This window comes from Scyliorhinus torazame, chromosome 5 (genome assembly GCF_047496885.1).
Source record: "Scyliorhinus torazame isolate Kashiwa2021f chromosome 5, sScyTor2.1, whole genome shotgun sequence".
NCBI classification, from domain to species: Eukaryota; Metazoa; Chordata; class Chondrichthyes; order Carcharhiniformes; family Scyliorhinidae; genus Scyliorhinus; species Scyliorhinus torazame.
The window spans coordinates 118,503,669-118,625,562 of NC_092711.1; the positions used below are offsets into that span (position 1 = coordinate 118,503,669).

The following is a 121,894-nucleotide window of genomic DNA, read 5'->3' on the forward strand; positions in this document are numbered from 1 at the left end:
TGCAAGAGGGAGGGTTTCAAATTCCTGGGACATTGGGACTGGTTCTGGGGGAGGTGGGACCTGTACAAATCGGACAGTCTGCATCTGAGTGGGACCAGAACCAATGTTCTCGGGGGTGTGTTTGCTAGTGCATTTGGGGAGGGTTTAAACTAATGTGGCAGAGGGATGGGAACCAATGTAGGAAGTCAGTGGGGACGGAAACAAAAGGCAGGAAGGGAGAGTGTGTAAATCATGACCAGAGAAACCAGGGCAGAGAGCAAGGAAAGTCTACATTAAACGGCATTTATTTCAATGCAAGAGGCCTGACGGGCAAAGCGGATGAACTCAGGGCATGGATGGGCACATGGGACTGGGATATTATAGCTATGACTGAAACATGGCTAAGGGAGGGGCAGGACTGGCAGCTCAATGTTCCGGGGTACAGATGCTATAGAAAGGATAGAACAGGAGGTAAGAGAGGAGGGGGAGTGGTGTTTTTGATTAGGGAGAACATCACTGCAGTACTTAGAGGGGATATATCCGAGGGTTCGCCCACTGAGTCTATATGGGTGGAACTGAAAAATAAGAAGGGAGAGATCACCTTGATTGGACTGTACTACAGGCCCCCAAATAGTCAGCGGGAAATTGAGGAGCAAATATGTCAGGAGATTACAGATAGCTGCAAGAAAAATAGGGTGGTAATAGGGGACTTTAACTTTCCCAACATTGACTGGGACAGCCATAGCATTAGGGGCTTGGATGGAGGGAAATTTGTTGAGTGTATTCAGGAGGAATTTCTCATTCAGTATGTGGCTGGACCGACTAGAGAGGGGGCAAAACTTGACCTCGTCTTGGGAAATAAGGAAGGGCAAGTGACAGAAGTCACTTAGTGAGGGATCACTTTGGGACAAGTGACCATAACTCCATTAGTTTTATGATAGCTATGGAGAATGATAGGTCTGGCCCAAGAGTTAAAATTCTTAATTGGGGCAAGGCCAATTTTGATGGTATCAGACAGGAACTTTCAGAGGTAGATTGGGGGAGACTGTTGGCAGGCAAAGAGACGGCAGGTAAATGGGAGGCTTTTAAAAATGTGTTAACCAGGGTTCAGGGTAAGCACATCCCCTTTAGAGTGAAGGGCAAGGCTGGTAGAAGTAGGGAACCCTGGATGACTCGAGATATTGAGACTCTGGTCAAAAAGAAGAAGGAGGCATATGACGTACATAAACAACTGGGATCAAGTGGATCCCTTAAAGAGTATAGAGATTGTCGAAATAGAGTTAAGAGGGAAATCAGGAGGGCAAAAAGGGGACATGAAATTGCTTTGGCAAATAATGCAAAGGAGAATCCAAAGAGTTTCTACAGATACATAAGGGAAAAAGAGTAACTAGGGACAGAGTAGGGCCTATTAAGGATCAACAAGGACATCTATGTGCAGAGCCACAAGAGTTGGGTGAGATCCTGAATGAATATTTCTCATCGGTATTCACGGTGGAGAAAGGCATGGATGTTAGGAAACTAAGGGAAATAAATAGTGATGTCTTGAGAAGTGTGCATATTACAGAGGAGGAGGTGCTGGAAGTCTTAAAGCGGATCAAGGTAGATAAATCCCCGGGACCTGATGAAATGTATCCCAGGATGTTGTGGGAGGCGAGGGAGGAAATTGCGGGTCCCCTAACAGAGATATTTGAATCATTGGCAGCCACAGGTGAGGTGCCTGAAGATTGGAGAGTAGCGAATGTTGTGCCCTTGTTTAAAAAGGGCAGCAGGGAAAAGCCTGGGAACTACAGACTGGTGAGCCTAACGTCTGTAGTAGGTAAGTTGCTAGAAGGTATTCTGAGAGACAGGATCTTCAAGCATTTAGAGAGGCAAGGACTGATTCGGGGCAGTCAGCATGGCTTTGTGCGTGGAAAATCATGTCTCACAAATTTGATTGATTTTTTTAGGGGGTGACCAAGAAGGTGGATGAGGGCAGTGCAGTAGACGTTGTCTACATGGACTTTAGCAAAGCCTTTGACAAGGTACCGCATGGTAGGTTGTTGCAGAAGGTTAAAGCTCACGGGATCCAGGGTGAGGTTGCCAATTGGATTCAAAATTGGCTGGACGACAGAAGGCAGAGGGTGGTTGTAGAGGGTTGTTTTTCAAACTGGAGGCCTGTGACCAGTGGTGTGCCTCAGGGATCGGTGCTGGGTCCACTGTTATTTGTGATTTATATTAATGATTTGGATGAGAATTTAGGAGGCATGGTTAGTAAGTTTGCAGATGACACCAAGATTGGTGGCACAGTGGATAGTGAAGAAGGTTATCTAGGATTGCAACGGGATCTTGATCAATTAGGCCAGTGGGCCGACGAATGGCAGATGGAGCTTAATTTAGATAAATGTGAGGTGATGCATTTTGGCAGATCGAATCAGGCCAGGACCTACTCAGTTAATGGTATGGCGTTGGGGAGAGTTATAGAACAAAGAGATCTAGGAGTACAGGTTCATAGCTCCTTGAAGGTGGAGTCGCAGGTGGACAGGGTGGTGAAGAAGGCATTCGGCATGCTTGGTTTCGTTGGTCAGAACATTGAATACAGGAGTTGGGACGTCTTGTTGAAGTTGTACAAGACATTGGTACGGCCACACTTGGAATACTGTGTGCAGTTCTGGTCACCCTATTATAGAAAGGATATTATTAAACTAGAAAGAGTGCAGAAAAGATTTACTAGGATGTTACCGGTACTTGATGGTTTGAGTTATAAGGAGAGGCTGGATAGACTGGGACCTTTTTCCCTGGAGCGTAGGAGGCTAAGGGGTGATCTTATAGAGGTCTATAAAATAATGAGGGGCATAGATAAGGTAGATAGTCAACATCTTTTCCCAAAGGTAGGGGAGTCTAAAACTAGAGCGCATAGGTTTAACGTGAGAGGGGAGAGATTCAGAAGGGCCCAGAGGAGCAATTTCTTCACTCAGAGGGTAGTGAGTGTCTGGAATGTGCTGCCAGAGGTAGTAGTAGAGGCGGGTACAATTGTGTCTTTTAAAAAGCATTTAGATAGTTACATGGGTAAGATGGGTATAGAGGGTTATGGGCCAAGTGCGGGCAACTGGGACTAGCTTAATGGTAAAAACTGGGCGGCATGGACTGGTTGGGCCGAAGGGCCTGTTTCCATGCTGTAAACTTCTATGATTCTACTCACTACATTGAAAATTGCTTGATCTGTGCCCAGAACAATCTGGTCAGATATGCACGAGAGGCTCAGCTTAGTCACACCCGCCCCGTTAACTGGACGAATTTGCAGATAGATTATATAGGACCCCTACCCCCCTGCAGAAATGGTTTTAAGTATGTGTTGGTGGTCATCGACACCTTCACAAAATGCGTGGAAGCTTTTCCATCTAGGAAGAATACGGCCAAAACAACAACTAACATCCTAACACAGCACATCTTTACAAGATGGGGCCTCCCACGCAGTATAGAGTCCAATCAAGGCTCCCATTTTACAGGACGGGTAATGAAAAACATCCTCACAATTTTCGGAATTAGGCAGAAGTTTCACATTGCATACCACCCCCAGTCAAGCGGCATTGTAGAGAGGATGAACAGAACTCTAAAAGCCACTCTCAGGAAAATGGTGCATCAAAACAACAGCACCTGGGACTCAGTTCCTCCCCTTTGCACTGATGTTCATAAGAAACAGTAAGAAGTTTTACAACACCAGGTTAAAGCTCAACAGGTTTGTTTCGATGTCACTAGCTTTCGGAGCGCTGCTCCTTCCTCAGGCTCCTTCCTGAGGAAGGAGCAGCGCTCCGAAAGCTAGTGACATCGAAACAAACCTGTTGGACTTTAACCTGGTGTTGTAAAACTTCTTACTGTGCTCACCCCAGTCCAACGCTGGCATCTCCACATCATGTTCATAAGAAACATGGTATCCACGTCCACAGGATACACCCCCCACAATCTCATGACCGGACGCCCCATGAAAGGGACAGAGTATTTATTAGGACTGGATTTGGCCAGCCCCGCTATCACCGCCCTCACGCATGAAAATGCTGTACAGCAGCTTATTGAGAACATAAAGGCAGCCCAGCACGCAGCAGCTGTGAGACTTGGGACCAGGAGGAAACAAAGCAAAGCTTGTTTCGATAAAACGGTACACACCACCGAGTTTGTAGTAGGACAGCAAGAGATGCTTTCCCTATACAACCCCAGTTCATTCCTTTCCCCCAAATTTTCTGGACCGTACTCCATTTCGGACAAAGTCAGCCCTTCGGTATACAAGATCACATATACCAATGGCAAGTTTGCATGGTTTCACATAAACCAGCTTAAGGCTTATGGCTCGCAGAACAACCATGCACACCACATCTCGCTTGCAGCAGCAGATGAGCACACCCGCCCACAGATGACGCATTCCTACCCTCCCGCAGACATTCCAGCCCGTCCTCAGACACAACTTCAACTCCACCCCCAGAAGCACGACTCCGCCTCTCCCTTCCTTCAACCAGCAGCGACAGCGACAGTGATAGCGATAGCAATGATGACAGCCACAGCACAGCACGTTATGAATACACCCCTCCACAACGTCCCACTCCCAGCATGATTCCAGTGATCCCTTCAAAATCACATACATCAAAGCCCCTGACCCAGACCCACCGCCCGACGCTTACAGATTAAAACCTAGTAGCTCCAACCTCGACACACGATTCTGACACTGAGACAGTTCGTTCAGGCTCACCCGGAATGATGAGATGGACCCCAATTCGCCCCAAGCAGCTTTAGCCAAACTACTCCAGTCAAGAGTATGGCAGCCGGGAGAAGATGATGACATAGAGTTTGACTCCCACCAAACGAATCCCTTTGCGACCCTATTCGCAACTGAGCAATGAGGTGTCCACATGATGGTAAAAAGGAACCGATGGAGAGATACGGTGTCCTTTCGGTTGGAACCTGCACCATGTTTGTAATGTATATTTGTTCGTTTAATGTGCATGTTAAATGTTGCTTGTGAATTTAAATGTTTCATGGCCCCATGCCACGTCTTGATGCAGGCAGGACTACCCAATGGCTGTTAATGGAACACGTTTGTCAACAGACAACGGTTCAGAGGAACTAGTTTGGCGACAGACACCACTCATAGCAACTCTTCTGATTCAATTACGAGAGGCAGCCCCCACGACGACCACATTCTTACCCATTCCTGCCGGTTGCTCAGGCAGTGGAGAAACGACACTGGTTTCCGCCCAGCCTGAGGACCCCCCTCTGGACAGCTACGCTCGGGTAGACCACAAACGGCATTGATCATCGTCCTACCCGGGGATTCCCCCCATTTCTTACCGGCACCCCATTTTGGCTTGTTACGTTCAAAATTCTTTTGTTTGTTTCTGGCGACCCTTAGTTTGCTTCCGTATGCTATTTACATTCTCAAACACTAGGATGGTAGATCGCACAGGCTGCGAGGCGGCTCGCACTGTGTCAGTCTTTTTCTCGGATGTCTTGTCCAAAGATTCGGTTTAAAAAAAAGAAAATGAGGGAGTCACAGATGGTGACCAATTATAATGGGTAATTGCCAACAAAGGACAGACAGACAGACATACGAGCTCTTAAGCAAGATAATAACAGATATTATGCTTGTGTCCATAGATCTCCAGAACCTCAGGAACCCCAGAGGAAGAAAAAGAAGAAGACAGAAAAAAGGAAAGATGAAGACAACTTTCGCGTTTTTCACCTGGATCTTCGCGGGACCCCTTCAGTTGCACATGGACGTTACCCCCCTAACCCCTACCACACAGACCGTGAATGATTCCCATCCCTGCCATACACGGTACCCTGAGATAGTTAACCCCGAGATAGTTACCCCCGAGACAGTTACAGATACCCCGACCTGGTGTGACAAGTTTATCACCTGGTATTCACTATCTTACACAGTAGAAGCACTCTTAGTACTGGAAATACTCTGCAGTGTTGTGCAGACACTTCGACTCAGGAAAAGGCGAAGGAGAGCCTCCCGCTCTCGCACCCCGGTATACACGTTTAGGTCCCCTATTTTCGGACTTCACCAAACCCCCCAACCCCTCGAGTGAATTAAAGTGCATCCGTTTATCTTTATGTGTGTTTTGTTCGTTCAATAAAGAAATGTAAACCTCTGTGCTTGACTGCCAAGCCAGAGGAACTTGTGTTGCTGCTATTTGTACAGTTTAAAGTGGTCTCGATTTTTTATTTATTGTTTGAGTGAGGATAGTTTATTGAGGATAGTTAGGGTTCCAGTTTTTTATTTTGTAATGCATGCCTGAATGTCATAGCGCCCCGTAGAGTTTTATAATGATGTGTACATGTAAAATGATTTTAGGTCAAAAATTGTGATTCATAGGATAGGGCAGTGTAGAGCCAGTGAAGTGTTTTTGGGTGCCCCGCTTGGTCAGAGAACGAAGGCGCCATGGTAATGTGATCCTTCGCGCTTCGCATTGAGGATCACAAGGAGGGTGTGTAGCCATCTGGGATGGCCACTTCTCGATTACAAAATGGACACTTTGCAAAGGTTGCAGGGAAAATGGACAATACGGAGAAAACAAGCAGGTGAAATGAAAATCGCTTATTGTCACAAGTAGGTTTCAAATGAAGTTATGGTGAAAAGCCCCTAGTCGCCACATTCTGGCTCCTCTTCGGGGAGGCTGGTACGGGAATTGAATCGTGCTGCTGGCCTGCCTTGGTCTGCTTTAAAAGCCAGCTATTTAGCCCTGTGCTAAACCATCCCCTAGGTTCAGGTTCAGGGTTTGTTTGTTTATTGGAGCCGCAGCTCCCAGAGAAGACCAAAACTGTAGGCCCATTAGCATACTAATGGCCCATCTCCAGGAACAAAAGAGTAACATTTGAGTAACCGATACTAAGGCAGACACCCCGGCGCCAGAGGAGACCTGAACAAAGCAGGCCAACGGCCACCTAGGACACGCCCAGACATCAGGGCACCCACTCCTTTATTGAATGAAATCCATAGGAACGATCCAGAAACGGCCCAATTGATTGGGGCCAAGTTCAAGGCCCGCTAGTTCAAGGCCCGCTCAAAAGAGAACTCTTTTGTAAGAAGGAACTCCTAAGAGAGAATCGTTCTCTTGGATCCGGCTCTCACCGAGGAGAGACCTGTCCAACGGCTGCAACAGAAACAAGTAAGTCCAAGGTCAACACACGCTACCAGACAGACGACCTTAGCTGTTATCCCGTACCAGTTCCACCCCAGCAGCCTCAGAACCAAACAACGGCCATTGGTCCTCTGACTGAGTGGGCGCCCGAAGCTGCTTTAGCAGTAGTGATAGTTTAGTTATATTTGGGCATGACTATATTTAACTGTGTGTGTAAATAAATAAGCATTTGACTTTGAAGTAACTAACTGGTGTATCGAGTCTTTCGGTTTCTGTCTTGGTCTGCAGTCTCTGTGAATATAAAAACCTAACGGTAACTTCCTGTTTTCCAGTTTTCCCCCAAAAAAGTGACGTCAGAGGGAAGCTGTGATCTGATTGGTTGAGTGCAAATCTGCCCCAAATTTTAAAACAAATCACTGCTAAACTCGTAAACTTAAATTAAACTAATTAATTAATTAGTGATGGCTGGTCAGGTGATGTGCTTGAGCTGCTTGATGTGGGAGCTGGCAGATCCCATTGAGAGCTACGCGACCACATCTGCAGTAAGTGTTGGCTGCTCGAAGAGCTCCGGCTCAGAGTTGATGAGCTGGACTCTGAGCTTCAAACACTGAGGCACATCCGGGAGGGGGAGACTTACCTGGACACTGTGTTTCAGGAGGCAGTCACACCTGTCAGAGTAAGTAGTTTAAATCCTGCCAGTGGCCAGGGACAGCAGGGTGTGACTGCAAGTCAGGCACGTAAAGGGAACCAGCAGTCAGGAACTCAGGAGCCTCAGCCCATGACCCTGTCCAACAGGTATGAGGCACTTGCTCCCTGTGTGGATGGCGAACAGGGCTGCAGGAAGGATGAGTCAGCTGACCAAGGCGCCATGGTTCAGCAGGCCATTCAAGGGGAGGGAGTAAATAGGCAAGTTGTAGTTGTAGGGGATTCTATTATCAGGGGGATAGATAGTGTCCTTTGTGAGCAGGATAAAGAGTCCCGCATGGTATGTTGTCTGCCCGGTGCTAGGGTGTGTGACATCTCTGACCGGCTTGAAAGGATCTGGAGAGGGAGGGGGAGGATCCAGTTGTTGTGGTCCATGTCGGTACCAACAACATAGGCAAGTCTAGGAAAGAGGACCTGTTTAGAGATTATAAAGAGCTAGGATTCAAATTTAAAAACAGGTCCTCAAGGGTCATAATCTCCGGATTACTGCCCGAGCCACGTGCAAATTGGCATAGGGAGGCAAGAATAAGGGAAGTTAACACGTGGCTGAAAGAGTGGCGTGGGAAAGAGGGGTTCCTTTTCATGGGACACTGGCATCAGTTTTGGGACAGGGGGGACCTATACCGTTGGGATGGTCTCCACCTGAACCGAGCTGGGACCAGTGTTCTGGCGAAAAGAGTAAATAGGGTGGTCAATAGGACTTTAAACTAGAGATTGGGGGTGGGGGTGGGGAGGGGAAGTCAGGGAACCAAGAGGTGAAGTAATCAGTGGGAAGCGTTGCTGCTTAGGAATACAAAAAAGCATGAAAAGACAAAACTCAGGTGAGGTTACGATAGTCCCCATCCCACAAAATATGACACAGTGTATGGAAAGGCTCAGTAAACCAAGGTCCACCACACTAAGAAAACAAAGAGGGACGGTCAATAGAGAATTAAAGATGCTGTATTTAAATGCGCGCAGTGTACGGAACAAGGTAGACGAGCTTGTGGCCCAGATTGTGACTTGCAGGTATGATGTGGTAGGCATCACAGAGACGTGGTTGCAGGGGGTTCAGGACTGGCATTTAAACATCCAGGGATTCACAATCTATCGAAAAGACAGAGAGGTGGGCAGAGGGGGCGGGGTTGCCTTGTTAATTAGGAATGAAATTAAATCAATAGCACTAAACGACATTGGGTCAGATGGTGTGGAGTCTGTGTGGGTAGAGTTGAGGAACGACAAAGGCAAAAAAACCATAATGGGAGTTATGTACAGGCCTCCTAACAGTGGTCAGGACCGGGGGCACAAAATGCACCACGAAATAGAAAGTGCATGTCAGAAAGGCAAGGTCACAGTGATCATGGGGGACTTCAATATGCAGGTGGACTGGGTAAATAATGCTGCCAATGGACCCAAGGAAAGGGAATTCATTGAATGTTTACAAGAGGGCTTTTTGGAACAGCTTGTGATGGAGCCCAGGAGGGAACAGGCCATTCTGGACTTAGTGTTATGTAATGAGCCAGACTTGATTAAAGGTCTTAAAGTAAGGGAACCCTTAGGAGGCAGTGATCATAATATGGTGGAATTCAATCTCCAATTTGAAAGAAAGAAGGTAGAATCAGATGTAAAGGTGTTACAGTTAAATAAAGGTAACTACAGGGGCATGAGGGAGGAACTGACGAAAATCGACTGGGAGCAGAGCCTAGTGGGAAAGACAGTAAACAGCAATGGCAGGAGTTTCTGGGAGTAATTGAGGACACAGTACAGAGGTTCATCCCAAAGAAAAGAAAGGTTATCAGAGGGGGGATTAGGCAGCCATGGCTGACAAAGGAAGTTAGGGAATGCATCAAAGCAAAAGAGAAAGCCTATAATGTGGCAAAGAGTAATGGGAAGTCAGAAGATTGGGAAGGCTACAAAAACAAACAGAGGATAACAGAGAGAGAAATAAGGAAAGAGAGGATCAATTATGAAGGTAGGCTCGCCAGTAACATTAGGAATGATAGTAAAAGTTTCTTTAAATACATTAAAAACAAACGGGAGGCAAAGGTTGACATTGGGCCGCTCCAAAATGACGCTGGTAATTTTGTGATGGGAGACAAGGAAATAGCTGAGGAACTAAATAAGTACTTTGCGTCAGTCTTCACAGTAGAAGACATGAGTAATATCCCAACAATTCCGGAGAGTCAGGGGGCAGAGTTGAATATGGTAGCCATCACAAAGGAGAAAGTGCTAGAGAAACTAAGAGGTCTATAAATTGATAAATCTCCAGGCCCAGATGGGCTACATCCTAGAGTTCCAAAGGAGATAACTGAAGAAATAATGGATGCGTTAGTTATGATCTTTCAAAAGTCACTGGAGTCAGGGAAAGTCCCAGAGGAGTGGAAAATCGCTGTTGTAACCCCCCTGTTCAAGAAGGGAACAAGGAAAAAGATGGAAAATTATAGGCCAATTAGCCTAACCTCGGTTGTTGGCAAGATTCTAGAATCCATTGTTAAGGATGAGATTTCTAAATTCTTGGACGTGCAGGGTCGGATTAGGACAAGTCAGCATGGATTTAGTAAGGGGAGGTCGTGCCTGACAAACCTGTTAGAGTTCTTTGAAGAGATAACAAATAGGTTAGACCAAGGAGAGCCAATGGATGTTATCTATCTTGACTTCCAAAAGGCCTTTGATAAGGTGTCTCACGGGAGCCTGCTGAGTAAAATAAGGGCCCATGGTATTCGAGGCAAGGTACTAATATGGATTGACGATTGGCTGTCAGGCAGAAGGCAGAGAGTTGGGATAAAAGGTTCTTTCTCGGAATGGCAACCGGTGGCGAGTGGTGTCCCGCAGGGTTCAGTGTTGGGGCCACAGCTGTTCTCTTTATATATTAACGATCTAGATGATGGGACTGGGGGCATTCTGGCTAAGTTTGCCGATGATACAAAGATAGGTGGAGGGGCAGGTAGTATGGAGGAGGTGGGGAGGCTGCAGAAAGATTTAGACGGTTTAGGAGAGTGGTCCAAGAAATGGCTGATGAAATTCAACGTGGGCAAGTGCGAGGTCTTGCACTTTGGAAAAAAGAATAGAGGCATGGACAATTTTCTAAACGGTGACAAAATTCATAATCCTGAAGTGCAAAGGGACTTGGGAGTCCTAGTCCAGGATTCTCTAAAGGTAAACTTGCAGGTTGAGTCCGTAATTAAGAAAGCAAATGCAATGTTGTCATTCATCTCAAGAGGCTTGGAATATAAAAGCAGGGATGTACTTCTGAAACTTTATAAAGCATTAGTTAGGCCCCATTTAGAATACTGTGAGCAACTTTGGGCCCCACACCTCAGGAAGGACATACTGGCACTGGAGCGGGTCCAGCGGAGATTCACACGGATGATCCCAGGAATGGTAGGCCTAACATACGATGAACGTCTGAGGATCCTGGGATTATATTCATTGGAGCTTAGGAGGTTGAGGGGCGATCTAATAGAAACTTACAAGATAATGAATGGCTTAGATAGGGTGGATGTAGGGAAGTTGTTTCCATTAGCAGGGGAGACTAGGACCCAGGGGCACAGCCTTAGAATAAAAGGGAGTCACTTTAGAACAGAGATGAGGAGAAATTTCTCCTGTGAAATTCATTGCCACAGAGGGCAGTGGAGGCCGGGACGTTGAGTGTCTTTAAGACAGAAATTGATAAATTCTTGATTTCTCGAGGAATTAAGGGCTATGGAGAGAGAGCGGGTAAATGGAGTTGAAATCAGCCATGATTGAATGGTGGAGTGGACTCGATGGGCCGAATGGCCTTACTTCCACTCCTCTGTCTTATGGTTTGAACCTTGTGGCGGTCTCGAAAGACACCTGGCAGTTCGAGAGCAAACGTAATTAGAATTGAGGAACGCGACCATATTGACCGCCATATTCAGAGCCAACGAAAGAAATAAACATTTAGCAACAGGATCGAGGGTGAATTAGCACAAAGAGCGCAAGGCAGCCGAGCAACTGCACCGAGGCACGGACGGGATTCGAACCCGCGATCTTTGGTTTACGAGACCAACGCCTTTCCTCTTGGCCACCGCACCGCGTGCAATGGAAGAGTGTCAATTGCACTGTGAGTTGTTACCATTTGGAGTCTGGGGCCAAAATTGATGAGAGAAGAACAATCAGTAGAACATTTAAAAAGATATTGTCAGAACTTGAGAACGGGAAACAACCGTGATTTAAATGCAAGGTGAAAAATGCAATAGAAATACCTCTTACAAATAGGTGCAGGTAGCGTCAGTTGAATCTTGTCCCTTCCCGCCCCTCCGACACTATATTGTTCTCAGTGAGTTGAGCAGTGAGCGGGTGCAGGGTGGTCACAGGCTGCTGGATGTTCAAATGTCGCTATTTCCGCTCCATCACTTGCGAATGCAGCTGATAACCGCCGCACACTTTTTCAGCTTTACGTCTGCGATGTTCCCGGTCACAGTTTCCGTTTGGTGCTCTTATACCATTGTGATATCCTCGACATTGCTGCCGCTGCTCGATTCTTGTGTCTTGTTGGATCTCAGTGCAGTGGGACCTGAATCTGGATTTCTGCTATGACAGATAATTGCCTGCGCCGAAGAGCGATTGATTCAGGAACTATAGCGGGAACCGCCTCTCGCTCTCCTCGTTATGATCTCTCTACTCAGTATTTCCTTCACTGCAAAACCCCCATTCTCCACTCACTGTGTAACCAGATATTATTGTTAATTAAATAATAATGATTATGGTGCGGGTGACCGTTACGTTGGTCAAAATTAGGCTGATTCTGAATTTTGAAATTATTATTGATTTCAGTCCGTTTCTGTCAGACTGGAGCCACCAAGACCCAGTGGAACACTTGGACGCTGAAATGAGGGTTGAAGAGGATATTGACGTCACACATCAATACGATCTATCCTGACGATCCTGATACACAGTCAACATCCGGGCAGCTTGCAATGTTCATGTTCCGTCTGATTGGAGAGAATCTGAGTAGCAGCAAAGGTAGAAGTGATCTCAATATGACACACATATAGAGAAATACCAGTACACAAATATAAATATCCCTATATATGCCTGTGCCGTCAATCACATTACAGCAGAAAGGCAGTGGATCCCAGAAATAAACCAACACCGAGAGGGGGAGAGGATAGGATGGGGGTGGAGGGGGGCTAGGGGGAGATATTCATTTGAGTGCCCGGGACCCAAAATGGCGGCGCCCGCGGGTCGCACATGGGGCGCTGGGGCGGGGTGGGGGGGGGGGTGTTTGGGATGTGCTGTCCTCGTTCTTCTCCGGGGATTGCGGTGACCCCCCGGGACCGGCACACTGCCGCGAAATGGCCCTTTTTGCCGCAGCTCTTACAAGTAGCTGCGCGGGCCGGGCAGCGCTGCCAGGGGTGTTTCGCCTGCCCGCAAAAATAGCAGCGCCCCCCCCCCCCCCCGGGGATGGTCTGGCGCTTTAATCGCGCAAGCTTGCGTGGGGGGGGGGGTGGTGGGGGTGCCGGGGAGTTGATCGGGACGGGGGTCCACGGAGCCCAAGGGGCTGCCGCGCGGTCGGGGCCATAGGCGCGGGCGTTTTGGGAGGCCACATCAAGGGAGGCTGCAAGGGCCCGTGCCTCTGAGAGTCCTAGCGACTCTCTTTCTAAAAGTCTTTGACGAATTTGGGGAGAGTTCATGCCTGCCACGAATGCATCACGAATTAGCAGGTCCGTGTGTTCGATCGCGTTCACTAGCAGGCAGTTGCAGCCTCGTCCCAAAATTATCAGCGCGCCGTAGAATTCCTCGAGCGATTCTCCGGGACTTTGCTGTCTCGTCGCGAGTTGGTGGCGCGCGTAGACCTGGTTTATGGGCCGAACGTAGATGCCCTTCAGCAATGCGAGCGCTGTCGGGAAATCCTCTGCATCTTCTATTAGTGAGTAAATTTCCAGGCTCACCCTCGAGTGCAGGACCTGCATTTTCTGCTCTTCCGTGATCCGGCCGGGGGCCGTTCGAAGGTAGCCTTCAAAGCATGATTGCCAGTTCGTTGCGTGGGGGCTAATCCGCAGGCACTCAGGGGCGATCCGGAGCTCCATAGTCTTTTAAGCTCACTTAATAAATTGTCGCGCACAATGACGTACGCGAGACGAGAAGCGATGAAGCCGATTAAGCGAGACTTGTCCCCAGCAGCTCAGCAACAGAATGAGGCTGCGGGGAGAAGCTCGAGCTCTTATACTCCGCCTTCAGGGCGGAGCCAGAAGTCGGCAGATCCAACCAGGACCCGGGACCTGTCAGCCAATAGCCTCTCGGCTTCACAGGTACCACATGACCCCTAATACATACCACCACACTCATTCACCCGCACTCACTCTCCTACCCTACTCACTCACTCTTCTCTCTTATGCAAGGTCCCTAAATCAGCGAGGGAATGTCTGCAATGAGAGAGAAAGGGAGAACTGGAGCGAGAAATGAGCACGACTGGCGCCGGAATGTGACTGTGTGGCCCGGGATTTTTTCATCATAGAATTTACAGTGCAGAAGGAGGCCATTCGGCCCATCGAGTCTGCACCGGCTCTTGGAAAGAGCACCCTACCCAAGGTCAACACCTCCACCCTATCCCCATAACCCAGTAACTCCACCCAACACTAAGGACAATTTGGACACTAAGGGCAATTTATCATGGCCAATCCACCTAACCTGCACATCTTTGGACTGTGGGAGGAAACCGGAGCACCCGGAGGAAACCCACGCACACACGGGGAGGATGTGCAGACTCCGCACAGACAGTGACCCAAGCCAGAATCGAACCAGGGACCCTGGAGCTGTGAAGCAATTATGCTATCCACAAGGCTACCGTGCTGCCCATTGGCGAGCGACGGAGGATAGTTCAGACAGCCGGGAGAAAGCGCCGGAGGCGGGGAAACTGCCAGGGCCGGGGAAAGAGCAAGGAGGTGAGGGACAGGGCAGGGATGGGAGGAAAACATAGAGACGTGGGGGACAGGGCAGAAATAGGGGGGAAGCACAGGGATGTGGGGACAGTGTAGAGATGTGGGCACAAGGCAGAGATGTGGGGGACAGGGCAGGAGTGGGGGGAAGCACAGCGATGTGGGGGACGGGGCAGAGATGTGGGGATCGGGCAGAAATGTGACGACAAGTCAGAGATGTGGGGGACAGGGCAGGAGTGGGGGGAAGCACAGAGATGTGGGGGACGGGGCAGAGATGTGGGGATCGGGCAGAAATGTGACGACAAGTCAGAGATGTGGGGACAGGGCAGAGATGTGGGGACAGGGCAGAGATGTGGGTCTCAGGGCAGAGATGTGGGGGGCAGGGCAGAGATGTGGGGACAGGGCAGAGATGTGGGGGACAGGGCAGAGATGTGGGGACCGGGCAGAGATGTGGGGGACAGGGCAGAGATGTGGGTCTCAGGGCAGAGATCTGGGGACAGGGCAGAGATGTGGGGGACAGGGCAGAGATGTGGGGAACGGGCAGAGATGTGGGGACAGGGCAGAGATGTGGGTCTCAGGGCAGAGATGTGGGGACAGGGCAGAGATGTGGGGACCGGGCAGAGATGTGGGTTTCAGGGCAGAGATGTGGGGACAGGGCAGAGATGTGGGGACAGGGCAGAGATGTGGGTCTCAGGGCAGAGATGTGGGGACCGGGCGGAGATGTGGGGACAGGGCTGAGATGTGGGTTTCAGGGCACAGATGTGGGGACCGGGCAGAGATGTGGGGACAGGGCAGAGATGTGGGGACAGGGCAGAGATGTGGGTCTCAGGGCAGAGATGTGGGTTTCAGGGCAGAGATGTGGGGACAGGGCAGAGATGTGGGTTTCAGGGCAGAGATGTGGGGACAGGGCAGAGATGTGGGTCTCAGGGCAGAGATGTGGGGACCGGGCAGAGATGTGGGGACAGGGCAGAGATGTGGGTTTCAGGGCAGAGATGTGGGGACAGGGCAGAGATGTGGGGACAGGGCAGAGATGTGGGGACAGGGCAGAGATGTGGGGACAGGGCAGAGATGTGGGGACAGTGCAGAGATGTGGGTCTCAGGGCAGAGATGTGGGGACCGGGCAGAGATGTGGGGACAGGGCGGAGATGTGGGGACAGGGCAGAGATGTGGGGACAGGGCAGAGATGTGGGGACCGGGCAGAGATGTGGGGACAGGGCAGAGATGTGGGGACCGGGCAGAGATGTGGGGACAGGGCAGAGATGTGGGGACCGGGCAGATGTGGGGATCGGGCAGAGATGTGGGGACAGGGCAGAGATGTGGGGACAGGGCGGAGATGTGGGGACAGGGCAGAGATGTGGGGAAAGGGCAGAGATGTGGGGACCGGGCAGAGATGTGGGGACAGGGCAGAGATGTGGGGGACAGGGCAGAGATGTGGGGACAGGGCAGAGATGTGGGGACCGGGCAGAGATGTGGGGACAGGGCAGAGATGTGGGTCTCAGGGCAGAGATGTGGGGGACAGGGCAGAGCTGTGGGTCTCAGGGCAGAGATGTGGGGACAGGGCAGAGATGTGGGGGACAGGGCAGAGATGTGGGGACAGGGCAGAGATGTGGGGACAGGGCAGAGATGTGGGGACAGGGCAGAGATGTGGGGACAGGGCAGAGATGTGGGGGACAGGGCAGAGATGTGGGGACAGGGCAGAGATGTGGGTCTCAGGGCAGAGATGTGTGTCTCAGGGCAGAGATGTGGGGACAGGGCAGAGATGTGGGGACAGGGCAGAGATGTGGGGACAGGGCAGAGATGTGCGGACAGGGCAGAGATGTGGGTCTCAGGGCAGAGATGTGGGGACAGGGCAGAGATGTGGGGACAGGGCAGAGATGTGGGGACAGGGCAGAGATGTGGGGGCAGGGCAGAGATGTGGGGACCGAGCAGAGATGTGGGTCTCAGGGCAGAGATGTGGGGACCGGACAGAGATGTGGGTCTCAGGGCAGAGATGTGGGGACAGGGCAGAGATGTGGGGACCGGGCAGAGATGTGGGTCTCAGGGCAGAGATGTGGGGACAGGGCAGAGATGTGGGGACAGGGCAGAGATGTGGGTCTCAGGGCAGAGATGTGGGGACAGGGCAGGGATGTGGGGACAGGGCAGAGATGTGGGTCTCAGGGCAGAGATGTGGGGACAGGGCAGAGATGTGGGGACCGGGCAGAGATGTGGGTCTCAGTGCAGAGATGTGGGGACAGGGCAGAGATGTGGGGACAGGGCAGAGTTGTGGGGACAGGGCAGACATGTGGGTCTCAGGGCAGAGATGTGGGGACAGGGCAGAGATGTGGGGACCGGGCAGAGATGTGGGTCTCAGGGCAGAGATGTGGGGACAGGGCAGAGATGTGGGGACAGGGCAGAGATGTGGGTCTCAGGGCAGAGATGTGGGGACAGGGCAGAGATGTGGGGGACAGGGCAGAGATGTGGGGGACAGGGCGGAGATGTGGGGACAGGGCAGAGATGTGGGTCTCAGGGCAGAGATGTGGGGACAGGGCAGAGATGTGGGGACCGGGCAGAGATGTGGGGACAGGGCAGAGATGTGGGGACAAGGCAGAGATGTGGGGACAGGGCAGAGATGTGGGGACAGGGCGGAGATGTGGGGCAGGGCAGAGATGTGGGGACCGGGCAGAGATGTGGGGACCGGGCAGAGATGTGGGGACAGGGCAGAGATGTGGGGACCGGGCAGAGATGTAGGTCTCAGGGCAGAGATGTGGGGACAGGGCGGAGATGTGGGGACAGGGCGGAGATGTGGGGACAGGGCAGAGATGTGGGGACAGGGCAGAGATGTGGGGACACGGCGGAGATGTGGGGACAGGGCAGAGATGTGGGGACAGGGCAGAGATGTGGGGACAGGGCGGAGATGTGGGGACAGGGCAGAGATGTGGGGACAGGGCAGAGATGTGGGGACCGGGCAGAGATGTGGGGACAGGGCAGAGATGTGGGGACAGGGCAGAGATGTGGGGGACAGGGCGGAGATGTGGGGACAGGGCGGAGATGTGGGTCTCAGGGCAGAGATGTGGGGACAGGGCAGAGATGTGGGGGACAGGGCGGAGATGTGGGGACAGGGCGGAGATGTGGGTCTCAGGGCAGAGATGTGGGTCTCAGGGCAGAGATGTGGGGACAGGGCGGAGATGTGGGGACAGGGCAGAGATGTGAGGACAGGGCGGAGATGTGGGTCTCAGGGCAGAGATGTGGGGACAGGGCAGAGATGTGGGGACAGGGCGGAGATGTGGGGCAGGGCAGAGATGTGGGGGCCGGGCAGAGATGTGGGGACCGGGCAGAGATGTGGGGACAGGGCAGAGATGTGGGGACCGGGCAGAGATGTGGGTCTCAGGGCAGAGATGTGGGGACAGGGCGGAGATGTGGGGACAGGGCGGAGATGTGGGGACAGGGCAGAGATGTGGGGACAGGGCAGAGATGTGGGTCTCAGGGCAGAGATGTGGGGACCGGGCAGAGATGTGGGGACAGGGCAGAGATGTGGGGACTGGGCGGAGATGTGGGGACAGGGCAGAGATGTGGGGACCGGGCAGAGATGTGGGGACAGGGCAGAGATGTGGGGACAGGGCAGAGATGTGGGGACCGGGCAGAGATGTGGGGGACAGGGCAGAGATGTGGGGACAGGGCAGAGATGTGGGGACCGGGCAGAGATGTGGGTCTCAGGGCAGAGATGTGGGGACAGGGCGGAGATGTGGGGACAGGGCGGAGATGTGGGGACAGGGCAGAGATGTGGGGACAGTGCAGAGATGTGGGGACAGGGCAGAGATGTGGGGACCGGGCAGAGATGTGGGGACAGGGCAGAGATGTGGGGACAGGGCGGAGATGTGGGGACAGGGCAGAGATGTGGGGACAGGGCAGAGATGTGGGGACAGGGCAGAGATGTGGGGACAGGGCAGAAATGTGGGGACAGGGCAGAGATGTGGGGATAGGGCGGAGATGTGGGGACAGGGCGGAGATGTGGGGGACAGGGCAGAGATGTGGGTCTCAGGGCAGAGATGTGGGGACAGGGCAGAGATGTGGGGGACAGGGCAGGGATGTGGGTCTCAGGGCAGAGATGTGGGGACCGGGCAGAGATGTGGGGACAGGGCAGAGATGTGGGGACAGGGCAGAGATGTGAGGACAGTGCGGAGATGTGGGTCTCAGGGCAGAGATGTGGGGACAGGGCAGAGATGTGGGGACAGGGCAGAGATGTGGGGACCGGGCAGAGATGTGGGGACAGGGCAGACATGTGGGGACCGGGCAGAGATGTGGGGACAGGGCAGAGATGTGGGGACAGGGCAGAGATGTGGGGACAGGGCAGAGATGTGGGTCTCAGGGCGGAGCTGTGGGGACCGGGCAGAGATGTGGGGACCGGGCAGAGATGTGGGGACAGGGCAGAGATGTGGGGACCGGGCAGAGATGTGGGGACAGGGCAGAGATGTGGGTCTCAGGGCGGAGCTGTGGGGACCGGGCAGAGATGTGGGGACCGGGCAGAGATGTGGGGACAGGGCAGAGATGTGGGGACCGGGCAGAGATGTGGGGACAGGGCAGTGATTTGGGGACAGGGCAGAGATGCTGGCGACAGGGCAGAGATGTGGGTCTCAGGGCAGAGATGTGGGGACCGGGCAGAGATGTGGGGACAGGGCAGAGATGTGGGGACCTGGCAGAGATGTGGGGACAGGGCAGAGATGTGGGTCTCAGGGCGGAGCTGTGGGGACCGGGCAGAGATGTGGGGACCGGGCAGAGATGTGGGGACAGGGCAGAGATGTGGGGACCGGGCAGAGATGTGGGGACAGGGCAGAGATTTGGGGACAGGGCAGAGATGCTGGCGACAGGGCAGAGATGTGGGTCTCAGGGCAGAGATGCTGGGGAAAGCACAGGGAGCTGCAGCAAAGGGCAGAGAGGTGGTAGAAAGCGGAGAGAGCGAGGGGAAGGTGCCGAGAGCTGGTGGAAGGCGCAGAGAGCTGAGGGAATAGCAGTGTTCCGAAGAAAGTCCATTGAATGGACGATAAGATTCGGGGTAAAGTGCAAAATACTGGCGAAAAGCTCAAAGAGGCCGCGGAAAGCGCCAGGAACCGGGAAAACCTCCAACGAACCGGGAAAAGTGAAGAGCATATGGGCAAAGCACAAGGAGATGGAGGAAAGCGCAGAGAGCTGTGGTCAAATGCAGAGAGCTTAAATAAAGCGAATGGAGCAGGAGAAAGGTGCAGTGATCCAGCGGGAATCGCAGAGAGATGGGGAACGCTCAGAGAGCGCGGGGCGGGGTGCGGGGGGATTGCAGGCAGTCCGGTCTCAATGACAGGCGGAATGCGGAGTTAACACCACAATCAGCACAGCCAGGAGCTTATTGAATGGGGGAGGAGGCTCGACGGACCGAATGGCCGACTCCTGCTGTCACTGTGCATGATCCTAAAATTAGAGAATGTTGCAATTACTCAAATTAAGAGTTTTATTGTAATTACATAAGTACATTTCTTGAAGCAAAGTCGAATTCTTTGTTTGGGGGATTTGGGAATAATGAGGGAGAGAAATGAAGGAGCAGCAGTCAGCTTGAAACAGGCAATTTCCAAAGTTGTAATGATAGAAATGAAGAGACAACTTCTTCATCACAAGTGCTGTTGATTGTGACGTACAAACTTCGCAGATGGAACAGAATGTTGGAAAATGTGAGATTAGACACTTTGGTAGGAGGAAGAACATAACGGAATATTATTTAGACGGAGAAAGACTGTAGAATTCTGAAGTAACTTTGTTAGCTAGATTGTGACGTACACAGTTCAGTTAGCTGGATTGTGACGTACACTGCTCAGTTCGCTGGATTGTGACGTATGCAGCTCAGTTAGCTGATTTGTGACGTACACAGCTCAGTCAGCTGGATTGTGACGTACACAGCTCAGTCAGCTGGATTGTGACGAACACAGCTCAGTCAGCTGGATTGTGACGTACACAGCTCAGTCAGCTGGATTGTGACGAACACAGCTCAGTCAGCTGGATTGTGATGTACACAGCTCAGTTAGCTGGATTGTGACGTACACGGCTCAGTTAGCTGGATTGTGACGTACACAGCTCAGTTAGCTGGATTGTGACGTACACAGGTCAGTTCGCTGGATTGTGAGGTCCACAGCTCAGTTAGCTGGATTGTGACGTACACAGGTCAGTTAGCTGGATTGTGACGTACACAGGTCAGTTAGCTGGATTGTGAGGTACACAGCTCAGTTAGCTGGATTGTGACGTACACAGCTCAGTTAGCTGGATTGTGACGTACACAGCTCAGTTAGCTGGATTGTGAGGTACACAGCTCAGTTAGCTGGATTGTGACGTACACAGCTCAGTTAGCTGGATTGTGACGTACACAGCTCAGTTAGCTGGATTGTGAGGTACACAGCTCAGCTAGCTGGACGGCTGGCTCGTGATGAAGATCGATCCCTACAGCGCGGGTTCAATTGCTGGACCGGCTGAGGTTATTCATCAAGACCCCCCATTCTCAACCTTGCCCCTCGCCTGAGGTGTGGTGGCCCTCAGGTTAAATCACCACCAGTCATCTTTCAAAAGGAAAGAGCAGTCTCCGGGACGATGGGACATTTGCATTTTATTTTACATGGTGGCTGAAATAATGGCGAAACACCATTCAGATGGATGGCATCAAAATTACATTTTTGTCATGTGACAGAAATGGAGAAAGACATGTGTGTTTCTAAAGAGGAGACAAAACAGTGGTGATTCACAAGCAGCAGAAATAATCGGAGCTTAAATGTGGATGTAGGATTTATTGGGAAAATGCTGGGATCAGTACATAGTTCCAGACAAATTTGAAATATATGTTTACTTAAAAATTACAAATACCAGAGTCTAACTTGTTCAATGGACCATTCTCCCCCAGCGACACCGTCTCCACCCATTCTCTACAGCCTGGTCTCCTCCTGTCAGCAACACAACAATGACGGCTCCGTGACCTACGGCTGTTTAGCGATGGACTATTCCCCAGAAATCACCAGCCTTACCTGGAAGAAGGATGGGCAGCTGATCACCACTGGAGTTAAGAAATACCCGTCAGTGAGGAACAAGAAGGGAACCTACACCCTGGGCAGCCAGTTAACCATCACCGAGTCAGAGGGAGCATGCAGCAACATCAGCTGTGAGGTTCGACACAGCGGCTCAGACAAGAGCATTGGAATGAAATGTAAGTGTTGTGGAATCTGTGAGAAACGGATGCTTTGATTACTTTATTTACATCTTTGGTCATAACACATTTATGGTTCTCTGCATAGTTCTGATTCCTGCGAGAAATAGTGACCACAGAGAAACTGTGAAAATATAATTAGTCATTTTATTCGTTACAACATCTTCTTCAAGAAATGTCTAACTTGTGTTTCTTGAAGGTCCTCTACATGACATCCATCCAAATGTTCTCCTCACCGTGAGTTCCAATGAAGAAATCTCAAGACAGAAATTTGCAACCATGGTCTGTTCAATCAACGATTTCCGTCCAAAGTCACTGACGGTGAAGTGGCTGAAGAATGGACAACCCATGGGTTCAGGATTTGTCACCTCTCCCGCCTGTGAAGTGAACGGGAACTTCTCGGCGAGCAGTCGGCTGACAGTCTCCGCTCGGGAATGGTTCAGCAAAGCGGTCTATACCTGTCACGTCACTCATCAAGAGGGCACCCAAAGTCAAAATATCACTGCGTCTGGTAAGAGACTCAAACAGAGGAAACAATAAATCATCCTGCACTCTGATGTTAATCCAAATCAGGAATTTACCTAAGTTAGTGCAAAGCACAGAATAATTTCTAATTTACTGCCATGTGGTGTGTGTTTCATTCTGATGTAAGAGCTGCATGAGGGTTGCTCATCATTCACAATTTTATGAATGTAGAAATAAATGTTTCGTCCTAACTTCAAGTAATTTAGTGAGTGAGGTGGACTTGATACCAGCTTTATCCTGAGACAGCTGATTGTATTTGAGAGGCAGTGGTGTCTGAAACACTTAACTGATAACAGCTCGGGACGAAGTGTCGGAAACTTCATCCAACCTATTTATGGATCAGCCTTCGGTATTAGGTTCCTGAGATCAGGAATGGAATATTTGTATTGGGAATGCGGCAATACTGATTCATTAGAATGGTATCGGGGCTGACTGTATTTCACAATGAGAATAGTTTTCACAGACCAAACTGGTTTTCCATTGTCTATAGAAGATTAATGGCGATCTTTAGAAGTTTCGAAGTTGATTTATTCCCAGTTGGAGATTGAAGGCTGAACACTGCTGTCCTGATTCTGAAGCTGAAACTTGGGTTCATTTTCATGTTTTCAATCACAGATCCTTCCCTTTGCACTGATGCCTCAGTAACAATACTGCCACCACCAATAGAACAGGTCTTACTGGAGGCGACTGTAACCTTAACCTGCGTCATTTCGAATGCTCCTTATGGAGTCAACGTGTCCTGGAGTGAAGCGAAGAAGCCGCTGAAATCAGAGATTGCCGAGCAGCGTGGGGCAGATGCTGAGAGCGTGGTCAGCAAATTAAACATCTCCACACAAGCCTGGCTGAGTGGGGCTGTGTTTGACTGTGTGGCGAGCCATCAGGACCTGCCAACTCCTTTAAGAATTTCAATCCACAAAAACATATGTGAGCGGTGAGACTGAAGCAATAAGTGAGCCATTGTGTCTATTTCTAGTGTCAGTGCAGCGGTCAGTATTTAGCATTCAGTGTATTTATGGTCCATTCTGATTGGTAATTCCACTAACTAAATACTCGGGGCCTGTTGATCTTAAGGGGGAAATTGATATGCAGATGAATGAACAATGAAACCCAGCAGTGATATTGGTTTAGATGGAGCGAGACCATAGACCACAAGACTTAGGAGCAGATGTAGGCCATTGGGCCCATCAACACCGGTCCAGCCTTCAGTGAGATCCTGACTGATCTGATGTGATAATCTTCAACTCCTCTTTCCCGCCTTATCCCCAAATCCCTTGCCGGCTTTACTGATTCAAAATATGTCCCTCTCAACCTTGAACATACTGACCGACCCAGAATCTATAGCCCCCTGGGTTAAATAATTCCACAGCTTCACTACTCTCTGAGAGAGGAAATTCCACCTCATCTCTGTCTGAAATGGGCGCACCCTCGCATTGTGATCCTGCACGCTGCTCCTAGACGCTCCCACAGGGGAGAACAACCCCTCAGCGTCTATCCTAAGAAGCTCCCTGAGAATCCATACTCGGGATCAACCTCGTGATCCTTCTCTGGACTGTCTTCAGAACCAATCTGTCTTCCTTAGATAAAGGCACCGAGACTATTCAAAGTATACCAGGTGTAGACTAACTAATGCCTTGTATAGTTTTAGCCAGACTTCCCCGTGTTTATATTCTATTCCCTTTGAAATAAATGTCAACATTCAATTTGTCTCCATATTACCTGCAGAACTTGCTTTGTGTGTTTTCTGCACGAGGACCTCCAATCCCCCGTTACTTCAGCTTTCTACAGTCTTTCTCCATCTAAATAATGTTCCTCCTCCTTCCAAAGTGACTAACCTCACATTTTCCTACTTCATATTCCATCAGCCTCGTTTTTACTCAGTAACTAAAGGTGTTTCTGTCCCTCTGTGGATATTCTGTAATCTTCACCTTTCTACCTATTTTTTTGTCATCTGCAAACGTGGGAATAGAACATTCATTTATTAAACACAGTTTTGAAATTCATGTATATTACTCCTACTGGCTCCCCTCTCTCTCGCCTTCTCGTTATCACCTCAAATAAGGGCAATAAATTTGTCGGGCATGATTTACCCTTCACGAGGCCGCGCTGACTCTGTTGATTATATTGTGTATGTTTAAATGTTCAGCGATTGGATCCGTTATAATGGACTCTAACTGTTTCCCGCTGACAGATGTTAAGGCCACTGGCCTATAGTTACCTGTTTTTGTCTCGGTTGAAGACGTCTCCGCTCAGAGATTCGCCTCCCTCAGCTGCTTAGTGAGAGGTTTCTCCCCCCGAGAGATCTTCGTCAAGTGGACCGTCAATGACAAGCCGGTGAATCCCGGGAACTACAAGAACACCGAGGTGATGGCGGAGAACGGCAATAGCTCCTTCTTCATGTACAGCCTGTTATCCATTGCAGCGGAGGAGTGGGCCAGCGGCGCTTCTTACTCCTGTGTGGTGGGACATGAAGCCATCCCCTTGAAGATCATCAACAGAACGGTTGATAAATCCAGCGGTAAACCCAGTTTTGTGAACATTTCCCTCGCTCTGATGGACACCGTTAATTCATGTCAATGAGAATCTATCTATTGCATTTCGAACTAAAATAAAAATAATAAAGGTTTTTCATCCAATTGTGATTTAAATGCACAGCCGCTTAATTAATGGAGCGTCCACTTTGCTAAGGTCAGATTGGTTTAATGAGACCCGGATTTCTACAGGTCTCGGCCCCAAGTCTGATACAATCAGTGCTCCCAGCTCAGATACACCCTGGGTTAGAGACAGAGCAAAACTCATTCATAACAGAATTCAGCAAAATATCTTCACTGACTTTCCCCCCTCTGAGAAGAAATCGGACAATTCCCCATTTCAGACAAACAAACCCATCACATTTTGATCTCGGTGTTCCTGCTTCTCCCATTGTCCATCCCTTTAAGTTGCTGTATCGCACCTAATGGGAACTGAATTGAGGGTCCCACAGAAACATGGACCAACAATCCTCAGTCAAAGAGAGGGGAAGTGAAATGGTTAATCCATTTTACCCCCACTTCACCAGCAGAGAGAGGGAGGGGCTTTAGTTATTCCACTGGAACCCCACTTCCCCAACAAAGAGAGGGGGAGGGGCATTAGTTAACCCACTGTCCCCCCACTTCCCCAACAGAGAGAGTGGGGAGGGGCATTAGTCAATCCACCGTAACCCAATTCCACGACAAAGAGAGGAAGAGCGGCATTACTTAATGCACCGTACCCCCACTTCCCCAGCAAAGAGAGTGGGAGGGACATTAGTTAACACACTGTACCCCCACTTCCCCAACAAGGAGACGGTGGGGGCTGAGTTAATCCACTGTACACATGCTTCCAACAATGAGTGGAGCGGCATTATTTAATCCACTGTACCCACACTTCCCCAACAAAGAGAGCAATGGGGCAATGCTAACCCATTTTACGTCCACTTTCCCGACCAAAAGAGGACGAAGGTGATGAGTGAAGTCTCTGTCTCTCCACCTACAGCAGGGAGAACCCAAAGGCAATTTGCTGAGCTAACCAGAGAGAGTGAGATTGTTAACTCAATATCTTCCCAGTCTCCAAGCAGGGAGTTTGGAAGTAAACGGTTTTCTAGACTAAGAACTCAGTTACTGACATTACAAGAAGTCTTGTAGCTTACTGGCTGAAGGGTTTAAAAGACCATCATGATAAAGATGTATTTTTTTAGCACCCTTGTTCCTGTTATCCGTCTGCTGAGACCGATTCCCCATAATCTAAATCCAGACTGGCGATTGAATTCTCCCTGGGTTTTTACTGTTCTCTCCTGAGGCACCTCCTTGTATTTTTGCATTAGGTCACCTGATGTCAGCTTGCATCTCACAGAAAACACATTTATAGCAGAAAGTTCAACATATTCTACCTCGGTATCAATAATACCCACAACTGGCAAAGCTACAGGCAGCTGATACAAATACACAGACAGATACACAAACATACACAAGCTCACACGTGGACACAAACACACATATAGACACATACATAGAAACACATGCATAAACATACACCCAGGCACAACGAACCACACATATTTTGACACAAAAACACACGCAAACGTGCGCAAAAATTCACAAACATGCACATAAACACAAAAAAGCACCCGTTTATACACACAGGCACACGTGCACATCCACACACAAATCCACACACACAAGCGGTTACACAAATGTACACAAACAGACACATACAACCACATGTCCACACAGATACACAAACATATAAAACCAGACAAGCAAGCTGACAGAAGACTATGAAACACAAATGTAACCAATAACATGTACATTAGCAGAATTTCACGATGACAGAGACAATAATCCACATTAACACACTAATGGACTCACGTAGACACATATTAGCAGACTGGTACACACATCAACACGAACACACATAGTGGCATCAGTACACACCAATAGATAGCTATAAACAACCATCAACGCATAAATAGCACTGCTGCCTCACAGCGCCAGAAACCCGGGTTCCATTCCAGCCTTGAGTTTTTGCCGGTGTGGAGTTTCCACGTTCTCCCGTGTCTGTTCCTGTTTCCTCCGTGAGCTCTAGTTTCCTCTCACAGTCTAAATATGTGCAGGTTAGGTGGATTGGCCATGCTATATTACCCCTTATTGCCCACAACGTCAGGTGAGGTTACGAGGTTCTGGAGATAGGGCAGGGACATGCGTCCAGGTAGAATGCTCTTTCGGAGGTTCGGTGCAGACTCAATGGGCCGAATGGCCCCGTTCGGCACAGTAGGGATTATATGATGATGATTCTATGATGAAATACACACATCAACAAACACACAAACGCACTTATCCAGCCACAAACATTAAGACACTGACATGCATGTTGAACGTATAAAGACACATGAACACTTTTATTACTGGGCAGTGAAGTATAAACTTATATTAACACAGGCATTAATATATAAACATAGACTTCAACACACAAACACACACAATCAAACACTCATATATACAGATTGACAGAAGATAAACAAAGTTCACATACAGGCGCTGACACACAAATACACAGATCAATACTCATTGACACATAAACACACACAAGGACATTTATAACGACATCGGGACACACAAACGAAGAGTAAAGCAAAACACGAATTTCGCATCTACACAGAACAAACACAAACATCAGGCAATGGCGGCACGGTGTCATAGTGATTAGCACTGCTGCCTCACGCCACCATGGACCTAGGGTTGATCCCGCTCCTGGGTCTCTGTCCCAGTGGAGTTTCTCCGTGACCCGTGGGTCTCACGCCGACAACCCAAAGATGTGCAGGGTAGGTGGATTGGTCACGCTAACTTGCCCCTTAATTGGAAGAAAAAAGTTACAGAGATCGATTTCTGAGTGGCATGAACTCAACAGTAGATATGCAATGACAAATATATTAAAGAATGAATTAGCAGCGGGAGAAAATGAAACAAGAATATTAAAAACATATCCTGGATTAATAAACAATCTGATTATATTTATTTGGCTCTATCCTCATAGATACCACAGAGCACACCTGGACTGAAGACTATGAGGATGATAACGGGAACATCTGGACAACCGCTTCCACATTCATCACCCTGTTCTTCCTGAGCATTTCCTACAGCGCTGCAGTCACTCTGGTGAAGGTGAGAAGATTCAATCCACTCACACTTCAAACTGACAGAAGCCGCTTAAAAAATCTCTAAATGTTTGATTGATTAAAAACTCTAACATCAATGTCCCCGATCATAAACATCTGCTTCATCATTTTCTCTCTCTTTTACAGATCAAGTGATCGGTTGACTTTTGGACGCTGTAGATTTTCCTCAGCTGTTTATTATGATCTGTGTGTGACAGAAATGACTCTCACAATAAAATTCTCTCAGTTTATTATTCTGCATCTGTAACTGAAACAAACATGGACAGTATTTCTGCTTTTCAGTTTAAAATGTACGAGATAATTTTGACTGTAATGTCATTGTTGTTAATAATTTCTTTTAATGTCATGTCTAAATAAGTAACTTATCTAGTACCTTATTTACAACAGTTGCCTTCCCTTTATGTTGAGCTCCCGTTCTCTCTTTCTGGTGTCTGTTACAGTTGTACATACATTTGGCAGCTCAGAGGGCATGTGTTCTCTTCTCACTGTGACCCTCAATCGCTATTTTCCCTTTTGTAAACATAAAAATAAACTTTTGTGTAATATTTTCGCTGCAATTTTAATTAATATTGAGTGAAAAATGAAGAAAATCAGACTAATCTGAACTTCTTTCTCTAAGGTCCATCGGCACCGCTCCATTTCCCCGATTATCCAGTTGTCTCCCCTTTCCCAGACAGATATTTTTCACCAGTCCTGTTTGGGATGTGTCTGAACTCAAGGCCCCTCAGTGAAAGAGCCACTGCGCCACCAAGCGGCCCATCCGGGTTAGGACACCTTCACCTTTGCCTTTTTAGGGTAAACTCCAGAGACAGAATGATTGCACAGCTGAAGAATTCCACAGATTCACTACCCTCTGAGAGAAGAAATGTCTCCTCATCTCTATCCTAAATTTGAGATTATGCCATCTGGTCCGAGACTCTCCCACCAGAGGAAACAAGATGATTTTTCAGGCTGTGAAACTGGTTAAAGCTCTTTCCACAGTCAGTTCACTGGAACACTCCCACTCAGGTGTGTGAGTCTCAGGGCTTTTCCAGTCACAGTGATGTTTGAAAATCTCTTCCCACAGTCAGAACGGACAAGCACATTGACAGTTTGTGATATTTAGATCCGAATGAATTGAGTGACATTTGGTCATATTTGGTTCGAGTTGCCCAGCTGCCAATCCCCCGTTCTAATGCCTGGAAAAGAAGTTTACAAAAATGATCACTGGAAGAATGGGATAGAAATTCACAACAGACCATTCTAGTTTCTATCGAACCTTCTTTCCCCTCTTGCTCTCCCCAAGCATGTGGTCCAGTCAAAATAAAAGACCCAAATCAGCAAGTCCCAACAAAAGTGTCACTGTGCGGAGTCTGCACGTTCTCCCCGTGTGTTCGTGGGTTTCCTGCAAGTGCTCCGGTTTCCTCCCATAGTCCAAAGATGCGCAGGTTAGGTGGATTGGCCATGCCTAAATTGCCCTTATGTTAGATGGGGTTACAGCGATAGGATGAAGGTGTGGGCTTAAGTCGGGCGCTCCTTCCAAGCGCCGGTGCAGACTCGATGGGCCGAATGGCCTCCTTCTGCACTGTGAATTCTATGATTGTACATCTATGATTATTGAACAATTAGCGAGTCAGCCTGAAATCAGCCTCACAATGCCCAGGTGATTGACGGCAGCTCCGGACCAATAGGAAGAGGAGGCGCGGGACTGGAGGACCGTCCGGGAGCAGCCAGTCCTCCAACCAATCGGAGTGAATGAGGGGCGGGCCCGCTGTGACTGAAGCATGCGCAGTGTGGGTAATGGCGATGCAGAAGGAAGTCTTTTTCAGATCGCAAATTGGTAAGAGTCGTTTGACAATATGGAGGGAGAGAGAGATCGCGGGGTGGGCGGAAACGTTGTGTAAAGCTGTTGTGAGCCGCAAACCTCGGAAAAGTTTACGGGACCCGTTTGTACCGAGCGGGGCTGCAGCTCCTCATCTTCGGCTCGGGTGAACGGCCTCCATCTTTATTGGATGGGCATCAGGGCGCATGCGCGTTTGTTGTCTTTGTCAGGGCGTTGTTTCAACGAGTGGGAGGAGCTTGTTCCCCATTTTTGAGAATGGAGACAACTTGTCCATCAAACTGGATTAGTCTTTGAGTCCCAATGTCTTATTGATGATGCAAAGCGGTAGCAGAGATGGAAAGAAAAGGAAGCCAATCCTGCTCTCGGGATTTCACTGTCTCATTGGACATTCTGTCCCATGTGTCCAAAGCTCTGCGGCTCTGTTCAGTCACATGAAGACCCAGGATAGAAATTCACAACCCTGAGTAGACGTCACCCTCAAATCGAGGGACTGCTGATGACAAGAGGGTCTGTGTGCAGCGGGGGGCATGAGCGGTCATCCTGGACCCATAAGCAGGAGGGGAGAATGTTGTGAATTTCTATCCTGGACTGACGCAGATTAATTTTGGAAACTCCTTTTACAGGGAATTAGTCAGGGAGGATTTACACACAGTAAACTCAAACCAGGAGAAATGTTTATCTTTCCTGAATTTAATTTCTGGACTGACAGTGATGCCTTTGGACACTTCTTTCACACGGGCTTAGAAAGGGATTCACACACAAGAAACCCACAACCAATCCTCACATCAAATTCTGACACTGTTCGAGTTACCAGGACCTGGAGATTATCGACCTTGTGTGTCAGCATTCAGTTCCATATCATTATCACTCACTGTATAAAATGTCTATCTCCTATCTCCCCTGTAGATCTTGTTCACAATCTTAAATCTGTGTCCCGTAATCCTTTTACAATCTACTGATGGGAACAGTTTAAAAAAATATTTTGCTGGGTTTGCCGTTGTCATTTCTGGTGCCTGGGTCGATGCCGGGTGGTCCGTCTGGTTGCATTCCTTTTTCATGTATTTTTGTTGTGGTTGAATCAGCTTGGACCAGTCCATTTAGGATCCAGAACACAACTGAAGTCTCCTCCAAGAATCAATTGATCTGTATCCAGGTCTGGGATGGATTCCAACAATTTTTTTACAAATGTTTCTATGAGATCCCCTCATTAAAAAAAAGATAGAGAAGCAGAATTAGGCCATTCAGCCCATCGAGTTTTCGAGTTTGCTCTGCCATTCGATCATGGCTGATATGTTTCTCATCCCCATTCATCTTGTATTGTAGCTCTCTTGAAATAAATGCGAACATTGCATTTGCCTTTCTAACTGCCAACTTTCCTTTATTTGTTCTTGGGATGTGGGTGTTGCCTTGGCCCAATGTTACGAATCGTAATCAGTTCGCAAAGCATACTTTATATGAAAAATATCCATTTCAATGGCGGGTTTATTACACAACATGTGTAGCAGCTCAGAATGTGCTCTATCCACATGACAGAAGCTCCTCGCACATGCGCAGAGTCCGGCTGTGACTGGAGCATGCGGCGTTCGGGCTGTGATCGGCGTATGCGCAGTTCAGGTTGTCGCTGACGGTGCGAGGAGCGGGAAAGAAACAATCGAGCGACTTTCAGGATTGGATCCGGTGGGTGACCGGGGAGCAATAGAAGCTGCAGAGTGAGCCGGGAGGCTTCATAAATACCCCGTGGAGGCTTCAACTCCCGAGGAAAATGTTAACGGTCCCGTCTTAAACAGCACCGAATAGAATGAGAGCTGAGCGGTGACAGGCCCGGGTTACCGGCTGCCACCTTTACAGAGGACAATGCGCCGCAGGGAAGGGGCTGGTTTAGCACAGTGGGCTAAGACAGCTGGCTTGTAATGCAGAACAAGACCAGCAGCGCGGGTTCAATTCCCGTAACAGCCTCCCCGAATAGGCGCCGGAATGTGGCAACTAGGGGCTTTTCACAGTAACTTAATTGAAGCCTACTTGTGACATTAAGTGATTATTATTTTGCGCTGCAAGTCTGGACCGGTTGCCAACTCTTCCAGATTGACTGACTTGAGTCGCCGGGATTTTATTTTATTCATTTGTGGAAGTCACTGGCTGGGCCAACATTTATTGCCCATCCCTAATTTCCCTCAAACCGAGTGGCTTGCTCAGCCATCTCGGAGGGCATTTAAAGAGTCAACCACATTGCTGTGGTTCAGAATCATGTCGCCCAGACCAGGTAAGGATGGCAGATTTTCTTTTCTGTTCATTCACAGGATGTGGGTGTCGCTAGCTGGGCCAGCAGTCACTGCCCATCCCTAATTGCCCTTGAACTGAGGGCATCTCAGAGAGCATTTTAAGGGTCAACCTGCTGACTGTGGATCTGGAATCACATGTAGGCCAGACCAGGTAAGGAGAGAAGATTTCCTTCACTGAAGGACATGAGTGAACCAGATGGGTCTTTGTAACAATCAACAATGATTTAATGGTCATCAGTAGACTTTCAGTGAATTCAAATTTTACCTTCTGCCTTGGTGAGATTCATACCTGGGTGTCTGGAAAATCATTGGGACAGTACAAAATATTTTTGTGACTCTGGAACATGATTAGGACAGTAAAAATATTAATTTTGGGTCGCTGGAAAGTCATTTGGACAGTAAAAAAGATTTTTGAACAATTCTCTTAAGTAGATAGAAAAATATTGAAAATGGGATGAAGGTTGATTGACTGACAGTCAATAACTGTCCTTTTTAAAAATAAATTTAGAGTACCCAATTAATTTTTTCCAATTAAGGGGCAATTTAACGTGTCCAATCCACCTAATCTGCACATCTTTGGGTTGTGGGGGTGAAACCCACACAAACACGGGGAGAATGTGCAAACTTCACACGGGCAGTGACCCAGAGCCGTGATCGAACCTGGGACCTCGGCGCCGTGAGACAGCAGTACTAACCACTACGCCACCGTACTGCCCTAGTCAAACACTGTCCTGTAAGGTAATGAGTCCTTTTGCTTCCAATTGGCCGAGGAAGGCAGTGTGTCACAAGGATGGATGTGTTGACCGATTAATGGCTGGACGATGGGGGCAGGTCATGTGATCAAACCTCCAGAAATACATTTAATCAAAGTTGGCGAGGAGAGAGTGTTGTGAATTTCTATCCTAAACTGACAGTGAGGTATCTGTAAATTTACAGGACACTGGAATTGGAGATTTAACAGACGGGAAACTCAAACCAAAGTCACATTGCAATCTGACAGAGTCACTCGATTCACCAGAAACTGAATATCAGCAGCATCTGGGTGTGGAAGGTAAAAGGTTTGTCTGTTCTGTCTGTGAGGGACGATTTCAGGTCTCAGTGTGACTGGAAAAGCCCCGAGATTCACAAACCCTGGTTAGACCAAACCTGGAGAACTGTGTTCAGTTCTGGGCAACAAACATGAGGAAGGATAGAATGGCCTCGGAGGGAGTGTAGCACAGATTTACCTGAGTGATATCTGAACCCCCAGGGTTAGATTACAAGGCGAGATTAGACAGAAATGTCAGAGTCAGCTGGCAGCACGGTGGCATAGTGGTTAGTACTGCTGCGTCACAGCACCGATGTCCCAGATTCGATCCCGGCTCTGGGTCACTGTCCGTGTGGAGTTTTCACATTCTCCCCGTATTTGCATGGGTTTCGCACCCACAACTTAAAGATGTGCAGGCAAGGTGGATTGACCACGCTAAATTGCCCCTTAATTGGAAAAAATGAACTGAGTACTCTAAATGTATTTTAAAATAGATTTTTTTTAAATAAGGGGCAGAGAAGGGCATTCGGTCCATGCTCGCTCTCTAATCGGCACGGTGGTTGGCACTGTTGCTTCACAGTGCCAGGAACACGGGTTCGATTCCCAGCTTGGGTCACTGTCTGTGCAGAGTCTGCACGTTCTCCCCGTGTCTGTTGTGGATTTCCTCCAGGTGCTGCGGTTTCCTCCCACAGGTCCCGAAAGACGTGCTTGTTAGGTAATTTGGACATTCTGAATTCTCGTTCTGTGTACCTGAACAGGCGCCAGTGTGTGGCGACTTGGAGATTTTCGCAGTAACTTCATTGCAGTGTTAATGTAAGCCTACTTGTGAAATTAATAAAGATTATTATTGTTATTATCTGGAGCAATCCAGAGTCATTCTCCTGCTCTGTCTCTGTATCCTCACAGCTTTATTTCTCTCAGGTTTCTATCCAATTAAAAAAATAAAATAATTTATTGAGTCTATTTCCAAACTCCGTCATAGGCAGCAAGTTTAAAGTCATTGCCACTGGCTGTGTAAAAACATTCTTCCTCATACCTCCTGGATCATTTACATGCATAGATACAGCAACATAGAAAATAGGAGCAGGAGGAGACCATTCGGCCCATCGAGTCTGCTCCACCATTCATTACGATCAGAGCAGATTAGGCTCAATAGCCTAATCCCGCTTTCCCCCATATCCTTTGATCCCCTTCACCCAAAGTGCTGTATCTAACTACTTCTTGAAAACATGCAATGTTTTGGCCTTAATTAGTTCCTGTGGCGACGAATTCCACAGGCTCACCACTCTCTGGGTGAAGAAATTTCTCCTCATCTCTGTCCGAAATGGTCTACCACGTATCCTCAGACTGTGACCCCTATTTCTGGACACTCCCACTATCAGGAACATCCTTCCTGAATCTACTCTGTCTCGCCCTGTTTTTTTTTTAACATTAATTTAGAGTGCCCAATTTTTTTTTGCAATTAAGGGGCAATTTTAGCGTGGGTAATCCACCTACCCTGCACATCTTTGGATTTGTGGGGGTGAGACCCACGCAAACACAGGGAGAATGTGCAAATTCCACACAGACAGTGACCTGGGGCTGGGATCGAACCCGGGTCCTCGGCGACATGAGGCAGCAGTGCTAACCACTGCGCCACCCAGTTTTTATAGGTTTCTATGAGATTCCCCCCTGATTCCTCTGAACTCCAGCGATTACAAACCTAACAGATTCAACCTAACCTGCACATCTTTGAGCTGTGGGAGTAAACCGGAGCACCCGGAGGAAACCCATACAGACATGGGGAGAAAGTGCAAATTCCACACAGTCAGGCTGGGAATTGAACCCAGGTCCCTGGTGCTGTGAGGCAGCAGTGCTAACCACTGTGCCACCCCCTCTCTTGCAACCCATAGAGAATAAAAAATCCTCATCTCCATCTGAAATGGGTGACCCCTCACTTTCCAACAGTGACCACCTTGTTCCAGATTCTCCCACAAGAGGAAACATCCTCTCCACATCCACCCTGTCAAGACCCCTTAGCATCTTATATAGTTCAATCCAGGTTTTACCCCAAACTTTAAATCTGTGTCTCGGCTGCTTGTACGATCAGTGAATGAAAACAGTGTTCCTTTGACCACCCAATGGAAATCTGGCATAATCTTGTGTCCCTGAATCAAATCTCCCCTCAACCTCCTTTGCTGGAACCATTCTGGTAAATCTCCTCTGCACCTTCTCAAGAACCTTCAGATCCTTCCTGAAGAGTGGTGACCAGAGCTTTAGAAAGATTCATAGAATAGAATTAGAACCATAGAATTCCTACAGTGCAGAAGGGGGCCATTCGGCCCATCGAGTCTGCATTGATTCTTTGAAGGCCCACACTCCTACCCTATCCCTAAAAGCCCACAGCCCCACCAAACCTGCACATCTCTGGACACTAAGGGACAATTTATTAAGGCCAATCCCCCACCGAACTTTCCCTTCTTTGGACTGATGGAGGAATCATGAGCACCGGTTGGAAATCCACGCAGACCCAGGGAGAATCCACACACGCAGACATCAAGGGCGGAATTGAACCGAGTTCCTGGCGCTGTGAGGCAGCAGTGCTAACCACCATGCCACCAGGAGCGTAGTTTTGGTATCGATATTACTGTTTATGAGCTCAAGATCGAATTTGCTTTGCCAACATATTATGTCTTGTAGATATACAAAATCCCTCTTCACCTCTTTCTCCTCCCAAAGAGGCCAGTTGGGTTTTTATGACAATCCAGCAGTTTTCATGGTCACTTTTTCTTTGATTCAGATTAGTTTCAGATTCCAGCATCCGCAGTAATTTGCTTTTATCCAGCATTTTCTCTTTCACTTTTTCTTAGTGTCGGCCCCACAAATGACCAGATTCATTCAGCTCAATTTCACAACCTGCCTTTGTGTTTTATGGGTTCTCTCTCACTCCCTATTTTCTGTTTTAAATCAGTTTCACAGGGTGTTCGAAGGGGAGGCTTCAAAGTCCGGAAACTCAAACCAAGCATCTCATCAGGATCTGACAGAGTCCTCAATTTATCATATCCTGAATATCATCGTACTTTGAACATGGAAGGAAAAAGCATCGTTCACAGTGGGGAGAAACCGTACACGTGTTGTGTGTGTGGACGAGGATTCAGTCAATCATCAGGCCTCACGAGACACAAATGCAGTCACACTGAGGAGAAACCGTGGAAATGTGTGGACTGTGGGAAAGGATTCACTTACCCATCCAAGCTGGAAACTCATCGACGCAGTCACACTGGGGAGAGACCATTCACCTGCTCCAAGTGTGGGAAGGGATTCACTGAGTCATCCACTCTGTCCACACACCAGCGAGTTCACACTGGGGAGAGACCATTCACCTGCTCCCAATGTGGGAAGGGATTTACCATTTCAACCCACCTGCTGAGTCACCAGCGAGTTCACACTGGGGAGAGGCCATTCACCTGCTCCAAGTGTGGGAAGAGATTTACTATTTCATCCCACCTGCTGAGACACCAGCAAGTTCACACTGATGAGAGACCGTTTCAGTGTCCAGACTGCGGGAAGTGCTATAAAAGTTCTGGGGATCTGATGAGCCATCAACGTGTTCACACTGACGAGAGACCGTTTAAGTGCTCTCACTGTGGGACTGGGTTCAGACAATCATCTGACCTCACTGTACATCAGCGAATTCACACCGGAGAGAGACCATTCCCCTGCTTCAAATGTGGGAAGGGATTCACTAAGTCGTCCCAGCTGCAGAAGCACCAGCGAATTCACACTGGTGAGAGGCCATTCACCTGCTCCGACTGTGGGAAGGGATTCACTCAGTCAACCAACTTGCTGACACACCAGCGAGTTCACACTGGGGAGAAGCCATTCACCTGCTCCGAGTGTGGGAAGGGCTTCACTTGGCCATCTGCTCTGTCCACACACCAGCGAATTCACACTGGGGAGAGACCATTCACCTGTTCCGAGTGTGGGAAGGGATTCACTCAGTCATCCCACCTGCTGAAGCACCAACGAGGCCATAAGTAACCACAGTGCATGGATTTTGCTGTTAACTCACATTCAGGACTGAACCATGTTCATTTGGGTCTCCTTCTGCTGATAACAAACTCCAGACAATTTACAGGGGCTAATATTCTGGCTAAAAGTCAAATAAATTAGATTTGTGTTAAATGCGCAGTGTTGAAACTTTCTAATATCTCTGACACAAGTTAGTTCCTTTTGAAGTTCTCTCGCTCTCCCCTGTCTCTTCCATCCTCACCCCCAACAAGACATGTGAGGAGCTTGTGTAGTTTCTTTGTGACTGAGATTGAGTAAATCCGATCAGCTGCTTCCCTCCCTTCCACGAGCCCACCGGACCAAACTGTCTCTAAATTTCATCCTTTCCCGAGCCCTGAACTCACATCTTTCTCTAGTTTCTCACCTATCTCCCCTCATGCCCTCTCAGGGCTCATCTTGCCCATGAAACCCAGCTCCTGCTCCATCGACCCTATTCCCAATAAGCTACTGATCAGCAAACTACCCTGTGTCCCTGGATATTGTCAACATTTCTCTCTCTTCAGGTACTGTCTCTCTGTCCTTCAAATCTGCCATCATCACCCCCTCAATAAAACAATCCCTTGACCCTGCCATCCTTATAAATTACTGCCCCATCTTCAACCTCCCTCTCCTCTCCAAACTCTTTGAACATGTTGTCACCGCCCAAATCCTTTCCCAGAATTCCCATGTTTGAATCCCTTCAATCAGGTCTCTGCCCTGTCACAGTGAAATACAAGAGACAAACAGAATCTTACCCGGAGAGAAAGACAGACAGTCCAACATGGGTATGTTCATAAGACCAGAAGCAAGGGTAGCAGCACAGTCGGTATCAAGACACAACAATATCTGCTGGAGACAGACAGACAACCAAACAACACACATCACACCAAGTTACCTAGACCCATATACACGAGACAGGAAGGGAATTGGAGACGGAAGAGCTCAAAGACTCCAGACACAGTAACCACAAACAGATGGAATATCTGAGGGCACAACCAGTAGAACCAAAAAGTTCCACCTGCTAGTTAAAATACACAAACACCTAATAATAATCTTTATTATTGTCACATGTAGGCTTACATTAGCACTGCAATGAAGTTACTGTGAAAATCTCCTAGTTGCTACATTCTGGCACCTGTGTGGGAGGAAACCCACGCAGACATGGGGAGAATGTGCAGACTCTGCGTAGACAGTAACCCAAGTGGGAATCAAACTGGGGACCCAGGCACCGTGAAGCAACAGTGCTAACCACTGTGCTATTGTCACGGAATTATCACCAGACACCAATCGGATGAGATTGAGAGAGAGAAAATTCGACTGAATTATAGAACTAACAGTGCAAAAGGAGGCTATTCGGCCCATCAAGCCTGCACTAGCCCTTGGAAAGAGCACCCCACTCAAACCCATGCCTCCACCCTATCCCCATAATCCAGTAACCCCACCGATCCTTTTTTTGGCCACTAAGGGCCATTTAGCATGGTCAATCCACCTAACCTGCACATCTTTGGACGGTGGGAGAAAACTGGGGCACCCGGAGGGAACCCCCACAGACACGGGGAGAATGTGCAAACTCTACACAGTCACCCAAGGCCGGAATGGCTGAAGCATCAACACACTGCTCCTCGTAGTTGATGGTACAGTGGTTCAATAAATATAATTAGTAGATTAAAAAGGTGTGTAATGTCAAGTAAAAACAGAAAATGCGAGATTAACTCAACAGGTCTGACAGCATCATAGAATCCCTACAGTGCAGAAGGAGACCATTTGGCCCATCGAGCTTGCACCAACCCTACAAAAGAGCTCCACACCCAGGTGCACTTCCCCCAACCTCTCCCCGTAACACCACTTCATCTTTGGACACTAAGGGGCAATTTAGTATAGCATATCCACCAAACCGGCACATCTTTCAACGGTGGGAGAAAACTGGAGCACCCGGAGGGAACCCACACAGACACGTGGAGAATGTGCACAGTTACCCAAGGCTGGAATTGAACCCAGGTCGCTGGCGCTGTGAGGCAGCAGTGCTAACTACTGTGCCACCATGCCACATCTGTGGCAAGAGAAACAGAGGTAATGTTTGTTGTTCCTTGTTGTAACAGTCCTGTAGAAGGGTCAATGGTCTCTAAAAGAGTCCATTGAAGTGAAAATAAAGTGTTTTACTCAGTGGTTTGACACAGGAAGAAGATTCAGTCTGTGTGAAGCTCAAACTTCATTCACACAAAGCCCGTAGACTGTTTGGCTGGAGCACAAGAGTCCATCAGGTCCTCCAAATCTTCCCATTGGTCAACACCTCTCAGGCAGGAAATGAGGTTTTGGAACCCGCGCCCACGTGGCCAACGGGAAAAACTCAAAATGATGCAGAATCTCAGCCAATGAGGGAGATCCGGGATCAGCACCGCCTCTCATTCACTCCGATTGCTTGGAGGACCAGCTGTACCCTCTCGGTCCTCCAGTCCCACCCCCTCTTCCTACTGGGCCGGAGCTGCCGTCAATCATGCCCCGGGCATTGTTTTGTGGAGCATGCGCAATGCGGCACATAGAACATACATTGCAGAAGGAGGCCATTCGGCCCATCGAGTCTGCACCGACCTACTTAAATCCTCACTTCCACATTATCCCCGTAACCCAATATATCCTCACCTTTTTGGTCACTAAGGGCAATTTAGCATAGCCAATCCACCTAGCCTGCATGTCTATGGACTGTGGGAGGAAACCGGAGCACCCGGAGGAAACCCACACAGACACAGGGAGAACGTACAGAGTCCTCACAGTGACCCAGCAGGGAATCAAACCTGGGACCCTGGTGCTGTGAAGCCACAGTGCTGGCCACTAGTGCTACCATGCTGCCCTGATGAACCGGCTCATGTCCAGGGACAGACGCTAGTTTGTCTCATCTTCAGGCGGGAAGGAGGCGGATAAGGAGGCAGTGGGTGGGAGGGGAGGCTTCACAAACACCCAGTGGAGGCCTCAAAGCTAAAACAAGAAATTACCGCTTCCGAGTTTGCACCGAGCGAGAAGGTTTTACTGCAGAGCCTTTCCCCAGTTAACCACCACCATCCTCATAGGGGACAGTGTGTAGCAGGGCGCATGCACGGTGATCCCTGTCCACTCAGCAGGACTGACAGTGATGGATTCTGGAAACTCCTTTTACAGGGGGTTACAAGGGGAGGATTTAAACACAGCAAAGTGAAATCAAACAAGACATTAAGACCTGAGAGAGTCACTTCATTAATCAGAACCTGGATATTATTGGTCTTTGAGTGTAAGCATTGCGTTCCAGGTCAGTACCACTCTCCATGGGAGTTCACTACACCAGCAATCCACAGACACAGGCTAGTGTTCTGGGGACAAGGGTTCAAATCCCATCATGGCAATTGATGGAGTGTAAATTCAATTAAAAACCTGGAATTCAATGTTCATCTCCATATTGGTGACCGTGAAACCATTGTGGTGAGTTTGTGGGAAGGGGAGAGTGTGTGGGACTGGGGTGTGCACCTTTGGGAAACGAGAGCAATAATTATGCTCCGGGAACTAGAATTATCCGTTCTAAGTTTCTGTCCTGGACTAACCTGTGCAATTGATTTTATAGGGTCACAAGGAGTGGACTGGCAGACAGGAAACTCAAATCAAACATCACATCAAGATCTGACAGAGTCACTCAATTCATCAGGACCTGAATATCATTGGCTTTTGAATGTGGATGGAGAGATGTTTGTCTGTTCTGTCTGTGGGAAAGATTTCAAACACCGGTGTGCCTGGGAAAGCATCGAGACGCACACACACCCGAGTGAGAGTGTTCCAGTGAACTGACTGTGGGAAGATCTTTAACCAGTTATAGAGCCTGAAAATAAATCACAGCGGGGAGAATCCGTACACGTGTTCTGTGTGTGGACGAGTGTTCAACCGATTGTCCAACCTGGAGAGGCACAAGGACACCGGCACCATGGACAAACCGTGGAAATGTGGGGACTGTGGGAAGGGATTCATATCCCCGTCTGTGCTGGACATTCATCGCCGCAGTCACACCGGGTAAAGACCGTTCACCTGCTCCGAGTGTGGGAAGAGGTTCACTCGACTAACCCACCTCACTACACACCAACTTGTTCACTCTGACACCAGACCTTTCAAATGTTCCATCTGAGAGAAGAGCTTTAAAAGAAAAGCAAATCTGCTGGCGCACCAGCGAGTTCACACCGGGGAGAGGCCGTACACCTGCTCTGAGTGTGGGAAGCAATTTACTCAGTTATCCAGCTGTCTGTTACACCAGCGAGTTCACGCTGGGGAGAAACCGTTTGCCTGCCCCAAGTGTGGGATGGCATTCACTCAGTTATGCAAACTGTTGGATCACCAGCGAGTTCACATTGGGGAGAGACCATTCACCTGCTTGGAGTGTGGGAAGGGATTCACTCAGTTATCAATCCTGATGAGACACCAGCGCGTTCACGCTGGGGAGAGACCATTCACCTGCTTGGGTGTGGGAAAGGACTCATTCAGTCTGCCCACCTCACGTCACACCGATGTGTTCACTCTGACACAAGACCTTTTAAATGTTCCGCCTGAGAGAAGAGCTTCAAAGGCAAAATGGATCTGCTGATTCACCAGCGCAGTCACACTGGAGAGAGCCCGTTCACCTGCTCTGTGTGTGGGAGTCACTCAGCAGCCCCTCCGGCTGAAACACCAGCGCATTCACACCAGAGAGGGAGCGTTCATCTGTTCCCTGTGTGGGAAGGGATTCATTCAGTCATCCACCCTGCAGACACACCAGCTAGTTCACAAGTGCCTCCAGGACTCTGCTGTTACTGATGTTAATCACATCCAGGACTGAACCAAAATCACATCCAGGACAGAACCATGTTCATTCTGATAGCTGGAGTTTGTTTGAGTTGATGTTAATAATCCCTGAAACTGAGATTAGAATAGATTGGTGTTTGATAGCCGGCACAGACACAATGGGACAAAGGGCCGTGTTTTGTGCTGTAAAACTCTACAACTCTAACCCATCTCACTTCACACCAACATCTTCACTCTCACACAAGACATTTTGTGTGTTCTGACTGTGAGAAGAAATTTCGAAGCAAAATGGATCTGCTGACTCACTGGAGAGACCATTCACTGCTCCGAGAGTGGGAAGAGATTTTTTTTCCGGTTGCGGTGCTGGTCTCCCCCCGCCACCCCCCTCCTCCCCCCCACCTCCCCCAACCCGAGACTGGAAATTCCCACCTGAGGAAAAGGACTTTTCAAGGGTGGCACAGTCGCATACTGATTAGCACAGATGCTTTACAGCGCTCGGGTCCCAGGTTCGAATCCGGTTTGGGTCACTGTCTGTGCGGAGTCTGCACGTTCTCCCCATGTCTGCGTGGGTTTCCTCCGGGTGCTCCGGCTTCCCCCCACAAATCCCGAAAGACGTGCTGTTAGGTAATTTTGACATTCTGTCATTTGAGAGTACCTTTAAGAAATGGGAGTTTATCAAATAGCTGCAGTGATATCAGAGTGTGGGTGGAGCTGGACTGTCCATCTTCACTGCAGCTATTTGATAAACACCCATTTCTTAAAGGTACATCCACTACAGCTATTTGATAAACACCCAGTTCTTAAAGGTACTCTCGCATGACAATTCTGAATTCTCCCTTGTATCCGAACAGGCTCCGGAATGTGCTGACTTGGGGCTTTTCATGGTAACTTCATTGCATTGTTAATGTAAGACTACTTGTGACAATAAAGATTAGTATTATAAAAACAAATGTTCCAGCAAATTTCCATCCCACCCGCAATGATTTGCACAGCCGGAAATATGACCCCAACAAATGGGATGAAGCCAAATCTTTAAAAGTCAAAGTCTTTATTTCAAATTGTTGCCGTGCTGTCAGGGGAAAGGGTTAACTTCTCTGCTTGTTTACAAAAGGGAAGAGGAAACATTCACAAAGATTCCAACAGCTTGTGAACTCTGAAACATAACTTCAAGGCTGAAGTTTATCTTCAGAGATTGAAACGTTTTGGTGCCTTTTCCAATTGGACCAATAAATTGTGACTCACACAGAAAGGTTTACTTTCATTCAGTAATTAGAACATTTCACTTTCTCAGCACTGACACTTTAGATCAAACCCCAATTGTTCTCTTCCCTTGTATCTGGTGTGTGGAGAAGATCATGTTCACTGTAGATCTGTCAGCACAGAAACCGCACTGTGCTTCTGGATAAACTCAGTCTGCAAGTAGATGAATCTTTTAAACATGACCCAAGTGATGGTCTTCCCCTGACTCGAAGGAGTGAGATGTCCCTGTGGTTGATGCTGTCTCCTCTCACTGCTGTTTTTATTGCATCACACATGTTCCGTGGACCAGTCTCACAGCCCAAAAGGGGAGGGCAGGAAGGTGTGACAGTCGATGGGACTTTGTGTGTGTGAGCAGTTCAGCTGGAATTCCATCCTTGCCGGGCACCTTTCTGCTTGCTCAGCAATCAATGGCCCTTTTCTAGCTCAAATGATGAGAGTTCCTTGTCCAACTCAACCATGACAGGAAGCTGCAGGAGAGTCAAACAGAGGCTGGGAGATGCCCTTCTCACAGGGGTACAGCTCATGGCTGATCTGATAGTAACAGATAATTGTCCAATTCTCTTTTCAAGGCATCAATTGAATCTGCCTCCACCACATTTTCGAGCAGTGCATTCATGATCCCACACGCAGCACAGAATGTTTTTCTTCACATCATAAGACACAGGAACAGAATTAGGCCACTCGGATCGGCTCCGCCATTCAATCATGGCTGATATTTTTCCCATCCCCATTCTCCTGCCTTCTCCCCATAACCGCTAATCCCCTGATTAATCAAGAATCTATCTATCTCTGTCTTAAAGACACTCAGTGATTTGGCCTCCACGGCATTCTGTGGCAAAGAGTTCCACAGATTCACCACCCTCTGGCTGAAGAAATTCCTCCTCATCTGTTTTAATTCCTCATCATCACCTGAGGAAGGAACTGTGCCCCTGAAGCTAGTGAGTCGAAACAAACCTGTTGGACTTTAACCTGGTGTTGTGAGACTTCTTACTCTGTTTTAAAGGATCGCCCTTTAGTCTGAGATTGTGTCCACTGCTTCTACTTTTTCCAACAAGTGGAAACATCTTCTCCATGTCCACTCTACCCAGGTCTCGCAGTATCCCGTAAGTTTTAATAAGATCCCCCATATCCTTCTAAACTCCAACAAGTACAGACCCAGAGTCTTCAACCATTCCTCATACGACAAGTTCTTAATTCCAGGGATCATTCTTGTAAACCTCCTCTGGACCTTTTCCAAGGCCAACATGTCCTTCTTAGATACGGGGCCCAAAACTGCTCATAATACTCCAAATGGGGTCTGATCAGATCCTTAAACAGCCTCAGAATTACATCCCTGGTCTTGTATTCTAGCCCACTCGACATGAATACATTGCATTTGCCTTCCTAACTGCCGCCTGAACCTGCACGTTAACCTGAAGAGAATCTTGAACAAGGACTCCCAAGTCCCTTTGTGCTTGTGATTTCCTCAGCATTTCCCCATTTAGAAAATAGTTTATGCCTCCATTTCTCCTTCCAAAGTCCACAACCTCACACATTTCCACATTGTATTCCATCGGCCACTTCTTTGCCCACTCTCCTAGCCTTGCTCAGCATTGCTTCTTTTTCTCATCACTTTAAATGAATGCCCTCTGTTTATAATCTTGCCCTAAATATGACTTGCTAGATCAAATGTCAATTGCAGATCCTTAGTTTTAATGTGGGCAAGTGCCTTTCCATTTGAGAACTGTTCAATAAAGTTATTTGAATTATATGTAGCTAGGGCAGCACGTGGAGCATTGGGACTACAGCGCTGAGGACCCGGGTTTGAATCCCGGCCCTGGGTCACTGTCCGTGTGGAGTTTGCACATTCTCCCCGTGTTTGCGTGGGTTTCACCCCCACCACCTAAAGATGTGCAGGTTAGGTGGATTGGCCACGCTAAATTGCCCCTTAATTGGGAAAAAAATAAGAATAACTGGGTACTCTGAATTTTTTTTTTTTTTTAAAAAGGATTATTTGTAGCTTCCCCACCAATCAGTGACCTTATTTTTATCTGGAATTAACTGACGTGTGTTCCTAACCTCTCCGTATCTAAATTTCCATTTATCATTTTTCTGTCCACCTGACCCAGTCCATGGCTTTCTCCCTCATTGTCTCAAACATATTTGCACCTTTTGTATAATCCTGGTGCATACATTTAAGTCTAAATCATTGATATATACCGGAAACTGTGGAGCCCCACTGGAAACAGACATCCAGGCATCATTCAGTCCTGGATGTGACTAACAGCAGCAACAACAGCTGAATCTAAACCCTGCTGTTGCCTGTGAACTTGCTGATGTCTGTTCAGGTTGTTTGACTGAGTGACTCTCCTCCCACACACGGAGCGGTTGAACAGCCTCTTCCAAGTACCGCTCCCATGTTTGGGTGACACAGTAGCACAGTGGTTAGCACTGTTGCTTCACAGCTCCAGGGTCCCAGGTTTGATTCCCGGCTTGGGTCACTGTCTGTGCGGTGTCTGCGCATTGTCCCAGTGTCTTCGTGGGTTTCCTCCAGGTGCTCCGGTTTCCCCCCACAGTCCAAAGATGTGCAGGTTAGATGAATTGGCCATGATAAATTGCCCTTAGTATCCAAAAAGGTTAGGTGGGGTTATGGGTTAGGTTGGAGGTAAGTTGGCTTAAGTAAGGTGCTCTTTGCAAGGGCCGGTGCACTCGATGGGCCAAATGCCCTCCTTCTGCACTGTAAATTCTATGATTCTGTTTCAGTGTGAACTCGCTGGTGTTTCCGCAGACTTGGTTTTCTTTTAAATCTCTTTTCACATTCAGAACATTTAAAAGGTTTCTGATCAGTGTGAACAAGTTGGTGTGAAGTCAGGTCGGATGACCGAGTGAATTTCTTGTCACACACGGGGCAAGTGTACGGTCTCTCCCCAGTGTGAACTCGCTGGTGTTTCAGAAGGTCGGATGAACATGTGAATCTCTTCACACACACGGAGCAGGTGAACGGCCTCTCCCCAGTGTGAGTGCGTTGATGTGACAGTAAATGCTTTTTACTTTTAAAACTCTTCTCACAGTCAGCACATTTAAAAGGTCTCTGATCAGTGTGAACAAATTGGTGTATCACAAGGTCGGATGAACATGTGAATCTCTTCCCACACACGGAGCAGGTGAATGGCCTCTCCCCAGTGTGAGTGCGTTGATGTATCAGTAAATTATTTCTGCTTTTATAGCTCTTCCCACAGTCAGCACATTTAAACGGTCTCTGGTCAGAGTGAACCTGATAGTGAGCCCGGCGGTTTGACATATCATTAAATCCCTTCCCACATTCCAGACAGGTGAATGGCCTCTCCCCAGTGTGAGTGCGTTGATGTGTCAGTAAATCATTTCTGCTTCTAAAGCTCTTCTCACAGTCAGCACATTTAAAAGGTCTCTGATCAGTATGAACAAGTTGGTGTCTCTGGAGATGAGATGCACGAATGAATCCCTTCCCACACACCGAGCAGGTGAATGGCCTCTCCCCAGTGTGAGTGCGTTGATGTGTCAGTAAATAATTTCTGCTTTTAAAGCTCTTCTCACAGTCAGCACATTTAAACGGGCTCTCATCAGTATGAACAAGTTGGTGTGTCAGGAGGTGGGATGACCGAGTGAATCCCTTCCCACACACGGAGCAGATGAACGGCCTTTCCCCAGTGTGAATACGTTGATGAGTTTGCATTTCAGACGGAGAATAGCATCCCATCCCACAGTCCCCACATTTCCACGGTTTCTCCATGGTTATTGACAGGTTATCAGGTGTAGGTGGGATGCAGATTTGCAGTCACTGTCAGATCAGCCGTGATGTTAGTAAATGGTGGAACAGGCTCACGGGGCTGAATGTCCAATTGCTGCTTCTTGATTCCTTTGGTGCGAATGTCCTTCTGTCTCTCCAACTTGGATCATCAGTTGAAGCCTGAGTACGGTGTCTCCCTGATGCAAATGCTGCAATTTAATTTCATGCTGTGTGATTGGTTAAAGCTCAGTTCCAGCTAACTGTGGAAAATTACTTTGATGTCTGTGTCTCGGTGCTTTTCCAATCACAGTGATTTTTGAATTTTTTCCCGAAAGACAAAACAGACAAACATTTCTCCTTCCACGTTGAAAGGCCGGTCCTGATGAATCAAGTGACTGTCAGATCTCGACATGATGTTTACATCTGCAAATATTCTGTAAAAGGAGATTACATTGAATTACTGTGAATATATAAGACACAAACAGGCCATTCTGTCACAGATTCTGCTGCTGTCCTTACTCGGGCCCCACACCTCAGGAAGGACATACTGGCACTGGAGCGGGTCCAGCGGAGATTCACACGGTTGATCCCAGGAATGGTAGGCCTAACATACGATGAACGTCTGAGGATCCTGGGATTATATTCATTGGAGTTTAAGAGATTGAGGGGAGATCTAATAGAAACTTACAAGATAATGAATGGCTTAGATAGGGTGGACGTAGGGAAGTTGTTTCCATTAGCAGAGGAGACTAGGACCCGGGGGCACAGCCTTAGAATAAAAGGGAGTCACTTTAGAACAGAGATTAGGAGAAATTTCTTCAGCCAGAGAATGGTGGGTCTGTGGAATTCATTGCCACAGAGGGCGGTGGAGGCCGGGACGTTGAGTGTCTTTAAGACAGAAGTTGATAAATTCTTGATTTCTCGAGGAATTAAGGGCTATGGAGAGAGAGTGGGTAAATGGAGTTGAAATCAGCCATGATTGAATGATGGAGTGGACTCGATGGGCCGAAAGGCCTTACTGCCACTCCTATGTGTTATGGTCTTCTACATCTCCGACTGTCACACCTATCAAATCTCAGCCTTTCAGCTGATTTTCGATTCCATTTTCTCTCATGTGCTTGCCCAGTTTCCTTTTGAAAACATCTCAGCAGTTTCCTCAACTCCTTTCCATGGTAATGAGTTGCACATTCTGAACATGTGATAAAAAATTTGTCCAAATTGCCCCCTTGGATTTATTCGTAACTATCTTGTAATTCTGACTTGTTTATTAATGGTCACTGATTTTGGACTCTCTCACATCAACCCTTCTCAAAAGTAGATAATTTTAAAGAACTGATAATTTTAAAGATTTCTATCAGGCCACTGCTTATTTTGTTGTTTTCGATAGAAAAAAGGCCCCTCTCCATTTAATCTTTCCTGAGAGCTGTAATCTCATGTTACAAAAGTCATCACTGTCAATGCAGGATAGAAATCAACCTTTCTGTTGGATTGAGTTTATGATGTGTAACTTCTCCAATTCTAACCCCCTGTAAAAGGAGTTTACAATAGTTTACAACAGGCAATTCTAGTTTCTCTGGAACATTTTTCCCTCTCTTGTTCCCCCGAAGCTGTAAATCCCCGTCCCACACACTCTCCCTCCTCCCTGGGCTGAAATCCAAACCCATCTCACCATCTGCACCATTTGTTTCCTCCACTCCTAGTTTTCTCCCTCCCTCTCCTCTGCCTGGGTTCAGATCTCCAGCTCCTGTCTGCAGACTGACAATAAAACCAATGGGTCTTATTGGGGGTTTGGGGCCTCCAGCGGGTGTTTGTGAATCCTCCCTGCCCACCTGCCAGGGTTTCCTTCCTTGCCAGAGATCAGAGTCCACATTGATTTGAGTAAAAAGTGGAAGCTCTTATTTCTTGTCCCCCTCCCCCATCCTCTGATGTGAACCATCCTCCAGTGTCTGAAGCAGGATGGTGCCCGTTAACCTGGGCCTGTTCCCGGGAGGGAGAAGCTCCGTAGCTGCAAACCAAGGAGCTGACAATGATTGTGAACCATGATGTGGAGATGCCGGCGTTGGACTGGGGTGAGCACAGTACGAAGTCTTACAACACCAGGTTAAAGTCCAACAGGTTTGTTTCGATGTCACTAGCTTTCGGAGCGCTGCTCCTTCCTCAGATGAATGAAGAGGTCTGTTCCAGAAACACATACATAGACAAATTCAAAGATGCCAAACAATGCTAGGAATGCGACCATTAGCAGGTGATTAAATCCTTACAGATCCAGAGATGGGGTAACCCCAGGTTAAAGAGGTGTGAATTGTATCAAGCCAGGACAGTTGGTAGGATTTCGCAGGCCAGATGGTGGGGGATGAATGTAATGCGACATGAATCCCAGGTCCCGGTTGAGGCCGCACTCATGTGTGCGGAACTTGGCTATAAGTTTCTGCTCGGCGATTCTGCGTTGTCGCAGGTCCTGAAGGCCGCCTTGGAGAACGCTTACCCGGAGATCAGAGGCTGAATGTCCTTGACTGCTGAAGTGTTCCCCGACTGGAAGGGAACATTCCTGCCTGGTGATTGTTGCGCGATGTCCGTTCATTCGTTGTCGCAGCGTCTGCATGGTCTCGCCAATGTACCACGCTTCGGGACATCCTTTCCTGCAGCGTATGAGGTAGACAACGTTGGCCGAGTCGCACGAGTATGTACCACGTACCTGGTGGGTGGTGTTCTCACGTGTAATAGTGGTATCCATGTCGATGATCTGGCACGTCTTGCAGAGATTGCCATGACAGGGTTGTGTGGTGTCGTGGTCACTGTTCTGAAGACTGGGTAGTTTGCTGCAAACAATGGTTCGTTTGAGGTTGCGCGGTTGTTTGAAGGCAAGTAGTGGGGGTGTGGGGATGACCTTGGCAAGATGTTCATCGTCATCAATGACGTGTTGAAGGCTGTGAAGAAGATGACGTAGTTTCTCCGCTCCGGGGAAGTACTGGACGACGAAGGGTATTCTGTCGGTTGTGTCCCATGTTTGTCTTCTGAGGTCGGTGCGGTTTTTCGCTGTGGCGCGTTGGAACTGTCGCTCGATGAGTCGAGTGCCATATCCTGTTCGTACGAGTGCATCTTTCAACGTCTGTAGATGTCTGTTACGCTCCTCCTCGTCTGAGCAGATCCTGTGTATATGGAGCGCTTGTCCATAGGGGATGGCTTCTTTAATGTGTTTAGGGTGGAAGCTGGAGAAGTGGAGCATCATGAGGTTATCTGTGGGTTTGCGGTAAAGCGAAGTGCTGAGGTGACCGTCCTTGATGTAGACGAGTGTGTCCAAGAATGCGACCCATTTGGGAGAGTAGTCCATGGTGAGTCTGATGGTTGGATGGAACTTATTAATGTCATCGTGCAGTTGTTTCAGTGATTCTTCGCCGTGGGTCCAAAGGAAAAAAATGTCATCGATGTATCTGGTGTATAACGTCGGTTGAAGGTCCTGTGCGGTGAGTAGGTCCTGTTCAAACTTGTGCATGAAGATGTTGGCGTATTGCGGTGCGAATTTGGTCCCCATGGCTGTTCCGTGCGTCTGGATGAAGAACTTGTTGTCGAAGGTGAACAAGCGCTCCGTATACACAGGATCTGCTCAGACGAGGAGGAGCGTAACAGACATCTACGGACGTTGAAAGATGCCCTCGTACGAACAGGATATGGCACTCGACTCATCGAGCGACAGTTCCAACGCGCCACAGCGAAAAACAGCACCGACCTCCTCAGAAGACAAACATGGGACACAACCGACAGAATACCCTTCGTCGTCCAGTACTTCCCCGGAGCGGAGAAACTACGTCATCTTCTTCACAGCCTTCAACACGTCATTGATGACGATGAACATCTTGCCAAGGTCATCCCCACACCCCCACTACTTGCCTTCAAACAACCGCGCAACCTCAAACGAACCATTGTTTGCAGCAAACTACCCAGTCTTCAGAACAGTGACCACGACACCACACAACCCTGTCTTGGCAATCTCTGCAAGACGTGCCAGATCATCGACATGGATACCACTATTACACGTGAGAACACCACCCACCAGGTACGCGGTACATACTCGTGCGACTCGGCCAACGTTGTCTACCTCATACGCTGCAGGAAAGGATGTCCCGAAGTGTGGTACATTGGCGAGACCATGCAGATGCTGCGACAACGAATGAACGGACATCGCGCAACAATCACCAGGCAGGAATGTTCCCTTCCAATCGGGGAACACTTCAGCAGTCAAGGGCATTCAGCCTCTGATCTCCGAGTAAGCGTTCTCCAAGGCGGCCTTCAGGACCCGCGACAACGCAGAATCGCCGAGCAGAAACTTATAGCCAAGTACCGCACACATGAGTGCAGCCTCAACCGGGACCTGGGATTCATGTCGCATTCCATTCATCCCCCACCATCTGGCCTGCGAAATCCTACCAACTGTCCTGGCTTGATACAATTCACACCTCTTTAACCTGGGGTTACCCCATCTCTGGATCTGTAAGGATTTAATCACCTGCTAATGGTCGCATTCCTAGCATTATTTGGCATCTTTGAATTTGTGTATATATGTGTTTCTGGAACAGACCTCTTCATTCACCTGAGGAAGGAGCAGCGCTCCGAAAGCTAGTGACATCGAAACAAACCTGTTGGACTTTAACCTGGTGTTGTAAGACTTCGTACAATGATTGTGAAGGGTTTGCTCCAGCTCACAATGCCCGGGGACTGATTGACGGCAGGTTCGGACCAATAGGGAGAGGAGGCGTGGCTGAGGGACCGAACGAGAGCGGCTGGTCCTCCAACCAATCAGAATGAATGGGAGGCGGGGCAACGCAGGGGCGCTCGCGCATGCGCCCTGCCCCACACTTCGTCCACCCGGGCCTGTGTTGGGGAAAAGCCCGAGCAGCTTTCGGTGGTTCAGCTGCTGTATCCAAGCTTCGTGTTCGGTGCTTGGAGCCTGATCGGAGGTTTTATGAAGCCGCCGGACACATCCGCCGCCTCAATCCCTCCCTCATGACTTACCCGGCGGTATCAGATCGGACTGAGAATTTCCGCACAACCGCCTCAACCGGAGCTACTCCACGGACTGCGCATGCTCCAGCCCACCATGCCCCGGGAGTGATTGACGGCAGCTCCGGGCCATTTGGAGTAGGGGGCGGGACTGGAGAACAGAGCGGGAGCCTCTGGTGCCCCAACCAATCGGAGTGAATGAGGGGCGGGGCTCAGCCCGGATCTCCCTCATTGGCTGAAAGTCTGCATCATTTTGAAAGCTGATTTGTCTCAACTCCAGGAGAAAACTGGAGCTTTGTGTTTGTGGCTTTAAACAGGTTCTTCATGTTGTTGCAGGAAAGTGGGGCCTGTGGAATGTCAGGTTTTACACAGCACACCGTCAGCCTGCAGTTTCGCGCTGGGTAAAGAATCTGCAAACAAGGCAAGGGAATAAACAATTAATGGTCGGACCCTAGAGGATCAGAGGGACCTTGGTGGGCATATCCATAGGTCCCTGAAGACAGGAGGACAGGTAGATAGGGGGATTAAAAAGCAATATGGAATACTTGCCTTTATTAACTGAGGCATAGACTATAAGAGCAGGGAGGTTATGATGGAGCTGTAAAAAATGCTGGTTAAACCACAGCTGGAGTAGTGTGTGCAGTTCTGGAAGGAAGTGATTGCAATTGAGAGGATGCAGAGTAGATTCACCAGGATGGCCTGGGCTGGAGTATTTCAGCTAGCAAGAGAGACTGGATCGGCTGGGATTGTTTTCCTTGGAGCAGAGAAGGCTGAGGGGGACCTGATTGAGGTATATAAAATTATTGAGTGAATTAGTGGTGAATAGATGGGGTGAATAGGAAGGAATCTTTCCTCTGAGTGGAAGGGTCAATAACCAGTGGGCATAGAAGGGAACTTTCCCCTTACCGGAGGGGTCAATAAGCAGGTGCATAGATTTCAGGTAATGGCAGGAGGTTTATAGGAGATGCGAAGAAAAACTTTTTCACCCAGAGAGTGGTGGGAATCTGGAACTCACTGTCTGAAAGTGTGGTAGAGAATGTAAACTTCACAACATTTAAGAAGTATTTAGATGAGCATTTGAAATGCCATTGCATGGAAGGCTACGGACTAAGTGCTGGAAAATGGGATTAGAGTAAATAGGTGCTTGATGGCTGGTGGAGACCCGATGGGTCAAAGCGCCTCTTTCACTCCTGGAAAAACTCTCTGACTCAAATCGTACCATTCAAATCAATGGAATTCTCAGGAACCACATTGGGGAGGAAGGTTGCTTACACCTAATGATAAGCAGCACACGCACAAGCAGCAAGACACATAACTTTGGTCAGACAAGATTTTCCCATTTGAAATCCATATTGACTATTCATTGTTATGTTTATCTTTTCCAGATTTTAAAAGTTCCCTCCTTTACTCAGGATTCGATTATTTACCAATGTGAAGCTAATTGTTTCATAATTTCCTGGGCATGTTCTGGCCACCATTTTAATTATAGGAATTACATTACTGAGCTGCCAGTCTTTTAGAACTGAACCTTTTTAATGAATTATTAAATTTGAGCAGTAATGTCCCTCCCTGCGAATCTTTTAAAATACATGGATGTAATCCATTCAGATCAGGGGCTTTATCCCCTTTGAGTTTGATTAGTGCAATCAATAATCACCTCATCATTCGATGTCCTGTTGACCTGTTCTATCTCCCTGGGAAACAATGATGCAAAGTAATTATTTAATATTTCTGTTATTTCTCCATCGTTCCTGGTGATCTTCTCCTGTCTGAACCTTAATGCTCCCTCAATGCTCCTTCATGCTTCACAGCACCAGGGTCCCAGGTCGATTCCTGGCTTGGGTCGCTGTCTGTGCGGAGTCTGCATGTTCTCCCTGTGTCTGTGTGGGTTCCCTCCGGGTGCTCCGGTTTCCTTCCACAAGTCCCGAAAGACGTGCTGTTAGGCAATTTGGACATTCTGAATTCTCCCTCAGTGTACCCGAACAGGCTCCAAAATGTGGCGACGAGGGGCATTTCACAGTAACTTCATTGCAGTGTTAATGTAAGCCCCTATGTGACAATAAAGATTATTATTATTTACTTTCCTTCTAATGTTAACTGGCTGGAGTTTAATCTTCAAGATATATGTTGGTTTTTGTGATGGCAGGGTCCCTTTTTAAAAGCATCATCTGTGATCTTATCCTTCGATTTAAGAACTCCCAATGAAACTGGTGAACAATAAAATTATGAATTTTTACTTCAGTCCTAAGTTGTTTTTGTAAAAAACTCTGCAATTCAGTGCCTGAACGCTTCCTCTGATTAACATCTCCAATTAGAAAATGCTGATCAATCCTCACTGACAATCCTTACTGACTGACACATTCTTCACGGTGCCACCTCCATTATGAAAGTAAATTATCAAAGAAAATATAACAGGTCAATATTTTACAAGAACATCAATAAAACAAAAAATAATAATCTTTATTGACATAAGTAGGCTTACATTAACACTGCAATGAAGTTACTGTGAAAATCTCCAAGTCCCCACACTCCGGCACCTGTTCAGGTGAAAGCTCAATTCTCCTAACAAGCACGTCTTTTGGGGAGAACGTACAGACTGCATAGGCAGTGACCCAAGCGGGAATCGAACCCGGGACCCTGGTGCTGTGAAGCAACAGTGCTAATCACTGTGCTACCGTGCCACCCTAATAATGATGTTTGATGCACGTGTTGTCACGATAGTGACCGATTGGCAGCAATCTCTTCCCAGTCATTATGATCAATGCTTATTGCATAAGTGGAGAATGAACAGGAGTGGAGTAAATTCAGAGACAGGCAAGGCAGCACCCAGTTATTAGCCTTGACCAGAACATCAGCTTTCTCAGCATTGTTTCTCCAGCGTTATTAAAGCTCCCGAATGTCTCACAGGAAGATCCTGGTGCATCCTCAGCCACCAATAGTAATTATATATAAAATCTAGGATTTGAAATACGTGAAGATTGGAGGTATGATCAATAAGTCTGCAGATGGAAAATTGTTGGTGTGGGAACTAGCGAGGACAAAAGCCTTAAATCACAGGATGATACAGATGGGCTGGTCATATGGGGGCAGAACAGTCGCAAATGGAATTTAACCAGGAAACCATGGCTCTTGTACAAAGTCAGTACAGGCATGACAAGACCATAAGACATAGGAGCGGAAGTAAGGCCATTCGGCCCATCGAGTCCACTCCACCATTCAATCATGGCTGATTTCAACTCCATTTACCCGCTCTCTCTCCATAGCCCTTAATTCCTCGAGAAATCAAGAATTTATCAACTTCTGTCTTAAAGACACTCAACGTCCCGGCCTCCACCGCCCTCTGTGGCAATGAATTCCACAGACCCACCACTCTCTGGCTGAAGAAATTTCTCCTCATCTCTGTTCTAAAGTGACTCCCTTTTATTCTAAGGCTGTGTCCCCGGGTCCTAGTCTCCCCTGCTAATGGAAACAACTTCCCTACATCCGCCCTATCTAAGCCATTCATTATCTTGTAAGTTTCTATTAGATCTCCCCTGAACCTCCGAAACTCCAATGAATATAATCCCAGGATTCTCAGACGTTCATCGTATGTGAGGCCTACCATTCCTAGGATCATCCGTGTGAATCTGCGCTGGACCCGCTCCAGTGCTAGTATGTCATTCCTGAGGTGTGGGGCCCAAAATTGCTCACAGTATTCTAAATGGGGCCTAACTAATGCTTTATAAAGCTTCAGAAGTACATCCCTGCTTTTATATTCCAAGCCTCTTGAGATGAATGACAACATTGCATTTGCTTTCTTAATTACAGACTCAACCTGCAAGTTTACCTTTAGAGAATCCTGGACTTGGACTCCCAAGTCCCTTTGCACTTCAGCATTATGAATTTTGTCACCGTTTAGAAAATAGTCCATGCCTCCATTCTTTTTTCCAAAGTGCAAGACCTCGCACTTGCCCACGTTGAATTTCATCAGCCATTTCTTGGACCACTCTCCTAAACTGTCCAAATCTTTCTGCAGCCTCCCCACCTCCTCCATACTACCTGCCCCTCCCCCTATCTTTGTATCATCGGCAAACTTAGCCAGAATGCCCCCAGTCCCGTTATCTAGATCGTTAATATATACAGAGAACAGCTGTGGCCCCAACACTGAACCCTGCGGGACAGCACTCGTCACCAGTTGCCATTCCGAAAAAGAACCTTTTATCCCAACTCTCTGCCTTCTGCCTGACAGCCAATCGTCAATCCATGTTAGTACCTTGCCTCGAATACCATGGGCCCTTATTTTACTCAGCAGTCTCCCGTGAGGCACCTTATCAACGGCATTTTGGAAGTCAAGATAGGCAAGGGAATCTATGTGTGGAGCCAGAGGAAATGGGCGAGGTACTAAATGAATACTTTGCATCAGTATTCACCAAAGAGAAGAAATTGGTAGATGTTGAGTCTGGAGAAGGGTGTGTAGATAGCCTGGGTCACATTGAGATCCAAAAAGACGAGGTGTTGGGTGTCTTAAAAAATATTAAGGTAGATAAGTCCCCAGGGCCTGATGGAATCTACCCCAGAATACTGAAGGAGGCTGGAGAGGAAATTGCTGAGGCCTTGACAGAAATCTTTGGATCCTCGCTCTCTTCAGGGGGTGACCCGGAGGACTGGAGAATAGCCAATGTTGTTCCTCTGTTTAAGAAGGGTAGCAAGGATAATCCCGGGAACTACAGGCCGGTGAGCCTTACTTCAGTGGTAGGGAAATTACTGGAGAGAATTCTTCGAGACAGGATCTACTCCCATTTGGAAGCAAATGGACATATTAGTGAGAGGCAGCACGGTTTTGTGAAGGGGAGGTCGTGTCTCACTAACTTGATAGAGTTTTTCGAGGAGGTCACTAAGATGATTGATGCAGGTAGGGCAGTGGATGTTGTCTATATGGACTTCAGTAAGGCCTTTGACAAGGTCCCTCATGGTAGACTAGTACAAAAGGTGAAGTCACACGGGATCAGGGGTGAGCTGGCAAGGTGGATACAGAACTGGCTAGGCCATAGAAGGCAGAGAGTAGCAATGGAAGGATGCTTTTCTCATTGGAGGGCTGTGACCAGTGGTGTTCCACAGGGATCAGTGCTGGGACCTTTGCTCTTTGTAGTATATATAAATGATTTGGAGGAAAATGTAACTGGTCTGATTAGTAAGTTTGCAGACGACACAAAGGTTGGTGGAATTGCGGATAGCGATGAGGACTGTCGGAGGATACAGCAGGATTTAGATTGTTTGGAGACTTGGGCAGAGAGATGGCAGATGGAGTTTAATCCGGACAAATGTGTGGTAATGCATTTTGGAAGGTCTAATGCAGGTAGGGAATATACAGTGAATGGTAGAACCCTCAAGAGTATTGAAAGTCAAAGAGACCTAGGAGTACAGGTCCACAGGTCATTGAAAGGGGCAACACAGGTGGAGAAGGTAGTCAAGAAGGCATACGGCATGCTTCATTGGCCGGGGAATTGAGTATAAGAATTGGCAAGTCATGTTGCAGCTGTATAGAACCTTAGTTAGGCCACACTTGGAGTCTAGTGTTCAATTCTGGTCGCCACACTACCAGAAGGATGTGGAGGCTTCAGAGAGGGTGCAGAAGAGATTTACCAGAATGTTGCCTGGTATGGAGGGCATTAGCTATGAGGAGCGGTTGAATAAACTCGGTTTGTTCTCACTGGAACGAAGGAGGTTGAGGGGAGACCTGATAGAGGTATACAAAATTATGAGGGGCATAGACAGAGTGGATAGTCAAAGGCTTTTCCCCAGGGGAGAGGGGTCAATTACTAGGGGGCATAGGTTTAAGGTGAGAGGGGCAAGGTTTAGAGTAGATGTACGAGGCAAGTTTTTACGCAGAGGGTAGTGGGTGCCTGGAACTCGCTACCGGAGGAGGTGGTGGAAGCAGGGACGATAGTGACATTTAAGGGGCATCTTGACAAATACATGAATAGGATGGGAATAGAGGGATACGGACCCAGGAAGTGTAGAAGATTGTAGTTTAGTCGGGCAACATGGTCGGCACGGGCCTGGAGGGCCGAAGGGCCTGTTCCTGTGCTGTACATTTCTTTGTTCTTTGTTCTTTATAACATCCATTGGCTCTCCTTGGTCTAACCTATTTGTTATCTCTTCAAAGAACTCTAACAGGTTTGTTAGGCACGACCTCCCCTTACTAAATCCATGCTGACTTGTCCTAATCCGACCCTGCACTTCCAAGAATTTAGAAATCTCATCCTTAACAATGGATTCTAGAATCTTGCCAACAACCGAGGTTCGGCTAATTGGCCGATAATTTTCCATCTTTTTCCTTGTTCCCTTCTTGAACAGGGGGGTTACAACAGCGATTTTCCAATCCTCTGGGGCTTTCCCTGACTCCAGTGACTTTTGAAAGATCATAACTAACGCCTCCACTATTTCTTCAGCTATCTCCTTAAGAACTCTAGGATGTAGCCCATCTGGGCCCGGAGATTTATCAATTTTTAGACCTCTTAGTTTCTCTAGCACTTTCTCCTTTGTGATGGCTACCATATTCAACTCTGCCCCTGACTCTCCGGAATTGTTGGGATATTACTCATGTCTTCTACTGTGAAGACTGACGCAAAGTACTTATTTAGTTCCTCAGCTATTTCCTTGCCTCCCATCACAAAATTACCAGCGTCATTTTGGAGCGGCCCAATGTCAACTTTTGCCTCCCGTTTGTTTTTAATGTATTTAAAGAAACTTTTACTATCATTCCTAATGTTACTGGCTAGCCTACCTTCATATTTGATCCTCTCTTTCCTTATTTCTCTCTTTGTTATCCTCTGTTTGTTTTTGTAGCCTTCCCAATCTTCTGACTTCCCACTACTCTTTGCCACATTATAGGCTTTCTCTTTTGCTTTGATGCATTCCCTAACTTCCTTTGTCAGCCATGGCTGCCTAATCCCCCGTCTGATAACCTTTCTTTTCTTTGGGATGAACCTCTGTACTGTGTCCTCAATTACTCGCAGAAACTGCTGCCATTGCTGTTCTACTGTCTTTCCCACGAGGCTCTGCTCCCAGTCGATTTTCGTCAGTTCCTCCCTCATGCCCCTGTATTTACCTTTATTTAACTGTAACTCCTTTACATCTGATTCTACCTTCTTTCTTTCAAATTGGAGATTGAATTCGACCATATTATGATCACTGCCTCCTAAGTGCTCCCTTACTTTACGATCTTTAATCAAGTCTGGCTCATTACATAACACTAAGTCCAGAATGGCATGTTCCCTCGTGGGCTCCGTCACAAGCTGTTCCAAAAAGCGCTCCTGTAAACATTCAATGAATTCCCTTTCCTTGGGTCCACTGGCAGCATTATTTACCCAGTCCACCTGCATATTGAAGTCCCCCATGATCACTGTGACCTTGCCTTTCTGACATGCACTTTCTATTTCGTGGTGCATTTTGTGCCCCCGGTCCTGACCACTGTTAGGAGGCCTGTACATAACTCCCATTATGGTTTTTTTGCCTTTGTAGTTCCTCAACTCTACCCACACAGACTCCACATCATCTGACCCTATATCGTTTAGTGCTATTGATTTAATTTCATTCCTAATTAACAAGGCAACCCCGCCCCCTCTGCCCACCTCTCTGTCTTTTCGATAGGTTGTGAATCCCTGGATGTTTAAATGCCAGTCCTGAACCCCCTGCAACCATGTCTCTGTGATGCCTACCACATCATACCTGCCAGTCACAATCTGGGCCACAAGCTCATCTACCTTGTTCCATACACTGCGCGCATTTAAATATAGCACCTTTAATTTTCTATTGACCGTCCCTTTTTGTTTTCTTAGTGTGGTGGACCTTGGTTTACTGAGCCTTTCCATACACTGTGTCATATTTTGTGGGATGGGGACTATCGTAACCTCTCCTGAGTTCTGTCTTTTTGTGCTTTTTTGTATTCCTAAGCAGCTACGCTTCCCACTGATTACTTCACCTCTTGGTTCCCTGACTTTCCCTCCCCCCCCCCAATCTTTAGTTTAAAGTCCTATTGACCACCCTATTTACTCTTTTCGCCAGAACACTGGTCATGATCAAGATGATGTGCCGAATGACTTCCATCTGTGCTGGATGATTCTAGAAAACACTGAACATTCAGTATGACGAGCAAGAGGGAAGAAGATGGAGGAATTACTGATTCTCGAATTGAACCCAGGAAGAGTTTGCATCTTCTGGGGAAGAGAAAGGAAGAACCCATTGGGGATAAAAACCTTTAAGTTCTGCATTATTCCACAGGAGAGCAGCATTTAATCATTTTGAGAAATGAAGAATAGCAGAATATCCATTGACAATAATTTGTTTGATTATTTTCGCAATTGGTAACCCAAGTTATTTTGCATTAACTGTTTCAATGGTGCGGCTATTACCCAACATTCCCTGCGTCTGTGAATGTACCCGATTCATTCCACGGAGCTCAGTGCGCAGACGCAATGCTGGGCTGTATCTGGAGCATGCGCAATGTCACTGCTCGGAGGTCTGCGAGTGCGGCAGCGGCTGTTTGGGGCGGTGAGAGTCGGTGAGGCGGAGGGAGGAACGGAGTCAGGGTGGGGAGGGAGTGAAGGCTTCATAAACACCCCCTGCTGGTCACAAGCCCAGAATAAGACGCTGCAAATCCCACGTTTGCAGGTGCGGAGCTTTTATCCGGTATTAGGCCCAGTTCCACGGCCGCCATCTTTGTTTAGTGGAGCGGCTAAGGGGCCATCTTGATGACGTAACAGAGGCGGTGCTTCAGGATCCCGGTGACCAGGAGAGAAAATCATTGTCTCGATGATTGACAGGCCCCTCCATAGGGGGGAGGTGTTACTTCCATGTGTAGCAATCCGAAGAACAGAAGAAGAATAACATCAGAATTAGCAGCAGGAGTAGGCCATTCGGCCTATTGACACTGCTCTGCCATTCAATAAACGCTGATCCGAATGTGCCATTAATTACATTGTCCTGTCTGCCCCCAAAACCTTTGACCCCCCAGTAGATAAAAAAAAAACACGAACTCAGCTTTGAGTATATTCAGTGACCCAGCGCCACTGCTCTCTGCGAAAGACAATTCCACAAACTCAGCTTTGACAAAGAATCATCCAGGCTCAAAACGTTAGCTCCCTTTTCTCTCCACAGATACTGTCAGACCTGCTGAGATTGTCCAGTATTTACTGTTTTTGTTTCAGTTTCCAGCATCCGCAGTAATTTGCTTTCATCCACAGACTGATGAGCCTCTGAGGGAAGACATTTCTCCTTATCTCAGTGTCAAATTGAAGAACTCTTATCTTTAAACTGTCCCCCTTAGTTCCTGAATCCCCATGTGGGAAAATATTCTTTCATCAAAACCCCTCAGAATCTTAGATGTTTCAATAAGATCACCTCTCATTCTTCTAAACTCCATCAGGTACAGACCAATCAGGTTCAATCTTGCTCCATAAAACAAACTCTCCTATCCCAGAAATCAGACTAGTGAAACTTCACTGAACTGCCTCCAAAGCAACTTCAAAAACAAGGTGGGAGTAAAGCCCTTTGGACTGCTTGTTTGCTGGCCCCCTCCAGGGTTGACGGCCTGGCCCAGTCTTACCAACTGATAACATCTGCCTTCAGCAAGGACACAACCCTCCTTATTCTAACCAGTGTGCTTGTTCCGGGGCAGGGGGATTGAGTGGGCAGTGTGTTTGCTGAGCCTCCTCCCGGCCTGAAGACTCCACAGGAGCAGGGAGGAGGTGGATTCCATTGGGTGGTCGTTCCAGGGTGGGAGGACAGACTGTGTTTTTGCTGAGTCCTACTTTGGCTGAAGACCTCGCGAACCAGTGCCACTTACCTCCTTGTGAACCTGCTTCTGGGCTTGGCGAAGCGCGTCATTTCTAGCTCCAGGCAGCGGGCAACCGAGGGGGTCATCTGATCAGACTGTTTTCCTCTTTTCCGCGGCTACATTCGCAGCTGGGTGTCCCTAGAAAGGGAGCTGCAGTGTCCATGGGCACCAGCAAAGCCTTCCATGCCCGGTGGGCAGCGCAGGGGTTGGGGTGCTTTATTGACCCCTTTAAATGCACTCTCATTAGATGTTTTTAAGTTTCTGCTCATCTTTGTTACGTTCGGGCAGTGCCCCTAACGGGAGCGGCCCTTTTTGCTTTGTCCCTAAGTTTGTTTCCTTTGTTCTATTTTGTTGGTGGACCTCAAAAGAGTGGCCAATCCACCTAGCCTGCACATCTTTGGGTTGTGGGTGTGAGACCCACGGAGACATGGGGAGAATGTGCAAACTCCACACTGCAGTGACCCGGGGCCGGGATCGAACCTTGGTCCTCAGCACCGTGAGGCAGCAGTGCTAACCACTGCCACCATGCCACTCTTTGTCATGATGGTTCCATTCCTATTTTATCACACACCTCCCAGTGACACCCATTGCAACACAGAAACTTCAAAATATCAATGCTATCTTGCCCTCCTATTATTGTCTGGTGATAACAGTAACAGAGTAACACACACCAGAATTGGAATATCAGATAGGTTGTTGTCTAATAATAATAGTGACAGAGTAACAGACATCAGAATTGGAATAACAGGCAGGTTATTGTCTAATCATGACAGAGTTACGGGGGTGGCTCAGTAGTTAGCACTGTTGACTCAAGCACCAGGTACCTGGGTTCGATTCCGACCTTGGGTCACTGTCTGTGTGGAGTTTGCACATTCTTCCCGTGGCTGCAAAGATTTCCTCCCACAGTCCAAAGATGTGCAGGTTAGGTGGATTGTCAATGCTAAATTGTCCCTGGGTGGGGTTACGACCAAGGTAGGGTGATCTTTCAGAGGGTCGGTGTAGATTCACTGGGCCGAATGACCTCCTTCAGCACTGTCGGGATTCTATGATTCTACACTGGATCCAATGATGTGTTCACTCACACACTGCAGCCTGACTTATTGGAGCAGACACTGTGTTTGTTACTCTCAAAGTGAGTGAGTCCTTTGCTGTTTGTCCTCTGGGCCCCATCTCCACTGTTATTGTCTGACTGTCCCACTGAGACTCTCACTGTTATTATTGGACAATCAGCGAGTCAGACTGAGTCTGTGGCCGTTCTCAGGTAGGAAGAGGAGGGGCGGGTCTGAAGGATCAAACGGGAGCAGCTGGTCCTCCAGCCAATCGGAGTGAATGAGGGGCGGAGTCTCCTGTGATTGAAGCATGCGCAGTGTGGGTAATGGCGAAGTGGAAGGGCGTCTTTTTCAGATCGGAAATTGGTTCAACAATATGGAGGGAGTGAGAGATCGCGGCGGTGGGCGGAAACGTTGTAGAAAGCTGTTGTAAGCTGGAAACCGCGGAAATATTGACGGGACCCAGTTTGTACCGAGCGGAGCTGCAGCTCCTCATGTTCGGCTCGGGGTAACGGCCGCCATCTTTGTTGGATGTGCGACAGGGCGCATGCGCGTTTGTCATCTTTGTCGGGGCGATATTTCAATGAGTGGGAGGAGCTTGTTCCCCATTGTTCAGAATGGAGACAACTTGTCCATTAAACTGGATGAGTCCTTGAGCCTCAGTGTCTTATTGATGGGGCAGAGTGGTGGCAGAGATGGAAAGAAAAGGAAGCCAATCCTGCTCTCCAGATTTCACTGCGTGGGTTTCCTCCGGGTGCTCCAGTTTCCTCCCACAGTCCAAAATGTGCAGGTTCGGTGGAGTGACCATACTAAATTGCCCTTCGTGTCAAAAGGGTTTGGGTGGGGTTACTGGGTTGAGGGGATAGATTGGAAGTATGGCTTGAAATGGGTGCTCTTTCCAAGGGCCGGTGCAGACTCGATGGGCCGAATGGCCTCCTTCTGCACTGTAAATACAAGATTCATTGGACATCCTGTCCCATGTGTCCAAAGCTCTGCGTCTCTGTTCAGCCACATGGATACCAGGGCAGAAACTCCCAACCCTGAGTAGACAACACCCTCAAATCAAGGGACTGCTGATGACAAGAGGGACTGTGTGCAGAGGGGGCGCATCAGCGGTCATCCTGGACCAGGGAACAGGAGGAGACAATGTTGTGAATTTCTGTCCTGGACTGACAGTGATTAATTTTGGAAACTCCTTTAAAGGGGGCTAGGCGGGGAGGATTTACACACAGCAAATACAAACCGGGAGAAATATTTATCTTTCCTGAATTGTATTTCTGGACTGACAGTGATGCCTTTGTAAACTTCTTTCACAGGGACTTAGAAAGGGATTCGCAGACCAGAAACTCACAACCAATCCTCACATCAAATTCTGACAGCAACATTCGAGTTATCAGGACCTGGAGGTTATCGACCTTTATGTGTAAGCATTGAATTCAGATCGTTATCACTCACTGTGTAACATCTCCCCTGTAGATCTTGTACCCAATCTTAAATCTGTGCCCCATAATCCTTTTACAATCTGCTAATGAACAGCTTTTCTTTATCTTTTGCTGGGTTCGCCGTTGTCATTTCCGGTGCCCGGGTCACTGCCGTGTGATCTGTCCAGTTTCATTCCTTTTTGTTTTTGTAGCAGTTGAATGGGCTTGGACCAGTCCATTTTAGGATCCAGTATGCAATTGATGTTTGCTCCAAGAATCAATTGTTGTGTATCCAGGTCTGGGATGGATACCAACAATTTTTTTTGCAAGTGACACATCGTGCCAGTTAGGGGCTTGCCATTCACCAGCACCCAACGACATAGTGACCACCACATATCTCCCATTAGTGTCCACAATGATCTTAGTGACCGAAAGAGGGACCTGTTTATCGATTAGAATTGCAGCACCTGACAGGAAGCACAGTGGTGCCCTGGGTAGCACTGCTGCATCACGGCGCCGAGGTCCCGGGTTCGATCCCGGCCCTGGGTCACTGCCTGTGTGGAGTTTGCACATTCTCCCCGTGTTTGTGTGAGTTTCACCCCCACAACCCAAAGATGTGCAGGGTAGGTGAATTGGCCACGCTAAATTGCCCCTTAATTTGAAAAAATGAATTGGGTATTCTAAATTTGTTTAAAAAAAGAATTGCAGCACCTCGAGCCCTTTGTCAAAGCCCGAGTGAAACACTTGGCTCACCCCTCCACAGCCTGGTCTGATCTCTAACCCGCAAGTGAGTCTCCTGCAAGAACACCACACCAGCAGTTAGATACTTTAGGTGAGCGAAAGCCCTCCACCTCTTCACTGGTCCACTCAATCCCTTTACGTTCGAGATGACCAGCTGAATCAGGGGTCTTCCCCCCCCCTCTCCCCCACCCCCCATCACACAATCAGCCATGAAGGACTATCCAGTAAATCTTCAAAATGTGCAGGCCAAGAGTCCCCCAAGATGGCCACCATATACGCACCCATACACTCAGAGTAAAACAAAAACAGTTCTTTAGTCATCAGGTAGCTCACCCGTCTCCCTCCCTACCCCCTATATATCCACATTGTGCTTCATAAAGAAAATCTCCCTTCACACCAAACAGAATTTATCAGAAAATATCAAAACTATATAGAGGATATCACAACACCCATCCCACCCCACAGGGAACATGGATCTTGTCCAACAGAGATAATTGGACCCCAGTCCATGCTTTACCATGTTCGCCTCCTCTGTTGTCTCGAAATGGAATTCTTTGGACTAATTTGTAACCCGCAGCTTTGCCGGGTAAACCATCCCGAATCAAACTCCTTTCTTACATGGAGCAGCCTGAACCTTATTAAAGGCCGCTCGCTTCCTCACCAGCTCGGCTCCCAAATCCTGGAAAATCCTCACTCGGATAACTGAGTGAATCCCTTCCCACACTCAGAACAGGTGAATGGTCTGTCGCCGGTGTGACTACGGTGATGAATCTCCAGCTCACATGGGGATCTGAATCCCTTCCCACAGGCCCCACATTTCCATGGTTTCAGGATGCTGCTGGTGTCCTGCTCCCTCTTCAAATTTGACAATCAGTTTATGTCTGTCCCCGCAGAGAGCATGTGTATGGTCTCTCCCCACTGTGAATGGTGTGATGTTTTTTCAGACTGTGTAACTGGTTAAAGCTCTTTCCACAGTCAGTTCACTGGAACACTCACTCGAGTCGAGTGTGTATCGTTTTTTTTTCAGTCACACTAATCTTGAAAATCTTTTCCTTCAGACAGAGCAGACAAACATTTCTTCTTCCACATTCACAGGCCAATGATATTCAGGTCCTGATGAATTAAGTGACTCTGTTAAATCTTTAAAAAAACAATTAAAAAAAATTTATAGTGCCCAATTTATTTTTTCCAATTAAGGGCCATTCCTCCGACTCTGCACATTTTTGGGTTGTGGGGGCGAAACTCACGCAGACATGGGGAGAATGTGCAAACTCCACACGGACAGTGACCCAGAGCCGGGATCGAACCGGGTACCTGCCCCGTGAGGTAGCTGTGCGAACCACTAGGTCACCGTGCTACCCAACTCTGTTAAATCTTGAAGTGAAGTTCGATTTGAGTTTCCATCTGTAAATCCTCCCCTTGTAATACCCTGTAAAAGGAGTTTATAAAAGTCATCATTAGGGGCAGGCACGGTGGCTCAGTGGTTAGCCGAGGTTAGATTGACACTTAATTGGGAAAAAAAATACATGAAGGTTCACGGCTCCACAAAGTGTATCCAACTCCTCCCACCCATCTCCTTAACAGGTTGGCACATTTATTTGTCTGACTAAAAGAATGGTTTCTGGTGGCACAGTAGTTAGCACTGCTGCCTCACAGCACCGAGGACCCGAGTTTGATCTAGGCCTCGGGTCACTGTCCTTGTGGAGTTCGCACATTCTCCCCATGTCTGCGTGGGTCTCACCCCCACAACCCGAAGATGTGCAGGGTAGGTGGATTGGCCACGCTAAATTGCACCATAATTGGAAAAACAATAATTGGTTACTCTAAATTTATTTCAAAACAGGATTGTCTCTTTCCTAATGTTCACAATTAAAGGGGTGGATTCCCCAGGAGATGACTGACATTTCAGGGCAATTAAATGAATAATGGACAGAGATTTGTTACATGGTACAAATTAGATATATTATTTACGGTTCTGTAATAAAGTAAATGTTTAATTATTTCTCGTGTTGTAATATCAGACTGTAGCTACGTTATAGATTTCCAGTCATCTCTTCCTTCAGAGGGTTGTTAGTCTTTGGATTTCTCTTCCACAGCGACCAGTTGTATCTGGGGGTCATTGAATATATTGAAGCACAAGTTTGACAGATATTCTATTGACAATGGAGTTAAGGGTTATGGGGAACAGGTAGGAAAATAGAGAGAAAGCTGAGATGAGAGATCTCTTCACTCAAGGATGTGGTGAAGCTTTGGAATTCTCTACCCCACAGGAATGTGGAGCCTCAGTCATCAGGTATGTTCAAGACAAATATTGACAGGTTTCTAGATACTGAAGATATCGAGGGATATGGGGATCGTGTAGGAAAATGGTGCTGAGGTAGATCGGCCAAGAATCGCATTGAATGGTTGAGCAGATTCGGTGGGCCAAATGGCCTACTCTTGCTCCCATTCTAATCTCTGTGTCCTGGTCAGGAAGCAGTGAGCTGAGCTTGGATCTGTCAGTCAACATGAATCAGCACCTTCAGGAGAATTGGGAGGGTGAATATTAGATACAGCAGAGTCAGAATGGAGGGAGAGTGTGTGGGATGGAGATTTACAGCTTTTGGAGAACGAGAGAGAAAATAATGTTCCATAGGAACGAGAATTGTCTGTTCTGAATTTCTATCCTGTGCTCACTGATGACTTTTGTAAATCATTTTTAAAGGTTATTGGAAGAGGAGGAATTATAGACAGAAATCTCAAACATCACATCTCGATGTGACAAACTCACTCGATTCCTTCTGACCTGAATATCATCGGGCTCTGAATATCATCGGCGAGAAGGAGAAATGTTCGTCCAATCTGTCGGCTTCAAAAGATTTTAAACGTGAGCGTGACTGGAAAAGCACCGAGACGCACACAACACACACCCGAATGAGAGTGTTCCAGTGAACTGATTGTGGAAAGAGCTTCAACCAGATACACAGCCTGAAACAACATCACACCATTCACAGTGAGGAGAGACAGTGCACATGTTCTGTGTGGAGACAAGGCTTCCACTGATTGTCCAATCTGGAGAGACACGAGGAGACCCAAAACATGGAGAAACCGTGGAAATGTGGGGACTGTGGAAAAGAATACAGATTCCCATCTGAGCTGGAGATTCATAAACGTAATCACACTGGGGAGAGGCCATTCATCTGCTCTTGAGTGTGAGAAGGGATTCACTCAGTTATCCACCCTACGGAAGCATGAGCAAATTCACACTGGGGAGACACCATTCACCTGCTCTCAGTGTGAGAAGGGCTTCACTTGGTTATCCAACCTGCAGAGACACCAGCGAGTTCACACTGGGGAGTGGCCATTCACCTGCCCTCAGTGTGGGAAGGGATTCACAGGGTTATCCAATCTGCAGTCACATCAGCGAGTTCACACAGGGGAGAGGCCGTTCACCTGCCCTCAATGTGGGAAGGGATTCACAGGGTTATTCAATCTGCAGACACATCAGCGAATTCACACCAGGGAGAGACCATTCACCTGCTCTCAGTGTGGGAAGGGGTTCAGTGATTCATCCGCTCTGCGGAAACATCAGCGAGTTCACACTGGGGAGAGACCATTCACCTGCTCTCAGTGTGGCAAGGGATTCATTTGGTTATCCAGCCTGCAGTCACACCAGCGAATTCACACTGGGGAGAGGCCATTCACCTGCTCTCAGTGTGGGAAGGGATTCATTGATGCATCCACCCTGCGGAAACATCAGCGAGTTCACACTGGGGAGAAGCCATTCACCTGCTCCCTCTGTGGGAAAGGATTCAGTCGGTTATCCAGACTGCAGACACACCAGTGAGTTCACCCTGGGGAGAGGCCATTCACCTGCTCTTAGTGTGAGAAGGGATTACATAGAAACATAGAAAGTAGGAGCAGGAAGAGACCATTTTGCCCTTCGCACCTGCTCTGCCAGTCATTATGATCATGGCTTATCATCTGACTCAATAGCCTAATCCCGCTTTCTCCTCCATATCCTTTGATCCCCTACACCCTAAATGCTATATCTAACTGCTTCTTGAAAACATAGAATGTATTGGCCTCAACTATTTCCTGTGGTAAGAAATTCCACAGGCTCACCACTCTCTGGTTGAAGAAATTACTCCTTATCTCTGTCTAAATGATCGACACCATATCCTCAGACAGCGACCTCTGGTTCTGTACATTCCCACCTTCGGGAAAGTCTTTCCCACATCTACCCTATCAAGTCCTATTAGAATTTTATAGGTTTCTATGAGATCCCCCCTCATTCTTCTGAACTCCAATGAATATAATAAACCTAACTGATTCAGCTCTCATATGTCAGTCCCACCATCCCAGGAATCGGCTTGGAAAACCTTTGCTGCACTCCCTCTCGAGCAAGAACATCCTTCCTCAGATACAGAAATCAAAACTGCACACAATATTCCAGGTATGGCCTCGCCACAGCCCTGTATAATGACAGCACGATATCCCCACTTCTGTACTCTAATCCGCTCGCAATGAAGGCTAGCATACCATTTGCCTCCTTTACCGTCTGCGGTAGCTGCCTGCTTACCTTCAGTTACTGGTGTACGAGGATACCCAGGTTTCGTTGCACATTCCCTTCTCCTAATTCATTTTTTGTTTTAATTTAGAGTACCCAATTCATTTTTTTCTGAATTAAGAGGCAGTTTAGCGTGGCCAATCCACCTACCCTGCACATCTTTGGGTTGTGGGGGCGAAGCCCACGCAAACATGGGGAGGATGTGCAAACTCCACACGGACAGTGACCCAGAGCCGGGATCGAACCTGGGACCTCAGCGCCATGATTAATTTCCTCTTGAACCAGCACTGCCACTCCACTGCTTTTCCTTTTTGTCTGTCCTTCCTAAATACTGAATATATTCAGTTCCCATCCTTGGTCAACCTGCAGCCATGTCTCCATAATCCCAATTATCTCACACCCGTTTATGTCTATTTGCACGTTTCACTCGGGTATGCCGTCTGCAGTCACACCAGGGAGTTCATACTGGGGAGAGGCCGTTCACCTGCCCTCAGTGTGCAAATGGATTTTGTAATTCATCCCACTTCCTGAGACACCAACGAGTTCACAACTGATTACAGGGATTGGATTCTGCTGTTATTGTTTCTGTTCTCAATTACACCCAGGGCAGGCAGCACAGCGACGCAGTGGTTAGCAATGTGACTACGGCACTGAGGACCCGGGTTCGAAACCCGGCCCTGGGTCTCTGTCATTCTTCCCATGTCTGCGTGGGTTTCACCCCCACAACTATTGGTGTCTCCTTCCAACCCTGATTAACCTCAACATTTGAAACTATGAAAAAGGAATTGTACAGAATCAGATAAAGGAACTGTATGAAACAGTTCAACTGTATTCCTGTCTAAGGTGGTGTCAGGAATTGGAGATTCAAGTAAATTAAACTATTGCCCAATTGACCAATGGTCATGTTAAAACAGGCCCAACTCTGACATGAGGTAATGGTCACTTTGGGGATAAAGGTCGATGTTCCGAAGGTCTTCCTTGCTGGCCAAGTACTGAAGACCCGAGGCCGAGTTCCAAGGAAATTACTGTCAAAGATGAACCCAGGGAGAGTTACGCTTCAACAGACTGATCACCGCCTTGAAGTTGCGAACGTTACTGTCTTCAAGTTGTTCAGTAAACTTTTTCTTTTAATAAACTTTTTTAATTGACTATCCAGAGAATTCTGCCTTTTCTTTAATTGGTTAAAATTCTTCTCCAAAGGCGGCACAGTGGTTAGCACTGCCTCACGGTGCTGAGGTCCTAGGTTCGATCCCGGCTCTGGGTCACTGTCCATGTGGAGTTTGCACATTCACCCCGTGTTTGCTTGGGTTTCACCCCCACAACCCAAAGTTGTGCAGCGTAGGTGGATTGGCCACGCTAAATTGCCCCTTGATTGGAAAAAATGAATTGGGTACTCTAAATTTAAAAAAACAATTCTTGTCCAAACCAAAGCAAATTTATTAAATGGGAAGTTGGGGATCGCTGAAATAAATTTAGGATCAGAAAGCATTAATCTTCAATTTAAAACTTTCACTTCTGTAGCGCCTTTCATTACCACAACATGTCCCAAAGAGCTTCTGAAGTGTGATCACTGATGTCGGAAATGCAGCAGCCAATTTCAACAAAGCAAGTTGCCACACACCGCAATGTGGCAATGAGCAGATGATCGGATTTTGGCAATGTTGATTGAGGGATAAATATTTGCCAGGACACCAGGGTTTATGGGCTGGTCTAGCTCAGTGGACTAAACAGCAGGTTTGTAATGCAGAACAAGGCCAGCAGCGTGGGTTCAATTCCCTTTCTGACTTACCCGAAAAGGTGCCGGACTCTGGCGACGAGGGGCTTTTCACAATAACATCATACTTGTGACAATAAAAGATTAGGGTAGGTTTAGCTCAGTGGGCTAGACAGCTGGTTTGTAATGTAGAACAAGGCCAGCAGCACAGGTTCAATTCCTGTACCGGCCATTTCTGTATCCATCTTGTCAGCTCAACTCTGATCCTGTGCGACTTCATCTTCTGTAACAGTCTGCCATGAGGGACCTACCTTGTCAAAGCCCTTACTGAGGTCCATGTAGACAACATCCACTGCCCTACCCTCATCAATCATCTTTGTCACTTCCTCGAAAACTCGATAAGTTCGTGAGACACGACCTCTGCTTCACAAAACCATGTTGCCTCTCACTAATATGTCCACTTATTTCCAAGTGGGAGTAAATTGTGTCTCAAAGAATCCCCTCCAATAATTTCCCTACCACTGATGTAAGGCTCACCGGCCTGTAATTACATGGATTATCTTTGCTACCCTCCTTAAACAAAGGAACAACATTGGCTATTCTCCAATCCTCTGGGACCTCCCCTGTAGCCAGCAATGATACAAAGATTTATCTCAAGGCCCCAGCAATTTCCTCCCTTGCCTCTCACAGTATTCTGGGATATATCTCATCAGGCCCTGGGGCTGTGTCGACCATCATACTTTTCAAGACCCCCAGTACCTCCTTTTTAATCTTAGCATGACGCAAACTATTTACACACCCTTCCCCAGACTAATCATCCACCAAGTTCTTCTCTTTGGTGAGCACTGATGCAAAGTACTCATTTAATACCTTGTCCATTTCCTCTGGCTCCACACATAGATTCCCTCCCCTGTCCTGGAGTGGGTCAACCTTCTCCCTGGCTAACCCCTTGCTCTTTATATATGGGCAGCACGGTAGCATAGTGGTTAGCACTATGGCTTCACAGCGCCAGGGTCCCAGGTTCGATTCTGGGCTTGGGACACTGTGGAGAGTCTGCAATTTCTCCCTGTGTCTGCGTGGGTTTCCTCCGGATGCTCCGGTTTCCTCCCACAAGTCCCTAAAGGCATGCTGTTATGTAATTTGGACATTCTGAATTCTCCCTCAGGCACCGGAATGTGGCAGCTAGGGGCTTTTCACAGTAACTTCATTGCAGTGTTGATATAAGCCTACTTGTGACAATGAAGATTATTAAAATTAAGAAGATTTGGGATTTTCCTTAATCCTGCTGGCCAATGACTTTTTATGACCCCTTTTAACCCTCCAGACTCCTTGCTTAAGTTTCTTTCTACTTTCTTTGTACTCCACACTTGCTTTGTGTGTTCCCAGCAGTCGAGTGAGGGATTATGCCGGCCTTTAGCAAATGTTGTCCTCTTGTTCAAGAAGGGGTGTAGAGACAACCCTGGTAACTATTGACCAGTGAGCCTCACTTCTGTTGTGGGTGAAGTCTTGGAAAGGCTTATAAGAGATAGGATGTATAATCATCTGGAAAGGAATAATCTGATTAGAGATAGTCAACACGATTTTGTGAAGGGTAGGTTGTGCCTCACAAACCTTATTGAGTTCTTTGAGAAGGTGATCAAACAGGTGGATGAGAGTAAAGCAGTTGATGTGTATATGGATTTTAGTAAAGCGTTTGATAAGGTTCCCCACAGTAGGCTACTGCAGAAAATACGGAGGCATGGGATTCAGGGTGATTTAGCAGTTTGGATCAGAAATTGGCTAGCTGGAAGACAAGGTTGATGGGAAATGTTCAGACTGGAGTCCAGTTACTAGTGGTGTACCACAAGGATCTGTTTTGGGGCCACTGCTGTTTGTCATTTTTATAAATGACCTGGAGATGGGTGTAGAAGGATGGGTGAGTAAATTTGCAGATGACACTAAAGTCAGTGGAGTTGTGGACAGTGCGGAAGGATGTTAGAAGTTACAGAGAGACATAGATAAGCTGCAGCGCTGGGCTGAGAGGTGGCAAATGGAGTTTAATGCAGAAAAGTGTGAGGTGATTCATTTTGGAAGGAATAACAGGAAGACAGAGTACTGGGCTAATGGTAAGATTCTTGGTAGTGTGGATGAGCAGAGAGATCTCGGTGTCCATGTACATAGATCCCTGAACGTTTCCACCCAGGTTGAGAGGGTTGTTAAGAAGGCGTACGATGTGTTAGCTTTTATTAGTAGAGGGATTGAGTTTCGGTGCCATGAGGTCATGTTGCAGCTGTACAAAACTCTGGTGCGGCCGCATTGGGAGTATTGCGTACAATTCTGGTTGCCGCATTATAGGAAGGATGTGGAAGCATTGGAAAGGGTGCAGAGGAGATTTACCAAAATGTTGCCTGGTATGGAGGGAAGATCTTATAAGGGAAGGCTGAGGGACTTGATGCTGTTTTCGTTAGAGAGAAGAAGGTTAAGAGGTGACTTAATTGAGGCATACAAGATGATCAGAGGATTAGTTAGGGTGGACAGTGAGAGCCTTTTTCCTCAGATGGTGATGTCCAGCACAAGGGGACATAGCTTTAAATTGAGGGGAGATAGATATCGGACAGATGTCAGAGATAAGATTCTTTACTCAGAGAGTAGTAAGGGCGTGGAATGCCCTGCCTGCAACAGTAGTGGACTCTCCAACACTAAGGGCATTCAAGTGGTCATTGGATCGACATATGGACGATAAGGGAATAGTGTAGATGGGCTTTAGAGTGGTTTCACAGGTCGGCGCAATATCGAGGGCCAAAGGGCCTGTACTGCGCTGTAATGTTCTATGAGGTTTGATTGTAATTGAATATTAGGCTGCTGATGGCCACAGCACCTCTTGGATACCCTGTTTTTATCGAGATGTGTTCTGAATCTACCCCATTTAGCACAGTGATAGTGTCACACGGGACAATGGAGGGTATCCTCAGTGTGAAGATGGGATTTTCTCTCATAAGATCACAAGAATATTGTTTTTTCTATTCTTCCTGCCAAACTGGACAAGTGAAATCCATCCCATGGCCCGAGGCCAGGACAAAGTTCCACTTTAATGGTTTAATTACAGGGCAACTGCTGTGAATCCCATAAAGGTTGGATGAGCAAAGGTCTGGAACCGTTAACTCTCCTGCCATTGAAAATTAACAGTTATACATCAGTTTGAGTGAAGAAAACTGTGAGCTTGTGTGAAGAAAACTGTGAGATTTCAAACCTTCAGCCTTGTGTCTTAAATTTGTTTAACCTTTAACTTGTAGTTTCTGGAAAGAAGCAGTCACTTTCTGTCACACTATGTAACCACCTTTGGTTTGTGAACTTAAAGAATTTAAGTTCTCCAATCAGTTTTCATAGTTCTTTCAACAGTTTAACTCATATTCAAATAAAACATATTTGTAAGCAATATGTCATGCTGTATTTTATAATATATTTTGCTCTCTCAACATTTACACACTGACACCTTTAGGCACTGATTTTATGCACACTTGTTATAAATTTTATGTGAGATAACTTTGTAATTTCTGTATTAGTTTAAGGCTGTGTGTCACTTTGTATCGTTTTCATTAACTGTGTTCCAAGCTTTTGCAGCCACTATGAAAACATAAACCAGCAGTTTCTTTTTCAAAACATATTGATAGGTGCCTGTCCCAGTGAGAACTAACGGATTTCTATACGTCAACTAAACATTTGGGAAAATGAGCCTTGTGATGAATGGAGGGATTTCAGATATATTGTATTATAGGTATTTGGTGCAGTCAGGGTTAAAGCCTGGGTTAGTGTGTGTATGACTGCTGCAGTGGTGTTTTTAAAGAATCCTGGTTTGAAAGATTTTGGCAGCCAGAGGTGTAATTATGGCATTGTAAAAAGTTTGGGCGAATGGAGTTTTATTTGTATTAAGGGGGTTCCCTGTGGAGTTAATTAAGTTTCATCTTGGTAAGATGATGTAATTAATGGGAGGAGCTATGGTACCAGGCATTTTGCAGAAAAAGTTGAATTGAGTTTTTCGTTTGGAAGGTGAGCTGAAACGAGCTGAGAAGTAGCTTCTGAAGAAATACAGCCAGAGTTTCTGCATGGGTCTGACTGTCAGTAAATTGTGAGCCTGATGTTCAGTTGCTGCCGTATGAGCCTCCCCCAGATTGTCCTTTCTGAGCTCCAGACAGGTGATGTAAAATACTCAGATGGGAAACACAAAAATATACAACAGGTTTAAACAAAGCTGATTTATTTGACATTTATCCAGAATATTAAACTTCATTCCAGTTACTGGAATTATTATCAGCAGAAACAAACTGCAACTGTCAGAATGAACATGATTCGGTCCTGGATGTGACTAACAGCAGCAATAACAGCAGAATCCAACCCCTGTAATCACCATGAATTCACTGGTGTCTCAGTGGGTGAGATGACCAAGTGAATCTCTTGCCGCACACAGAGCGGGTGAACAGCCTCTTACTCCTGTGAATGTGTTTGTTTGTCAGCAGATCCGATTGATTTTAAATCTGCTCACAGTCAGAACTTTGAAAAGTGTGGACAAGTGGATGTGTGTTGAGGTGGGATGACTGAGCAAATCTCTTCCCACACATGGAATAGAGGCACAGTCTCTGCCCAGTATGAGTGTGCTGGCGGACACTGAGTCCACATGATCACCTGAACCCACAGTGAGATCCTGAATGGTCAGTGTGAACATGCTGATAGGACATCAGCGCCAGAGAAATTTTAAAATACATTTAAAATAGCTTCCGACAGTATGAACCCACTGGTGTGTTAACAGGTTGAATGACTCAGTGAATCCCTCCCCACACATGGAGCAGGTCATAGAATCATAGAATTTACAGTGCTAAGGAGGCCATTCGGCCAATTGAGTCTGCACCGGCCATTGGAAAGAGCACCCTACCCAAGCCCACACCTCCATCCTATCCCCGTAACCCACTAACCCCACTTAACCCAGTAACCCCACTTAACCTTTTTGGACACTAAGGCAATTTAGCATGTCCAATCCACCTCACCCGCACATCTTTGGACTGAATGACCTCTCCCCGGTGTGAACTCACTGGTGCTGCTGCAGGATGGACAATCGACTGAACCTCTCTCTGCACTGAGAGCAGATGAATGGAGTGGAACCGGAGTGAATGTGCTGGTGAACCATCAATGAATGTGGGTTTTTACAGCTCCTGTCACAGTCTCAGCATTTAAACACTCTCTCTGCAGTATGAACTCACTGCTGTGTGTGTGGGGGCTGGATGGAGGAAGATGGGTGTTCAGGACTCAGACAAGGGGGAAATTAAGAGTCAGTTTGTCCCGGTGGGCTAGTGGGAGGGAGGGAAGCAGCAGAGGCAGCGGATCAGTTTGTCACAATTTTAGTTACAAAGTAGCTCCAAGAGCCCCTCGCACTTGTTGTTAGTGATGAAGATGGAGGAGACTGGGGAGGGGGAGAGCATTCAAAAGGAATTAATTTGTATTAGAGACAGTAAAAACATTCACCAAACTGCTCAACACAAAGTTGTTTTTTTTAACTTTTATCGATAACATGTCCTACAACTGTGCTGGGGTCTATTAACCTCAGCAGAAACAGATGCCAATAAAAATGATTTGGTCCTGGATGTGATTAACATCAAAATCCAATCACAGCAGTCACTGGTGAACCCGCTTGTGTTTCAGCAGGTGAGATGACTGAGTGAATCCCATCCCACATTTTGAGCAAGTGAAAGGCCTTTCCCCAGTGTGAACTCGCTGATGTCTCAGCAGGGTGGAAGAATCAGTAAATCCCTTCCCACAACTGGAGCAGATGAATGGCCTCTCCCCAGTGTGAACACGCTGGTGTTTCAACAAGATGAATGACTGAGTGAATCCTTTCCCACACTCAGAGCAGGTGAACGGTCTCTCCCCGGTGTAACCTCGCTGGTGTTTTCGCAATGTATTTGACTGAGTAAATCCCTTCCCACACACAGAGCAGATGAATGGCCTCTCTCTGTTATGAATTCGCTGATGTTTCAGCAGGTCGGATGAATCAGTGAATCCCTTTCCACAATCCAAACAGGTGAATGGCCTCTCCCCTGTGTGAACTCGCTGGTGTTTCAGCAGGATAGACGAGGTAGGGAATCCCTTCCCACACTCGGAGCATGTGAATGGTTTCTCTCCAGTGTGAACCTGTTGGTGTGTCAGCAGGATGGATGAGGTAGTAAATCCTTTCCCACACTCCTGGCAGCTAAACGGTCTCTCCCCAGTGTGAATCCACTGGTGTTTCAACAGGTGGGATGAACAGATGAACCCCTTCCCACACTTGGAGCAGGTGAATGGTCTCTCCCCAGTGTGAACTCGCCGGTGTGTCAGCAAGATGGATGAGGTGGTGAATCCCTTCCCACAGTCGGAGCAGGTGAACGGTCTCTCTCCACTGTGATTGGGTTGATGAGTTTTCAGCTCAGACGGGTATCTGAACCTCTTCCCACAGTCCCCACATTTCCATGGTTTCTCCCCAGCGTGTTTGCATTTATGTCTCAAGAGGCCAGATGATCGGCTGAATCCTCGTCCACACACAGAACACGTGGATGGTTTCTTTCCACTGCTTTCTCCTTCCATGTTCAAGATTAAGTGATAGTCAGATTACACTAATTTAGGCAATCGCGTCAGATCCTGATGTGATGTTTGGTTTGAGTTTCCTGCCTTCATCTCCTGCTTTTCCAACATCCTGTGTACACAATGTCAAAGGTTACAAATTCAACAGAAAAATATTTTTTTTGGTTTGAGTTTGCGGTGTTACACCCTATAAAATGAGTTCCAAAATCCATTGCTGTCAGTCCAGGATAGCAATACAGAACATTTACATATATATTTCATAGAATCCCTACAGTGCAGGAGGCCATTCAGCCCATAGAGTCTATATCGATCCTCCAAAAGAGCAAACTACCCAGGCCCACTCCCTCACTCTATTCCCATAACTCCACCAAACCTTTAGACATGAGGGATGCCAATCCACCGAAACTGCACACCTTTGGACTGTGGGACTAAACGAGAGCACCAGGAGGCAAGCCTGACACACAGACACGGGGAGAATGTGCAAACTCCCCGCAGTCACCCAAAGTCGGAATCAAACCCATGTTTCCAGTGGTGTGAGACAGCGGTGCTAACCACTGTGCCACCGCACAGGGTCAGTGATGACCCTGCACGTGTCCTGCCCCCCGAGGAAGATGACTGTCATTAACCCAAGTCCATCAATTTTTCCTTTGTTATTTTATGGGATGTGGGTTTCATTGGATTTGTTTCTGACCCCTTATTGTCCTTGTCAGAGGGCTGTTGAGAGTCTGAATCTCATGTAGGCCAGACTAGGGAAGAACAGCAGGTTCCCATCAGTTTACAATTGATGATAGCTGTAATGGTCATTCCTACTGAAAGTGGATTTATGTTCCAGATTCCTCCCCCTTTATTAATTTAATTTAAACTTCCCCAACTCCAGGGTGGGATTTGAGCCCCTGTCCCCAGACCATTGGCCTGGGTCTCTGATCCACTGGAATTACCCCCATCTCCCCAGTTACAGAGGTTCTGCAATTGCCACCGGGGTCGGTGCAAATTGGGGACGGGGAGCTTCTTGTTCTGGGTTTGAGGCCTCCGCCACTGGGTGTTTCTGAAGCCTGTGCACACACTGCAGCTCCAGCACCCAAACTGCGCATGATCAGGCTGAACATGCACGGCGCATGCTCTATTCACCACCATCCGCTGCGCATGTGCACACATCTGCTATTGTGATGATAGGGCATATTCTCTTTCGCCAGGAATGTACCACCCCCGCCATTGGAAGATGATATTGTTTGACGAAAATTATATTTCATGTCTGATTATGATCGCAGCTATAGGGTTAACATGTAAAATGATTAAACTAATTGATGCATCAACCAATTTCTCAGGAAGCATAGTCCTGTCCTCAGTGTAATTAACCCCAATAGTTCGATATGTACTCACTGGCGCCTCAGCAGGTGGGGTGAACAAGTGACTTTTCCCCATACACAGAATATTTACACTGTGGCTTGCCAATAAGAATTCAGCAATTGTGGATCAGAGCCTTTCGAACCTTTAAAGCTGGAATGTTAAGGAGTACGGAAACTGAGTAAATCCCTCTCATACACATTATGTATCTGAGTGGTCTCTCTCCAGTGTGACTGTGTGGCCAAGTCAGTAAATGGCATGACCAAGTGAACTCTTTTCCACTTTCAACTTGTGAACAATCTTTTTACAGTAAGATTTACACACGTGTTTCCAGCCCAGAGAGGGATTTCAAATCCCAAAATACACTTTCCAGATGACGCGGGACATACTGAAACTTCTTGCAATTTAGTTATGTCCACTTGCTGCTCACTATGTGATCTCCACACAGAGGAAACTAAATTCAGATTGTGTGACTGCTTTGTGGAACATCACCATTCAGTCCATGAATGTGATTCTGAGCATTCATTTGAATTCTCTGCTCCACCCCCAGTCTGACCTCTGTACCCTGGATCTCCTACACTGTTCCAATGAAGCTGAATGGAAGGTCAGAGAACTGATCCTCATCTGTTGATCCGGCACATTACAACCTCAACATTCATTTCAACAATTTCAGATCGTAACCACCATTCAATCTTTCAGACAGTAGATGTTGATAATGGTTCGTCTGTTATAATTTTAAATTGGGACCTGTCTTTTGTTTCCTTTCTTGGTCTTGGTCTATTAGTTTATTTACTTCTCTCATTATTACAATATTGCCCGGTACCATCATCCCCTTTGTCATTTAACTACTCCATGTATCAATCCTATTATAAGATCATGTGTTATTTTCTCCTCAGCCCTTCTCTTTTTCCTGACTCTACAGGCACTGTTTAAATCTAAATATTTTTCCTTCTTTCTGTCTGTTAATCTAAATTAACAATCACATGGAATGGTGAAATATATCTGCTCCTTTTAGTGTCTACCCCATTCTGTCTCTCTTTGTCTCTATATTTGGCTCAGTCTCCTTCACTCTTACATTCTGCCTGTGTCTCTATTGCTTTCCCCATTTTGCTCTTTGTTCTTTCTATTTGCTCAGTGCCTGTGAGCAACCACGATTCACTGGATTGATTCCTGAGATGAGGCAGTTGTCCTTGGAGGATTTGTTCTGTGGAGTCTGTCCTCTCTCGAGTTGAGAATAATGCAAAGTGATTGAGTTGAAAAGTGAGTTGAAAGGAAGGGATCTGGAAATCAGCAGACATTTCATGTTGTTCCAAGGGATGTGGGGTCTGGTTGTGTAGATGCGTTCATAAGATATAGGAGCAGAATTAGGCCATTTGGCCCATCGAGTCTACTCCACAATTCGATCATGGCTGATCTCATCCTGGCCGTAACTCCACCGTCCTTCCCGTTCTCCATAACTCTTCAATCCAGGGCAGCACAGTAGCATAGTGGTTAGCACAATTGCATCACAGCTCCAGGGTCCCAGGTTTGATTCCCGGCTTGGGTTACTGTCTGTGCTGAGTATGCACATTATCCCCGTGTGTGCATGGTTTTCCTCCAGGTGTTCTGGTTTCCTCCCACAGTCCAAAGATGTGCAGGTTAGGTGGATTGGCTATGCGAAATTGCCCTGATGTCCAAAATTGCCTTTAGTGTTGGGTGGGGTTACTGGGTTATAGGGATAGGGTGGAGATGTGGGCCTCTTTCTAAGAGCCGTTGCAGACTCGATGGGCCGAATGGCCTCCTTTTGTACTATAAATTCTATGATTCTATGATTACCAATTAAAAATCTGTCTAACTACTCTTGAAATTTACTCACTGTCCCAGCATCCACCGCACTCTGGCATAGAAAATTCCATCGATTCACAACCCTTTGGGAGAAATAGATTTTCCTCAAATCCATTTTAAATTTACTACCTCTTATCCTATGACTATGACCTCTTGTTCTAGAATGCTCCACAAGATGAAACATCCGGTCCACATCTACTTTATCCATACCTTTTGTCATCTTGTTTACCTCAATTTGATCTCAGGGTTTACACAGCACATCGGCAGCCTGAGATTTCAGCTTGGGTGGAGAATCTCTGAAAGGCTCCATTGAAATCACTCAATGGGGGCTAGAGAACTAACATTGTCTGCTTGGAGAGGAAGATTAGTGTTACAGCTGATGAAAAGCAACACACAGAGACCCAAAATGAAAGAGAAAATGCTGGAAAATCTCAGCAAGTCTGGCAGCATCTGTAGGGAGCTAACGTTTCGAGTCCGATGACTCTTTGTCAAAGCTAACAGACAGAGGAAGTGGGAAATATTTATACTGTGGAGTGAGAATGAAAGATGAGTCAAAACCACAGAAACCCAGGCAAACCGGATGCTAATGGCCACAGAAACCAAGGGGAAAGATTGCTAATGGCTAAACAGATACCCAAACACAGAGATCCGAACACACTTCCTCTCTTACATATATACGTAGACATAGGCACACAAACAGGCATCATCTCCACACACACAAACATGCCCACACTCGCGTAAACAGATCCATTCCTGTCCGATTGTGTGGTCAATACAAACCAATCTGATGAATAAAGAATATAAAATATCAGTGTCTTTACAAGCCACAATGTTTGAGAAATGCAATCCTCCAGGGACTGTAAGCAGTTTTGATCACCCATTTCCACCCCTTTCTCTGAATCCGGACTCTAAATTGAACAGCATCTGGAACAGCATCAATGTCAAAATATTACCATTGAGCCAGCGTGGATGAAGAGCCCTGGTGGGGGATAGTGTAAATTACAGAACAACATCCCTGGGTAATCACAGTCTCTTCTTCGTTCTTGGAATAATTGAAGATGTAAATTCTTCTCACATTGATGGTCCGGTTGATGGTTTCCAAGGAGAAAGCATATATTGTTTTGGTTGTCATCTGGACCACATTCACTGTTGTTCCAATATTGTAGGATGTGTTACACCATACCCAGCAGGTACCGTAGACTTTGTTAATATGTTTTTAAATTATTTCATGGGATGAAGGCATCGCTGACAAGACCAGCATTTGTTGCCCATCCCGAAGTGTCTCGTTCAGCTACATCAAAGGGCAGTTTAGAGTCAGCCACATTGCTTCACATCTGGAGTCACATGGAGGCCAGACCAGGCAAGGATGGCAGATTTCCTTCCCTGAAGTACTGAGTGTACCAAATGCATTTTTAGAAAAAGATTTTATGACTACCTTTCAATTCCATATATTGTTAATTTAATTTAAATTCTATTGTTTGCCGGATGGGATTTGAATCCATTTCCTCAGTACAGTGGCCTGAGCCTCGGGATCAGTCATCCAGTGACGTTACCACTGCACCAACATCTCCCCAAGTTAATTGACAAAACAATTCCTCATGTTCTTGTGCTGCCTCACCTTCATTCCCATGAATTCTATTTTTAGATCCATAATGGACTTGCTGCCGTCTTGAACTAAACTGTTGTCCATTGTTATTTAATAGTCTTCATGACATCATAGCACCAGGACTGGATGACATCATCAGAGTCCATTGTTTGTGAATAATCCACATCAATAACAACAGGAAATGTTCATCAACCTGAGCACATTATCTCGGCTGACACTCCAGTGTGACATTGAGGGACTGCTGTACTGTGAGACACTGTGTCCTTCAGATGGAGCTTGTGAAGACTCTGGCCACAATCTTCCAAACCTCCTGATGTAGTAGTGGTGCCGGAGGACTGACAGATTGTAAATGTTACATCCCTGGTCAAAACACAATACAGCCAATTTGCTTAACGTCAGTGGTGCGAGAAAAGATGAAGACAAATGTTCATGACACAATCAACTGACACTTGGAAAAGTATGGATTCTTACCTCCAGCATTTTCTGTTTATAATTCTGAAAACCTCCCTGGATCTGAAGGTGAGGAGAGATACTCTGAAAGGAATGGAGAGCTGTGATTTGTCAGAGTCACCACATGTATGAGAACTGAAGGTACTCATGGATAAGGATAAGAGTAGTCCTCGGGTGAAGGTGCTAAATTGGGGAAAGGCTAATTATTACAATATGAGGCAGGAACTGACGAATTTAGACTGGGAGTGGCTGTTTGAGGGTAAATCAACACATACGTATATGAAAATCCTTCTGTTTCTTGTATCCATGATTTTCTTAGATTGAGATGGAGTGCGGGAGTGTCAGACCATAAGAAATAGGAACATATACATAATAATTATTATCTGACATGTGGGACTCTTCCAAACATCAGTTGACTAGAATTCAGGACCGGCATGTTCCTGTGAGGATGAAGGATAAGTATGGCACGTTTCGGCAACATTGGATGATGAAGGATATTGCGAGCCTAGTCAAAAAGAAAAAGGAAGCATTCGTAAGGTCTAGAAAGCTGAGGACAGATGAAGCCCTTGAAGAATACAAAGAAAGTAGGAAGGAACTTAAGCAAGGGGGGCTAAAAGGGTCATGAAACGTCCTTGGAAAACAGGATTAAAGAGAATTCCAAGGCATTTTATACACATATTAAGAGCAAGAGGCTAGCCAGGGAAAGGGCTGTCCCACTCAAGGACAGAGGAGGGAATCTATACTTGGAGCCAGAGGAAATAACCAAGGTGCTGATGAGTACTTTGCATCAGGATTCACCAAAGGGAAGGCCTTGGTGGATGATGAGCCTTGGGGAGACTGTCTAGATAGTCTGGGTCATGTCAATATCAAAAAGGAGATGTTGGCATCTTAAAAAGCATTAGGGTAGATAAGTTCCCAAGTCCTGATGGGATATACCCCAGAATACTGAGGAAGGCAAGGGAGAAAATTGCTGGGGCCTTGACAGAAATATTTGTATCCTCATTGGGTACAGGTGCGGTCCTAGATGACTGGAGAATAGTCAATGTTGTCCCATTGTTTAAGAAGGCTAGCAAGGATAATCCAAGAAATTATAGGCTGGTGAGCCTTATGTCAGTGGAGGGAAATTATTGGAGAAGATTTTTGGGGTCAGGATTTACTTACATTTGGAAACAAATGGACTTATTAACGATAAGCAGCATGGTTTTATCAAGGAGGGGGGGTCGGTGTCTCAATAACTTGATCGAGTCTTTTGAGGAAGTGACGGCGATGATTGAAGGAAGGGCAGTGGATGTTATCTATAGAGACTTCAGCAAAGTCTTTGACAAGTTCCCTCTTGACAGACTGGTACAAAAGGTGAAGTCACATGGGATCAGGCATGCGCTGGCAAGATGGATACAGAACTGGCTCAGTCATGGGTGCTTTTCTGAATGGAAGGATGTGACTAGTGATGTTTAGCAGGGATCAGTGATGAGATCTTTGCTGCTCATGGTATATATAAATGATTTGGAGGAAAATGTAGGTCTGGTTTGAAAGTTTGCAGATGACACAAAGATTAATGGAGTTGCGGATAGTGAAGAGGATTGTAAGACGATACAGCACAATATAGACCGGTTGGAGACTTGGATGGAGAAATGGCAGATGGAGTGAAAAATGCAAAGTAATGCATTTTGGAAGGTTGAATACAGGTGGGAATTATACAGTAAAATGCTGAGGAGTATTGACAGGCAGAGAGATCTGTGCATCCAGGTCCACAGATCACTGAAAGTGGCAACGCAGGTGGATAAGTTAGTCAAGAAGGCATACAGCATGCTTGCCTTCATTGGTCGGACCATTGAGTATAAAAATTGGCAAGTCATGCTGCAGCTGTACAGAATCCTAGTTCGGCCACATTTGGAATATTGTGTGCAACTCTGGTCGCCACACTACCCGAAGGGTGTGGATGTTTTGGATGGGGTACAGATTAGGTTTACCAGGACATGGCGTGGAGAATAATAGCTATGAGGAGAACTCATATTGTTTTCACTGGAATGACGGAGGTTGAGAGACAACCTGATTGAGTTTACAAAATTATGAGGGGCATGGGCAGAGTGGATAGTCAGAAGCTTTTTCCCAGGGTGGAAAGATCAATAACTGGGCAACTAGGTTTAAGGTTAAAGGGGAAAGGTGGAGAGGAGATCTGTGAGGCACGTTTTGTACACAAGAGGCTGGTGAGTGCCTGGAACTTGCTGCCGGGGGAGGTGGTGGAAGCAGGGACAATAGCGATGTTTAAGAGGCATCTTGACGAATACATGAATAAGGTGGGAATAGAGGGATACGGACCCTGGGAGCGCAAACGGTTTTAGTTTAGACAGGCAGCCTGATCGGCGCAGGCTCGGAGGGCCGAAGGGCCTGTCCCTGTGCTGTTCTTTGAAATAATCTATAGTTGGAAAGGAAATGAGGTCCAGAAATGGAACAATCGGTGAGAGGACATCAATTAATCACCTCTTATCCTGGAGAAAACAAGGACTTGACACTCTTGTGTGTTTGAAACAACACTGATTTATTTAACAGGCATCAAGACATTAAACTCCAGCTAAGTTACAGAGATTATTAACATCAGAATGAAGATGGCTGAGAGAATCCTGATTGAGGTGTTCAAGATCCTGAGGGGTATAAACAGGGTAAGCAGTGAGAAACTGTTCCCTCTGAAGAGAAGATCAATAACGAGAGGACTCCGATTTACATTAATCGGGTGGACTGGATTCAACTGATCTCTCCACACATCTTCTCGACTGAGTAATACTACACTCCGTATGCTTCACCTGGTGACTGTGTCTATGTATTTATATTGTCCATTTATTGTATGTCGTAGGTTTTTTCATGTATGGAACGATCTGTCTGGACTGTACACAGAACAATAGTTTCCACTGTACCCAGTACACATGACAATAAATCAAATCCTAAAAGGAGTAGAAGTGATGCAAGGAAAAGAGTTTTCACCCAGGGGTGGTTGGTGCCTGGAACAAACTTCCGGAGAGGGCGGAGGAAGTGGGTTTGATCGAGGTATTCCAAAGGAAATTGGATTGTTCTCTGAAAAGAATGAATGTGCCAGGTTATGGGATAAGGCAGTAGAGTGGCACTCTGCAGAATGTTCTTTCAGTGAGCCAGCACAGACTCAATGGGCCGAATGGCCTCCTTCTTTACTGTAAAGATGATAGAATGAGTTCCTGAATTATGGTGAAAGATCACAGAGAGCAGTTCATACTAGGACACTGCAGGCCCAAGAATACAGCTGTAGGTCCAGAATATTAAACCCGAGTCCAGTTACAGGGATGATCAACATCAGCGGAAACAAACCCCAACTCAGAATGAATGTGGCTCAGTCCTGGATGTGGTTAACAGCAATAACAGCAGGATCTACTCCCTGTAGTTACTCGTGAAGTCGCTGGTGTGTCACCAGGTGGGATGAGGTAGTGAATCCCTTCCCACACTCTGAGCAGGTGAATGGCCTCTCCCCAGTGTGAAGTCGCTGGTGAGCTTTAAGGCTGGATGAATGCCTGAAGCTCTTTCCACAGTCAGTACAGCTGAACGGCCTCTCCTCAGTGTGAACCCGCTGGTGTGTCACTAGATTGGATGAATTGATGAATTGCTTCCCACACACGGAGCAAGTGAACGGCCTCTCCCCGGTGTGAACTCGCCTGTGTAATGCTAGGTTATACATCTGAATGAATGCCTTCCCACACACGGAGCAGGTGTAGGGTCTCTCCCCAGTGTGAACCCGCTGGTGCAATGTTAGGCAGGATGATTGAGTAAATTCCTTCCAACACACGGGGCAGGTGAAGGGTCTCTCCCCTGTGTGGACACGTCGGTGAGTTTCCAACTTAGATGGGCAAGTGAATGCCTTCCCACAATCCCCACATATCCATGGTTTCTCCATGTCATCATGTCTCTCCATGTTGGATGATCAGTTTAAGCCTCGTCCTCACACAGAACACGTGTACAGTTTCTCCACTGTGAATGGCGTGATGTGTTTTCAGGCTGTGTAACTGGTTGAAGCTCTTTCCACAGTCAGTTCACTGGAACACTCTCACTCGGGGGGTGTCTCGATGCTTTTCCAGTCACACTGATGTTTGAAATCTTTTCCCACAAACAGAACAGACGCACATTTCTCCTTCCACATTCAAAGGCCGATGATATTCAGATCCTAATGAATCGAGTGACTGTCAGATTTTGACGTGATGTTTGGTTTGAGTTTCCCGTCTGAAAATCCTCCCCTTTTTATCGCCTGCTGATAGAATTTACAAAGGTCATCACGGTCAGTCCAGGATAGAAATTCAGAACAGATAATTCTCGTTTCTCTGGAACATTTTTTCCTCTCTTGTTCCCACAAAGCTGTAAATCCCCGTCCCACACACTCTCCCTGGGCCGAAATCTAAATATTGTGTTACATTGCTTTCTGTATCTTTACAACCAATTTGAACAAATCTCTCCAGGTCCTCATTCCTCCCTCTCTTTGGAATCTCCTCTAGCCCCACAACCCTCCGAGGTATCTGCACTGCTCTAATTCTGGCTTCTTGTGCTTTCCCTTTTAATCTCTCCATCATTAACAAGCGGGCCTTCGGTTCCCTTGGTTCCAAGCTCTGACATTCTCTCCCTAACTTCTCCTTCTGTCTACCTCACTTTCCACTGTTAAGCCACTTGTGTATTGCTGTAAAAAGAGACATGCTGTGGAAGATTTTCATCGTGCACTCACCAGGACAGATTTGTCAAACTTTGTTTTATAATTTTCCTGTGAAGTGTATTGGGATGGTTTATAAGTTGTTGTGGACTGTAACCCTGACCTCCTGTTTTACAAAACCCATTGGTTTCACAACAAACTCATTCTCTGATTTATTTTGTCCCCTAGGTCATTCATCCGGGTTTGCCCCCTACAAAGATGGTGGCCCCTTACAGAGATGGCGGCCACACATGCGCCCTGGAGCTCACTGTCCTCCCTCAAGATGGCGGAAGTTAACTCGGGCCTGACAATCTTAGGAAGGCCCGAGGATATTGCCTCGGAAACTGAGGGTTTTTTGGCCGGGTGTTTATAACAAATCGCAACCCATCCGCCGGCTCCATTTATGTTATTATTTCGGTCTTTGTAAAAATCTCCATTTTAAACCCGCTCGCTCGGTATCCTTACCGTCTGTCGCCAGGAACTGCGCATGCTCCAGCTCACAAGCCAGGGAGCTGACATTGATTGTGGAGGGTTTGCGGATCCTCTCCGGTCCAGCCGCCTGACGCTGACTCCGCTTCTCCGGGACAGAGACCCGTCTCTCTGTCCAGGACCATTACTGGCACTGCGCGTGCGCACTGGGCTCAGTTGCAGCCGCCGCACTCCGCATGCCCCAGCCCACAATACCCGGGTGATTGACGGCAGCTCCCTGAGGAGGAGGGGGCAGGACTGGAGAACAGGGTGGATGAGAAAACAGAGACACAGAGGAAACCCCCTGATTGTGGAGCAAACATTTCAACATTTGCCCCCGAAATCTGGCAGCAGAATGCAGCAAGGGCTCATTTAAAGGAATAACTGGACAGCCAGGGAATGTCACCATTAGTGTCATGATATGCAGACACACACATAATGATATACAGGCAGGCACAGACAAGCAGCGAATGGACACAGAGAACAGGACATGACCAATAAGCAGGCAGGACACTCAGGGGTGGGATCTGACTATAAAAGACACGAGGCACTCACACTCCGCCTCTTTCCACTGATGAACATCTAGAGAGTCAGTCAAAGGTATTGTTACAATCGCACACCTCCACCACGTGGCTAAGAGCTAGTCTGGTTCAGTCAGACAGAGTAACCACACTTAAGTTAGCAGAGAATTGAACTCACAGAGAACGTGCTAACTGTGCTATTAGTTCAATAAACCTGATTGAACTAACTTCAAGGTCTGGAGTATCTTTTTGATCTAAGCTGCATCCAGTTGCAGCCAGTGTTATACCAGTGTACAGAACACGACAATTTGAACAGTAAGAAGTCTTACAACACCAGGTTAAAGTCCAACAGGTTTGTTTCGAATCACTAGCTTTCGGAGCACTGCTCCTTCCTCAGATGACTCGGATTCAATCCTGGCCCCTGTCTGCGTGGATACTCCCCGTGGGCGTGGATCTCACCTCCACAACCCAAGGATGTGCTAGGTAGGTGAATTTGCCATGCTAAATTGCCCCATAATTGGAAAAAATGAATTGGCTGCTCAAATTCCTTTAAAGAAAAGAAAAAAATGGGATCATACAGTACAGAAAAGGCCCTTCTGCCCACCGCATATGCATTGGTCAAAAACAACCATCCATTCTAATCCCATTTTCAGTTTTCTTTCATGTACCGTTATCTGTTTAAAAGTGAAGAAGGAGTATTTAAAGAATGAGACACAAAAACTGTTGCTCTGTTCAAAATGAAACTACACTCACTGTTTGTCTTCACCAAGAAGGTCGCTGTTACCCAGGACATGGAATCATAGAATCATAGAATTTACAATGCAGAAGGAGGCCATTTGGATCAACGAGTCTGCACCGGGCCTTAGAAAGATCACCCTGCCTAAACCCACACCTCCACCCTATCCCCGTATCCCCATCTAACCTTTTATGAACACTAAGGACAATTTAGCTTAGTCAATCCACCTAACCAGCACAACTTTGGACTGTGGGAGGAAACCGGAGCACCCAGAGGAAACCCACGCAGACACAGGGAGAACGTGCAGACTCCGCACAGACAGTGGGACGTAAGCTGGGAAGCAACTGTGCTACCTGCTGCCCGATGGAGAAGGACTAGGAAACCCTGTCCCAAGATTGGTTCAAAATTAGTTCGGAGGTAGTGTTGAAGTGAGGATGTAAATTTCAGCGGCGCTGGCAATAATCACCCGCTCATTTCTGGAGGTGCTGGCCGACTGGAGAATTGCAAATCTTATGTACTTGTTCAAAAAGGATAGCTCCAGCAATTACAGACCAGTTAGTTCAAGATCAGTGGTGGGTAAGCTTCTATAATAAATTATTCCAGATAGCATTAATAGCCACATGGAAAAATATGGACTGATTTGGAAGAACCAGCATAGATTTCTAAAGAGGAAATTGCTGGAATTTTTTATAGGATGTAACAGAAAGGGTCGATGATGTTAATGCTGGTATGTAGTGTGCGTGGAATTTCAGTAGGCATGCGATGCTATGCAACAAAACAGAATTGTGAGAACAATTATAGCTCATGGAAAAAAAGGGAGATTGGTGATACAAAAATGGCTGAATAATAGGAAGCAGGGAGTAACAGTCAATGGATATTATCAGGCAGGAGGAAGGCTTGTAATGGTGTTCCCCAGGGGTCGGTATTTGGATCCTTGCTTTTCCTGGTGGAAATTAATGATCTAGATCGTGGTCTGTGGGGGACAATTTTGATTTTGCAGATGATACAAAATTTGGAAGTATTACAAACTGTGAATAAAACAGTGTAGAGTTTCAAATTGGACATGGACAGGTTGGTGGAGTGGGCAGATGAGTGACAGAATGAATTTAATGTGGAGAAGTGTGAGGTGATACATTTTGGTACTTATTATCAATCAAGTTATCAAACCATTTTCATTTTCTACCTGACACCTGTATCTCCATGATAACCCAGATATTGTGCTTTCTTTCATAATTTTTAAATAGTCAATAAAAGATTTGTTTCTCCCAATTTACCCAGATCATCATGTGGAACTTCCCAATTAGTCTTCCTGTCACACGGCCGGATTAGTTTGGACACAGGTTCAGGTGGTGACAAAAATCCTGGTGTTTTCTCAGACCCCAGTAGTAATTATGAACATATAGGGACATGAAAGAGAAACACTCCCCCAAACTGACCCCAAAGCAAAATTAATTTTTTTGAAAGAGATCAAGATATGATGCACATCAAATTAGAGAAACATTGTGAGAGGAAAACCCCAAAATGTAGGATGGGTGAGACCTTATTTGCTGTGAGGGATGAGGGAAAGTCTTTGCTATGGAGTGCCACCTCTTTGACCATACTCACTTCAGGGTCAGGGTCCTGACAAGTTTTTTAATGAGTTTAACTGGAGTCTGTCTTCCCGGAGCCAATGATTGTATTTTGTCTTTCGGGTGGATCCCATGAATCTCCTCTGGAGCAGTTGTCCTGGTGAGTCAGTCTGCCTGGTTATTACCATCACCCTCTTCACTAACTCCTGCTGCTAACATACCTTTACCTTACAAATAACAATTGGTCCTAGACACATATCAGCAACATCCCAAATCATTCAGAGTTTGGAGTGGTGGGTGAGTGGCTTCCTTTCTGCTGTGGGAAAGCTCTGATTTTGTTTTTGCCAGAGAAGTATGTTTACAGTGGAGCTTTCATAATTTTTGGTGATTCTGTCAGTAACGATTTCAAGGGCTGTGATGATGATGATGATGTCCTCAGATTTCTGGGCTAAATATTGTGGTGTGCATTTGAAAAGGACACTACAGCTGTCATTGGGAATCAAAGACACGGCACCAGACTGATACGGACCTTGTTCATAAAACCCAGATCCGTTCACAAATCCCAGTACAGTCTAACAGTGATGTGGCTCTAACAGGTCTATGGGACTCGGCCTCTTTCCTCTGACAGGTATGTGGGGCTCTTTCATACTGCAACATTCCAGACAAATGCGAATTGTGAAGTTACAGGATATTAATTCCTTTATTTTGTAACCCCATTTCACCTACTCTATCACACCAGGATACTCCCTTCATTTGACCCTTTATTAATAATGCCACTGTGGTTTGTGCAGTCTGTCCAATTGTTCTATCAAACTCTATCAAGTGCTCTGTGTGTGTAACTATTTGTGAGCACTTAATATCTGCTCGATAAATTGGGCAATCAATCTTTCCACAGGGTTAAATGTGACTGTGAATGATGGAAAATCTTTTCCATTAAGATCTCAGATTACTGCAGCAGATCTACATTGTTCTGACTCTGCAAGCAGGGCTGCGAGATTAATTGATTAGATCTTCCAAAGACACAGTACAGGTATAATAATCATGGAATTTACAGAGCAGCAATTTTCGTCCCATCAGTCTACACCGGTCCTTGAAACAGCACCCTTATTAAGCCCACACAACCACACTAACCCCATAACACCACATAATCTTTGGACACTAAGGGGCAATTTAGCATTGCCAATCCACCTAACCTGCACATCTTTGAATTGAGGGAGGAAACTGGAGCACCCAGAAAAAAACCGGAGAAAGTGAAAACTCCACACACTCGGTCATCCAAAGCCATAATTGAACTTGGGTTCCGGGAGCTGTGAGGCAGCATTTCGAACTGCTGTGCCACCATGCCGAATGACTTCTCTTTGAGCAGGATTGTTCTGGAAACAGTCAATATTCAGTATCAGAGGTAGAGACAGGAACCAGCGACTGTGGGATTGAACCCAGCCAGATTCAGCAACATCAGAGAAGTGTGTGTGTGGGGGGCGGGGGAGCAGTATTAAAAACATTAAAGCATTAAAAACTCTACATGGTGGCACTTGGAGAAATGGAAGGTAGTAGATTACCAATTTACAATTTTTGAGATTTAAAAAAAAATTATCTCAAAGAGTAACAAAGATATTTTGTATTAAATGTTTTAGCTTCCAATGGTGCGATTATTACCCAATGTCCCCTGCGGCTGGGAAAGTGCACGGTTTACACTACAGTAGTCCAGTGCGCAGGCGCAGTGCTGCATCTGGAGCATGCGCAGTGTCACTTTGCTCGGTGCTCTGGGAGCGCGGTAGTGGCATCTTCTGATGGTAAGAGTCAGTGGGGCGGAGGGAGGAATGGAGCCGGGAAGCGGAAACGGAGTGCGGAGGCTTCATAAACACCCGGTGCAGGCCCCAGGGGCGCGATCAGACCCTGCAGGTCCCGAGGTTGCAACTGCGGGGCCTTTATCCGGATTAGGCCCAGTTTCGCCGCCGCCAGAGTGCAGAGCGCATGCGCGGCCATCCTGGCCCCTTTGATCAGAGAATCCATACAGCAGTGTTTCTCAAACTATTTTACCCGGGATCCATTTTTAACAACCGGCTATCCTCTTCATTCCAGGGATCATTCTTGTAAATCTCCTCTGGAAACTTTCCAAGACCATCACACCCTTCCTTAGATACACGACCCACAACTGCTCACAATATTCCAAATGAAGACTGACCAGAGCCTTACACAGCCTCAGAAGTACATTCCTGCTCTTCTATTCTAGCCCTCTCGACATAAATGCTGACATTGCACTTGCCTTTTTAACTGCTGAATTAACCTGCACGTTCATCTCAAGAGGACTCCTAAGTCCCTTGTGCTTCCGATGTCCTGAGCCTTTTCCCATTCAGAAAGTAGTCTATGCCTCCATTCTCCTACCTCAGACTTTTCTCCATTGTATTCCATTTGCCGCTTCTTTGTCCACTCTCCTAGCCTGTCCAGGTTCTCCTGCAGCCCCTCTGCTTCCTCAATATCTCCCTGCACATTTTCCCCGTGTTTACGTGGGTTTCGCCCACACAACTCAAAGATGTGCAGGCTACGTGGATTAGTCACACTAAATTGCCCCTTAATTGGAAAAAATGAATTGGATACTCAAAATTTTTTATTTTTAAAAAATATTATCTGTCCCTCTGCATATCTTTGTATCATCTGTAAACGTTGCAACAGTACCCTCAGTTCCTTCTTCCAGATTGTTAATGTATATAAAAGAAAAGTACAGCACACAAATAGGCCCTTCGGCCCTCCAGGCCTGCGCCGACCTTTCTACCTGCCTAATCTTAAACCTTCACCTCCGAGGTCCATATCCCTCATCCCATTCATGTATTTGTCAAGGCGCACCTTAAACGTCACTATCACACCTGTTTCTAGCACCTCCTCCAGCAGCGTGTTCCAGGCACTCTGTAAAAAAAAAAAAAAAACTTCCCTCGCACCTTAAACCTGTGGTCCCCATGTAATTGACTGCTAGCTGGGAAAAGGCTTCTGACGATCCACTCTGTCCATGCCCCTCATAATTTTGTAGACTTCCATAAGGTCGTCCCTCAACCTCTGTCGTTCCAGTGAGAAAAAAACAAGTTTCTCCAACCCCATCTCATAGCTAATGCCCTCCATACCAGACATCATCCTGGTAAACCTCTTCGGTACCCTCTCCAAAGCCTCCACATCCTTCTGGTAGTGTGGCAACCAGAATTGAACACTATATTCCAAGTGTGGCCTAACTAAGGTTCTGTACAGTTGTAGCCCGACTTGCCAATTTTTACACTCAGTGCCCTGGCCGGTGAAGGCAAGCATACCTCTTGACTATCGTCTTCACCTGCCTTGTCACTTCCAAAGACCTGTGAATCTGTACACCCACATCCCTCTGCTTGTCAATTCATTTAAGGGTTCTGCCATTTAGTGTATATTTCCCTTCTGTATTAGACCTTTCAAAATGCATTACCTCACATTTGGGTGGCATGGTAGCACAGTGGTTAGCACTGTTACTTCACAGTGCCAGGGACCCGGGTTTGATTCCCGGCTTGGGTCACTGTCTGTGTGGAGTCTGCACGTTCTCCCCGTGTCTGTTGTGGGTTTTCTCCGGGCACTGCAGTTTCCTCCGCAAGTCCCGAAAGACGTGCTTGTTAGGTGAATTGGGCATTCTGAATTCTCCCTCAGTGCATCCAAACTGGCGCTGGAATGTGGCGACTTGGGAATTTCCACAGTAACTTCATTGCAGTGTTAATGTAAGCCTACTTGTGATACTAATAAAGATTATTTATTTATTTAACAGGAGCTCAGTGCACAGAAGCAGTGCTGAATCATCTGGAGCATGTGCAGTCTCACTTTTCTCTGAGCCGTGTGCTTGCGGGAGAGGCTTTTGGAAATTGGTGAGAGCGAGCAGGGCAGAGGGAGGAATTGAGCTGAGAGGTCATAAACCCTCGGCATAGGCCGCAAGCCCGAATAAGACTCCGGACGTTCCGCGTTTGTAGCTCCTGGGCTTTGTCCCCATGAACAGGCCCAGGTTAAAAGCTGCCATCTTGTTTCAATGGGAGCAGTGAGCATGCGGGACCATTTTGGAGATGCAATGGGTCATGGGCGGGGCTTCAGGGTCCCAGTGACCAGGAGAGAAAACCATTGTCTCATTGATTTACTCTCACTGCTCTCATCTTCTGGTGGTGCCCATCCCACAAATTATCAGATTCATTCAGCACAACTTGCCTTTATGTTTTTGTTGGCTTTCTCTCACTCCTTATTTTTGTTTTATGTCGATTTCACAGGGTATTAGAAGGGGAGGATTTGCAATCCGGAAACTCAAACAAAACATCACAATAAGATCTGACAGTCACCCAATTCAGCACATCGTAGTTACTGATTTTTAATATGGAAGGAGAAAACAGCGTTCACAGTGGAGAGAAACCATACACATGTTCTGTGTGTGGACAAGGCTTCATCCAATTATCTGACTTATCAGATCATAAAGGCAGTCGCACTGGGGGAAAGCCGTGGAAATGTGGGGACTGTGGGAAAGGTTTCAATTACCCGCCTGACCTGGAACCTCAGCAGCGTAGTCACACCGGAGAGAGGCCATTTACTTGCTCCGAGTGTGGAAAGGGATTCATTCGATCATCCAATCTGATGATACACCAGCAAATTCACACAGACCAGAGACCATTCAGGTGCTCTCACTGTGAGTCCTGTTTCAAACGTTCATCTGACCTCACTGTACACCAGCGAGTTCACACTGGGGAGAGGCCGTTCATCTGCTCTAAGTGTGGGAAGAGATTCACTCGATCATCCAATCTGCTGACACACCAGCGAGTTCACTCCGGGGAGAGACCATTCACCTGCTCTGAATGTGGGAAGGGATTCATTCAGTCAACTTTCCTGTTGCAACACCAGCAGGTTCACACTGGAGAGAGGCCATTCACCTGCTCTGATTGTGGGAAAGGATTTATTCGTTCATCAGACCTGCTGACACACCAGCGAGTTCACACTGGAGAGAAGCCATTCATCTGCTGCATTTGTGGGCTCGGATTTGCTCGCTCATCCACAATGCTGAGACACCAGAGGGTTCACACTGGGGAGAAGCCGTTCACCTGCTCTAAGTGTGGGAAGAGCTTTTTTCGATCATACAATCTAATGACACACCAGCGAATTCACACCAGGGCGATTTCTCACCTAGGGCGGCACAGAGGTACAACGGTTAGCACTGCTGCCACAGGGCATGAGGGACCGGAGTTCAATTCTGGCCTTGGGTGACTCTGGAGTTTGGACTTCATCCCTGTATCTGCGTTGGTTCCCAATGGTGCTCTGGTTTCCTCCCACAGTGCAGATTAGGTGCATTGGCCATGCTAAATTACCCGTTTGTGTCCAGAGATGTGCAGGTTAGGTGGGGTTACGGGGATGGAGTGGGCCTGGGTAGGATGCTCTTTCAGAGAGCCATGCAGACCCAATAGGCCAAATGGCCTCCTTCTGCAATGTAGGGATTCTATGGAGAGGCCATTCGCCTGCACCGAATGTGGGAAGAGATTAATTCATTCATCTGACCTGCTGCAACACCAGCTTGTTCACACTGAAGAGAGACTGTTCTGGTGCTCTTTCTGTGGGACTGGATTAAAGTGATCATCTCAATTTACTGCACACCAGCGCACTCACACTGGGGAGAGGCCATTCACCTGCATCAAGTGTGGGAAGGCATTCTCTCAGTCTGTACACCAGCGCACTCACACTGCGGAGAGGCCATTCACCTGCATCAGGTGTGGGAAGGCATTCACTCAGTTATCCTCTTTGCTGAGACACCTGCAAGTTCACAAGTAAGTCCAGTATAAAGGTCCTTCCAGTTTATTCCCTTATTTCTCCTTTCTTTTATTTTGCCGTAATTATTCTGATCCATGGATGATTAATGGATCTTTAAGTCAAGCAGCAGAATACACAAGTTACAGGAGAGAACACTGCTGGTTTAAACAGGAGCTTCACACTTGTCGGCACCAGAGAGAGAGAGATGGGGTGGGACACAGTTTGATTGATTGGCTGATGGTCAATGAATTTCCCCAAAATGCCGTACTCTGCCTGGTAACAGTTGGTGATTGGATTCTATCCGAGTGGAATGATTTTCAGAGTCCCGAGGAGTTTTAGATTTGATCCTGGCAGCACAGAGACAAGATCCTGCTACTCTCCGTGTTTTCTCCAGAAAAGCTGGGAGTGCTGTATTTATGAAATTTGCAGAGAACCTGAATGAATTTATCCACAGGAAAACCATTCCAGGCTGCAAACAAAGACCAGAAGCTGCCATCTCTCTCCACGGAGACTGAGTGTTGCATTTCTGAAACTAAAGAGGTCTGAACGAATCTACAAGTACGATTGCAAACTGAAGGCAGGGTTTGGGGCGGAGTAAGGTGCTGCAAACCCACCATCTCCAACAAAGACTCCTTTTACTGATGATCCCCCCCCCCCCGTGTTTGTCTTGTGTGTGTGTAGAGGGCCGGGGGCAAGTTAAAGTGGGGGAATTAGGAGTTAGATAATAGTTAACCAGTTGTACTCGCGGCATATTTCATTCTAGTTCTTGTTATAAATAAACAGTAATTGTGTTTGCATTACAAACCTGGTGACTGTAATTATTGGGCCGACAAGGCCAAAGATTTTGGATATGTTTCTAAGAATTATTGGTTAATTCACTTGTGCTTTGACTTCGAGTCAAGTGGGTCTGGAATTGTCCGCACGCTAGTTATAATAACAGTGATTGGATTTTACTATTACTCACATCCAGGAGTGAAGCAGGTTGATTGGGGTCAGTTTTTGCTGGTGTTAACAAACCCCAGCTCAGTTATAGGGCTATAGGATAGTGAAATAAATCAGCTTTGTGTTAAATACACTGTATTGGGTTCTTAAAAATATCTCTAACACAAGTTAGTTCCTGTTGAAGTGCTCGATCTCTTTCCTGCCTGCTCCATCCTCACCTCCAACAACAAGTGTGAGGAGCTTCTTTGTCACTGAGGTAACCAGATGAGTTATCTCTGGTACTTCCCTCCCTTCCACTCACCCAAACTGCTTTGAAGGTTCCCTCTTGGCCGAGTACTAAAGTAACATATTTCTCCAGTATCTCTCCTATCTCCCGTCCCGCTCTATCCCCCCCGTCCCGCTCTATCAGAGCTCAACCTTTTGCTGAGATCCACCTTCCAGTCCCTTGACTATTCTCAATAAACTGCTGACCATTATTTTCCCATATGTGGTATTGTCCCTCACTCCTTTAAATATCATCCACCTTGAAAAGCAACAACATTTGACTCCACCATCTTTGCAAACCACTGCCCCATTTCCAACCTCCCTTTCCTCTCCAATGTCCTTGTACTTGGTATTCCCCAAGGATCTATCCTCGGTTCCTCCTATTTCCCATCTGCACGCTGCCACGAGGGGACATCATCCCAAAGCACTGTGTTAGTTTTCATATGGACACTGACAACACCCAGCTCTACCTCACCACCACCCTTCTCCATTCCCCCACTCTTAATAAATTATCAAACTGCTTATCCTACATGCGGTACTGGATGGGTAGAAATTTCCTCCAATTAAAAATTGGGAAGACCAAAGCCATTGTCTTCAGTCACCATTAGAAATTCCGTTCCCTAACTCACGAGTCCATCCCTCTCCCTGGGAACTGTCTTGAGGCTGAACCACACTCTGCACAATCTCCGTGTCAGATTTGACCCAAGGTGAGTTTCTGACCACATATCCACACACTAATTCCTGATATTTCAATCTCCATAATGTCATCTGTCTCCCCCCCACCCCAGCTCATCTGCTGCTGAAACCCTCATCCATGCCCCTGTTACCTTTAGACTTGGTGATTCCAATACATTCCTGTCCAGCCTCTCACATTCACCCAACCCCCACACAGAAACATGAGATCATCCAGAACTCTGCTGCCTGTGAGCTTTCTCACACCAAGACCTGTTCACCATCACCCTGTGATGCACGATCAATTGCACAAAGACTAAAGTTGGGTACAACTGTGGCTTTTTAAAAAATCATAGATTTTACAGTGCAGAAGGAGGCCATTCGGCCCATCGAGTCTGCACCGGCTCTTGGAAAGAGCACCCTACCCAAGGTCAACACCTCCACCCTATCCCCACAACCCAGCAACCCCACCCAACACTAAGGGCAATTTTGGACACTAAGGGCAATTTATCATGACCAATCCACCTAACCTGCACATCTTTGGACTGTGGGAGGAAACCGGAGCACCCGGAGGAAACCCACGTACACACGGGGAGGACGTGCAGACTCCGCACAGACAGTGACCCAAGCCGGAATCGAACCTGGGACCCTGGAGCTGTGAAGCAATTGTGCTATCCACAATGTTACCGTGCTGCCAAACTTTATTACAGTCAGATGCGTGGCCTCCTGCTGCAGCTGGCGAAATGGCAAGGCACTGGAGGTCATGCATATTTATACAGTTCTCAGTGGGCGGAGCCAGCCAGCAGGAGCTACTGGCGACCTGTAGTGCAGGTCCTACTGTACATCCCCTAATACAGTGGTTCACCACATTCACCCCCTGTTAAAAATGAGTCTGGCGGGGGTGACGTGAAACTAAATACAAATAGTGCAATTATGTACAGTGGTAGGAAAAAATGAAAAGTCCATGTTGACGGTCCAGAGTCCGTCAAAGGTTCAGCCGGCCCAGTGCTTTGGTGCTTCGTTGGGAGCGGCGCAACAGTGGCGGCGAAGTCGGTGGTGGAGGTGGCACCGATGGCGGTGCTGATGCTGGCCAGTCATCGGGAACTCCGGGAGCGTGCCGTAGTCCTCTTGTGCGGAAAAGGGGGGGGGGGGGGGAGTTGTCTGGTGGAGGTCCTTGAGTGAGACAGTATCTTGGCGGCCCTCGGGGAACTCAACGTAGACATATTGAGGGTTGGCGTGGAGCAGGTGAACCCTGTCCACCAAGGGATCTGCCTTGCGGAGTCGGACGTGCCTACGGAGAAGGATCGGTCCTGGAGCTGCGAGCCAAGTCGGAAGCGACACCCCGGATGTGGACTTCCTGGGGAAGGTAAAAACACATTCATGGGGTGTGTCATTAGTGGCGGTGCACAATAGTGACCGGATGGAGTGTAGAGCATCAGGGAGGACCTCCTGCCAGCGAGAGGCTGGGAGGTCCCTGGACCATAGGGCCAGCTGGACGGCCCTCCAAACCGTCCCATTCTCCCGTTCTACTTGCACGTTTCCCCAGGGTTTGGCTGGTCGTCCTGCTGGAGGCTATATCCCTGCTGAGCAGGAACTGATGCAGCTCATCGCTCATGAATGAGGATCCCCTGTCACTGTGGATGTAAGCGGGGAAACCGAACAGAGCGAAGATGGTGCTGAGGGCCTTGATGACGGTGGCTGACGTCATATCGGGGCATGGTATGGCGAAGGGGAATCTGGAGTACTCATCGACCACACTGAGAATGTACGTGTTACGGTCGGTGGAGGGGAGGGGCCCTTTGAAATCCACGCTGTGGCGTTCAAAGGGGCGGGAAGCCTTCAGGCATGCACGGTCTGGCCGATAGAAGTGCGGCTTGCACTCTGCACAGACCCGGCAGTCCCTGTTGACTGTCCTTACTTTGATTGCGAGCTTTGACCAGATGGTACAATTGAGGTTGTCGTGTAGAGCCCGGAGTTGGTCCCCTTGTGCGCTGGCACATGTACCTCGGGAGAGGGTGTCTGGGGGCTCGTTGAGTTTGCCGGGGCGATACAAAATATCGTAATTATAGGTGGAGAGCTCGATTCTCCACCGCAAGATTTTATCATTTTTGATCTTGCCCCGCTGTGTGTTATTGAACATGAAGGCTACCGACCGTTGGTCCGTAAGGAGAGTGGATCTCTTACCGGCCAGGTAATGCCTCCAATCCGCAGTTTCAACGATAGCTTGGGCCTCCTTTTCGATGGATGAGTGTCGAATTTGAGGGGCATGAAGGGTGCGGGAAAAGAATGCCACGGGTCTGCCTGCCTGGTTTAGAGTGGCGGCAAAGGCGACATCTGAAGCGTTGCTTTCTACTTGGAAAGGCAGTGACTCGTCCATTGCACGCATCCCGGCCTTGGCGATGTCTGCTCTGATGCGGGCGAAAGCATGTTGTGCCTCGGCCGCGAGGGGGAATTGGTTGGACTGAATGAGTGGGCGGGCGTTGTCCGCATAATTTGGGACCCACTGGGTGTAGTAGGAAAAGAACCCCAGGCAGCGTTTGAGGGCCTTGGGGCAGTGGGGGAGGGGAAGCTCCATAAGGGGGCGCATGCGGTCGTGGTCGGGCTCGAGAAGTCCATTTTCGACTACATAGCCGAGAATGGCTAACATAGCCGAGAATGGCTAACCGGATCGTGCTGAACACACACTTCTCTTTGTTATAGGTCAGGTTGAGAAGAGTGGCAGTGCGGAGGAATTTATCGAGGTTGGCATCGTGGTCCTGCTGGTCATGGCCGCAGATGGTGACATTATCTAAGTACGGAAAGGTGGCCCGCAAACCGTATTGGTCGACCATTCGGTCCATCTCCCTTTGGACGACCGAGACCCCATTTGTGACGCCGAAAGGGAACCTAAGGAAGTGGTAGAGGCGACCGTCCTCGAAGGCCGTGTATGGCCGGTCCGACTTCCGGATGGGGAGCTGGTGGTAGGCAGATTTCAGGTCAATTGTTGAGAAGACCCGGTACTGTGCAATCTGATTGACCATATCAGATTGCGTGGGAGGGGGTACATGTCGGGCTGCGTGTACCGATTGATGGTCTGGCTGTAGTCCACGACCATCCTGTGTTTCTCCCCAGTTTTAACCACTACACCTTGAGCTCTCCAGGGGCTGTTGCTGGTCTCAATAATACCCTTCTTAAGCAGCCGCTGGACTTCGGACCTGATGAAGGTCTTGTCCTGGGTGCTGTACCGTCTGCTCCTAGTGGCAACGGGCTTGCAATCGGCAGTTAGATTGGCAAAAAGGGAGGGGGGATCGATCTTGAGGGTCGCGAGGCCGCAAACGGTCAGGGGGGGTAATGGCCCGCCGAATTTGAGGGTGAGGCTCTGGAGGTTGCACTGGAAGTCCAGGCCCAACAGGAGTGCAGCGCAGAGATTGGGCAGGACATAGAGGCGGAAGTTACTAAATTCTATGCCCTGGACAGTGAGGGTGACTGTACAGAAGCCCCGGATCGGGACGGAGTGAGATCCAGAGGCTAGGGAGATCCTTTGATTGGCAGGGTGGACCGCGAGGGAGCAGCGCCTTACCGTATCTGGGTGTACAAAGCTTTTGGCGCTCCCGGAGTCCAGCAGGCACGGGGTCGCATGGCCGTTGATTTTCACTGTCGTCGACGCGGTGGCCAGGTTGTGCGGGTGAGATTGGTCCAGCGTCATCGAAACGAGCTGCGGGTAGCCGTCGGATGCTTCGGGTGGCGAGCGTGTGAGGTTCCGATGTCGGGATGTCCGGAGACCCTGTGGGGGACAAGATGGCAGCGCCAATGGTGCGCACATTGCGGCGTCGGGACAAGATGGCGGGGCCCATGGTGCACACATTGCGGGGTCGGGACAAGATGGCGCGCCCGTGGCCGGAAGGGGACAAGATAGCGGCACCCATTGGTCGCATATGGCCCCGGAGGAGAAGATGGCGGTTCCGATTGTGCATCTGGCATGGGGGAGGGGCGATAGCGGGCACGATCGCAGCAACTGCGCGGGCCTGGCACACAGCCGTGAAGTGGTCCTTTTTTCTGCAGGCTTTACAAACGGCAGTGCGGGCCGGGCAGTTCTGGCGGGGTGCTTCTGCTGACCGCAGAAGTAGCAGCGGGGACTCCCGGAGTGCACGGATCAGAGTGCGGCGCAGGCGTATTGGGAAGGCAGAGCCCCGGCTGAGGAGGTCGTCGGAGGGGGTAGAACGGGGGGCAGCGTGGCGGGAGGGGTACGATTGCATATTACGGGATGCGACCATCATGGAGAGTGCCAAGGTTTTCGTCTCCACCAGTTTGAGTGTGGCCCCTTCCAGTAATCATTCTCGGATGCGGTCCAACGCAATCCCCGTCACGAAAGCATCGCGTATCAGGAGGTTCGGCGGACGTAATGGCCTGACAGTCACAGTCCCGGACGAGTGGAATTAGGGCCCGCCAGAAGTCTTTGATGGATTCACCAGGTAGTTGCGAGCGGGTGGCGAGTACATGCCTGGCGTAGTGTTCCTTAAGGAGTTCCATTGCTTTCATGTAATTTGTGGCATCCTGGATCAACGGGAACACGCTGGAGCTCAGTCTGGAGTACAGGACGTTTATCTTCTGAGCCTCCGTTGGCGTCGGGATCACAGCGTTGATGTAAGCCTCAAAACATGCTAGCCAGTGAGTAAAGTCTTTTCTGGCGTCGGGCGAGTGCGGATCCAGCTGCAGGCGATCGGGCTTAATTCTGATATCCATTCTGTGGAAAATCTGACTGTAATAAATTGATGCACGATCAATTGCACAAAGACTAAAGTTGGGTACAACTGTGGCTTTATTACAGTCAGATGCGTGGCCTCCTGCTGCAGCTGGCGAAATAGCAGGGCACTGGAAGTCATGCATATTTATACAGTTCTCAGTGGGCGGAGCTATCAGGCAGGAGCTACCGGCGAACCTGTAGTGCAGGTCTTACCGTACTTCCCCTAATACAGTGGTTCACCACACCCTGTACTCACTGACCTATAATGGTTCCAGTTCAAGAAATGTCTCATTTTAAAATACACATTCTGGTTTTTTAATTTCTATAATGGTCTTATCCCCTCCTATCTCCATACTCCAGTCACACACCCTCTGAGATATCCATGTTCTCCTCATTCTGGACTCTTTAGCATCCCTGATTTTAATTACACCACCATTGGTTGCCATCCCAAGACAGGAATCTCTGAAATCAATTCCCTAAACCTCCCCATCTCTCTCCTGATTAAAGGTGCTCGTCAAACTCTGCCTCTCAAATCAACCTCTGACCATCTACTCAAATATTGTCACGAAAGAAAAAATGTGCCCCATGGTTAAGATAGGTTCTGAGCGAGTATAAGGATAGATTGAGAAAATGTAGAGAAAGATATGGCTTCAGACTTGAGGAAGGCAAAACTTCAAAGACAGTTCAGTCCAGAGGACTGGTGGAAGGGAGGGGAGCAGCAGAGGCAGCTGATTAGATTGTCTCAATCTCCGTGACAAAGAAGCTCCATGAGCACCTCACACTTGTAGGAGGTGAGGATGGAGGAGACAAGCCAAATGTAACATATTTGACTTTTATCCAGAATATCACCACTAAATGGGCTGGAGTTTATGAAGCTCAGTGGGCACAGAGCCAGATAAAGATGGTTCAATTCTGGATATGATTTACAGCAAAATCTAATCATTGTAGTTACTGGTGAACATGAAAAAAAAAAGAAAATCGCTTATTATTGTCACAAGTAGGCTTCAAATGAAGTTACTGTGAAAAGCCCCTAGTAGCCACATTCCGGCGCCTGTTCGGGGAGGCTGGTACGGGAATTGAACCGTGCTGCTGACCTGCCTTGGGCTGCTTTCAAAGCCAGCGATTTAGCCCATGTTAAATCAGCCCCTCACCAACATGTTGTGAGTCAGCAGTGTGGATAACTGAGTGAATCCCTTCCCACACTCAGAGAAGATGAACAGTCTCTCCTCAGGGTCAGCGTGCTGGTGTAAAGTGAATTAGGATGATTGCCTGAATCCAGTCCCACAGTGCAAGCACCTGAGACGGTCTCTTGCCAGTGTGAACATATTGATGGGACATCAGTTCCTGGGAACCTTTAAAGCACTTTCCACAATCTGCGCATTTAAAACATCTCACTTCAGTGTGAACCCACTGATGTGTCAGCAGGTTGTATGAGTGAGCAAATCCCCTCCCACATTTGAAGTTGCTGAACGGTCTCTTCCTGGTGTGAACTCGCTGGTGTGTCAGCAGGTGGGATGAGTTGGTTAATCCCTTCCCACGAGTAGGTGAACTGTCCAACGTGACTGCCCAGATGAACTTCCAGCACAAATTGAATCCTTCCACACAGCCCCACATTTTTGGAGATTCTCCCTGTTGTGACAGTATTTATGTTTTGACATGTCAGATAATCGGCTGACTTCTCTTCCACACACAGAACACAGAAACAGTTTCTGCTCACTGTGAACGGTGCTTTTTCCTTCCATGTCCAAAATACAATGATATATTAGGCGACTCTGTCATATCCTGATATGATGTTTGGTTTGAGTTCCAAGACTGGAGAGTTCCTCTTCTGATAATTGTGTTAAAACAGAAAAAAGTGAGTGAAAGAGAACCCACAAAAACACAAAGACAGGTTGTGAAATTGAGCTAAATGAATCTGGTCATTTGTGGGGCCGGCACTGGGAAAAAGTGACCATGAAAATTGCTGGATTGTCATAAAAACCCAACTGGTTCACCAATGTCCCGAAAGACATGCTGTTAGGTGAATTGGACATTCTGAATTCTCCCTCTCTGTAGCCGAACAGATGCCGGAATGTGGCAACTAGGGGCTTTTCGCAGTAACTTCATTGCAGTGTTAATGTAAGCCTACTTATGACAATAAAGATTATTACTATTAATGTCCTTCAGGGAAAAGGAACCTGCCAACTGGTCTGGGCCAAAAGCTCTGGACACTGTGGGAGCAGAGGGATGAAGGAGAGGGATTTCATGTATCTAAAACTCAACCAGAATGTTAATGCCCAAATACGCAACCTCCATACCTAGAAACACCCGGGTAGCAGCTGTATGTGAACAGCATCACATACAACTGCTCAAAGTCACACACCGTCCTGACTTCAATAAAAATAATATACTGCAGCTGCTGGAAATCTGCAATAAAACAAGAACATTCTGGAAGTATTACACAGGCTAGGCAGTAACTGTGGAGAAAGAGTTAATGTTTCAGGATGTACAGAATGAATTATAGGGAATAAAAGCAGTGCAAACTGTGATGGTCAATATAAGCTCAGAAGTGGAATAGAAATGGATATTAACACAGGGAAAACAATTGCCGACTGTGAAAGATACTGTGGGGATAAAGCTGGTAAATCAGCAGCACATGGTCAGGGGACGGACAGCGCTGGACACCTCATTTAGACACAGTTTGGAAAAGTAACAGTAAAATACTGAACACAGCTAAATTACACATTATTAGAGACAGAGGAAGTTAGACAATGAAAGAGCTGATCAGGGAGGGCAGAGGTGAATCTGAGCAATTGATGTACATGGATTCAAATCCTTGTAAAAGGTCACACCAGCCCCAGAACCATGAAACCTCTGACAGAGAACAGGGCTCAGCACTAAAGACTCTACATTGTAGAGGGATGGACGAAAATGCTCACCATGAGAACAATTTCACTGTTTTCAATTATAAACTCTCTTGCTGGAGCCTGCAGCTGGAAAGATATCAGTAGCTCTGGAGTCAGAGAAAAATCTCCCAGTTGAGGAAGTACCTGGGGCACAGGGGTGATGTCACTGCGCAGTTGTTGGTGCATGATAACATCATGGACAGGAAGACAGAACATCTGGATCTGTGCAAACCAGTGATCACCACACATTGTAGAGGATGGGAGGGTCCTTGAGAGCGTGCAAAGGCGATTTACCTGAATGAGGGATTGTAGTTGCAGTGTTAGGTTGGAGAAACTAGGGTTGTTCTCTTCGGATGAAGTACATTGAAGGGAGAATTGATCAAGGTGTACAAGTTTCTAATAGATTAGGTGAGATAAAGAAATGCTGTTCCCATTATTTGTTAAAGGCTTAGTGGACACGGATTTGAGATTATGGGAAGAGATACAAGGGAATGTGAGGAAGAACTTTTTTTTAAAATAAGAGTGGTAACAACTCAATGGTTAAACTGAAAGGGTGATAATATCCAGGCCCTGATAAATTGGACCTGCTCTTCGTGATGTTTCATTTGACTTTCCCCTCTGAATTCTCCCCTTTTAACCCACTGTAAACGGAGTTTTCAAAATCCATCAGTGTGGGTGGAGGATAGAAATTGCCCCCACTCTCTCCTCCTGCTCCAGGATCAGTAAAGTGAGTTAAAGATAATTTCTCCTGAACAAATCCATTGCTGCATTTCCTTCCTGAAGCCACATTTGTTCACTGGGGCCTGGCACCGGGAGAAAGCGGCAGCTGCCATTGTGTTGTGTTGAGGCGGTGCCGCTAGTTTGTTATTGGGGGTGTTGAGGCCTCCACTCCCACCCACTGCCCCGAACGCTGCCTCCACTTATCCACCTCCTTCCCGCCTGGTAATGAGACAAACAAGCGTCTGTCCCGGGATGTGAGCCGTACTACGCATGCTCCATATCACAATGCCCACGGAGTGATTGACGGCAGCTCTGGACCAATAGAAAGAGGTGGAGGACCGACCGGGAGTGGCTGGTCCTCCAACCAATCAGAGTGAACGAGGACGTGTGGGATTTCGACTGAAGCATGCGCAGTGCGGGTAATGGCGATGGAGAGAAGCTATTATTTCGGATCGACAACGGGTAAGAGGAATATTGTGGAACGCAGGGAGCGTTAGGTCTGGCTGGTGTGTGGAAAAGTTTTCTAAACATGTTGTGCAAGCCCATACCTGGAAAAATCACTTCCTGGGTCCCCCGTTTCACGGAGCGGGGCCGGGAGGGTCCGGTGATCGGTTCGGGGTAACGACCGCCATCTTTACTCGGGACAATGAGCAGTTGAGCGCATGTGCGGCCGCCATGTTTGTAGGGGGCATTATTTTCAAGACTGATTCCACATTGCTCAGAATGGAGGCAACCTGGCCAGCAAACTGCATTACCCTTTGTCCTGGGTAACTTGCTCTTCCATTACACCGGTTTTCACAGACCCAGATACCTATGATTAGAGTAGCAACAGAGAAGTAAAGAAACAGAAACAAATCCTGATCCCTGGATCCCACTAACTCAATGTAAGTCTGACTCAATGTAAGGCGGCTCTGTTCAGTTACACAAAGACCCATGTCGGAAACTCACAACCCTCGGGGCGGCACGGTGGCGCAGTGGTTAGCACTGCTGCCTATGGCGCTCAGGATCTGGGCCCGGGTCACTGTCTGTGGAGTTTGCACATTTGCTGAGTCCACAAAAGATCAGCCATGATCTCATTGAATGGCGGAGCAGGCTCAAGGGGCCAGATGGCCTACTCCTGCTCCTAGTTCTTATGTCTGCGTGGGTCTCACCTCCACAAGCCAAAGATGTTCAATGTAGGTGGATTGGCCACGCTAAATTGCCCTTTAATCGGAAAAAAATAATTGGGCACTCTAATTTTTTTTTTACAGAAAATCTTTTTCTACAGAAAGAACAGAACATTTCTTCCACATTCACAGGCCAATGATATTCAAGTCCTGATGAATGGAGTGACTCTGTTAAATCTTGGTGTGAAGTTTGATTTGAGTTTCCATCTGTAAATCCTTCCCTTGTAATATCCTGTAAAAAGAGTTTACAGGGGCTGGTTTAGCACACTGGGCTAAATCGCTGGCTTTTACAGCAGACCAAGGCAGGCCAGCACACGGTTCAATTCCCGTACCAGCCTTCCCGAACAGGCGCCGGAATGTGGAGACTAGGGGCTTTTCACAGTAACTTCATTTGAAGCCTACTTGTGACAATAAGCGATTTTCATTTCATTTTCAAAAGTCATCACTTGGGGCAGGCACGGTGGCTCAGTGGTTGGCCGAGGACTTGGGTTTGATCTCAGCCCCGGGTCGCTGTCTGTAGGGAGTTTGCACATTATCCCCGTGTCTGCGTGGGTCTGATCCCCACAATCCAAAAATCTGCAGTGTACGTGAATTGGGGGTGCTAAAATTACACCTTAATTGGGGGGGGGGAAATGAATTGAGTACTCTAAATTTATTTTAATTTTAAAAAAACAAAAGCCATTACTGTCAGTCCAGGATCAAAATTCTGAACAGACAATTCTCGTTTCTCTGGAACATATTTCCCCGTCCCTCCTCCTTGGGCTGAAATCCAAACCCATCACACCATCTGCACCATTTCTTTCCCCCAGTTTTCTCCCTCCCTCTCCTCTGCCTGGGTTCAGTTCTCCAGCTCCTGTCTGCAGACTGACAATAAAATCAATGGGTCTTATTGGGGGTTTGTGAATCCTCCCCGCTGACCTCCCGGTGTTCCCTTCCTTGGCAAAGATCAGAGTCGTCATTGATGATTTGAGCCCAAACTGGAACCATATGAAATTGCACAGTGGTTAGCACTGTTTCTTCACAGCACCAGGGTCCCAGGTTTGATTCACGGCTTGGGTCACTGTCTGTGCGGAGTCTGCACGTTCTCCCCGTGTCTGCGTGGGTTTCCTGCGGATGCTCCGATTTCCTCCCACAAGTTCCGAAAGCTGTGCTTGTTAGGTGAATTGGACATTCTGAATTCTCCCTCTGTGTACCCGAACAGGCGCCGGAGTGTGGCGACCAGTGGCTTTTCATAGTAACGTCATTGCAGAGTTATTGTAAGCCTACTTGTGACAATAAAGATTATTATAATTGGGGGGGGGGGGATATTTCATGAAGATTCGTAGCTCCACAATGTGTTTTCAACTCTTCCCACCCATCTCCTTAACAGGCTGACACATTTAGTGTCTGACTAAAAGGATGATCTCTAGTGGCACGGTGGTGCAATGGTTAGCACTGCTTTCTCACGGCACCGAGGACCCGTGTTCGATCCTGACCCCGGGTCACTGTCCATGTGGAGTTTACACATTCTCCCCGTGTCTGAATGTCTCACCTCCGCCACCCAAAGATGTGCAGGGTAGGTGGATTGGCCATGCTAAATTGCCCCTTAATTGGAAAAAAAGAATTGTTCACTCTAAATTTATTTTAAAAAAGGATTGTCTCTTTCCTAATGTTCACAATTAATGGGGTGGGTTCCCAGGAGATGGCTGACATTTCAGGGCAATTAAATTAATAATGGACAGAGATATGTCCAGTGTTGTTACATGGTACAGATTGGATATATTATTTACGGTTCAGTAATAAAGTAAATGTATTATTATTTCTCTTCTTGTAATATAAGACTGTAGCTACGTTATAGATTTCCAGTCATCTCTTCCCTCAGAGGGTTGTTAGTCTTTGGATTTCTCTTCCACAGGGACCAGTTGTATCTGGGGGTGAATATATTGAAGCACAAGTTTGACAGATATTTTATTGACAATGGAATTAAGGGTTATGGGGAACAGATAGAAAAATAGAGAGAAAGCTGAGATGAGGAGGGATGTCTTCACTCGAGGATGTGGTGAAGCTTTGGAATTCTCTACCCCAGAGGAATGTGGAGCCTCAGTCATCAGGGATGTTCAAGACAAATATTGACAGGTTTCTAGATATTGAAGATATCGAGGGATATATGATTGTGTGGGGAAATGGTGCTGAGGTAGATCCTAAAGGATCTCGTTGAATGGTTGAGCAGAGTCGGTGGTCCGAATGGCCTACTCTTGCTCCTATTATAATCTCTGTGTCCTGGTCAGGAAGCAGTGAGCTGAGCTTGGATCTGTCAGTCAACATGAATCAGCACCTTCAGGAGAATTGGGAGGGTGAATATTAGATACAGCAGAGTGAGAATGGACGGAGAGTGTGTGGGGTGGAGATTTACAGCTTTTGGAGAACGAGAGAGAAATAATGTTCCATAGGAACTAGAATTGTCTGTTCCGAATTTCTATCTGTACTAACAACAATTACTTTTATAAATTGTTTTTAAAGGATATTGGAAGAGGAGGAATTATAGGTAGAAATCTCAAACGCCATGTCTTGATGTGACAAACTCACTCAATTCCTTCTGATCTGAATATCATCGGGCTCTGAATATCATCGGCGAGAAGGAGAAATGTTTGTCCGATCTGCCGGCTTCAAAAGATTTTAAATGTGAGTGTGACTGGAAAAGCACCGAGACCCACACAACACACACCCGAGTGAGAGTGTTCCAGTGAACTGACTGTGGAAAGAGCTTCAACTAGTTACACAGCCTGAAAAAACATAACTCCATTCACAGTGAGGAGAGACAGTGCACATGTTCTGTGTGTAGACAAAGCTTCCACTGATTGTCCAATCTGGAGAAACACGCAGAGACCCAAAACATGGAGAAACCGTGGAAATGTGGGGACTGTGGGAAGGGATTCAGATTCCCATCAAAGCTGGAGATTCATCGACGCAGTCACACTGGGGAGAGGCCATTCACCTGCTCTAAGTGTGGGAAGGGATTTCTTGTTTCATCCACCCTGCGGAAACATCAGCGAGTTCACACTGGGGAGAGGCCGTTCACCTGCTCTCAGTGTGGAAAGGGATTCATTGATTCATCCGCCCTGCTGAAGCATCAGCAAATTCACACTGGGGAGAGGCCGTTCAGCTGCTCTCAGTGTGGGGAGAGATTCACTCAGTTATCCAACCTGCAGACACACCAGCGAGTTCACACTGGGGAGAGACCATTCACCTGCTCCCAGTGTGGGAATGGATTCACACAGTTATCCAGCTTGCAGACACACCAGCGAGTTCACACTGGGGAGAAGCCATTCACCTGCTCTCAGTGTGGGCAGAGATTCCGTACTTTATCCAACCTGCGGAGCCATCAGCGAGTTAACACCGGGGAAACGTCATTCACCTGCTGTCAGTGTGGGGAGAGATTCAGTGATTTATCCAGTCTGAAAACACACCAGCGAGTTCACACTGGGGAGAGGCCATTCACCTGCTCAAAGTGTGGGAATGGATTCACCAGGTTATCCAGCCTGCGAAACCATGAGCGAGCTCACACTGAGGAGACGTTATTCACCTGCTCTCAGTGTGGGGAGAGATTCAGTGATTTATCCAGTCTGCAGTCACACCAGCGAATTCACACCGGGGAAAAGCCATTCACCTGCTCTCAGTGTGGGAAGGGATTTATTGATTCATCCGTCCTGCAGAGACATCAGCGAATTCACACTGGGGAGAAACCATTCACCTGCTCCCTCTGTGGGAATGGATTCACACAGTTATCCAGTCTGCAGACACACCAGCGAGTTCACACTGGGGAGAGGTCATTCACCTGCTCTTAGTGTGGGAAGGGATTACATAGAAAATAGGAGCAGAAGAGGCCATTTGGCCCTTCGCGCCTGCTCTGCCATTCATTATGATCATGGCTTATCATTCAACTCAATAGCTTAATCCCGCTTTCCCCACTATATCCTTTGATCCCTTCGCCCTAAGTGCTATATCTAACTGCTTCTTGAAAGCATTCAATGTATTGGCCTCAACTATTTCCTGTGGTAACAAATTCCACAGGCTCACCACTCTCTGGTTGAAGAAATGTCTCCTCATCTCTGTCTAAGTGGTCTACCCCGTATCCTCAGACTGCGACCTCTGGTTCTGTACACTCCCACCATCGGGAAAATCTTTCCTGCATCTACCCTGTCAAGTCCTGTTGGAATATTATAGGTATCTGTGAGATCCCCCATTCTTCTGAACTCCAGCGAATACAAACCTAACTGATTCAATCTCTTTTACGTCAGTTCCACCATCTCAGCAATCAGTCTGGTAAACCTTCGCTGTATGGGTCTAACCCCCAAAATCCAAAGATGTGCAGGGTAGGTGAATTGGCCACGATAAATTGCCCCTTAATTCGAAAAAAAGAATTGTGTACTTTAAATTTGAAAAGTAAAGTCATTAATATATCTTGTGAATATCTGGGGTCCGAGCACCGATCCCTGCAGTACCCCACTAGTCACACCTGCCAATTTGAAAAAGACCCATTAATTCCTGCTGTTTGTTTCCTGTCTGCCAACCAGTTTTCTATCTATCTCGATACACTACCACTAATCCCATGTTCTTTAATTTTACACACTAATCTCTTCTGTGGGACTTTGTCAAAAGCCACATCCACTGGCTCCCCCTCATCAACTCTACCAGTTATACCCTCGAAGAATTCCAGTAGATTTGTCAAGCATGATTTCCCCTTCATAAATCCATGCTGACTCTGTCCGATCCTGCCACTGGTTTCTAAGTGCTTTGCTATAAAATCTTTGATAATGGATACTAAAATTCTCCCCACTGCCGATGTCTGGCTTCCTGGTAAATAATTCCCTCTTTTCTCTCTGTCTCGCTTTTTAAATAGTCGAGTTACATAAGCCACCCTCCAATCTGCAGGAACTGTTCCAGAGTCTATAGAATCCTGGAACATGACCACCAATGCATCCACTATTTCTAGAACCACTTCCTTAAGTACTTTGGGATGCAGATTATCAGGCCCTGGGGATTTATCAGCCTTCAATCCCATCAATTTCCCCAACACTATTTCTCTACTAATATTGATCTCCTTCAGTTCCTCCCTCTCACTAAATCCTGCGTTCCCCACACTTCTGGTGTCTGATTTGTGCCCTCATTTGTGAAGACAGAACCAAAGTATGTATTTATTTGCTCACCCATTTCCTTGTCCCCTATTATACATTCCCCTGTTTCTGACTGTAAGGAACCTACATTTGGCTTGACCAATATTTTTCTCTTCACATTCCTATAGAAACTTTTACAATCAGCCTAATTTCCTGTTCATGCCATTCCCAACATCACCACTGCAGTTTGGGGTCTGTATACGATGCCCACTAATTATTTTGCCCCTTGGTGTTTCTCAGCTCTACCCATACAGATTCCACGTTGTCGGAGCTAATATCCTTCCTCACTATTGCATTAATTTCCTCTTTAACCAGCACTGCCACTCCACTGCCTTTTCCTTTTTGTCTGTCCTTCCTAAATACTGAATATATTCAATTCCCATCCCTGGTCACCCTGCAGCCATGTCTCCATAATCCTGATTATCTCACACCAGTTTACGTCTATTTGCGCGATTAACTCGGTTATGCCATCTGCAGTCACACCAGGGAGTTCATACTGGGGAGGAGGCCATTCACCTGCTCTCAATATGCGAAGGAATTTTGTAATTCATCGCACTCCCTGAGACACCAACAAGTTCACAACTGATTACAGGGATTGGATTCTGCTGTTATTGTTTCTGTTCTCAAATACATCCAGGACTGCAGTTTGTTCATTCTGTTGGTCAATGGGGATGGTCAGAGGGTTTCTTCCTGCTGGACTGGCCGGTCTCACGACTTCTCCCCCAGTGGGCTGATTCTCTCTGAGCCTTCTTGCGAATATCTGGTTTAACATTTCACAAGGATCAAAGAGTGAAAGGGGGTGTGGAGGTTAGACGATGTTTTATTACCATTTCTATTTGGAAAGCCCCAAAATCATGCCACATTGCCATGAAGATGGGCTATGGTGGTTATATGGCTCTTTTGTTTAATTTATCTTGGTGCTTCTCGCAGAAGAAAACTATCAGGGTATGAGGGGCAAGTTATCTGAGGTGCACTGGGAAACTACATTAAATAGTATGGTGGGAGACAGACAATCAGTAATATTTAAGGAATTATTACAGATTTACATGGGGATCGGTTAGCTCAGTTGGCTGGTTTGTGCTGAGTGACATCAACAGCACAGGTTAAATTCCCATACCGGCTGAGGTTATCTGTGGTCTGTGTCAGTATTGATGCTGCACATGAGCCTCTACCCACCCTTCTACATCTCTCTCTCTCTCTCTCCCCCCCCCCCCCGCCCCCGCCCCCATCAGCATCTCCTATTTTTTCTCCCTTTTGTGTGTATCTAGCTTTCCGTTCAATGGATTCATGCTGTTCACCTCAACCACTCGCTTTGGGAGTGAGTTCCACATTCTCACCACTCGCTGGGTAAAGAGGTTTCCACTGAAATTCCTGTTGGATTATTGAATCCCTTCATAATCTGAAAGACTTCCATCAGGTCACCCATTAGTCTTCTCTTTTCCAGAAAAAAGCAGCCCCAGCCTTTCCTTAGTGTTAAATGCTCTCAGTTCTGTATATTATGAATCTTTGTTGCACTTTATCCAGTGCCTCTATTTCCTTTTTCTAAATGGAGATCACCAATGTTGACAGAGCTCCCAGTGTAGTCGAACCCTGGTTCTCATCAAGTTGAACATTTCCTCTGTGCTTTTCAATTCTATCCCTTTAGATTGGAACCCTATATATGGGCCCCACACTTTAGGAAAAATGTGACGTTCTGAGAGAGGGTGCAGAGGACTGTTAGGAGAATGTCACCAGAGATGAGGGACTCCAGTCAGTTGCAATGACTGGAGCAGCTGAATTTCTCTCCCGAGATCACAGCATCTGGAGAGTGGGGAATGGGTCATTCAGCACTTTGAGACCATGTCGGCTCCCTGTGGAGGAAGCCAGTCTGTTCATTGCCCCGTTCTATCCCCAAATTCCTGAAGGTTTATTTCTCTGCGTGCCCATCCAATTTTGTGTTGAAATCCCTCTGTCACCTCTGCATCCCTTACCCTCATAAGCAGTAGGTTCCAGGTCATTATTACTTGCTTTACCTGCATACAAGGCTCCTAGAGCACAGAGGAGTCTATTTGGCCCATTTTTCCCATGCCAGCTCTTTGTACAGTGACCCATTGAATCACAAAGTTTGACTATTTTGCTTTCCTTTTCAGAATGCATCAAATTCCCTTTTGGAAGCAACAGTCCTATGAGATTTCAGCATCATTTATAGACAGTGCATTCGAAATCACAACAACTCGCTGTGTTTTACAACAAATAATTGTGCATATGGTGTGGCTGAAGTTTCACAGAGTATTCAAAATGGTGTCAATGATGTCATTATTACACAAAATTAAGACTCAATCTTTATCAATAATTTTGGTGAGGACACCGAGTGTAATGTATCCTAGTTTGCGAACAATTAGAACAAACGGGCTGTTTAGCACAGGGCTAAATCACTGGCTTTGAAAGCAGACCAAGGCAGGCCAGCAGCACGGTTCAATTCCTGTACCAGCCTCCCCGAACAGGCGGTGGAATGTGGCAAATAGGGACTTTTCACAGTAACTTCATTTGAAGCCAACTTGTGACAATAAGCGATTTTCATTTTTCAAATACATTTCTATAAAACCTCTCACAACCACTGTTGTACCACAGTGTTTGAAAGTCAATGGAGTACTTTTGAAACATATTCACTGTTGTAATGTAGGAAGCTGTAAGTACGCATGTGTAATCACATTTCGTTTAAAAATTGTTATTTTCAAAGTGTATTCACTGTCATTAGTAACAAGATCAAGGAAGCCCTTTTATACCTCGAACATGTGGCTTCCTGCAGCCATTTCACCTTCTGTCCTTTTCTACATTAACTATGTATTGATTTCACAGCAAGAAACAATTCATGATTATTCATTAGTGAACATTCATTATCAATTGGTGTATTAGGTAATTATCTTGTAAAGACTAGATCTTTATTTTGGAAAATAACACGATCAACCAAAATGTTTCCAGAATCTGCAGAGCTATCAGAATTTGTTTGAAAAGCTAAATTCCTTTATAATTTTGAGAAGTTACAAGACATCATAGTCTGCCAAGACTATGTGGGCCAGGCAGTGGTGTAATGGTATTATTACTGGACTAGTAATCCAGAGACCCAGGTTAATGCTTTGTGGATCTGGGATTGAATCTGCCTGTGATAGATACTGAAATTGAATAAAAGTCTCAAATGAAAAGTCCAATAATTGTTGTAAAAACCCATCTGGGTCATTAATGTCCTTTAGGAAATCTGCTCTGCTTACGTGGCCTGGCTTACACGTGACTCCAGATCCACAGCAATGTTGTGGTTGATTTGTAAGTGCCCTCTGAAATAGCCTCACAAGACACGCAGTTCAAGGGCAATTGGAATGAGCAGTAAATGCTGGCCCAGCCAGTGACCCACCTCCAATGAATGAATACGTTTTAAGAAGGCTCATTGTTCAATCTGAAGACGAGTAAGAAACTGTCTCTTTGATTGGATTGGATTTATTGTCACGTGTACCGAGTACAGTGAAAAGCATTGTTCTGCGTACAGTCCAGACAGATCGTTCCATACATGAAAACACAAAGTGCGGATCTTGGCAGTTTGCTCAGTTTACGAAAGAATTTAATGGCTTTGTAGATGCAGATTAACATTTTAATCACCATCCAAAACATTTCTAACGGTAATGTGTGCTCATATAGACCGACACAAACAATACTGTAACTGAATTAGAGGAAATAGCAGAGATTTAACTAAATCACCCTTAATGATAGAGAAATAGGAAAAGCCACTCAGGGAGATGAGGAAATCCAGACTCAATGCGGATTTGCTGTCACCTCTCCTTTCTTATACATGAACGGGATTTAGGCCGCAGAATGTTTCACACCAAAACACAGAGGAGCCATGTAAGCAACACCTAATTCTCAATTCACTTCTATTTAACGATATTTGACTTTGTTTAAAAGCTGACTGTGGTCAATCTCAACAAAGATTCATGGGATTTGTATGACCCAGTGATATGCTTTCTTGGCCAGTCATGTTTGCAATTTAATGGTATATATTTCAGAGTGAAGACTCGAGAGCTATTCAATTCAAAATGAAGTCATATATAACAAATAAATATACTGATGTACAACATTGAATAACACAACATATTGAGTAAAATTGGGGGAAATCTTCTGTAGGAAGAATGATGCATTAATGATTGAACAGATAGCATTGTTCCGTTAGATATTTGCTGAACAAATGCTACAGTTCAGTAGAAGTTCTATATCTTATGGTCTTACAAGTTGAGACATCTGTTTTCAACGAACAGCTGTCTTCATGCAATAAGTGGCCTGGCCTCCCAGCCGAACCATTGAAAGCTGCAGCAAGACTGTGCAGTTGAACGTTGCACAGGTCCATTGGGTACTGTGCTGTCGGCTGTTTGTGTAGAGTAGAGGTTATCACATTCACGTGACACACGAAAGGTGCCTGGTTCGAAACTGGCAGAAGCATTACATGCCTCTCATTAATGATATGTGATGGTGCCATTGGACTGGGGTGGGCACAGTAAGAAGTCTTACAACACAAGGTTGAATTCCAATAGGTTTATTTCGAATCGCTAGCTTTCGGAGCACAGCTCCTTCCACAGGTGAATGAAGAGGTGGGTTCCACAAACACATATATTGAAAAATTCAATGATGCGAGATGATACTTTGAATGCAAGTCTTTGCAGGTAATTAAGTCTTTACAGGTTCAGATGGTGCGACTGGAGAGAGGGATAATCACAGATTAAAGAGGTGTGAATTGTCTCAAGCCAGGACAGTTGGTAGGATTTTGCAAGCTCAGGCTAGATGGTGGGGGGGGGGGGGGGGGGGGGGTGAATGTAATGCGACATGAATCCAAGGTCCCGTTGAGGCCATACACGTGCGGAACTTGGCTATCAGTTTCTGCTCGGCGATTCTGCGCTGCCGTGCGTCCTGAAGGCTGCCTTGGAAAATGCTTACCCGAAGATCAGAGGCTGAATGCCCTTGACTGCTGAAGTGTTCCCCGACTGGTAGGGAACATTCTTGCGCAATGTCTGTTCATCCGTTATCGCAGCGTCTGCATGGTCTCGCCAATGTACCACGCCTCGGTACACCCTTTCCTATAGCGTATGAGGTAGACAATGTTGGCCGAGTCCCACGAGTATGTACCGCGTACCTGGTGGGTGGTGTTCTCACGTGTAATGGTGGGACCCGTGTTGATGATCTGGCACTACCTGCAGAGGTTGCCATGGCAGGGTTGTGTGGTGTTGTCGCTATTCTTTTGAAGGTTGGGTAGTTTGCTGCAATCAATGGTCTGTTTGAGTTTGCGCAGTTGTTTGGAGGCAAGTAGTGGGGGTGTGGGGATGGCCTTGGCAAGATGTTTGTCTTCATCGATGACGTGTTGAAGGCTGCAAAGAAGATGTTTTTCCGCTCCAGGGAATTCATCAGGCGAAAGGCTCTGAGAGTTCTTCCACAGACCCCAGGAGGCCTACAGCGAACTCAATGAGACAACCAATGAACCGGAACAGCAGACTGAGAGATCTGTGGGACTGGAAGATCCAGCCAGCAGGCAAGGCTGGAAAACCCCACCCATTGAAACAATCCGATCAGCTGATTCTGCTGCTCGTCTTCCATGAAACCACTCAGTAAAACTGCCTCAAAAGTCCTTTCTTATCCAAATTCTGAACTCACATCTTTCCCCGTTATTTCCCATCATGCTCTCTCAGAGCTAATCTTGTCTGTGAGACTTACCCTTTGACCTGATTCTCACTAAACTGTTGAACATTAACTTCCACAATCATAGAATTTACAGTGCAGAAGGAGGCCATTCGACACTGGCCCTTGGAAAGAGCACACTACTCAAGCCCACATCTCCACCCTATCTCAGTAACCCCACTTAACCCTTTTGGGCACTAAGGGCAATTTAGCATGGCCACTCCACCGAACCTGCACATCTTTGGACTGGGAGGAAACAAGCACCCTGAGTAAACCCATGCAGACACGGGGAGAATGTGCAGACTCCACACGGACTGTGACCCAAGCCAGGAATCAAACCTGGGACCCTGGAGCTGTGAAGCAACTGTGCTAACCACTGTGCTACCGTGTTGCCCTGATTTATTGGATTCAAGTTCAAATACAAGCCACAATGAAGCATCTGCTGTGGTGGGGTTTGAACCTGCATTCTCAGAGAATTGTGCTGGGTCTCAGGATTACTCATCCAGTGACAATACCACTGCACCATCACCTCCCCAGTCAAGCACTTTGCAGGGCTCGTCTGGGATATGAACCCAGGCCCACTCGCATTTTGGAAACCCCCGAGGCGAAAATCATACCCCACGGTTTCCACGGTATCTCCATGGAGTCAGTGTCTTTGTGCGTTTCCTCTTTAGACAATCAAGTGAAGCTTGGTCCTCACACAGAACACGTGTATGGTTTCTCCCCTTAGTGAATGGTGTATTTTTTCAGGCTGTAACTGGTTAAAGCTCTTTCCACAGTCAGTTCACTGGAACACAGTTACTCAGGTGCGTGTGTGTCTCGGTGCTTTTCCAGTCACACTGATGTTTGAAATATTTTCCCACCAACAGAATAAACATTTTTCATTCCACATTCATAGTCTGAGGATATTCAGGTCCTGATATTCAAGGGCAGCATGGTAACATAGTGGTTAGCACAATTGCTTTCCAGGTCCCAGGTTCGATTCCCAGCTTGGGTCACTGTCTGTGCGGAGTCTGCACGTTCTCCCCGTGTGTGCGTGGGTTTCCTCCGGGTGCTCCGGTTTCCTCCCACAGTCCAAAAGATGTGCACGTTAGGTGGATTGGCCATGATAAATTGCCCTCAGTGTCCAAAATTGCCCTTAGTGTTTGGGTGGGCTTACTGGGTTATGGGGATACGGTGGAGGTGTGGCCTTGGGTAGGGTGCTCTTTCCGAGAGCCGGTGCAAACTCGATGGGCCAAATGGCCTCCTTCTGCACTGTAAATTCTATGATTCTGATCATTTGAGTGACACTGTCGGATCTTAATGTGATATTTGGTTTGTGTTTCCTGTCTGAAAATCCTCTCTTAAAGCCTGGTAAAAAGAGTTTCCAAAGGTCACACTATCAGTACAGGATAGAAATTCAGAACAGACAATTCCAGTTCCTGGGGAACATTTGTTTCTCTCTTCTTTCCCCAAAGTAAATCCCCGTGCCACACACACTCCCTCCTCCCTGGGGCTGAAATCCAAATAAAGTATTCGATCATTATTTCTGTGTCCTTTTACCAAAGTTATATAATTAGAGGTCAGAAAATGCTTTATAAGTCACTTCATCCATGACTTGTGACAGACATTAATCTGAATCACCCTGACTGAGCAGACAGAATAACAGATGTTAACTTTGTGTCCAGAACTGACCACGTGGAGATTTGATGAACAATCGCGAAGGTCATTTCTCCAAATCTTCCACGGTTTCCTTCGTTCTTCCTCTCCCTCTCAAACTAAGTTATACCAGATATCAGACGCACGGCTCATTCTGGTTCTCTTCCTGCTGACTAAATAACTTCAATCAAATATGGAGAAGACTGAATCCACTGTCTAGTCCCTGCTCCAATCTCCATTCCTGACATACCGACTTTATCCCTCTCCCTGGCAACAGTCTGAGACTTAGCCAATCTCTTTGTAAACTTGGTTTCACACTCGATCCCAATATGAGCTTCTGACCTCATAGAATCAATGACTTTACAGTGCAGGAGGAGGCCATTCAGCCCATTGAGTCTGCACCGGCCCTTGGAAAAAGAATCCTACCTAAGCCGACGACTCCACCCTATGCCCGTAACCCCAACTAACCTTTATGGACACCAAGGCATTTAGCATGGCCAATCCACCTCACCTGCACATCTTTGGATTCTTGTCTGTGCTATCACTAAGACTTCCTGTTTCCACCTACGTTACATTATCCGGCCTCTCTCCTGTGTCTGTGCGTCTGGGGCTGAAACCTCGGTCATGCCATCGTAACCTCCCGATTCGACAATTCTATTTCACACCTGGCTGCTCTCCCACATTCTACCTCTGTAAACTTAAAGCCATCCATAAGTCTGCTACCCTTGTCTTAATTCACAGCAAGTTCCTTTCCCTTATGATCCCTTTGCTCCGAGACTTGCATTCGCTCCCAGTCAATTCTCACCCTGGTTTTCAAATCCCTCCATGGCCTCGTCTCTCCCGGTGTCTGACATCTCCTCCAGCCCCACAACCCCCTGAGATATCTGCACAGCTCTGATCCTCGGGCTTTTCCCCGAGACAGGCCCGGGGGGGGGGGGGGGGGGGGGCGCATGCGTTGTGAGCTAGAGCCCCGGCTTTGCTCTGCCTCCCATTCACTCTGAGTAATTCTAATTACTCCGCCATGGTTTTAAGTTCCCTTGGCCCTAAGCATAAAATTCACTCTCTAAACCTTCCCGTCTCCACCTCATTTAAGACTCTCTTTAAAACTCACCTCTTTGACCAAGTTTTTAGTCACCTGT

The 121,894-nt window shown here is 47.2% G+C and overlaps 5 protein-coding genes, 1 long non-coding RNA gene, 1 other non-coding gene and 2 gene segments (V, D, J or C); 6 read left to right on the top strand and 3 right to left on the bottom strand.

Moving 5' to 3' along the window:
* Positions 1-11,761: 11,761 nt before the first annotated feature.
* Positions 11,762-11,833, bottom strand: trnat-cgu (transfer RNA threonine (anticodon CGU)). Its single transcript has one exon. It is a non-coding gene; the product is annotated as a tRNA-Thr (tRNA).
* A 9,748-nt stretch (positions 11,834-21,581) lies between these two features.
* On the top strand, positions 21,582-23,329 carry LOC140417890 (Ig heavy chain C region-like). The segment is given in 3 exon segments: positions 21,582-21,869; positions 22,069-22,380; positions 23,010-23,329. Coding segments are annotated over 3 exon segments (843 nt in total).
* A 1,296-nt stretch (positions 23,330-24,625) lies between these two features.
* On the top strand, positions 24,626-28,589 carry LOC140419596 (Ig heavy chain C region, membrane-bound form-like). The segment is given in 3 exon segments: positions 24,626-24,909; positions 27,942-28,069; positions 28,210-28,589. Coding segments are annotated over 3 exon segments (288 nt in total).
* Positions 28,590-29,750: 1,161 nt separating this feature from the next.
* Positions 29,751-41,699, top strand: LOC140419591 (uncharacterized). Of its 4 annotated transcripts, none has more exons than XR_011945888.1 (3): positions 29,751-29,902; positions 33,121-33,235; positions 40,830-41,699. XR_011945888.1 is itself a non-coding variant. In XM_072503514.1 (3 exons), exon 3 carries the CDS (start codon positions 36,278-36,280, stop codon positions 37,229-37,231), a length of 954 nt encoding a protein of 317 aa, XP_072359615.1. In that variant the 5' UTR covers positions 29,797-29,902; positions 33,121-33,242; positions 36,162-36,277; the 3' UTR covers positions 37,232-37,375. The 4 variants fall into 4 exon arrangements, 3 of the variants coding, with proteins under 3 accessions (XP_072359615.1, XP_072359614.1, XP_072359613.1); XM_072503514.1 differs by lacking the exon at positions 40,830-41,699 and adding an exon at positions 36,162-37,375 and having other exon boundaries at positions 29,797-29,902; positions 33,121-33,242; XM_072503513.1 differs by lacking the exon at positions 40,830-41,699 and adding an exon at positions 36,162-37,375 and having other exon boundaries at positions 29,797-29,902.
* A 1,363-nt stretch (positions 41,700-43,062) lies between these two features.
* Positions 43,063-52,274, bottom strand: LOC140419592 (uncharacterized). The gene is made up of 2 exons (XM_072503515.1): positions 52,047-52,274; positions 43,063-47,470 (listed from the first exon to the last, which is right to left on the bottom strand). The coding sequence occupies exon 2, from the start codon at positions 47,037-47,039 to the stop codon at positions 46,017-46,019; it is 1,023 nt and encodes a 340-aa protein (XP_072359616.1). The 5' UTR covers positions 47,040-47,470; positions 52,047-52,274; the 3' UTR covers positions 43,063-46,016.
* Positions 52,275-68,033: 15,759 nt separating this feature from the next.
* Positions 68,034-70,760, top strand: LOC140419597 (uncharacterized; the record flags this gene model as incomplete). The annotated part of the gene is made up of 1 exon (XM_072503519.1): positions 68,034-70,760. A coding segment is annotated over one exon (855 nt), but the record flags the coding sequence as incomplete, so codon positions are not given.
* Positions 70,761-75,542: 4,782 nt separating this feature from the next.
* Positions 75,543-88,463, bottom strand: LOC140417891 (uncharacterized). Its single transcript, XM_072501322.1, has 4 exons — positions 88,296-88,463; positions 86,548-87,401; positions 81,749-81,862; positions 75,543-77,938 (listed from the first exon to the last, which is right to left on the bottom strand). Exons 2-4 carry the CDS (start codon positions 87,066-87,068, stop codon positions 76,969-76,971), a joined length of 1,605 nt encoding a protein of 534 aa, XP_072357423.1. The 5' UTR covers positions 87,069-87,401; positions 88,296-88,463; the 3' UTR covers positions 75,543-76,968.
* Positions 88,464-92,867: 4,404 nt separating this feature from the next.
* LOC140419611 (uncharacterized) lies at positions 92,868-97,699 on the top strand. Its single transcript, XR_011945898.1, has 3 exons — positions 92,868-92,916; positions 94,896-94,992; positions 95,383-97,699. It is a non-coding gene; the product is annotated as an uncharacterized lncRNA (long non-coding RNA).
* Positions 97,700-107,466: 9,767 nt separating this feature from the next.
* Positions 107,467-116,608, top strand: LOC140419609 (uncharacterized). 2 transcript variants are annotated; one of them, XM_072503534.1, is made up of 2 exons: positions 107,467-107,569; positions 110,773-116,608. In XM_072503534.1, the coding sequence occupies exon 2, from the start codon at positions 111,147-111,149 to the stop codon at positions 112,095-112,097; it is 951 nt and encodes a 316-aa protein (XP_072359635.1). In that variant the 5' UTR covers positions 107,467-107,569; positions 110,773-111,146; the 3' UTR covers positions 112,098-116,608. The 2 variants fall into 2 exon arrangements, with proteins under 2 accessions (XP_072359635.1, XP_072359636.1); XM_072503535.1 differs by having other exon boundaries at positions 107,519-107,613.
* The last annotated feature ends 5,286 nt before the right edge of the window (positions 116,609-121,894 follow it).

Coding starts and splice junctions, on each gene's coding strand:
- LOC140419609 (XM_072503534.1), top strand. CDS start 111,147: ATGGAGAAACCGTGGAAATGTGGGGACTGTGGGAAGGGATTCAGATTC.
- LOC140419591 (XM_072503512.1), top strand. CDS start 29,818: ATGAGGGGCGGGCCCGCTGTGACTGAAGCATGCGCAGTGTGGGTAATG. Junction 29,903..36,161: donor CTTTTTCAGATCGCAAATTG/GTAAGAGTCGTT, acceptor GTTTTAAATCAG/TTTCACAGGGTGTTCGAAGG.
- LOC140417891 (XM_072501322.1), bottom strand. CDS start 87,068: ATGGAGAGACATGATGACATGGAGAAACCATGGATATGTGGGGATTGT. Junction 81,863..86,547: donor ACACACCAGCGACTTCACGA/GTAACTACAGGG, acceptor TTTATTCATCAG/ATTGGTTTGTATTGACCACA. Junction 77,939..81,748: donor GCCTATGTCTACGTATATAT/GTAAGAGAGGAA, acceptor TAAATTAGTGTA/ATCTGACTATCACTTAATCT.
- LOC140419592 (XM_072503515.1), bottom strand. CDS start 47,039: ATGGAGAAACCGTGGAAATGTGGGGACTGTGGGATGGGATGCTATTCT.